Source organism: Gymnoscopelus braueri (assembly GCF_963280865.1).
Source record: "Gymnoscopelus braueri genome assembly, chromosome: 23".
Classification (NCBI taxonomy): domain Eukaryota; kingdom Metazoa; phylum Chordata; class Actinopteri; order Myctophiformes; family Myctophidae; genus Gymnoscopelus; species Gymnoscopelus braueri.
Genome location: NC_137625.1, coordinates 18686768 through 18830946, shown reverse-complemented (window position 1 = coordinate 18830946; position 144179 = coordinate 18686768). Strand labels below are relative to the sequence as shown.

General features: G+C 40.7%; 12 protein-coding genes across 14 annotated transcripts; 3 read left to right on the top strand and 9 right to left on the bottom strand.

Moving 5' to 3' along the window:
- Positions 1-1856: 1856 nt before the first annotated feature.
- Positions 1857-3143, bottom strand: LOC308079582 (microfibril-associated glycoprotein 4-like; the record flags this gene model as incomplete). The annotated part of the gene is made up of 2 exons (XM_080421130.1): positions 1857-2441; positions 2982-3143. The coding sequence occupies 2 exons, from the start codon at positions 3141-3143 to the stop codon at positions 1884-1886; spliced, it is 720 nt and encodes a 239-aa protein (XP_080277256.1). The 3' UTR covers positions 1857-1883.
- Positions 3144-8197: 5054 nt separating this feature from the next.
- LOC308079581 (microfibril-associated glycoprotein 4-like) lies at positions 8198-8884 on the bottom strand (the record flags this gene model as incomplete). Its single annotated transcript, XM_080421129.1, has 3 exons — positions 8198-8258; positions 8341-8513; positions 8723-8884. 3 exons carry the CDS (start codon positions 8882-8884, stop codon positions 8198-8200), a joined length of 396 nt encoding a protein of 131 aa, XP_080277255.1.
- A 2630-nt stretch (positions 8885-11514) lies between these two features.
- On the bottom strand, positions 11515-12508 carry LOC308079580 (microfibril-associated glycoprotein 4-like; the record flags this gene model as incomplete). Its single annotated transcript, XM_080421128.1, has 2 exons — positions 11515-12129; positions 12347-12508. The coding sequence occupies 2 exons, from the start codon at positions 12506-12508 to the stop codon at positions 11575-11577; spliced, it is 717 nt and encodes a 238-aa protein (XP_080277254.1). The 3' UTR covers positions 11515-11574.
- A 3254-nt stretch (positions 12509-15762) lies between these two features.
- Positions 15763-16688, bottom strand: LOC308079579 (microfibril-associated glycoprotein 4-like; the record flags this gene model as incomplete). Its single annotated transcript, XM_080421127.1, has 2 exons — positions 15763-16317; positions 16527-16688. The coding sequence occupies 2 exons, from the start codon at positions 16686-16688 to the stop codon at positions 15763-15765; spliced, it is 717 nt and encodes a 238-aa protein (XP_080277253.1).
- Positions 16689-25799: 9111 nt separating this feature from the next.
- Positions 25800-37769, bottom strand: irak3 (interleukin-1 receptor-associated kinase 3). 2 transcript variants are annotated; one of them, XM_080421241.1, is made up of 14 exons: positions 37311-37769; positions 36214-36393; positions 35537-35595; positions 35374-35440; positions 34551-34726; positions 33863-33927; positions 33189-33303; positions 32534-32652; positions 31193-31391; positions 30554-30613; positions 29865-30032; positions 28144-28356; positions 27322-27556; positions 25800-26269 (listed from the first exon to the last, which is right to left on the bottom strand). In XM_080421241.1, exons 1-14 carry the CDS (start codon positions 37441-37443, stop codon positions 26145-26147), a joined length of 1914 nt encoding a protein of 637 aa, XP_080277367.1. In that variant the 5' UTR covers positions 37444-37769; the 3' UTR covers positions 25800-26144. The 2 variants fall into 2 exon arrangements, with proteins under 2 accessions (XP_080277367.1, XP_080277368.1); XM_080421242.1 differs by lacking the exons at positions 35374-35440; positions 35537-35595.
- A 906-nt stretch (positions 37770-38675) lies between these two features.
- Positions 38676-41591, bottom strand: LOC308079937 (beta-2-microglobulin-like). Its single transcript, XM_080421598.1, has 4 exons — positions 41407-41591; positions 40264-40536; positions 39818-39859; positions 38676-39656 (listed from the first exon to the last, which is right to left on the bottom strand). The coding sequence occupies exons 1-3, from the start codon at positions 41465-41467 to the stop codon at positions 39846-39848; spliced, it is 348 nt and encodes a 115-aa protein (XP_080277724.1). The 5' UTR covers positions 41468-41591; the 3' UTR covers positions 38676-39656; positions 39818-39845.
- Positions 41592-51604: 10013 nt separating this feature from the next.
- On the bottom strand, positions 51605-78926 carry dnai1.2 (dynein, axonemal, intermediate chain 1, paralog 2; the record flags this gene model as incomplete). The annotated part of the gene is made up of 21 exons (XM_080421126.1): positions 51605-51681; positions 52468-52540; positions 57853-58038; positions 59525-59624; positions 60490-60635; positions 63296-63375; positions 63658-63748; positions 64418-64507; positions 65351-65601; positions 66785-66828; positions 67018-67135; positions 67341-67425; positions 67536-67664; positions 68374-68433; positions 68731-68892; positions 70060-70115; positions 70767-70893; positions 71903-71983; positions 72992-73087; positions 74832-74900; positions 78906-78926. The coding sequence occupies 21 exons, from the start codon at positions 78924-78926 to the stop codon at positions 51605-51607; spliced, it is 2142 nt and encodes a 713-aa protein (XP_080277252.1).
- Positions 78327-102124, top strand: LOC308080043 (prestin-like). Of its 2 annotated transcripts, none has more exons than XM_080421756.1 (18): positions 78327-78466; positions 80337-80594; positions 83071-83210; positions 84918-85028; positions 87560-87741; positions 88181-88345; positions 89370-89605; positions 91783-91930; positions 93318-93431; positions 93797-93874; positions 94272-94367; positions 94657-94763; positions 95386-95455; positions 95555-95647; positions 96768-96878; positions 97812-98012; positions 98967-99021; positions 101038-102124. In XM_080421756.1, exons 2-18 carry the CDS (start codon positions 80425-80427, stop codon positions 101175-101177), a joined length of 2217 nt encoding a protein of 738 aa, XP_080277882.1. In that variant the 5' UTR covers positions 78327-78466; positions 80337-80424; the 3' UTR covers positions 101178-102124. The 2 variants fall into 2 exon arrangements, with proteins under 2 accessions (XP_080277882.1, XP_080277883.1); XM_080421757.1 differs by having other exon boundaries at positions 78340-78466; positions 80342-80594.
- A 4181-nt stretch (positions 102125-106305) lies between these two features.
- Positions 106306-108475, top strand: ch25h (cholesterol 25-hydroxylase; the record flags this gene model as incomplete). The annotated part of the gene is made up of 4 exons (XM_080421399.1): positions 106306-106508; positions 107443-107538; positions 107591-107714; positions 108140-108475. 4 exons carry the CDS (start codon positions 106306-106308, stop codon positions 108473-108475), a joined length of 759 nt encoding a protein of 252 aa, XP_080277525.1.
- A 1158-nt stretch (positions 108476-109633) lies between these two features.
- On the bottom strand, positions 109634-125738 carry tcp11l2 (t-complex 11, testis-specific-like 2). Its single transcript, XM_080421373.1, has 11 exons — positions 125601-125738; positions 121963-121984; positions 120236-120431; positions 118202-118334; positions 117801-117921; positions 117338-117558; positions 116686-116822; positions 115983-116167; positions 114620-114801; positions 114211-114383; positions 109634-113337 (listed from the first exon to the last, which is right to left on the bottom strand). The coding sequence occupies exons 3-11, from the start codon at positions 120417-120419 to the stop codon at positions 113075-113077; spliced, it is 1599 nt and encodes a 532-aa protein (XP_080277499.1). The 5' UTR covers positions 120420-120431; positions 121963-121984; positions 125601-125738; the 3' UTR covers positions 109634-113074.
- Positions 125739-128410: 2672 nt separating this feature from the next.
- LOC308079577 (4-galactosyl-N-acetylglucosaminide 3-alpha-L-fucosyltransferase 9-like) lies at positions 128411-129511 on the bottom strand (the record flags this gene model as incomplete). Its single annotated transcript, XM_080421125.1, has 1 exon — positions 128411-129511. One exon carries the CDS (start codon positions 129509-129511, stop codon positions 128411-128413), a length of 1101 nt encoding a protein of 366 aa, XP_080277251.1.
- A 6635-nt stretch (positions 129512-136146) lies between these two features.
- LOC308079575 (4-galactosyl-N-acetylglucosaminide 3-alpha-L-fucosyltransferase 9-like) lies at positions 136147-137395 on the top strand (the record flags this gene model as incomplete). Its single annotated transcript, XM_080421124.1, has 1 exon — positions 136147-137395. One exon carries the CDS (start codon positions 136147-136149, stop codon positions 137332-137334), a length of 1188 nt encoding a protein of 395 aa, XP_080277250.1. The 3' UTR covers positions 137335-137395.
- Positions 137396-144179: the final 6784 nt, after the last annotated feature.

Sequence of the window (144179 nt, the reverse complement as noted above, 5' to 3'; positions counted from 1 at the left end):
TAGTGCAGAATTTTGGCAACAGAAAGAGTAATTTTCAAGATGCAAAGGTCATCTTGGGCTCAAATTGAATCTTAGGGACATGGGAAGTTTTGTATATAAGTGAGGCAGTGATATTCACCATAAAGTGCTGGAAAATAATCATCTTTGTTGTTATTTGTCAAGCGGACTATATTTTCTTTGTTTCTGGGGATGTTGTAGGTCATATTTAAAAATACAATGGTAGCAAGCACCAGAATCCTATTTTGCTACTTACCCCTGTGTGTCAGGATACTCCATGCCGAATTTCATATGTGTAAGACAATTTATGTAATTTTAGTAAATTAATATTTCCATTAACATAATTTCACCACAAAAAAGGGTTTTGGGGCCCCTGAGACCAAACGGCCCCGAGTTGGGGGTGTTCAGTATGAACTTGTGATGGCCCAAGGTATATGCTAACAGAAAATAATAGTGAAAAAAAGTTAGCAGAGAACATCCTGAGGGCTGGGCCTGGCTCCCGGTAGCCCTCCCCCACCCCATCCTCATCCTCGATTCCAGAGGGAACTGTAATGCAGACGAAAATGTTAACCGCTTACTCTGGTTCTGTCCACACTCTCAGAGGGTGTGGGGGGTTCCTGAGGCCCTGGCTGACTGACCTCTATAGGGACCCCACTGCTAGTGATGCCATATATGGCGACCTAAACTCCAAAGAGCGTGAGAAATGGGCAAGATGGTGGGCAGCAATTAACTGCATAAAAGAGGCAATCTGGAAGTGCAGCAATGTACTTGTTTTTAAAAAGTTCAGCATGGAGGTACCAGAGTCGGTAGCAAAACTTGCCATAACAATAATACGGGATTACATCCTCAGAGACCAAATACAACGACGATGAAATAATAGGATTGTGGAAAGTGGGAAATGGTTTTGAACACGCAATTTTAAAAGAATCACTGTGAAAATTAAATGTAACTTATTTGTGCATGTTGCCTTATAACAGGCCTTGAACGGTCATCATGAATATGTAGGAAAACAACGCCTGTAGATCCTTTGACCGAATCTAAATAAAATGTCTAAACAGTCCTCCTCGATTCTCGCTCTTCTTCCATCTGTCTCTATTTTCTAGAAATCCAGGGGGGATAGTGAAATGGCAAATATGTATATTAATTATATGACATTAAGTAAAAATCTGTATCTGTATACTATTGACCCTGTGCATATTTGTAACAGCAAGCTTATTCTGTAAATGAGTCTCTCTGCATAAGATTCTAAACACTTAGACCCTCTATACTTAGTAAAACAGACTTAAACACAGTGTCTATGTTTTAAGACACCTTGTAACTGACAAAGTATGGTAGTTAATGTGCTGTGCTGTTCTGCTAAGCATAATAATTTAATTTGACCAACACATAAAATACTTCATAAACCTTGTTATAAGTTATGTATCATTATAAACATTTCCAACGAGTGTTATGAAGCCTTAAAATGCATTGTAAATGTGATTATAATGAATTATAGACCTTCTTTTGTTTTTTTGGCAGATTACTACCACAAGGTAGGTATTCTGCTGTAATATCATCATATTCGATTTACAAATTGTGTAGACCTTTAAGTAAAGAGTTACAAAATACACCTCATCTTTCGTCTTTGCATGCATCTCTTTATTCATGACGTGAAACAATACGTTTACAATATCTAGGATTATTTATTCATTTAAGAGCTATGCCAGGTACCACTGTAATAATATGTGATACACCACAGATATCTACTGTATGATATTAGGATTAAACAGAGTCACAAAAGGGAGAAAAGACCCACATTCAAACCATGAAAAAGAGTACATTTTGCATCATGCCTGTTACACCACGGCTGTATATTCAAAGATATATGCATGTGAACCTAAACATGTTTAAGGAACACGTCTGATCTTCATCGCTACAGCTTTCAGGGAGTACTGATGACCCTTCCAGTCGTACCAGCTAGCACCTGTTGCATAATGAGCCGTCTGTCCCCAAAGGTAAGCACCGTTGATGTTAGCATGGTGACAGGCCGTGTACCAAAACGCACCGTAAAAATCACTTGCACAGTTGCAGTTGCTGCACGTGTCCTGATCTTTGTCAAAGGTTGAGAATTTCATTCCATCGTGAATGATCAGTGAGTCTCCTGCTCCTCCATCCTGGAAGCCAGCAACCTGCAGCTTGTAGCCATCAGCCTCAGAACCCACAGAGAAAGAGGAGTAAGAGGCAAACGCTGCGTTTCCCTCAAAGTCTTCCATGTCGACCATCAGCTGATACATTTTGTTCTGGGTAAGGAGATGCATGTTCTCCAGTCCCAGCCAGTACTCGCCTGATGCGTCTCCAAACCCAGCTCGGTACTGAGCCCAGGTTCTGTAGAAGTTCACAGTGCCGTCCACTCTTCTCTGGATGACCGTCCACTTCCCTCCATCTGTGTCCATGTCACAGTAGACCTTGAATGAATGAATTTTATTTGTTTAGTGCTTTTCCAAACAAAGTTACAAAAGTGCTTTACATATATAAAAAATCACACCCTGTGTGAAGTGGGCGGTGTCTTGCTAGCTAATCACAATACTGAATGGAGTCAACCAATCATGTACAAAAGATAAATACATTTATTGAAACACTCTTTATGATGGACGAAACCATAACTTTAAAAAAACAAATATGTTTTTTTTTTTTAAGTTATGGTTTCTTATATAGGGCTATGCACATGTGTCACTGGCCAATCACAGTCCTGAATAGATTGTGATTGGCCAATCACAGCGCAGGATAATTGTACAAATTTCCAAACCTCACTTATAGGGGCGGTTTCACTGCCCAAGATAATTGTACACATTTCCAAACCTCACCCAAAAACAGCAAACATCAGCAAGAGATAGAATAATAAGAAAAATATGAAAAAAACATAACATAAAATACAGCATTTGTAGTCAGTCCATAAAACAATCCTTGGAAAAACACTTTATATACAGTTTATACACTTTATATACCTTGACAGGTGCAGGTGAAGCAGTGGGGTAGATGGTGTACACATCACTCTGTGTGGAGACGTTGTTGTAGATTTCCTCACAGTCCAGAGCCAGGTTGAGATCACAACGAGGAGCAGAGTGGACTGTTACAGCCAGCGACAGAAGTGCAACAACAAGTATCATCTTGAAGTCTTTTAAATCGCACCTTGTTGTTCAGATCAAAGGACTTCGAGTGTGTTGAGTCAAGTGTATGTTCAGCTCCAGTCAAAGGTTCAATGCAGTCAGAGTTTGAGAACCTTCAATTATAAAGTGGTTAAAAGTGGGTACAATTTCATTTGGGCAAAACCTCCACCTGCCAGGTAAATGCACAGTAGGACCCAAAAGCAGAACTTGAGGCAAGCGGGATCAAATCTAAGTATTTATAACCCAAACAGGCAGGTCAAACACAGGCAGGTGAAGCACATTTGCCAAACATACAGGGCTTAAATAGACAGGAATTAACAGTACAACAGGTCACAGGTGAACTCAAAAGACAATCAACACTGGGATAGGCTGGGGGACTAAGAGGACACAGGTGGAACACTGACAAATCACAAGACTGGTTAGAGAAGGCAGGTAAACAGTAACTAGGCTGACAGGAAACACTGGGAACAATACTACAAAATAAGATACACAAAATCAAGGCAACAACAGAAAACCAAAACCCAATAAGGGCAGTCAAAGTTCAAGAGCGGCGGAGCGGAGCTTGACACCACCAGTATTAAATATCTTTTAGTTTTCTTCCCCATGTTTGACTTATTTATTGGCTCTTTTCACCAGTTCTATAACAACGGTTATAATTCTTTCATGGAGGTTAAGGATAAGGATAATTAAGGATAAGGATAAGGATAATTCCTTTTAACAGGATGTTCACGAAAGTCCTTGCGGGCTTGTTTCCAATGAGGGCCTGTGAGCAATTAGGGGTTAAGAGTCTTGCTCAGGGACACATTTCATTTCATCGACAGATATGCTGGCGTGGCCTGGAATCGTACCTGGGGCAACCAGGGCCTCTGGCTCCCTAGGCAGGCTCACTAACCACTCAGCTATGGCCGCCCCAAAGGAGGTACACGACAACAGCTAATTGGAAAGCAGCAAGAAATAAGAAAAAAAAATAAACTAGAAAAAGTGCTCCTCGGAGCACAGGTCTCCGCCAGGTCAGGTAGGTTATTGTGGCCTCCTGGTGGCGCTATAATAGGCCAATGTGAAAAGGGTGCGATTTGTTCTTAGGCCTTTCACTGCAAGCGGACACTGCATTCATGATTTGAGGCATTTTGTTCCAAAAATGTGTTTTGCTAAATTAGACCTGCTGCTATAACAGGCCAATAGTAAAAGGGTGGCATTTCTTCCTCGGCCTAATAGAAATGTGCGTGTGAAATTTCACGGAAATCGCAAGCTGCGTTCATGATTTTTGAAAACGGACCAATCCTGCAAACTTTGGAAGCCAATCTTAGGCAATCAGGATGTAATATGGGAAATCGGATAGATCCGTGTTGATCACATGACTATAGAGATACTGTGTACCGATTTGTGTGATGTTTGGACAAAATCTGTAGGAGTAGTATCAATAAATGTGTTTTGCACAAATCGGCCTCCTGGTGGCACTATGACAGGCCAATCTGCAACATTTGGGCCAGTGGTTCTGACTTGGCATCCAGGGAGTGTGTGTGCACAGTTTCGCAGCGGCCGGGCCAACGGTGCCGGAGATTAGGTGGTAACGGACGGACAGGACACACGGACGGACGGACGGACGGACGGACGGATGGACAGACAGGGGGTAAAACATACTCTCTCGCCATGCCTTTCGGCCTGGCGGAGACAATAAATCTAAATTATATATGCATGGTGTATTCAGGTGTGTGTGTGTGTGTGTGTGTGTGTGTGTGTGTGTGTGTGTGTGTGTGTGTGTGTTACGTGCATGCGTGTGTGCTGTGGGTGTGCGTGGGTACCTGATCCTTTAGGTTGACATGGAACATATTTCTCTCTCTCTCTCTCTCTCTCTCTCTCTCTCTCTCTCTCTCTCTCTCTCTCTCTCTCTCGTGGTAGTGATTGGTATTGTCCCTTGTTCAATGTCTCTCCATTCCTACGTTCTGACCAATCATGCAGGTTAGAGAGAGATAAACCTTTATTTAACCTTTAAATTACTCAGTAAAGTACTCATAACCTGTCAGATTGACCCATCAAATGAAGTCCCGCCCCTGCCCTTATTTTAACACCGGAAGTCCCCCTATTCCAGCGGGAAAAAAGCGCGGGATAAAAAGTGTGGGAGAAAAAGAGCGTACCTTGCAAAATAGCTGATGTAATCAGTGCTGTGCGGGCACTGCTGTGTTTTTAAAGCTTTTTCTAGAGTACAGTGGCGGGCTTTTTGTGTCTGGATGAAGAAATATATAAAAAATAGTTGGAACCAAGTCGCCGACATATAGCTGGACTGGAAAACATCAGGTGTGCCAACCTTCCAGATGGGTCTCGTGTGTGTAGACCTTTGTTGGGCACATTTCCACTCTTTTCATTGAATGTAGTGATTAAACGTACCGTGTAAAATAGCTGATGTAATCGGTGCTATGCAGGGCAGGCTGTGTTTTAAAGCTTTTTTAGACTCTGTCCGGTGGAGGGCTTTTTTAAGACTGTGTTTGGATGAAGAAATATATAGTTTAAACAAAGTTGGAACCAGGTCGATGAAGCGCTGATGGGTTGGAAACACGAGAAGCCCCAGTGTGTGTGTGTGTGTGTGTGTGTGTGTGTGTGTGTGTGTGTGTGTGTGTGTGCGCGCACATGCGTATGCGTGCGAGAGAGAGAGAGAGAGAGAGAGAGAGAGAGAGGGAGGGAGAGAGGGAGCCCATTTACTTTCAATGTAAACATAGGAAATGGCTGAATGTGTATGTGTGTGTGTGTGTGTGTGTGTGTGTGTGTGTGTGTGTGTGTGTGTGTAACACAGAGCTTTTTAGCTGTGTTCCGTCCTGATTTACACACACCCCTGAGACCATTGCCAAGTCAGCCGCCACGTCAGAATGGATGTGTAATGTGGTGAAACACAAGGCTGCATGCTGAGAGGCTGGCAGTGTCAAGGCAGGTTGAGGGTCAAGACGCAAAACCTTTTACCACTTTATAGTTGACTCACAGTCCTGTAGCTTATTTTCAGTTTCTACTCGGAGATCGTCCCGAGGCAGAGGGCCCCTCCGCTGATCTTCAACAAATTATGTCATACCGCTATTTATAGCTGAAAAGTAGTGTGGCTTTACTGTGGAGTTAATAATGAATGAACTGTTTATGTTTTAACATGTTTGGTATAATAACCTGTGTGATTCCCATAGCTCATGAGAATGATGATACACTTTGTCACTTTGCGATCACATGACCATTACTATAAATGTCGAAGGTCCTGGGAGGACTGAAAACGTTTTGATTTTTAATTCACTGAGCACCGAGCACACTATGGGCATCATAAAATAAAGAAAAACATTTTCTTTAAGTCTCGTCTAAGGAGTTTTTCCTATACCTTCATGCAGTGAGCGAGTCTCCTCGTCAGCCTACCTTTATGTTTTTCGAGACCACCACACCTGCAGTTAATCTTCATCAAAAGGACAAAGAAAGGCGCAACAGTTCTCCTGTTCTTTACTATTGACCCTGTGCATATTTGTAACAGCAAGCTTATTCTGTAAAGGAGTCTCTCTGCATAACATACACTCTCTAAACACTTAGACCCTCTATACTTGGTAAAACAGAGTCTATGTTTTAAGACACCTTATATGACTGACAAAGTATGGTAGTTAAGGTGCTGTTCCGCTAAGCATAATAATGTAATTTAACCAACACATAAGATACTTCATAAACCTTGTTATAAGTTATGTATCATTATAAACATTTCTAATGTGTTATGAAGCCTTAAAATGCATTGTAAATGTGATTATAATGAATTATAGACCTTCTGTTTTTTTGGCAGATTACCACCACAAGGTTGTATACCGCCACCTACTGAACATTTTTTTTCTGCTGTAGTTATATCATAATATTCTATTTACAAATGTTATAGACCTTTAAGCAGTGGTGGAAAGTAACTAAGTACATTTACTTAAGTACTGTACTTAAGTACAATTTTGAGGTATTTGTACTTTACTTGAGTATTTCCAATTTCCAATGCTTTTACTTCTACTCCACTACATCTCAGAGGCAAATTGTACTTTTACTCCACTACAATTATTTGAGAACATTAGTTACTAGTTACTTTTCAGATGTAAATTATGATATTATGAAACATATATTAACCACTTAAGCCCTGTTTTATACATAGTCTATTTGAAAATAGCAGATCTACAAGCTCACAACGCGTCGCGAAGCGACGCGTTGTGAGCTTGTAGATCTGCTATTTTCAAACATGTACTTTTACTTTTAGTACATTTTGATGCCAATACTTTTGTACTTTTACTCAAGTAAATTTTGAATTCTCACAACGCGTCGCGAAGCGACGCGTTGTGAGCTTGTAGATCTGCTATTTTCAAACATGTACTTTTGGTACTTTAAGTACATTTTGATGCCAATACTTTTGTACTTTTACTCAAGTAAATTTTGAATTCTGGACTTTTACTTGTAACAGAGTATTTTTATTTTGCAGTATCGGTACTTTTACTTAAGTAAAGAATTTGAGTACTTTTTCCACCACTGCCTTTAAGTAAAGCGTTACAAAATACACCTTATCTTTGTCTTTGCATGCATCTCTTTATTCATGACGGTGAAACAATATGTTTACAATATCTTGGATTATTTATTCATTTAAGAGCTATGACAGGTCACCACTGTAATATGTGATACACCACAGATATCTACTGTATGAGATTAGGATTAAACAGAGTCACAAAAGGGAGAAAAGACCCAAATTCAAACCATGAAAAATAGTTCATTTTGCATCATGCCTGTTAGACCACAGCTGTGCTTTTCAAAGATATATGCATGTGAACCTAAACATGTTTAAGGAACACGTCTGATCTTCATCGCTACAGCTTTCAGGGAGTACTGATGACCCTTCCAGTCGTACCAGCTAGCACCTGTTGCATAATGAGCCGTCTGTCCCCAAAGGTAAGCACCGTTGATGTTAGCATGGTGACAGGACGTGTACCAAAACGCACCGTAAAAATCACTTGCACAGTTGCAGTTGCACGTGTCCTGATCTTTGTCAAAGGTTGTGAATTTCATTCCATCGTGAATGATCAGTGAGTCTCCTGCTCCTCCATCCTGGAAGCCAGCAACCTGCAGCCTGTAGCCATCAGCCTCAGAACCCACAGAGAAAGAGGAGTAAGAGGCAAACGCTGCGTTTCCCTCAAAGTCTTCCATGTCGACCCTCAGCTGATACGTTTTGTTCTGGATAAGGAGATGCATGTTCTCCAGTCCCAGCCAGTACTCGCCTGATGCGTCTCCAAACCCAGCTCGGTACTGAGCCCAGGGCCTGTAGAAGTTCACAGTGCCGTCCACTCTTCTCTGGATGACCGTCCACTTCCCTCCATCTGTGTCCATGTCACAGTAGACCTTGAATGAATGCATTTTATTAGTATAGCGCTTTTCCAAACAAAGTTACAAAGTGCTTTACACATATGTTAAAAACAGCAAACATCAGCAAGAGAAAGAATAATGAGAAAAATATGAAAATAAAAAACATAAAAAACAGCATTTGTAGTCAGTCCATAAAACAATCCTTAGGAAAAACACTTTATATACAGTTTATACACTTTATATACCTTGACAGGTGCAGGTGAAGCAGTGGGGTAGATGGTGTACACATCACTCTGTGTGGAGACCTTGTTGTAGATTTCCTCACAGTCCAGAGCCAGGTTGAGATCACAACGAGGAGCAGAGTGGACTGTTACAGCCAGAGACAGAAGAGCAACAAGTAGTATCATCTTGAAGTCTTTTAAATCGCACCTTGTCGTTCAGATCAAAGGACTTCTGAGTGTGTTGAGTCACAGTGTATGTTCAGCTCCAGTCAAAGGTTCAATGCAGTCAGAATTTGAGAACCTTCATTTATAAAGTGGTTAAAAGTGGGTACAATTTCAGTTGGGCAAAACCTCCTGCCAGGTAAATGCACAGTAGGGCCCAAAAGCAGAACTTGAGGAAGGCAGGATCAAAGCTAAGTATTTATAACACAAACAGGCAGGTGAAGCACATCAGCCAAACATACAGGGTTTAAATAGACAGGGATTAACAGTACACAGGTGAACTCAACAGACAATCAACACTGGGATAGGCTGGGGGACTAAGAGGACACAGGTGGAACACTGACAAATCACAAGACTGGTTAGAGAAGGCAGGTAAACAGTAACTCGGCTGACAGGAAACACTGGGAACAATACTACAAAATAAGATACACAAAATCAAGGCAACAACAGAAAACCAAAACCCAATAAGGGCAGTCAAAGTTCAAGAGCTGAGGAGCGGAGCGTGACACCACCAGTATTAAATATCTTTTAGTTTTCTTCCCCATGTTTGACTTATTTATTGGCTCTTTTTCACCAGTTCTATAACAACGGTTATAATTCTTTCGTGGAGGTACACGACAACAGCTAATTGCAAAGCAGCAAGAAATAAGAAATGAAAAATAAATAAATATAAATTATATATGCATGGTGTATTCAGGTGTGTGTGTGTGTGTGTGTGTGTGTGTGTGTGTGTGTGTGTGTGTGTGTGTGTGTGTGTGCGTGTGTGTGTGTGTGTGTCTGTGTGCGTGTGCGTGTGCGTGTGTGTGTGTGTGTGTGTGCGTGTTACGTGCGTGCGTGTGTGCTGTGGGTGTGCGTGCGACGCGCGTGGATACCTGATCTTTTAGGTTGACATGGAACATTTCTCTCTCTCTCTCTCTCTCTCTCTCTCTCTTGGTAGTGATTGGTATTGTCCCTTGTTCAATGTCTCTCCATTCCTACGTTCTGACCAATCATGCAGGTTAGAGAGAGATAAACCTTTATTTAACCTGTAAATTACTCAGTAAAGTACTCATAACCTGTCAGATTGACCCATCAAATCACGTCACAGCTAAGTCCCGCCCCCTGCCCTTATTATAACACCGGAAGTCGTATGCGTGTGCGTGTGCGTGTGTGCGTGCGAGAGAGGGAGGGAGAGAGGGAGCCCATTTACTTTCAATGTAAACATAGGAAATGGCTGAATGTATATGTGTGTGTGCGTGTGCGTGTGCGTGTGCATGTGGAACACAGAGCTTTTTAGCTGTGTTCCGTCCTGATTTACACACACCCCTGAGACCATTGACAAGTCAGCCGCCACGTCAGAATGGATGTGTAATGTGGTGAAACACAAGGCTGCATGCTGAGATGCTAGCAGTGTCAAGGCAGGTTGAGGGTCAAGACGCAAAACCTTTTACCACTTTATAGTTGACACAGTCCTGTAGCTTATTTTCAGTTTCTACTCGGAGATCGTCCCGAGGCAGAGGGCCCTCCGCTGATCTTCAACAAATTGTCATACCGCTATTTATAGCTGAAAAGTAGTGTGGCTTTACTGTGGAGTTAATAATGAATGAACTGTTTATGTTTTAACATGTTTGATTCCCATAGCTCATGAGAATGATGATACACTTTGTCACTTTGCGATCACATGACCATTACTATAAATGTCGAAGGTCCTGGGAGGACTGAAAACGTTTTGATTTTTAATTCACTGAGCACCGAGCACACTATGGGCATCATAAAATAAAGAAAAACATTTTCTTTAAGTCTCGTCTAAGGAGTTTTTCCTATACCTTCATGCAGTGAGCGAGTCTCCTCGTCAGCCTACCTTTATGTTTTTCGAAACCACCACACCTGCAGTTAATCTTCATCAAAAGGACAAAGAAAGGCGCAACAGTTCTCCTGTTCTTTACTATTGACCCTGTGCATATTTGTAACAGCAAGCTTATTCTGTAAAAGAGTCTCTCTGCATAACATACACTCTCTAAACACTTAGACCCTCTATACTTGGTAAAACAGACTTAAACACAGAGTCTATGTTTTAAGACACCTTATATGACTGACAAAGTATGGTAGTTAAGGTGCTGTTCCGCTAAGCATAATAATGTAATTTAACCAACACATAAGATACTTCATAAACCTTGTTATAAGTTATGTATCATTATAAACATTTCTAATGTGTTATGAAGCCTTAAAATGCATTGTAAATGTGATTATAATGAATTATAGACCTTCTGTTTTTTTGGCAGATTACCACCACAAGGTTGTATACCGCCACCTACTGAACATTTTTTTTCTGCTGTAGTTATATCATAATATTCTATTTACAAATGTTATAGACCTTTAGTAAAGCGTTACAAAATACACCTTATCTTTGTCTTCGCATGCATCTCTTTATTCATGACGGTGAAACAATATGTTTACAATATCTTGGATTATTTATTCATTTAAGAGCTATGACAGGTCACCACTGTAATATGTGATACACCACAGATATCTACTGTATGAGATTAGGATTAAACAGAGTCACAAAAGGGAGAAAAGACCCAAATTCAAACCATGAAAAATAGTTCATTTTGCATCATGCCTGTTAGACCACAGCTGTGCTTTTCAAAGATATATGCATGTGAACCTAAACATGTTTAAGGAACACGTCTGATCTTCATCGCTACAGCTTTCAGGGAGTACTGATGACCCTTCCAGTCGTACCAGCTAGCACCTGTTGCATAATGAGCCGTCTGTCCCCAAAGGTAAGCACCGTTGATGTTAGCATGGTGACAGGACGTGTACCAAAACGCACCGTAAAAATCACTTGCACAGTTGCAGTTGCACGTGTCCTGATCTTTGTCAAAGGTTGTGAATTTCATTCCATCGTGAATGATCAGTGAGTCTCCTGCTCCTCCATCCTGGAAGCCAGCAACCTGCAGCCTGTAGCCATCAGCCTCAGAACCCACAGAGAAAGAGGAGTAAGAGGCAAACGCTGCGTTTCCCTCAAAGTCTTCCATGTCGACCCTCAGCTGATACGTTTTGTTCTGGGTAAGGAGATGCATGTTCTCCAGTCCCAGCCAGTACTCGCCTGATGCGTCTCCAAACCCAGCTCGGTACTGAGCCCAGGGCCTGTAGAAGTTCACAGTGCCGTCCACTCTTCTCTGGATGACCGTCCACTTCCCTCCATCTGTGTCCATGTCACAGTAGACCTTGAATGAATGCATTTTATTAGTATAGCGCTTTTCCAAACAAAGTTACAAAGTGCTTTACACATATGTTAAAAACAGCAAACATCAGCAAGAGAAAGAATAATGAGAAAAATATGAAAATAAAAAACATAAAAACATAAAAAACAGCATTTGTAGTCAGTCCATAAAACAATCCTTAGGAAAAACACTTTATATACAGTTTATACACTTTATATACCTTGACAGGTGCAGGTGAAGCAGTGGGGTAGATGGTGTACACATCACTCTGTGTGGAGACCTTGTTGTAGATTTCCTCACAGTCCAGAGCCAGGTTGAGATCACAACGAGGAGCAGAGTGGACTGTTACAGCCAGAGACAGAAGAGCAACAAGTAGTATCATCTTGAAGTCTTTTAAATCGCACCTTGTCGTTCAGATCAAAGGACTTCTGAGTGTGTTGAGTCACAGTGTATGTTCAGCTCCAATCAAAGGTTCAATGCAGTCAGAATTTGAGAACCTTCATTTATAAAGTGGTTAAAAGTGGGTACAATTTCAGTTGGGCAAAACCTCCTGCCAGGTAAATGCACAGTAGGACCCAAAAGCAGAACTTGAGGAAGGCAGGATCAAAGCTAAGTATTTATAACACAAACAGGCAGGTGAAGCACATCAGCCAAACATACAGGGTTTAAATAGACAGGGATTAACAGTACACAGGTGAACTCAACAGACAATCAACACTGGGATAGGCTGGGGGACTAAGAGGACACAGGTGGAACACTGACAAATCACAAGACTGGTTAGAGAAGGCAGGTAAACAGTAACTCGGCTGACAGGAAACACTGGGAACAATACTACAAAATAAGATACACAAAATCAAGGCAACAACAGAAAACCAAAACCCAATAAGGGAAGTCAAAGTTCAAGAGCTGAGGAGCGGAGCGTGACACCACCAGTATTAAATATCTTTTAGTTTTCTTCCCCATGTTTGACTTATTTATTGGCTCTTTTTCACCAGTTCTATAACAACGGTTATAATTCTTTCGTGGAGGTACACGACAACAGCTAATTGCAAAGCAGCAAGAAATAAGAAATGAAAAATAAATAAATATAAATTATATATGCATGGTGTATTCAGGTGTGTGTGTGTGTGTGCGTGTGTGTGTGTGTGTGTGTGTGTGTGTGTGTGTGTGTGTGTGTGTGTGTGCGTGTGTGTGTGTGTGTGTCTGTGTCTGTGTCTGTGTCTGTGTGTGTGCGTGTGCGTGTGCGTGTGTGTGTGTGTGTGCGCGTGTTACGTGCGTGCGTGTGTGCTGTGGGTGTGCGTGCGACGCGCGTGGATACCTGATCTTTTAGGTTGACATGGAACATTTCTCTCTCTCTCTCTCTCTCTCTCTCTCTCTCTCTTGGTAGTGATTGGTATTGTCCCTTGTTCAATGTCTCTCCATTCCTACGTTCTGACCAATCATGCAGGTTAGAGAGAGATAAACCTTTATTTAACCTGTAAATTACTCAGTAAAGTACTCATAACCTGTCAGATTGACCCATCAAATCACGTCACAGCTAAGTCCCGCCCCCTGCCCTTATTATAACACCGGAATTCGTATGCGTGTGCGTGTGCGTGTGTGCGTGCGAGAGAGGGAGGGAGAGAGGGAGCCCATTTACTTTCAATGTAAACATAGGAAATGGCTGAATGTATATGTGTGTGTGCGTGTGCGTGTGCGTGTGCGTGTGGAACACAGAGCTTTTTAGCTGTGTTCCGTCCTGATTTACACACACCCCTGAGACCATTGACAAGTCAGCCGCCACGTCAGAATGGATGTGTAATGTGGTGAAACACAAGGCTGCATGCTGAGATGCTAGCAGTGTCAAGGCAGGTTGAGGGTCAAGACGCAAAACCTTTTACCACTTTATAGTTGACTCACAGTCCTGTAGCTTATTTTCAGTTTCTACTCGGAGATCGTCCCGAGGCAGAGGGCCCTCCGCTGATCTTCAACAAATTATGTCATACCGCTATTTATAGCTGAAAAGTAGTGTGGCTTTACTGTGGAGTTAATAATGAATGAACTGTTTATGTTTTAACATGTTTGGTATAATAACCTGTGTGATTCCCATAGCTCATGAGAATGATGATACACTTTGTCACTTTGCGATCACATGACCATTACTATAAATGTCGAAGGTCCTGGGAGGACTGAAAACGTTTTGATTTTTAATTCACTGAGCACCGAGCACACTATGGGCATCATAAAATAAAGAAAAACATTTTCTTTAAGTCTCGTCTAAGGAGTTTTTCCTATACCTTCATGCAGTGAGCGAGTCTCCTCGTCAGCCTACCTTTATGTTTTTCGAGACCACCACACCTGCAGTTAATCTTCATCAAAAGGACAAAGAAAGGCGCAACAGTTCTCCTGTTCTTTACTATTGACCCTGTGCATATTTGTAACAGCAAGCTTATTCTGTAAAAGAGTCTCTCTGCATAACATACACTCTCTAAACACTTAGACCCTCTATACTTGGTAAAACAGACTTAAACACAGAGTCTATGTTTTAAGACACCTTATATGACTGACAAAGTATGGTAGTTAAGGTGCTGTTCCGCTAAGCATAATAATGTAATTTAACCAACACATAAGATACTTCATAAACCTTGTTATAAGTTATGTATCATTATAAACATTTCTAATGTGTTATGAAGCCTTAAAATGCATTGTAAATGTGATTATAATGAATTATAGACCTTCTGTTTTTTTGGCAGATTACCACCACAAGGTTGTATACCGCCACCTACTGAACATTTTTTTTCTGCTGTAGTTATATCATAATATTCTATTTACAAATGTTATAGACCTTTAAGCAGTGGTGGAAAGTAACTAAGTACATTTACTTAAGTACTGTACTTAAGTACAATTTTGAGGTATTTGTACTTTACTTGAGTATTTCCAATTTCCAATGCTTTTACTTCTACTCCACTACATCTCAGAGGCAAATATTGTACTTTTACTCCACTACAATTATTTGAGAACATTAGTTACTAGTTACTTTTCAGATGTAAATTATGATATTATGAAACATATATTAACCACTTAAGCCCTGTTTTATACATAGTCTATTTGAAAATAGCAGATCTACAAGCTCACAACGCGTCGCGAAGCGACGCGTTGTGAGCTTGTAGATCTGCTATTTTCAAACATTTATGTACTTTTACTTTTGGTACTTTAAGTACATTTTGATGCCAATACTTTTGTACTTTTACTCAAGTAAATTTTGAATTCTGGACTTTTACTTGTAACAGAGTATTTTTATTTTGCAGTATCGGTACTTTTACTTAAGTAAAGAATTTGAGTACTTTTTCCACCACTGCCTTTAAGTAAAGCGTTACAAAATACACCTTATCTTTGTCTTCGCATGCATCTCTTTATTCATGACGGTGAAACAATGTGTTTACAATATCTTGGATTATTTATTCATTTAAGAGCTATGACAGGTCACCACTGTAATATGTGATACACCACAGATATCTACTGTATGAGATTAGGATTAAACAGAGTCACAAAAGGGAGAAAAGACCCAAATTCAAACCATGAAAAATAGTTCATTTTGCATCATGCCTGTTAGACCACAGCTGTGCTTTTCAAAGATATATGTGAACCTAAACATGTTTAAGGAACACGTCTGATCTTCATCGCTACAGCTTTCAGGGAGTACTGATGACCCTTCCAGTCGTACCAGCTAGCACCTGTTGCATAATGAGCCGTCTGTCCCCAAAGGTAAGCACCGTTGATGTTAGCATGGTGACAGGACGTGTACCAAAACGCACCGTAAAAATCACTTGCACAGTTGCAGTTGCACGTGTCCTGATCTTTGTCAAAGGTTGTGAATTTCATTCCATCGTGAATGATCAGTGAGTCTCCTGCTCCTCCATCCTGGAAGCCAGCAACCTGCAGCCTGTAGCCATCAGCCTCAGAACCCACAGAGAAAGAGGAGTAAGAGGCAAACGCTGCGTTTCCCTCAAAGTCTTCCATGTCGACCCTCAGCTGATACGTTTTGTTCTGGGTAAGGAGATGCATGTTCTCCAGTCCCAGCCAGTACTCGCCTGATGCGTCTCCAAACCCAGCTCGGTACTGAGCCCAGGGCCTGTAGAAGTTCACAGTGCCGTCCACTCTTCTCTGGATGACCGTCCACTTCCCTCCATCTGTGTCCATGTCACAGTAGACCTTGAATGAATGCATTTTATTAGTATAGCGCTTTTCCAAACAAAGTTACAAAGTGCTTTACACATATGTTAAAAACAGCAAACATCAGCAAGAGAAAGAATAATGAGAAAAATATGAAAATAAAAAACATAAAAAACAGCATTTGTAGTCAGTCCATAAAACAATCCTTAGGAAAAACACTTTATATACAGTTTATACACTTTATATACCTTGACAGGTGCAGGTGAAGCAGTGGGGTAGATGGTGTACACATCACTCTGTGTGGAGACCTTGTTGTAGATTTCCTCACAGTCCAGAGCCAGGTTGAGATCACAACGAGGAGCAGAGTGGACTGTTACAGCCAGAGACAGAAGAGCAACAAGTAGTATCATCTTGAAGTCTTTTAAATCGCACCTTGTCGTTCAGATCAAAGGACTTCTGAGTGTGTTGAGTCACAGTGTATGTTCAGCTCCAGTCAAAGGTTCAATGCAGTCAGAATTTGAGAACCTTCATTTATAAAGTGGTTAAAAGTGGGTACAATTTCAGTTGGGCAAAACCTCCTGCCAGGTAAATGCACAGTAGGACCCAAAAGCAGAACTTGAGGAAGGCAGGATCAAAGCTAAGTATTTATAACACAAACAGGCAGGTCCAACACAGGCAGGTGAAGCTCATAAGCTAAACATTCAGGGTTTAAATAGGTGAACTCAACAGACAATCAACACTGGGATAGGCTGGGGGACTAAGAGGACACAGGTGGAACACTGACAAATCACAAGACTGGTTAGAGAAGGCAGGTAAACAGTAACTAGGCTGACAGGAAACACTGGGAACAATACTACAAAATAAGATACACAAATCAAGGCAACAACAGAAAACCAAAACCCAATAAGGGCAGTCAAAGTTCAAGAGCTGAGGAGCGGAGCGTGACACCACCAGTATTAAATATCTTTTAGTTTTCTTCCCCATGTTTGACTTATTTATTGGCTCTTTTTCACCAGTTCTATAACAACATTCTTTCATGGAGGTACACGACAACAGCTAATTGCAAAGCAGCAAGAAATAAGAAATGAAAAATAACTAAATCTAAATTATATATGCATGGTGTATTCAGGTGTGTGTGTGTGTGTGTGTGTGTGTGTGTGTGTGTGTGTGTGTGTGTGTGTGTGTGTGTGTGTGTGTGCTGTGGGTGTGCGTGCGACGCGCGTGGGTACCTGATCTTTTAGGTTGACATGGAACATTTCTCTCTCTCTCTCTCTCTCTCTCTCTCGTGGTAGTGATTGGTATTGTCCCTTGTTCAATGTCTCTCCATTCCTACGTTCTGACCAATCATGCAGGTTAGAGAGAGATAAACCTTTATTTAACCTTTAAATTACTCAGTAAAGTACTCATAACCTGTCAGATTGACCCATCAAATGACGTCACAGCTAAGTCCCGCCCCCTGCCCTTATTATAACACCGGAAGTCCCGCCCCCCTATTCCAGCGGGAAAAAAGCGTGGGATAAAAAGTGTGGGAGAAAAAGAGTGTACCTTGCAAAATAGCTGATGTAATCAGTGCTGTGCGGGCACTGCTGTGTTTTCAAAGCTTTTTCTAGAGTACAGTGGCAGGCTTTTTGTGTCTGGATGAAGAAATATATAAAAAATTGTTGGAAGTCGCTGACGTATAGCTGGACTGGAAAACGTCAGGTGTGCCAACCTTCCAGATGGGTCTCGTGTGTGTAGACCTTTGTTGGGCACATTTCCACTCTTTACATTAAATGCAGTGATTAAACGTACCGTGTAAAATAGCTGATGTAATCGGTGCTATGCAGGGCAGGCTGTGTTTTAAAGCTTTTTTAGACTCTGTCCGGTGGAGGGCTTTTTTAAGACTGTGTTTGGATGAAGAAATATATAGTTTAAAAAAAGTTGGAACCAGGTCGATGAAGCGCTGATGGGTTGGAAACACGAGAAGCCCCAGTGTGTGTGTGTGTGTGTGTGTGTGCGCACATGCGTATGCGTGTGCGTGTGCGCGTGCGCGTGCGAGAGAGAGAGAGAGAGAGGGAGGGAGAGAGGGAGGGAGAGAGGGAGCCCATTTACTTTCAATGTAAACATAGGAAATGGCTGTATGTGTGTGTGTGTGTGTGTGTGTGTGTGTGTGTGTGTGTGTGTGTGTGTGTGTGTGTGTGTGTGTGTGTGTGTGTGTGTGTGTGGAACACAGAGCTTTTTAGCTGTGTTCCGTCCTGATTTACACACACCCCTGAGACCATTGACAAGTCAGCCGCCACGTCAGAATGGATGTGTAATGTGGTGAAACACAAGGCTGCATGCTGAGAGGCTGGCAGTGTCAAGGCAGGTTGAGGGTCAAGACGCAAAACCTTTTACCACTTTATAGTTGACTCACAGTCCTGTAGCTTATTTTCAGTTTCTACTCGGAGATCGTCCCGAGGCAGAGGGCCCCTCCGCTGATCTTCAACAAATTATGTCATACCGCTATTTATAGCTGAAAAGTAGTGTGGCTTTACTGTGGAGTTAATAATGAATGAACTGTTTATGTTTTAACATGTTTGGTATAATAACCTGTGTGATTCCCATAGCTCATGAGAATGATGATACACTTTGTCACTTTGCGATCACATGACCATTACTATAAATGTAATCCTTAAAAATATTCAGTAAAAATGATGTCATACCGTATGACCCGCCCTCCAATTACAAACTGTAAAATAAATCAGGTTATGAAAAAAGTTATGTGACGATTTACGATATCTCGCTGCTCTAAAATGGCAGATCTATAAGGTCATAGTAACAGTAGTTATATTGTATCAAATAACGGATGAATGTGACAATCATGTGCTGGATATGCATACATACAGTATAATGAAAGCAGGTACATGTTTGATCTACTATGTATGTGGGATAGAGTTCTAGTTTAACACTGGTTCACAGGATATTCAACATCACCATGGTACATGGGTAATAATGTATGGACACGGTTGAGCCCTATTTACGCCTTTTAAGGTTCCGTTGCACACATGAGCTTCTGAGTATTGGGCAAGGAGTTGATGAGGCTTCACAGTTATGGTTTCATCTATAAGTAAACAGAAACACATAATTATCATACAGAACAATAATGACATCACATTTAACAAATGACAATACATAAATAGGTACCTAAGACATATGATTACTCAGCGGCCACTGACTAGATTAAGAGTACTAAGCAAACATAACAAACACCAGCATTCAATGTTATCCATAGGTTAAAGTGATTACTGCATTTCCCTGCCTACCACAATACATTATGTGCACTCCACATTACATAAATCCATCTGCAGTTATAATTGATTGATGTAGTTTATTTAGAAAGACATGAGAATAGTACATGACAGTACATAACAGTACATGGAAGTACAAATTCACAATACAAGGTCTACTAAACTGGAAACCCTCATTAAGCATTACGCTTGTTTAAGATGAGGACCCCATGCACACAAATCATGATGAAATATAAGAGGCAGGCAGATATACACACTACTATACAGAATGTCATACAATCAGCTTTCAGGTTACTGGTATGACGAGAGAAAAAAAAAAAATATATATATATATACAAAAGAGGAAAATGAAAGAGGGGGGGGGGGGGGTAGGGAGGGGTAGGTTAAGACTTAGACAGGGGCCATTTTCGAATTGCAGCCTCCTGAAGGTGTATCTTTAGGGCAGTTTTGAAAGTGAGTAGGGTTTTACACTCCTTTACTCCTTTTGGTAGGGCATTCCACATTTTTGATGAATAGCATGAGAATGAGTTCATACCCTTAGTTGAGCCAAATCTGGGTTGAACATGATCAGTGGAGCTGCCTCTGGTGTTATGATCATGGACTTCATTAACATTTTTGAAGTATTTTGACAAATACAGGGGGATCCCAATGTTGTGGTGTATCTTGAAGACCAGGCCCATAGCAAGTTGCTGTACTCTGTCCTCAACCCTAAGCCATCCAATCCTAGCAAAATGAGCAGGGGTTAGATGGCTTCTGTGATTGAGGCCAAGAAGTAGCCTTACAAGTTTGTTTTGGGATGTTTGGAGCCTTGTTTTTAAGGCCTTGGAGGTGTTGTGATACCATGAAGTGCATGCATAATCATAATGACCTTGAATGAGGGCCCCTGCAAGAATCTTCAGAGTGTTCTTACTGACTAGGCGATCAATCCTCCACAAATAGCGTGTTGTTCGGTTGACATTTTTGATCACTTTTTCGGCGTTTTTGTTACCGGAGAGGTTTGCCTCCAAGATGGAGCCCAGGTAGGTAATTTCATCCTTTCTTTTGATGACATTATCACCCACTTTGATCGTGAAACTCTCTGCCTTGCTAAGGTTAGGACTGGACCCAAAGAGGATGGATTCAGTTTTACCCAGGTGTAATGAAAGTTTGTTGTCAGAGAGCCAGATGCAGATCTTGTTGAGTTCGGAGCTGAGAGTTTTCTCAACCTGCAGCCTGTCCCTGTCCGAGACTAGCAGGGCCGAGTCATCTGCGAACAGGAACAGCTTGCAGTCGCAGGCCGATGACATGTCATTCACATATATCAGGAACAGTAAAGGTCCTAGTATACTTCCTTGTGGGACACCACAAGTCACAGGGAGGGGGGGGGACTGGGTGCCGTTTACTTCCACCAATTGCTCCCTCCCTTCCAGGTAGGATCTCATCCAGTTCACTGACGTATCATCAAAACCTATTGCTTTGAGCTTATTGATCATAATTGGGTGATTGACGGTGTCAAAGGCCTTTTGGAGGTCCAGCATGACCATGCCGCAATATTTGCCCTTGTCGACATCTTGTTTGATAGAGTCGTTCAAATAGAGAAGGCATGTGTCAGTGGAGTGGTTTGTTCTGAAACCAGATTGGAATTTGTAAATTAGATTTTTTTCGGCAAGATACTTATCGACCTGTTCATAGACTATTTTTTCCATGACTTTCGAGATGGAGCTAAGAATAGAAATAGGGCGGTAGTTGCCAGGGTCTAATTTGTTTCCTTTTTTGTACAGAGGGGTCACCCTTGCTTTTTTGAAATCGTTAGGGACCCGTCCCTGTATGATGGAGAGGTTTATTATGTGGGTAATGATTGGAGCAATGGAGGCGGCCGAGTCTTTTAGAAATTTGGCGGGGATATTGTCGAGGCCTGTGGCTTTGTGTTGATGAAGAGCACTCAATTTTTTAAACACCTCTTCTGTTTTCACAGGGGAGAGTTTAAAATCATCTTTCCGTACACCCTGTTTTTTGTAAAATGAGTCAACATGTTCTTCACCATAGCACCCAGAGTGAGGGGGAAGTTTTTCAACCAAATCTGAGGTTATGGTCGTGAAGAATATGTTGAGGATTTTACTCACTTCATGTTTGGATGTGATGAGAGTGTCATTCACCTTGAGGCTTATGTTTGTAAACCTGGTTTTCAATTTCTTGCTGCAGCCTAGTAGGTTGTTGAATAGCTTCCAAAGCTCTCGTGGTTTGCTTTTATTTTCCTCAATTTTGTCATCGAGGAAGCTTTTTTCTGCTAGTTCGAGCATGCGATTAACCTTGTTTCTTAGCTTGTTTCTTTCTTTTACAAGTTTAGCTACGTGGGATTCGAGACCTTTGTTAAAACACCTGGCGAGTTTGATCCTACCTTTATGAAGCTCAGAACACTTTTTGTTTCTGACCTTCATGGCAGTAAGGATGTCCGAATTCATCCATGGTACCGGGCGGGATTTGACCATGACGGTTTTCATGGGGGCCACACTGTCCAAAATTTGAATGAATTTGGTTTTGAAACCAAGCCAAGATTCGTCTACCTGTGTGCTGTTTAGTACGTCGGACCAGTCCAGTTCCTCTAGCCTGCGATCTAAGTCCTCACTCTTATAGTTTTTGAGGTCTCTGATCGTGACTGATTTGTGGCAACCGTTCTTAGGTTTACGTTTCTTTCTGGTGCAGAAGATCATGTTATGATCAGATATGCCACAGGTAGAAACACCACTATTGAGGATAAGGCATGCAGGTGTGCTGAGCATTACATTAACCACAAATACCGGCAAAATGCAACATATGAATACAAGCATGAACAGTAAACTCACTTCATCCACGCGCAACTGGCCTGGTCTGAGACTGCAGGACAGAGGACTCTCAGGTGTTGAGAAGGGCTGCATGTAGCAGGCCACAGGTGAGGAGTGAGGGAGGGAGGGTGTGATTAGGGATTGAGAGTGAGTGAGTGACAGCCGGGAATAGGTAGGGGGGGGGGGGGGGGCGTTGCTGACGAGTATGACAGTTTTTTTTAAAAAATAGACTAAATTGAGTAGTCTGATTAAACGCTTAACCCTGTGTTATACTTAATTTTACAATGGGGTGTACAAAAATTACGGATATAGCCAATCGCATTGTGAGCTTGTAGATCTGCTATTTTCACTTGTTTTTAAATAATCGTTTATTAATACATACAGAGGCAAACATTTGAAACAATTGTGATATTGTGTGTGTGTGTGTGTGTGTGTGTGTGTGTGTGTGTGTGTGTGTGTGTGTGTGTGTGTGTGTGCGTGCCTGCCTGCCTGCCTGCCTGCCTGCCTGCCTGCCTGCCTGCCTGCCTGCCTGCGAGCGTGCGTGGTGCGTGTGTGTGTTTGTTTGTGTGTGTGTTTGTGTGTGGTCAATCTGGGATCCCAGGTCAAAGAAAAGGAAAAACAGCGCCCCCAGCGTTTTTCACTTTTGCATTTGATTCAGTAGCGCAGCTCTGAATCTGTTCTTGAGAGATTAGTGTGGTAGGTAGGCTACAACAACCACACCTCCCCTCATTGAATGACGTACTTCACAGGTGCTGGTGGTTTACCAGCTGTTTTACCACCTGCGGAAATGTAGTATCAACATTTCTGAGAAAACAGTCTTGCAACATACGTACACTACATGCACTTGTGCATTCGGGTCATAGTAGTAGATTAGAAGGTTCAGGTTGTGGCAGGCAGGTGGTGTCTGTGGCGGGTGCACAGATATGCCTATGGTCAGCGTTGTCAATGCAGTAACCCAGCAATGACAGGCAGTGCTCAACTACAGACATGCCGGACACCAGCACATCAAATGCCCATATATGGCGATACCTGTGGGTGTGTGTGTGCGCTCAGATTATGTCATTACATCGAGATTGTTGCGTCAGCGCAAACATTGTTAAGCAAATATACGTCACAGTAGGCTACTAAAGTGCCTGGATTATGTCAAAATATGGATATGCCTGTCACAATACGTGTGTAACGCCCGAGTTTCGAACCCAGGGCTTCCGTGTGGACAGCTGACATCTTAACCACTAGCCTAAAGGGGAATTCCCCATAGCCCAGGGGAGATATTAGGCTTTTAGGTCATCAGGCCAAGCACGCCGGCATGAGGGAAAAGGGGGGGCAACGGTGACGTCATGACGTCACTGTCAGTTTTGGTGTAGCTCCGATCGAGTATCCACAAGTTTCCAAGGGCGTTGTGGGCATCACTTCCTGTCGATTTGATCAGGTATCAGCATATCAAATCGACAGGAAGTGATGCCCACAACGCCCTAGGAAACTTGTGGATACAAATGTAACCAAATGGACTCCTTGGAATTTAATTATCTAACTATAAGCACTAAAGCTCTGGATAAAGATTGTAAATGTTAAAGTAGGCCTACTTTTCAGACTTTCTATTTAAGGTAAATTCAAGCTTTATACTCTATAATGAAAGTTAGAAGAACTACATGAAACATTAGTAGGCTAATAATAAATAGTGAACATATTAGATTAGACATTATACACATAGATCTCTTCACGGGTTCAAAATGACGGACCCAAACCCTAATGGAACACTGACATTGGTTCCGAGATCCGAGTGGAGCCGACATAAAAAAAAGGAAAGACGCACCTGGACGGCACCCATTATTTTATGGACCCGACAAACTTAAAATGCTGTTCTACCACAGAGTAGACGAGATGTCAGCTGTAGCAGCCAACCATAAGAGACATTTACCTCGATGAATAAGTAGCTTAATCCATATGATCACACATGCCTCTTTGATTCCACGGAGCGAGGTATAGTTTAATGTGCTTTGTGCGTGCACTCTTGGCTCTCACTCTAACTGACGGGGGACAACTTTGTTCCCCCACATATTTCGCTGCAGTAATCTGATCCCTGGTCAGTCAGTCCATCATAGCAGCACTTGATTCTTCTTTCACACCTAGAGCCAGCATAACACAGATCAACGAGGTGTTGTGTATTAGCTTGTCTGACACATAGTTGATGAGTTGAGAGAGCAACTGCACGTAGCCAGAAACAGAACGGTCATTGCACTGAGAGGCAAGCAAGCAGCCAATACACAACGACGCTGGCTGCGCAACACAATGGGAAATGGTGGGGTGCCAGACTAGCGCCGGTCAGGAAAAATACATAAATAAATAGACCAGTCGATCGCAATAGTGTCCCCCCAATAGCGGGGGGACATTCAGGCCCTGTGCATCAGGCTGAGGCTGTGAGCCACTCTATACACTTGCATCATAGCTGAATGATATCATAGCAGTTTCAATTGAGTCTGACATCACATGCCCATATTTATATGTATGGCTACATACGTGGAGTGAGAGGGGTATGGAAGGAGGGAGGAGGGGAGAGGGAGGTTGGACAGAGAACGTATTTCACCCACGCAATAATTTGGCCAATGTGGGGAACATTGGCCCAAGATTTATTGAATGAAACTTCATAAAAATTGTCCCACCGGGAGTTGAAATATGGCCACTTCTGGTTTACATTACAATTTTTTATTCTTAAAAAGTCATAAAAGGATTCAGAATCCTCAAAACCCCCAAAGCAATATTGTATATACCGTAGGTGATTATGCATATCAATGCTAATCCTGCACAACATTTACAAGTTAGCATCAGGCAGTTTTTAAATGCTGGGAATCCATACTGTACATTTCTAGGTTCACATTGCTGGCAAATAGACTAGGTTTACAAATGAACAAATAAATAAATGGCAATTCACTTTGCAGAAGTGTTAAGAAATCATATGCCGTATTATGTACATAAGATTGATGAAAAATCTATATATGCAGACTTCCACAAAAGATCGAACAATCTAACTCATCCCTAGTACTCATTCCCAGTTTGCTAGTATTTCCCTCTATACCAAACTTGTCTTGGCTGAAAATAGCTTTTAGATCAGCTATTTACACCAAATGTTTGCCCCAGAATAGGGACGTTAGGTTTAATGTGGTTGAAGCAGCCTGGTACAGTGTCTTACAGTGGCTGCATGTGACCAGAGTCACAGACAGGAAATCAGAAGAGGAAGTCAGGTTAGATCGTAGATGTTGTTCCTCTCCCTTTGCGTGTAATATCAGTGGTGGACAAAGTACTCAACCCCAGTACTTGAGTCAAAGTATAGATAAGGGTCAAATATGATATTTGAAATTTTACTCAACTACAAGTGAAAGTTGCTCTGTCAAATTTGTACTTCAGTTAAAGTACTCGCTTAAAAAGAATAGTACATGCTTCAAAAGTACAAATGACCAAGTACATTGTCTTTTTAATATCAATGCATTGCCTTAATATTAGAATTTAGACATTTTCCAAAAATATTGATAATAGTGAAAACCGCAGCTCTACAGGCTCACAGCACGTAGCAGCTTGTAGATCTGCTATTTTCACTATGTTTGAAACAGGGCTTAAGAGGTTAATCCATAGTACCTTTTCCATTCCTAGAAATGTAGTGGAGTCAAAAGTACAATATTTCTCTTTTAAATGTAGTGGAATACAAAAATAGAAATATTCAAGTAAAGTACAGATACTCAAAAACAATTACTAAAGTACAGTACTCAAGTAAATGTACTTTGATACTGTACGCCACTGGCTATCATCGTGTCATAGACAGAAGCTCCTCTGTTTTGATTAAGCCCTTGTTGTAGAGATCAAGTTTGTTCCTCATTCTCTCCTTCGCTGGGTTCTCTACAATGCCGTGAGAAGGATAGCTGATGTCATCTGAAACAAGGGAAAGCACCACAACTGAGGTAAAGTTCCATGTGGTCACGTGTGATTAACACATTCACTGCCTGAATTATTTTCACTGCCTATTATTATTCATGCCAGAGATTTTTCAATGAAAAAATAAAAAGTACTCAGGAGCCGAGATACAGAATTTTTAAGTTTTAAGTTAACAAGGAAGTGGATAGGAGTCTAGATCTTCGAAAAATCATATCTCCTTGGTCTTCGGGTAAAAAAAATAAAAAAAATAAAGTTAACTCGTTCTTGGCAATCAAGTGATGAAAAACTAAAAACGAGTTAACTCGTTCTAGGCAATCAAATACGTTTCAGCCACCACCCTCTCTACTTTTAAATCCGCCCCTAAAACCCACATTGTTGTACCTTTCCGTTGGTTTTATAAATTAATATAGTATCAACTTTTAAGAGCTTGTGATTAAATACCAACTACATTGGAACTGATGTAGTTGACCTTTTTGCCCCATTATCACAAGAAGCATGCCCTATGTTCAGTCTATCCATCCTCCGTGCGTGTGCCAGCATAGCTTTCTAATTTAAAATGTTTAAATATGTCTCTTATTTATTTTGCCTCAATAAAGTTTGTGTTTGTTCTGTCCATGCAAGGCGTCATTGTGTATTCAGCACAGTGCTCTATAAGTCTGATGAATATTATGATTATTATGGGTATTAAGATTATACTGATTATAGGCCTGTCCCCGACTAAGGATTTCTCTAGTCGAATCTGATTGGCTAAATTTTTTTTTTGCATGATTCGACTGAGATTGGCAGTCGAATCAGTCTGATTCGACTGCCAATCTCAGTCGAATCATGCAAAAAAGATGTTATGCAATAGAGGAACATTCCATTTGGGCTGTAGGGGTGCTTAATGTCTGATTTAACATAATACTTGCTTGGTTTCTCCCAATAAATCATGATGTATATCCTATTTTTGGCAAACTATTAATTAATTAATATAACAAATTAGGCCAATCTCTCAGTCGAATAATGAAAAAAAAGAACTTGCCACTTGATGTAATGAGAACAAAACTCACCGTGAGGTGTGTGGTGAGACTGGTCAGGAGTGAACCCGTTGGCCATGCAGTCCTCACAGCCCCGCCCGGGCGCCTCTGCCGCACAGCTGCACTGAACGGGCCAGCTGTTGTAGAGATCCAATGGCTCCCCGCCGGACAGCAGCCCGCTCGCCGCCTCGCCCGATTCCCAAGGTCGCCGTCCGGGATTCCTGTCGCTCGAGTCACGAGTGCTCGAATCGCAGCTCAGATAGGTGACCTCCGGAGGTGGACAAAGTGTGTATATGCTCAAGTTAAATGCACGTATTCAACAGTGGTGGAATTTTTTTTTTACTTAAGTAAAAGTATCAATACTGCAATGCAGAAGTACTCTGTTACAAGTAAAAGTCCTGAATTAAAATATTGCTTGAGTAAAAGTACAAAAGTATTGGTATCAAAATGTACTTAAAGTACCAAAAGTAAAAGTACTAAAATGTTTGAAAAAAAGTTCACAATGCATCGCGATGCGACGCGTTGTGAGCTTGTAGATCGGCTATTTTCAAATAGCCTAGGTATAAAATAGGGCTAAAGTGGTTAATGTATGTTTTATAATATAATAATTTATATCTGTAAAAGTAACTATTACCTACATTTTTAAAATAATAATAATAATTGTAGTGGAGTAAAAGTACAATATTTGCCTCTGAGATGTAGTGGAGTAGAAGTAAAAGTATAGACAATTGGAAATACTCCAGTAAAGTAAAAGTACCTCAAAATTGTACTTAAGCAAATGTACTTAGTTACTTCACACCACTGGTATTCAAGTACAGTACTCAAGTAAATGTACGTCCACCACCACCGGGTTACCTCTGACTGGCTGTATTCACAAGGTCCCGGTTTGGTGGAGGACAGGCCGCCAGGAGCCGGGGGCACGGGGCCGCCGTGGTGCTCGTCGTCCTCGACAGGAATGCTGGGGCTGTGGTCCACGGCGTAGGCGTGCATCCCGGCGTCCAGCGTGTGGGGCTGGTCGCTGGGCGGGGGGCTCGGCAGTGGAAGAAGCTGGCTTAACACCTGCAGAACCTAGAGACAGCAGCACAACATGACGTTAGAAACCTCTTATCTCCATATTTTAACTTTTTGTGTTTTTTTGTAAATTAACGCCCTGCTTGATCATACTACAGCGTCACACATAAGTGTCAAAAGTAGCAGATCTACAAGCTCGAAGCGCGGTGCGAAGCGACGAGGTTTGAGCTTGTAAATCTGCTACTTTTGTTCTTTTTTAAATTTTAATCCTGAAAAGTAACAGTTTTGGACATATGAGGTTTCCACCCGACAGAGACGATTAAGTGGTTTTGGAGAAGAATAGCATGTTTTTGGGCGGTGAAACCGCCCCTATAAGTGAGGTTTGGAAATTTGTACAATTATCTTGGGCAGTGAAACCGCCCCTATAAGTGAGGTTTGGAAATTTGTACAATTATCCTGCGCTGTGATTGGCCAATCACAATCTATTCAGGACTGTGATTGGCCAGTGTCACATGACACATGTGCATAGCCCTATATAAGAAACCATAACTTTAAAAAAACCATAGATTGGTTTTTTTAAAGTTATGGTTTCGTCCATCATAAAGAGTGTTTCAATAAATGTATTTATCTTTTGTACATGATTGGTTGACTCCATTCAGTATTGTGATTAGCTAGCAAGACACCGCCCACTTCACACAGGGTGTGATTTTTATGACACGCCGACTTTTCAGCCTTCAAAACAAATTTCTCCCTATCTATCCTTTTTCACTTCCGTCATGATACGGAAGATAGAAACTATCAAAATATTGGTTAATCTGGAGGTTGCAACACAACACTGCTGACAGGCAATATGACACTGATATCTCCGCAAACTATATAAACTCTTAAGGTCCTTACACACCGGGGCGATTTTTTCGTGCGAATAATACGTTTTTTTTAAAAACCTTATAAAGTCAATGCAAGCGTACATGGCGCGAAAAAGCGGAAAAGCGAAGCGAAAAAGCGTCTTTTAATTATTCGGAACGAGTCCGAATTTTGCGTATATTCGCACATTCGCCGGTGTGTAAGGACCTTTACTCTTACAGTATGTCCGGTGGATATGTTAATATCTAATATATAGCAATAAAAATGTGACAGGGCATTAATATCAATCGTAAAAGACAAACTTTATTGTCTAGTTCCCAGGTTCAGCCACTGTCAGGGCTGAGCGATAATTATGTACAAAATCATATAGCACAATATGTCTGAGCAAATACCTCGATATCGATATTGTGGCGACAATATCGTATTGTGATTTGTGACCATAATTATTCTACTTTTTTTATGTAAAAAAAAATCCCTTTCGCTTTCTCCTATGGAAATAACAGAAACGATGGAGCTTGCACAAAAAACGAATTTCACCCACTGTTTTACACCTGTAAACATGTGATGTGACAATAAAGTTGATTCTGATTCTGAAAAAGCCACGAGCTATAATTACAATATCCAAAATCCCAGACAGACATCTAATCTCACATTACCATATCGATACAATACAGATATATTCATTGCCCAGCCCTACTCACGGCCTCACAGTCGGGTCTACTCCGGGGGCGGGTGGCTGTACATTCAAGAGCCAGGCGGAACAGGGGGAGGGAAACAGAGTGGGGCCAGGATCCCGCTCTGCAGTCCAGGAAGCGCAGGCAGCTGTCCACACTTCCGCCCTCCTCCACCTCCGCAGTTAGGATGTCGTTCTGAGAAGGAAGGGTTACAGAGAGAGAGAGAGAGGGGAAAGCGTGAGCGTGTTTGTCTCAATATTTCCTCAGAAGTGGTGTTCAGTGTTGTGCTATTTTTAGACGAGCACCCCTCAGCCCAGCGCACTACACTGTGATTAGTGATTACATACCAGCACAACATTTTTTATAATGTGTTGTGTTTACTATTCTAAAACATTTGCACGCACATTTTTTTTTTTTATTTAGCATTTGACATGTATAATTTAAATCAAACGATGGAGGTTCAATTATACCATTGCACAATACTTCAAAGAGAGACTGACTTGCCTTTTCTGAGTATTTGTAACCCCTGTGGCTTTTCATTGTTTGGACAGAACAAATATATAGTATATTATGGCATAAAGCAATCATATTTACTACTGTATATGACAGAGACGTGTCTGTAAACTAGCACTTTGAAATAATACAATAGCACAAATACTTCATTAAGGATTATAAACCACCCCCCCCCCCCTGTATTGAGCTGTACGGGGACTCACCAGTAATATACGCTTAGGCTCTTCAACAACCTTCCTTCCCGTTATCGTTTCCATTATAACCTACAAGGAAAACACATATTTTGAATGTAGCACATACTGCAAAATAATTGTATCAACTAGAAAAAGTGCTCCTCGGAGCACAGGTCTCCGCCAGGTCAGGTAGGTTATTGTGGGCCAGCCATGTTCTAAATTCGTCAATCAGGATGGAATATGAAAAATGGGACAGATCCATCTTGATCACATAACTATAGAGATAATGTGGCCTCCTGGTGGCGCTAAAACAGGACAATGTGATTTTTTTGGCATTTTGTTGAAAACGGAGCACTCCTGCAAACTTTGGAATCCAATCTTAGCCAATCAGGATGGAAAATGAAAAATCTGACAGATCCGTTTGGTTTAATGACTGTGTACCGATGAACACAAAAAAAAGTTTTGCAAAAATCCGTCTCCTGGTGGCGCAATAACTGAAGAACACATCCAGGGAGTGTGTGTGCACAGTTTTGCTGTGATCGGGCCAACGGTGCCGGATTTTAGCTGTTCACAGACGGACACACACACACGGGCGGGCGGGCGGACAGACAGGTGCAAAACATCGTCTCTAACAGGAGTTGTTATGGAGTGCTTCTAATCTGCAGTCACCATTCCGAGGCTGTAGATGTCCAGGCGGAGCGACAGCTTGCCGTCGCGGATGAACTCTCCTGGCAGGTACTCCATGTTGCTGCGGGTCCTGGTGTCCAGGGTGATGGTGGAGCTCTGACTGGCTGAGTGGGGCCTGAGACGGGCCGTCCCAAAGCCAGACAGCTTAGGATGCAGGCGCTCATCCAGTAGGATGTTTGAGCTGCACAAACAAGAAGGGGTGCCACAGTTAATCGGACTAATACATTTTAACCGATTATACAAATGTATTAATCGATTTTAATAAATAAATACATCGATTTTTATAAATCGATAGATTTATTGTGCTTGGGACATGAAGCAGTGTGTGTGTGTGTGTGTGTGTGTGTGTGTGTGTGTGTGTGTGTGTGTGTGTGTGTGTGTGCGTGTGTGTGTGCGTGTGCGTGTGCGTGTGGGAGAGAGTCTGTGCACAAATGTTAGCTACAATGTTACCTCTAATAATTAAGTGTGCACCCTGGTGGGACAATAGTGTATGGATATCTTGTACCTACTTTATTCATTCAATAAAAACATATTGTTAATTATATCTCCACTGTGACCAGGGATATGCTCTAGGAGTGTGAAAAACATATTTTTTTAAATAAAATGAGGTTCAGTTTATGTGTGTGTTTTATATTTACTTGTTTTCTTGTTCATTGTATAATTAAAGTACATGTTTACATTGTTTTATCTATCATAACATTGTTTATGTATCGAAATTTGGGTTCTGCATCAGACCCAGACCCAGAACATATGGCATCGGTCGGGCTCCAGTGACAGGTGACATGTTATTTACACAAAGGTCACAACGCCTCCCTTCACTGACAGTTATTTATTGTTGTTTTTAATGTGTGTAGCATTGTGAATTTGTGAGGATTGGAGTCCTAAAGGGCATCGTTCACAAATGTGATGATAGACACATCTCTAACATCTCTAAGCAATGACTCGACTGCCTGGTACCTGCAGATAGGCCTGTCACAATTAGTACATAATCGCCTAAACGCAATGATTTGAGATCATCGCAAATCTTTTTTGCATAATCGTCATAATAATTATGTTAAAAATGTTCATATATTCTCCAAAAAAGCAGATCTAGAAGTTAAAAATGTGTCGCGATGTGATGCGTTTTGAGCTTGTAGATCGGATATTTCCACTATTAATGTTCATTTTTAAGTATAAATAATTAAGTCATTTGTCATATCTGCCCTGTGCACCTTTTGTTTACCAAGTCTAAAAGCCAAACGTAAGTTTAATTTGTATTCATAATGTTCCAATAATATTCAACGGCATAGTAACACAATTAAATAGTTAATCGCAATTATTTACCTGCAGATGCTGCCACAGATCACGGAGCAGGGCTGTGCCTGGTGCAGATGGTGCACGGCCTTCGCTGTTCCCTTGATGATGTCTAGACGCTGCTGCCAGGACAGACAACACTCTCCACCCTGCGGGACGACAAACGTCACGTTATTCTGCGAGGAGGAGGGGAGACCGCTGTCAATTTTCAGCTTCAGATTGGTCATGATGAGCTTTCAACCTGGTGTACCTGTTTGGGGAATGTCATTATGGGCGAAGATTTATAGCAATTTCCAAACCTTTTCAACATTCATTCCTATGATAATAATAATACACTTGATTTATAAAGCGCTTACAAAGTGCTTTACATAAAACTGAAAACACGTTCACATGCTGTCAGCAGAGGCAACCAAGCAAAGCTCCAAATTGCTCACTGGGAGCAAGCTCAGTGCCTGCCTTGCTCAAGCACACTTTGACACGATGCCAGGAGAAGTCAAGAATTAAACTTCTCCTTTCTGCCATTCTCCTTTCTGAGCCACTGCTGCTTCATACAAATAAACTTGCCTCGCCTAATTGAGGCACACCATCCAACTGAACACTAAGATAATGTTGATTTCTGAATGTAAGATTTCTGACTATTTCAGGTGAATGACTCAGTAGCAGCATACTGTGAAATAAAGTTCACCTGTTTGTGTAGCTGGTCGTAAAGTGACCCGTTCGGGAGGTAAGGGTAGATGAACCAGCAACGGTCGTCCTCAGAGAAGCAACCCCATAACTCTAAGATGTTCTGATGCCGGTACCTGAAGCACAGCACAATGAATCCATTAAGACCGGGAAAGCATCTGTGTCATTTTAAGATTTCTTTGGGCTATTCAAAAATAGCAGATCTACAAGCTCATAGTGTGGCACTGAGTGCCGCGATATGAGCTTGTAGATCTGCAAATTTCTTTAACTCCGATCTGTGCCTCTGGGGGTCCCTGGAACAACATATTTTGAGATGGGGGCTTGTAGATCTGCTACTTTTGATACTATTGTGCGACGCTGTAGTATGATCAAGTAATCAAGTAGGGCATTAATTTACAAAAATCTAAACACACAAAGTTAGAATATGGAGATAAGAGGTTTCTGCCAGACAGCAACGACGTTCAAACGAACGCAGGGCTGCCAGTCCAAAGCTGATGAACTCTGTGACAATGTTACGGAAAATGCAAAATGCACGTCACGTCATTCACCCCCACCTCCCTCTTTCATTCTCAGCAGGAAAAAGCACTTTTCTTCATACATGGTGGCCAGTTTGAAACACACCGTAGTTAGTGAAATACAGTAGAACGCTTTTGAAGGGAGATGATATATACATACAAAGTATGGACCTCAACTTCTCTTCTGAACAGGTCCCACTGTTTCTTCCATGAAGTCTTGTTTACCTGAAGCACAACAAATATGTCATAACCATTATGATAATAATGTTAATACTACTAATGCTACTATTAATAATAATAATAAACAATAATAATAATAATATAATGTATGTCATATAAAAGCTTAAAGCGGCACTATGTAACTTTCTTTATGAATAAAATGTAAATTTGTCCAATGTCAATCTGTATGAGAGTATGTGAATACAATATACAGTAACTTATACAATTGGGGTGGTTGTATTTTGTCTCCCTGCTCTTCTATTGAGACATTTAGATCGTGTCAAAGGTCATGTCTCACCTAGACACAGGATCTGACATGAATTTTGACTTGAGGGTCAAGATTCAATTTATCCCCTGAGCAAGCAGGCAGGCTCTATTAGCTCAATGGTAAATATTGCAGGAAACCAGGTTCAAATCCGGGGTAGAAGAGGAAAGTTACGTAGTGCAGCATTAAAAACAATAATAAGAATAAGAATGTAAAATATGTAAAACAGGGCAGCCACAACCACCACAAGATAATATAATAGTAAAAATGATACGGAAGCACCTGGTAAGCAGGCTTATCTATGTGTAGTATGTCCATGAAACATCCTGCAGTACTTCCACATGTCAAGTTCCCTATTTCATACCTGTTTAAAAAGCTTGACCACAAAGGCTTTACTTCCTCTTTGCCCCTTATATATGTCTGCGAACTGGCCCTCGGCTATCTTCGTGTCATCATGGAAGTCTCTGGTTCCCTCTATGACGTCTTGGTATGTGATCAAGGGCCTGTGACTTAACCCTGTCTCCGTGACAGTAATGTCAACTGCAAACGGAAAGCACAGGGAAATCCTTACATGACCATGTGCACTCATTCATGCACATTCAAACATAAAACCAAAAAAAAAAAATCAATTGTGAAACGTGCGGTGTGAAGTGTGAGTTATTCAGTTTCATTGTTGTCATGAGGCACCTCATTGACAGCGGGGTTTTTGTCCTGCGTAGAGGAAATTTTGCCGCCCCTTCCAAAGAGGAGTTAGCCGCCCCCAAAGGAAAATCACCAGCACCAAAATTATAAGAAGTGAGAATTAAACATGCATCATTTGTGCCGAAGTAAGGTGAGCTGTTATTTCCCTATGAACAAATCAATCACTAGGATTCTATAATGGTGTGTGTATGGCTTCCACTCCCCTCTTTTGTTATACTTCATTGACCAGATCTATTACTGTACAGTAGCTCCTTTTTCCCTTTACACTAAAATATCTTGGGACGCTTCAGAATGGGAACGCTAGGGTTTTGTTTATCAAATGGTCAGAAATAACAGGAAAATGCACATATTTCTATCAAATAAGGGATACACAGATACAGCTGTCTTTATTGGTGCGCATAGTCATTGTGACCTGGTGGGATCATGTTTACTGTCATGCCCATAGTGCCCATAGTGAGAGCCAGGAGAAACCCGGGACAGCTTACCCAGACTTAACGGAGGACTTGAGGTCATCTCCTCTGGTTGGCGGGGATCCTCATCCTTAACTGTCGGCTTAAATAAAACGGATACATTATTTACACTATACTGCTGGCGTTGTTTTTGGTATTTGACATCTTGAATAATGCAATCTGACGACATTGTCTCTACCTCAGGTAATGACACGTGACCTGGGGCCTTAGGCTGTTGGGCTCCCGGAGGAGCCAAGTCTGAAACATAAATGTCACTATGTTTTGCTTCTGCGTGGTTTTGTTGACAGCATACATGGCAAAACATTTAAAGGTGTGAGACAGTGTTGATTTCGTCGACTAAAACTATGACGAAGAATGCTCGGCGACTACCTTTTTTCACCGACGAAAACTAAATAAAAACTAAATAAAAACTAAGCTATGATGACTAAAATTAAGACTAAATATATTGACAATTTCGTCAACAAATTAGATTAAAATGTTAGTGAGGGACTAGAGGAGAAGAGATCCAGTAGAACTAAAAGACAAGTCATTTTATGTTTGGTTGCGCACTGAAAATTGCACGAAAGTTGCGGTCTGAAAATAGTAGATCTACAAGCTCACAACGTGAGCTTGTAGATCGGCTATTTCAGCATGCAACCAAGTGTAAAATCAGCCATTACGACACCATCAAGGCACCGCCAAAATACTTTTTTAGTTGACTAAATCCTACTGTAGATTTAGTCGACTATAATCTTATGATATTTAGTCGACTAAAACTAGGCTACAGTAAAACATTTAAGATGACTAAAATATGACTAAAACTAAATGGAATTTGATAAAAAAAACTTGACAGAGTCAAATTAACCCATTTCTTACCTAGCATAAAAAGCTGTATTGCCCTGTGATGGCCCATATCCTGCAACACTTTGAGCAGATCTCTTACAGTGGTGAGTTGTTGGGCCCAGGACCACATCAGCTCCCATGTAGGACTCTTCCCCCTGGCCTCCACCCTCTCTGTGCGACGCACCTCCAGCCAACTTGGTACGATACGTGCAGCTGAGGAAGTCATGTTTAATTGTTGACAAACCAATCTGAGAACAAGATTACAATCTAAAACAACCACCATGGCTATGTATCAGAATTCATAATAATTCTGATAATTAGACTTAAGCCTATTAGATCTAGACCAGTGGTGGAAAGTAACTATGTACATTAACATTTTACTTGAGTATTTCCCATTTCCAATACTTTTACTTCTACTCCACAACATCTCTGAGGCAAATATTGTACTTTTACTCCACTACAATTATTTGAAAACTTTAGTTACTAGTTAGTATTTAAGTAGTTAGATTTTAATTATTATTACAAAACTTACCTTAACCACTTCAGCCCTATATACACTTCAGCCATTTGAAAATAGCCGATCTACAAGCTCATAATAATATGTTGCATCTTGTAGATCTGCTATTTTCAAAATATTTTTATACATTTTTACTTTTACTTTTGGTACTATAACTACATTTTGATGCCAACACGTGTACTTTACTCAAGTAAATTTCCTGGCTTTTACTCGCAACAGAGTATTTCTACATTGATTTCAGTATTGGTACATGGACTTTTACTTAAGTAAAACATTTGAGTACTTTTCCCACCACTGATCTAGACCCAGATCATAACCATAGATAGATAGATAGATAGATAGATAGATAGATAGATAGATAGATAGATAGATAGATAGATAGATAGATAGATAGATAGATAGATAGATAGATAGATGCATGCAAACAGCCCCGAGGTGAAAAAGGTGACAACATGTTGTTTTCTTTCGGGTCAGGTGTCACACAATTGCCCTATTTGGGTTCAAAAAGGTGACTGTAGCTGAAAAGTGACACTTTTGCGGAGATAGATAGATATGTTATCAATAACTAAACTAGCCTATTAACAGAGGAAACATTTAAATGTCCCTTACTTACCTAGTTCTCGCCATCCAAGTCTATCATCTCCACTGTCCATGATCTCACAGAAGGTTTTCATCAGACTGGGAGGAACGTCATAAAGCAAAGTGTCCATGTTGACAGCAGACTGTATGGCATGTGTATGATACATACACTGTATCTGTGTGACACTGTCTGAGACTGTCTGTCTGTCTGTCTGTCTGTCTGTCTGTCTGTCTGTCTGACTGAGTGAGTGAGTGAGTGAGTGACTGAGCGAGTGAGTGAGTGAGTGAGTGAGTTAGTGCACCCATCAGCACTGCTGCTGCTCACGGCGTAGAGCCGACATCCCATGCCCCGGAGGAACGTTTGGTTTGGTCGCTCTGTGATTGGCTAGCTAGTTGGTTGTCAAGCAACCGTTCTAGTGGTTCTCAACGTGAGTGTCCATCCGGCCCATGGGATCTTGATTCATCCACCAGCAGAAGCTACAAAGTTGCTACACTCAGGAAATACCCCTCAGCCCTGTAGTGACGACGAATGCCGCAGTTTAGGCAATTTGCGCTCATTTCTTTTAGATAAATGTTCATATTTTAGCCATTTTCAGAGGTTAAGATTTAGAAAAGTTCAAATTAAAAACAAACAAACTACGTTTGTTATTTAGTAGACATTTTATTTACCCACTTCAATTAATGATTTATGTTATTTATGACCATAACAGTGATCATAACAAGTTATTACTATGTGTAAAAGTTAACTCTTCAATGGGTCGTAAATCGCGGACATCTGTACTGACTAGCCTACTAGACTGAGGCAGTTAAAACATTTCCCTAACATTTTATATGTCGGTGTCAGTAACACTTTTACCTTTGCTACTCTGTTAAAACGACAAATATGCTACACAAGCGACCAACGCAATAGAGCTAAAGTTGTCTATTTATTATATAATTTACAGCAGGCTCGTTTACTTCATTCCATAGATTTGGGTGAAATGAGTCTGTCTCCTAGCCCCATCTACAGGAGCAACAGAGGAACTGTACCAGCAGTTACCAACTCAAAAGAGTAGTTCACCCCAAAAAACTACTTATTTTCTATCAATTACACACCCCACGAGGCCTTGATTTTTTTTGTTTTTGTCGCATTCCTAAGCCAATAATTAATTTGATCTGGGTCATCGGTCAGTATGAGACTCAGTAGGAGACTCTTTGGTTCTCCTAAAAAGTAGGAGACTTCTCTCTGCTGGTCATCAAATTATTGGCTATAGGGAATGCGACAAAAACTAAAAAATCTCCATGAATTCAAGGCTTCATGGGGTGTGTAATTGATACATTGGGTGTACTACTCCTTTAAATAACAGTAGACTGTAGCGTTCTAGTTTAGAAATAAATAAAATAAAAGTAGACAATGCAATTAAAGGCCAAAATTATAGATTTTATTTTATCCAATCCATTAGAAAGTTACATTACTTTGACAGACGAAAAACCTGCATGTCTAGTGCATTTTATGCTTTACCCATCACAGTGCAAGAAAATAATTAGCATAGTCATGTTACGACTTTTAATAGTTTCACCATAAAAAAGACACAAGAATCGAACGCCCATGGGTGTGGTGTGGTGTTGCAAGCGGGACTAGAAGGTGTATTTGATCATTTATTTGTTTTAGATTTGTTTACAGTATGTCTAATGTAATCTTCGTTCACTTTGGAAATAAGTGTTTTTGGTAATGTTTTTAAAGTGCAAATCTTTTGGGATTGGGATCTGACGTTTTCAGGCGTTTTCAAAAATTCTCAAAAGTATCCCATCTACAAGCTCTCAATGCGTTGCTTGTACTGTAGATCGGCTATTTTTGACATTTCTATTTTTGAAAAACTGTAATCAACTAAGTTTATCAAATTGATTAGAACTGATTTAGCACTTTTTGACAATATATAGATCAAAACATTGGTATATCAGTGGTCTAGGACTTTCCAAAATCAGGATCAGCATTCACCCCTGGCCCAAATAACCAGCATGAGAAGATTTAATTACGCCGAGTCTCACCACGAGTCTCAACCATCAACAAGATAAAAGTGCAACAATTGCCTGATTCAAAGAACAAACTTTGTCTATTTGTAGGAAAAGGATGTGTCAACAAAGCCACCAAAGACGATTAAGGCAGTGGTTCTCAAATAACACCAACGCGTCACGTTGTGAGCTTGTACATCGGCTATTTTCAAATGGCCCATGTACAGAGGGCTAAAGTGGTTAAACTGATTATGAGGCTCCATTAAATCATTTTGCTGGGGATCTCCTGGAACCCCATCAAGGATCCCTGAGGGTCCACTTTGAGAACCACCGGATTAAGGGACTCAGTGTAGATCTTCATGTGATTGACTGCACCTGTGGTTAAAAACTGAAGAAAAACAGTATATTACTATAATGTCTATTGATCAATGAAAAGACAGACAGACAGACAGACAGACAGACAGACAGACAGACAGACAGACAGACAGACAGACAGACAGACAGACAGACACATGTCACAAAGACATATAATTATTATGTGGTACACACCTGCAGTACGACACACCAGACTGGAGGCCTACATGTCAGGCTCTGTGGGGAGAGAGAAAACACATGAGACAAAGTTCTTCAGTCACATAGCAGAAGTTTTAAATGTTTTATTTCAGCCACGTTATTTTGTACTTCGTCACACAACAGGGTCGTCCAAAAACTGTTCAAATAGCCGATCTACAAGCTCACAATGCCGGTATATTAACAATTTTCCTTTATTTTTTGTTCATTTCTGCTGCTTTTCGCATAAAGGCGAGTCCAAAATAGGAATAGATTGTTTGATTAATCTGCTATCTGTACATCTGCTATTTATTTATTTTTTTACATTTTTTAAAAAATCTTGAAAATGTTTGAAAAATCTTGTAAGTGTGAGAACTATTGATTTAGAAGGCATTTGTAGAATCAGCCTCAGGTTTTAATGGTTAAGACACAAACAAGAGACTCACCCCAGGTGTAGGACTTAGGTTTGGAGAGATGGGTGACCTTGCAGCTGTAGTCCTCTCCAGCCATAGGAGTGAACTTCACCGTCTTGGTGAGGTGGAACTGCCATCCCTGCTCAAAGGCCAGGTCCGTCTGATTGGCTTTGGGGATCTCCACACCGTTCCTCTGCAGCTCGATCTTGATATCAGGAGGGTGGAAGCCACTCACGTGACAGATCAGGGAGTTGGACTCTCCCATGTTGCCTGGGTTGCGGCTGTACACCTGGACCTTGGGCGGAGCTACGGGTTTGTAATGGCCATTGCCCAAGACAGTGAGACAAAACGACAGCCAGTTTAGTGTAAATGGACAGATATTATTTGCATAGCAGTAGACTATAATTTAATAATTTCAATGTGCGTTTTAAGAATAAAACAAGAATAGCCTATTTAAGCATAGCCCCGCTTTGTCGCTTATAGTAGGCCCATGGTTTACACACGCGCGCGCGCACGCACGCACGCACGCACACACACACACACACACACACACACACACACACACACACACACACACACAGACAGACAGACAGATAGATAGAGTGGTGGAAGAAGTACTGAAAGTTTTTTTTACCTAAGTAAAAGAATCAATACCACCATGCAGACATACTCTGTTACAAGTAAGTCTGTTATTCAAAATTTACTTTAGTAAAAGTGCAACATTATTGGCATCAAAATATACTTAAAGTACCAAAAGTAAAAGTACTCATTATGCAGAATGTCCCATTTCAACTTTTCAAAATGTTTAAATTACAATAATTTCCTCAGAGATGTAAAAGTGTAAGGGTAAAGTAAAAGTATTGAACATTGGAAATACTCCACTAAAGTAAAAATACCTCAAAATTGTACTTAGTTACTTTTACACCACTGTATATGTATACATACATACATACACACATAGACACACACACACACACACACACACACACACACACACACACACGTTATTACTATGTACTTGAACAGTACCGAACTTTTACCATATAGATCTACATAAACACGGATAGTAGTATTATCCTTAGCCTACATGAATAACATTTTTATTTGGGCCTACACAGCGTGTTGTTCAACAGTAAACAACATAGTAACTCGTATAGTAATATAAATAATACTTACACTCCTTGGCCATTATGGTCCCGAGGAAGCACACAAAGACAGCGCAGAAAAGGCTCTTCATTGTTCCGTTTGGCAAAAGATCTGTTAGTCAAATATGAACGATTTTCCACAAATAAGTGTCTCAAGGCTCAGAACGACACGACTAGACGACGTTCAGCTGGAATCGAAAGTAAAACGTTACTTCTAGAAGCTATGGAGGCTCTGCGTAGCTTTGTTTCCTATTTGTTTCCAAGGCCACGCCTCCGTTGGTACTGTACTATCCATGGATACACGACGTGGGTGAACTTCAACATAGTGTTTGCACTTTCTCCTTTTTTAGCCCATACATCTACATAAACGTTCAAATTTTCAAATTTATAAAGTGCTTACCCTATGATCACGGATGTTACAATTATGTACGGGCCCATAGTACACGTATCCCGTATCCGTATTGTTCAATAACAAGCATTTTAATGTTATCGGTGTTCATTTTCTCATAGTTATAATGTATCAGAGTGCAATACAGCTCCCAACCGATAGGGACGCGTAGTTGAAAGCAAAGAAAAAGTACTGAGCAAATTGCCACCAATCGGATTAAAATGTTTTATTGAAAAATACAGAAGATACGGGTACTTCTGATGGCCCGTACATAATTGTAACATCTGTGGCCATGGGGTAAGAACTTTATATTTGACATTTGAACGTTTATGTAGATGTACGGACAGTAAATGGAGAAAGTGCAAACACCAGGTTGAAGTTCATCGATGACTGTCATGATATGACAGTCATGTTTCAGGGCTAATGCTGTACCACCAATGGAAAAAATCAGAACATCATCATCAACTGTTGCTGTGCAGTATTTTCCGTAGAAGGTTTTCCCTCTGATGCTACGCACTTTAAGATGACTATTAGCAGTGCAGTGTGGTTCACGTATATCTTTTCATGTCAAGCCAAGGACCCCCCAAATGAATAATGTAGGCATGTACTAATTTGGCCGTGGACCTTCATCTGAAAATATTTTGTCCCATAGACCCCCATACAAGATTTGTATTGTTAAAATGGTTAAAAAATATTCCAATCTTTTTAAAAGATATTCCAAAAATATTCCACTTTTCAAAGTGGTTAAACTGATTTTGATGCTGTATCAACAATTTGCTGGGGACCCTCAGACACCGTTTCCCAATGTTTATGGGTCTGAGTAAATATCCCCCTTGTTTACTACATTTAAAAAAAGATAGGCTATATATTTTTAGTTCAAAATAAAATCACAACTCACAAAATCACAACTTTTCATCAATTAAAAACAACATTTTCCATTTTTTCATAAATGCTGAGGCCCGAAGCAGGCGTTGTGAGCTTGTAGATCTGCTATTTTTTACTAGTTTAGGTCCCAACCGGGAAAACATAATTTCTCGTTTGAATCTTGTGCTCTAGAACCCCCTCAAGGACCCCAGAGAACCATGGCCCCTTCCTATGTGAAAGATCTATAAGTGATAATAATTAACTAACTGTTGTTTTAGGCCTATATAGCCTACATGTCATTGATATATCGATAGAATACCAAAAGTAAAAGTACTCATTATGCAGAATGTCCCATTTCACAAGTGTTGAAAATGTATGCAAATATTTTGAAAATAGCAGATCTACAAGCTCACAACGGCGTGTCGCTTTGCAACGCGCTGTGAGCTTGTAGGTCTTCTATTTTCAAATAGCCGAAGTATAAAGGCATAAAGTGGTTAATGTATGTTTTGCAATAATAATACAAGTAACTAGTAACTAACGTTTTCAAATACTTGCAGTGGAGTTAAAGTATAATATTTGCCTCTGAGATGTATTGTGGAGTAGAAGTAAAAGTATTGAAAATGGAAAACCGCAGTAAAGTTTTAAAAAAATCCTCAAATTTGTACTTAAGTACAATACTTGAGTAAATGTAATTAGTTACTTTCCACCACTGCTACTAAATCTAAAATAAGACATACATGCAACAATATGTCTGGGGGGTAATAAACCAATAGGTTATAGTCATACTGGTAACGTGATGCATTTATTTACCAGTATAATGTAATTAGATATGCTATGTGGCCTACCAGACTGCTGTGTGTAAAAATATAAGGGATTGTTTATGGGTAAAGGGATCTCACACATTATTCTATTGTCAAGTAGGCTGTTTTACTGAGAAAAAAAGATGACAAAATGCAGGAGGAAAAACACAGTGTACATTTTCCAATAAAAATTAGAGAGATAAAATACAACAAATAATATCCAACATAAATAAATAACTAAATAGCTAAATAACTAAATAAATAGAATAATGTGTGAAAGGGATTTCACACTTAGATTTATTTTAAATATCAATAGTGCATTGTGCAAACAAATTCAGCACTTTCATTTTCATCTAGATTCTAGGCAGAGGAATTCCCCTCCAAAATTAAGTTTCTGTTTCCCCGAAAGGCAGTTGCTCTGGTTTAACAACATGATAAGCCTACATGACTTCAGTGCTTCTCAACCTGTGGGTCGGGACCCCCAGGAGGGTCCCCACAGGATATTTCTTTTTTGGGGGGGGGGGGTCCCCAGATGACAGTGAAGTGACAATTTAAAGACCTTTTTAATACCCCCCCCAAAAAAAAAAGACAAAAGAAAAAGACCATTACTGCATGAAGAAACGAATCAACAAACTATACTAAATGATAAAAATGGTGGCCAAACATTGTCACATTGGCCAAATTGTCAAATAATATAAGAAAGAGGCAAACATTTTGAAAATAGCCGATCTACGAGCTTGTAGATCTGCTTTTTTCACAATATTTATCTGTGGAACTGAGTCAAACTAAATGTAATGCCTCAACTTATTCCAAGTGCTTTTCGGGGTGGGGGTCCCCAGTTCAAATATGATTATTTTGGGGGGTCACGGCCTGAAAAGGTTGAGAACCACTGACTTAGATGAGCTACTGTCTGCGTTTTGAATAGGATTTAACCAGGGGTTCCCAAACCTTTCAGCTCGAGACTCCAAAAGACACATTTGGTGTCTCCCCGAGACCCAAACGTACAAATATACATTATGAATTAACCACTTAAGCCCCATTTCAAAACGTGAAAACAGCCGATCTACAAGCTCACAACGCTTCACGATGGGAAGCATTGTGAGCTTAGATCAGCAATTGTCACTATTTCTTATAAGTTTTTTCAATTCATGAATTTCTTTTGAAAAATGTTTGTATGTTTTAGAAAATTTCAGAACATTTCTATTTTTGTTGTTGTTTGTTTGTCTTTCCAAGTGCTTATCAGGTTGGGGGGGTCCTCAGTTCAAATATGATTATTTTGGGTGGCCGCCAGTTCAAATTTGATTTGTTCGGGGAGTCGGCAATGGCTCAGGGGTAGAGTGACCAGTAGAGCGGCCAGATGATAACCGTGAGGTTCCCAGTTCGATCCCGGGCTCCCCCAGAGTTAGTGTCGAAGTGTGATCCTAATTGCTCCCGATGAGCAGGTTGGTGCCTTGCAATATTTACATCTATCTTATATCTGTGGAACCGAGTCAAACTAAATTCCAAGTGCTTGTCAGGGTGGGGGGGTCCTAGTTCAAATTATGATTATTTTGGGGGGTCGCGGCCTGAAAAGTTTGGGAGCCATTGTAGTAGATGTCATATTCTTTGTAAACATGACACTTTAAAGTACATTAATAAAGTAGGACTATTATCTACAATACAGAGTACAGCCATTTAACACTGTACATTATTGAAAACAAACATATACATAAACACAACACATATTGTGTTTGTTCTGGTTTTACAGAGCCAAACATGTAACTGTCTGGACGGATACACTGGTAAGTTTCCAGCTTTAGCCTGATTTATACTTCGTCGCATGACTGTTTTGCTCGGAAAATAGGTGTCAAACGCTGTCACGTTTTTCAGTTGAAAATAAGTTACTTTTGAGCAACATGGTTGCATGCCAAATATAAATGAGCCATTAGTTTGATGCTTATGTCCTTCAAGTGTGCTACTGCACTGCTGGGCAATGTAAGCTAAAAGTTGTATGTAGAAGTTGTATTTGTGGAGCATAGTCAATGTCTCGATGACTAGTTAGTTAGTGTGATCTACATGTTATTGAAATAAACCATGTTATTAATCACATGAATGTTATTAATCACATGAATGTTATTAATCACATGAAATCAACATTGTAAAAGTCATGCCTTTGTTCACTGAAATTAGATTTTTGAATACAGATGATTTTGTTTGTTTTATTTGAAAATAAGCTATAGGCCTATTGATTTATTTTAAGTTTAAGATGTTAAAAAAAAGTCATTATCTTATCAAGCACTAGTATATGACAAAAAACTGTGCTCAAGTCAGGCTGTACCCTTTTCATTTCAGGGTGCTATTGCACTGGAAAGCCTATGGTTGACATCTTGAAGGAGTTTGCACTAGCCCTTCACATTCACACTTAATCAATTGCCATCTTTCTCAGCATGTTGGGTTTTTGTTATGTTTTCAGAAGGCCCTTTTTGAATTCATCAAATCACCAGGAATGTGCCTCTCTGTGTTGTCATATTAAACAATGTAATTGACATTTTCTATTGCGTTTCTATTCCAAAATGATGTTTTTCATTTTGGAATAGTGTGTTTTTCACTGAGAATGTAATGTATATTAAAATTGTCATGAAATGCTCATTTGGCTAAAACATATTTGAAGGCTCTAAACTTGAGCTTGAATTTAAATGCATTTAAATATCCCATGAAGCAAAAACGGTTAAAGTTAAAAGTTAAATAAATCTTGAATACATTTTAATTGGCCACAGTTTGAATGGTATTAATGCTCAATTATTTGTAAATATTGTAAATATATTTCTAGTTGGACCTGAATTTCATTATTCTGTCAGTGGATGTTTTTTTATTGAATAAATTGGTCTTCCAAAATATGTATTGCTTGAGTATTTCTTGCTGTTGTTTTTTATGACTTAATTAGTTTCATTCATATATGCTGACTGACAAACCTGTTGACTGATATACTATACATACTGCAGGTTAAAAATAGCAATAGGCAGTTACATTTAGAAACACGTACAGACCACTGTGCCTGGTTAGAACAGCAATAAATGAGACAGATGCTTCTAGTTTAAGTGGAGAAACATTGCATCTGGTATAATAGCAGCAGAATACAATCACAGTCTCTTGTAATGTTCTTAAACGATAACATTCTGGAGCGGTACTGTAGTGCAGAGGTGGAACCAAAAAAGAAATCCCCTCAATTAAGCCTTCAACTGGGTTCACCTGAAACTAACTCAACATTGCCTTCACATCTCCCTCCTCTATATGTCAAGCCTCCCACCTCAAGTAATTGTTTCGTCTGACAGGCTGCTTTTCTTGTTCATTGCTCACCCTGTGTAATTACATCCCCACACTCCGACACCCGTTCCCCTCTCTCCAGTGTCGCCACTGCGCTTGATATCATTGCTGACATTCTCTGGCACAGTCCCTCCTCCAGCTCTGCTATTGGAGAGCTCTCTCTCCCGAGCAGCTCTCACAGCCCTGTATCGTCTTCATCCCCGCATGCACTGTAGTGCAACTACAGCGGAGCGGAGAGGAGAGTGATGGAATGAAGGGACTGACATGAAAGGCAGAGAAAATGGGAAAGAGCAAAAGCATGGTAGACGCCTGGAGGGATTTGTCGTCCAGGTAAATTAATTTTCCAGTGTTACAACAGCAGATGAGAGAAGAAGACAAAATCACACAGAGGAATGTTTGTTCAGAGGCTGGGTCTTTGAGGTAAGTACAGAAGAGTGGAAATGTGTGTGGGCAATTTATTAATGTTTAAGCAGAAAAGTTTGTATTTTGGTAATTTGATGTTACCCACCATATTTAGATGTTATATGCCATCTATTGATAAAAAAAGCAATTCAGTGGTATTAAGGGAAATGTTGAACAGGAATGGAGAATATTGTCATAGACTAAGAATGACCAACAATTTGATGATAATAATGATTGAATGAAATGATAATTGACTTCCAGTCATCTAAGATGTTGAGTCCTGTATTATCCTCACACTCTGAGGGGCGCACATCATTTTCATGTATTATATTTGTCATGCATAACCTAAGATACAAAGGCCAAGTAGTTAATTATCCTCACACGGGGTGTCTAGTAGGGCGGGAGCTGCACCAAAGCCAGCTCTAATGCTGTGAGTCCTTAACGCAGCTGACACATTCTGCAAGAAAACAAATCAACCTCATATCACAATCTGTTTTCCCTCCCATAACATTATGTGAGCATGTGCACTGTGCTCACATTTTGTTATTCCCAAACATGCCATAGAGGCCATGCGTGCACAGTCAGCAGGTTTAGCCTTCAGGAGCAGCAGAGGTGATTCTTGAGACTGTTGCGACCCTGGGCATAAAGTCTTATGGATTTGTTTTGACTGACTTGAATGAGCCCTTGGGGGTCCCTTATTGCTCTGGGCAGAAGGGTTCAAAGCTAATCCATTGGGCGGGGTAATGATTGCCAAGAGTCTTTCTCTAAAGAATTAAATAGTGAAATTTGTATTGAGATTGTATTTCAGAATTCATTTTGACATTGTTATCTCTTCCCATGTACGCTACATGTGCTGCTTTGTGTGTAAATGAAGACTATGCAAATTGAGACAATGGGAAGTGAATTTCCATGTGGTTTGTCATGCAGGGCGTCCCTATTTTGGGTATGTAATTATAGGCAAAAATAAATAAATAGCACATTGTGAGCTTCATCTGCAATTAAAAAAAAAAAAGTACCATGAGCAGGTGGTGTCTTACCATATGCCTGACAAGGAAATAAATGTTGGCTTACAGTCAGCAAGGTGTTTATCTACAGTATATGGTCAAATTAAGCTAAATCTACACACAGTATCTGCTGTTGCTATAGATAGAGGATAGAGTGGTTAAAACAGGCAAACAAAAATAAATAAATCTGTATTTATCAATGCATTTATTTACAGCCTATACATGCATCAAAAAAACAAACATCAAATCAACACAACGTCATAAAAACATTCACACTGATCTCTTGACTACAGGGGCCCCTGGGCAGCGAGACCGATCGACAATTTACCACAGTATATAGAATATCCTTTTTTATGATTATTTTAAAAACATTTTCAAATAGTGAAAATAGCAGATCTAGGCCTTGTGAGCTTGTAGGTCTGCTATTTTCACTACTTTTGTGCAACATTCTTGTATGATGAACTAGGGCATTAATTTACGGAAAAGTAAAAGTAGAAATAGCGGAGATACAAGGTTTCTGCCCGACAGCATCGATATAAGCCTACAGTAAAAGTCCCCTCCTATGTAGCCATCAAACTAACAGGACTAATTTAAAAGAGCTGACAAATATTCTTAAGTTTCTTTTATGCAAATAAATACCATGTAAATACTGTAGTAGGTTATAAACTGTATACATCCTGTATCATAAAATGTCTACAGGTGCTTTCCTGACCCACACATACCTTACAACCTGAGTAGTGTGTTTGCGTGCCCAGCACCCGACTGCCCATTCTGGGTAGTGTGTGGGGTCAGGGTGGGGGGGCCTCTTCATCCGTCCCTGGGCTGGGGGACCCCGGTCAACGAAGTCCATAGAGTTTCAGTGGTTATGGTACATTATGTGCCCATATGATCCAAGAGGAGCTTCATTGCCCTGGAGACAACCAGGACATCCCAGCAAAGCTTTAGAGAAGCAGTTGATCAGCAGTTGATGTCCTTGTCCGTCACATTCCACAGGTTTCCCAAAACTAATGGGCTACAAGGGGAAAAAAAGGAGCTGTGTGAATATATATAATATATATATATATATGCAGTAATGGTCTTTTTTTCATTTGATGTAATTTCTTTATGTTAATTTTTTTTCTAGGCATCAGGTATTAATAATAATAATAATAATACATACAAAACCATGAATCAAATTGAATATTTAGTGAAGGAGAATGTTTTCATTTCCTAACGTCATGTACCGTTTCCACACAAACATGGCTGATGCTATATATGACAGACAGACAGACAGACAGACAGACAGACAGACAGACAGACAGACAGACAATATAGTGTATATGATGTGTTGCTTTTGTTCTATTCTGTCCGTTGCAGGCATTGGACATTACATATTGGAGCAGTGAGCAGTCCCAAGTCTTATGAAGGTTGCACAGACCACCGCGGAGTCCACTGTGCCACAATATACCACAAGGCCTGTCTGGGGAAGTAGTGATGGATCACCATAGAGACATAAACAATGAAAACCAGAGCCTTGGAAGGGCACAGACAAACATCTTTGCGAGGACAGATACAGTAGACAGATCCACTATGACCGCTGTCTAATCGACTCAAAAAGCAAGCATAAAGCAATAGGCCTAAGCACAGAGCTATACAGTATGAAAAGCTTCCCTCTAGGACTTTGAACGCCTAACAATTTAATATTTATTTATTTTGCCTCACAATGGTAAAACCATTTTACTATAGTGCACTCAAGACTGAAAGATAAGCGAGTTAAGTCCACAGATCCACATATTTATCAATCTATCAATCTGACTTTTGACTTCAAATAAGTCTTGACTGAAGGCAGAGCTGATGATGACAATCTGAGTCGTTCTCATTGCCATTCAACTTCCCTTTAATTGACTCTTTTCTGCCAGCTGGCACAACGCGAAACCCAACTCTTAGAAATATAGCGTTCCTTTTTGTAACCTCTGAGAAACGCAAGCTGGAGACTCTCCATCATGGAATCTGAGGAGATCACAACGGGCCTGTCCACAGCGGCGCTGGTGGCCATCGGCTGCAACACTTTGGTCGCCATTCTCCTGCTGTTCCTCTTTCTCATCCTCTACAGGGCCTGCAAGGTGCCCTCCGGCCAAGACAGGCAGTCGGCGTCGGCTCCGGGCGCGGCCCAAACCCAACAGAGTAACGAGCACAATTACCTGTTGACCTCCTCCTGACTGGGGAAGCACAATCTGGATCTGGATCTGGCAAAGCGCTACGCAGTGTTGATTTCGTCAACTAAAACTATGACGAAAGATTTTAGTCAACTACCTTTTTTCAGTGACGAAAACTAAATAAAAACTATTCTATGATGACTAAAACTAAGACTAAATATATTGACAATTTCGTCAACAAATAAAAACTTGACTGAAATGTTAGAGAGAGACTAGTGGAGAAGAGATCTAGTAGAAATAAAAGACAAGCCATTTTATGGTTGGTTGCTCTAGGGTGTGCATGCTGAAAATAGCAGATCTACAAGCTCACTATTTTCAGCAACCTAGTGTAAAATCAGCCATTACGACGCAATCAAGGCACCGCCAAAATACATTATAGTCGACTAAATCAACTGTAGATTTAGTCGACTATAATCTTATGATATTTTGTCGACTGAAACTAGACTAAAACTAAAACATCTAAGATGACTAAAATATGACTAAAACTAAATGGAATTTTATTCAAAAGACTATGACTAAAACTCTATCAAAATGTGCTGTCAAAATCAACACTAGCGCGACGGTCACAAGAGGAGAGGAGGGAAGAGTAAGGGAAGTCGGAGTGCTCAGATTCAGGGCAGCCAATGGACTTGGTCGGCCCTGAATCTATTCTAGACATGTCATTACTCATTATAGACGTTTGGGGAAAACAGACGATGTACAAGCTCACAGTGCATTGCAATGCATTATGGCCTTGTAGATCGGCTATTTTCAGCAAAGACATTCAGTGCGGAGGGGAAAAAGCAGGGGACCAAGTATGTACCGTTGGGGGACCTACAGTATGTAGGGTTTAAGTAGTTAAGCTACGGATTTGGCAGTATGCAGTGTCAGTAAAGACTGTGCATCAGAAATGTTAATGAGGCAGACATAATACTTCTACATAGTCGGCACTTCAACCATCTGGCCCTTTTTTTTTAGAGAACCTAATATAAAAGGACTCGGCTACATGGGTGAATAGGAGGCAAATATGTAGACGGAGAGAATGGAACACTAAGCTCAGCTAGGCTGTAGCTGAAAGGTTATAAACCTCTCATTATGTTCTTTCTCTTTCTCTCTCTTTTTATAGTTTTTTTTGTAGCATAACTCTTTTTGCTGGGAACAGTGACTTCTTGTGTCATGGTCACTGTTAAAACCCCAGCTCTCTGTGAGGCGTAGAGCCATGATGAGATTGTTACATAAGAACTAGAGAGGATCATGCAGCAGACCACTGTGTGCTCTTCAGCGTGGCCCTCACTCAAGCATCTCCTGGCTTGTTGTATGTCACCGATGGCTCACACACACTAGAGTGAACGAGAGGCCTCCCACATGGAACTGGAATAACAACACGGAACTGAGAAACCACACTAGAGTGAACGAGGGGGCCAGTGTTGATTTCGTCGACTAAAACGTTGACGAAATTGTTTCATCGACTACCTTTTTTCACTGACGAAAACTAAATAGAAACTGAATAAAAACTAAGCTATGATGACTAAAACTATGGTAAATATATTGACAATTTCGTCAATTCAAGTCATTTTATGCTTGGTTGCGCTCGAGTGTTGCGCTCTAAAAATAGCAGATCTACAAGCTCACAACGTGCTGTGAGCTTGTAGATCGGCTATTTTCAGCATGTAACCAAGTGTAAAATCAGCCATCACGACGCCATCAAGGCACCGCCAAAATACATTTAAGTCGACTAAGTCAACTGTAGATTTAGTCGACCATATAACCTTATATTTAGTCGACTAAAACTAGACTAAACAGTAAAACATTTCAGACGCCTAAAATATGACTAAAACTAAATGGAATTTGATTCAAAAGACTATGACTAAAACCTTGTTGTCAAAATCAACACTACGAGAGGCCTCCCACATGGAACTGGAATAACAACAAGGAACTGAGAAACCACAGTTGGGCCGGCGGTGGCTCAGGAGATATAAGACTACAGCTTTGGGAACCGAAAGATCCCCGGTTCAATCCCCGACTCCTCCCCCCGGCTTGGTGCTGAGGTGTCCTTGAGCAGAACACTGAACCCGTAACTACTGCTCCCAGTGCGAGCAGGTGGTTGGTGTCTCGCATACAGTAGTTGACTCCACCATAGAAATGCAGGCCATTTACCGTGTACCAGGATCTTCTCCATCTTGGCTACTTCCACCTCTGGACCCTTGGGCAGCTCCTGACCCTTCTTCTCCTATACTCACACACACACACACACAGAGAGAGAGAGACCAAAACATTACTTTATCTAAAGCACTGGTTCTCAAACATTTCGATGTCAAAGGACTGCCAAATGAATATGTATTAGGTCATGGATCCCCATCTGAACTAGCCTGATTATCAGCCTGAAGCTGCGTGGAGCTTCAGTCTGAAATTGGCTGCCGTGTCGGCGATTACAAGGGGGAGGGGATTCGAATTTCCCTAAACCAATCACAAGAGATCCACGGATCCACCTACATCTGATGTCATCGCACAGCTTGTTTTAGCAGATATTGTCGTTGGACCCACCCCCACCTCCGACTCTCATTGGACGTTACCTTTTGTATCGAAGATATCCTACGCTCACATTTCAACACCAGACCAAGAGGCAGTCCACTCAGAGAGTGGGCGGGGTCTATGGTTTGGAACTAGGCTACATCTGAACAAGTGTTGTGTGCAGGGATCCCCGTATAAGATTTGTGTGTTATTAACATGTTTCATTTAATAAGTCGCGATGTGACGCGTTGTGAGCTTGTAAAGACTTGAGCCCGGCCGATATATCGGTCATCATTATTTAACCACTTAAACCCCATATATGGTTGACCGGAGTCCCTCAGGGCTCTATAGTGTATTTTCGCTTTTGTTGAAAACAGCCGATCGACAAGCTCACACGCGACGCGTTGTGAGCTTGCCGATCTGCTATTTTCAGCTAAAGCCTTCCCCACAATAAGGATGCTGGGATTTAAGTGGTTAACCACTTTCAACATGGCGTCCCTACTTTGGGTCGTGAGGCGACACGTGAGCTTGTGGATTGGCAAATATTTTGTGTATGTACGACTTCATTTGATGTGTATATTAGGCTATATTATGCGTTTGCTTGTTCATTGTATAATTAAAATTAAATGTTTTTTTCATATACTGAAGTTTACTACAGTATATATACGGTATGCTTAATTAAAAACAAATCTATCAAAGTTATTTCTGTTTATTTCTATTTATTTGTTTTTCTCTAACAGACAGACACAAATATCACTTGATCTAAAAGCTCCTGAAACTTCTTCTACACACCTGCACGCACGCACACACACACACGCACGCACACACACACGCACACACACACACACACACACACACACACACACACACACACACACACACAACACACACGGAAGTGGACTGTCATATACTGTACAAGATGAGGGTTAATAATGGTGCCAAGAGCAAAGTCCACATTATGCTGTAGGTTCCCCTAGCACACTGTGAAATGTGTTTTTGAGAATCCTTCACCAAATCTCAACAGTAAATTCAAGTGGAGCCTTCAAATTGTACGGTATGTAATCGGAAAATTTAAGAGTTTTATTTGCCGTAAAGCATAGACAGCAGAGAGCTGCATTGTCATGGCTCAGCATTTCTCCTGAGTCGCTGTAGGACGTTTATCATCACTCTCTGTCAGTGTGAAAATTGACCAGGCCTTGTTGTATCAAGGCTGCGGTTACAGTCCCTGACTGAATGAGGCTTTAATTGAATAAGCCTGAGCACAGAGAGGTGCTCGGTGCAGCCAGAGTGTGCTGGTGGGAGATATTGATGCAGAATTCAGTGACGTTTAGGCCCTACAGTAGCACTAATGATCTTCAAAAAAGAGTCCACTCTGCACAAAGACAAATTGAAATCAACAACTATTCAGAGAAGACAAAAGTTGATGTCACACAAAGACACTCAATTACATGTATCACGTGGCTGAGGCTGAGGATTTTCAGGTAAATATTTTAGGTTCTCACAAGACAAATGGTTGTGGAATAGAGTGCATGGGTTGAGACTACGCTCTCTCTACAGCTCAAGGAGATTCAAACGCATGGACACGCACACGCACACACACACACACACACACACACACACACACACAGGTCCCTTTCTGTGAGTTCTACTGGCATTCTAAAGGCGGTTACACACCGGCGGTTACACAAATGCGAATATACGCAAAATTCCGACTCGTTCCGAATAATTAAAAGACGCTTTTTTCGCTCCGCGAAACTGGTGTGGAAGCTTGCATTGACTTTATAAGGTTTAAAAAATAACTTATTATTCGCATGAAAAAAAAACAGGACAATTTGGTAGTGAATGAATGTTGAAAACTGGGACATTTTAGTGTTTTAGAGATATTTGTCGGGACTCTGGACACCCAGCTTGAAACTGTCTGGGATAATCCCGGGTAATCTGGTAGGTCTGGTCATCGTAACTTTACTTCACCGCTGAGAGGACTGTTTGCTTCTCAAACCACTTCCAAATCTTACTTTTATTGATTTTTAAGGTTGAGAATACCAATTCTATCCAATTAAGAGAGAGAACCCCACAAAGATCATTCATGGGCCTCAATTATATGCATAGTATTCCACCTTTTGTCACCTCATTTCTCTTGTCTAATCACTTTTTTAAATTATTTTTTAATCAATTGTCCGGTATCCTATATGGGTTTTCTCTCCTGATTCGATACACTCGGTATACCGACCTTTTCTGTTTACTAAAGAGCTAGAGAGACCCCTGTTACTGAACACAAACACTCTAGCAATGAGTCTGTCTATCTATTCTCAAGGGGCTCAAAGACATGAACTTCTGCTGTTATAGTGGAACAGTCCACCAGCTTGCTGTGCACCAAGATGAGTAACACAGATGTAACCTGGAGAGATGCTCCAGAGAGAGAGAGAGAGAGAGAGAGAGAGAGAGAGAGAGAGAGAGAGAGAGAGAGAGAGAGAGAGAGAGAGAGAGAGATCGTCTTTCCATCGTTTGCGAGTCCTCCCCCCTGGCCTGTGTTTACTAAGAACTAAGTGATTCCTCCACATCTCATATCATCTTCAGTAGCTACAGCAGGGACACCAGTGACTCACTGGGAGTGAACAGACCAAAGTGGAACTAGTTGGTTTTAGTGTGAGGCCGTGCAAAAAGCTTCCATCTCAGCTACAACATTTCTTTATGGCAGAGAGAACGAAGCAACCGGGTGCTCGCCAGAGACGTAAAAGTGTTAAAATAGTAAAAGGTGCTCCTGCCTGGATCAGATGGCATCAGATACAAAATGGGAGATCTGGGCACTCGAGGTTAAAGGGGAAGTCTCGCTAGATTTCAATCTCGTCTAGCGAGAAAACCGTGGTACATAATTCCCCTTTAAAAGAGGGAACAGCCACCTTACTGTAAATGTATAAGCTATGGAGAGTTGTGAATTTCTTTGATCTCCATAATAGCAAATTTACATCAGAACAGCCTAAGATGAGAAGGACTTCAAGACACTGGCTTCCTGTTCAATTCCGCATCCATTACAAACTCCTCCTTCTTACCTACAAATGTCAAAATGCTCTTGCTCCACAGTACCTCTCAAGCCTACTCCATAAACCGAGCCGGTCACGGACCCTGCGGTCCACAGACTTGGACCTCCTTGCTGTCCCCAACACAAACATGCGAACTTTCGGGGACAGAGCCTTCAGTGTGGCAGCCCCCACCCTGTGGAACTCCATCCCAATAGGGATTCGCCATGCTCCAACACTGGACTCTTTTAAAGCTGCCTTGAAAAGACACCTATTCTCTCAGGCTTATGGCATATAGTTGTTTGTTGTTTGTTTGTTCATTTGTCTGTTAGATGTTCATTGTTCTGATGTAAAGCGTCCTTGGGTTTATGAAAGGCGCTATATAAATTCAAGCTATTATTATTATTATTATTATTATGAAGATATCATTATGAGTGAAATAGGGTTGTTAAAGTAATACTAGGTAACGTTTTCAACAAAACTAAAGTTAAATTGTATATCTTTTGTCAGTGGCAAAAGTTTCACAACACCCACTCCATGAATTTCACCCCCGGAAGCCTTTTATTTATATATTTTCTATTGAACGGTGAAGGGGGGGACTTTCCCGGGAAAATGACGTTCCTGGCCAACGTCATGACGTCGTGGCCGACGTCCCCAGGAACTACCGCAACGGTTTCCTGTTTGGCCAGGAACTACCGCGGTAATAGCAAAAAGGAACCTCACGCTGATGTTAAGAGAATGTAGGATTGGAAGATCGAAAAAGAACAGAAAAAGAAAGCACAGCTCATGGTAACTAATGCTCCACTGGCTAAGAGAAACGATCCGTAGATAGTATAAAACAATTAAAAGATCGCTTTTTGAAACGCTTCCGGCTTCCGGTGAAAACGAATGGAATTCTGGGTAATCGAGGATTACGGAAATTGTATGCAGTGACGGTAGTGATCAGCAGAGGTTGCTAAAAATCGTTATTTGGGATTCTGCATTGTACAACTTTAAATGTCCCCATCTTTATTGTAGGAGAGGGCAGAACCTCGTCCATAATTAACAGTTGAGTCATACTTCCAATAATCATCTCCACAGTCAGTGAGCAACAATATTTCAATAACTGAGTCAGTGACGGAAACAAGCATTTTGACAGCACTGGTTAACACATTGATTGCCAAGATCACGTTAACTCGTTCTTTCAAATCCATCACTTGATTGCCAAGATCAAGTTAACTTGCTTTAAAAAAATATATATATATATATATTTATTTATTTTTGACCCAAAGACCAAGGAGATATGATTTTTCGAAGATCTAGACTCCTATCCACTTCCTTGTTAACTTAAAACTTAAAAATTCTGTATCTCGGCTCCTGAGTACTTTTTTTTTATCAATGAAAAATCTCTGGCATAAAACTGCAAAAAATCTGAAATAATTCTGGCAGGCAATGTGTTGTTAACAGATACAATACAGCACAGTTAATTCCTCTGTGGTAATTTATCTGAGACTGTCTTACTGAGACAGTCACGGGTCCGTTTGGTTACATTTGTAGCCTCACAGAGTTAAATTAATAGTGAGGATTTTACTGTGTGGTCTCTGTCTGTACTTGATGTCTTTTTAGCTCTGTGTCAGTGTGGAGGTGGAATCTAGATAACGTCTCCATCGGGTGGAAACCTCATATGTCCAAAACTGTTACTTGTCAGGATTCAACAAAAAAATATATAGCAAAAGTAGCAGATCTACAAGCTCAAAACGCGTCGCTTTGCGCCGCGTTTCGAGCTTGCAGATCCGCTACTTTTGATGCTTTTGTGTGACACTGTGGTATGATCAAGTAGGACGTTAATTTACGAAAAAATGAATTAAATATGGAGATAAGAGGTTTCTGCCCGACAGCAACAATAAGCTCCATAAGCGATGGTGACAAGCCCACCACCCGTTGGTCTCAATATCATGAGTCATTCACACTTGACTCATGGTGAGAAGGTACAGTACATATGTGGGCATCCTTGCTTCCTGCAGTATGTTCTTACCTTTGGCTTCTTGCGGAGGTTTGGGGACAGCTTGAGACTGGTGACATAGCCGCGGTGGTCCCCCACTACGATGATGGGATACACTGGGTTGAACTCAACGTGGGTCAGCCTGGTTTTCTTCTTTGGCACGACCCGCTGCTGGCAGATGGCTTCATATTTGTTGACGCTCAGGTCGAAAACATGGACCTGAGAAAAGAGGTACGACAAAAACGCAACTTGACACTATACTGTATACAGCAGGGGGCCCACCAAATCTTTGTGTGATAGGAACTTTTTTTTCATTACATTATCCCTATTCTGAGAGGAGCATTAGTCAAAAATAGCCGATCTACAAGCTCACAACGCCTCGCAGCGTGTAGAGGGAAAAAAAGAACATCTGCAGTGGTGGGAGGTGGTCTCCCTACTGTTCCATTGAGACATTTAGACCCAGCTGGTCCCTGGGCACCGTGGTTGCCCACTGCTCCTCATAGTTGGGATGGGTATGACTTTCAACCTGGTGTCCCTATTTTGGGCATGTCACTATAGGTAAACATATTCAAACATGCTATTTTCTCAGCTATTTTCTCAGTGCGACACCATCGTACGACACAGTGAAAAGGGGCTTAAGCTGTGGTGCATATTGGTGCATTCACTGCATTTATAAAGCACATTTATCCAAAGCGCTTTACAAAGTGCATTACATTCTCCCATTCACACACCGACGGCAAAGGAAACCACGCACGGCACCAACCTGCTCATCAAGAGCATTTATAAGTGTCTTGCTCAAGGACACCAACACTAACCGATCAAACCAGGAACCTTCCGATTCCCAATAGCGGCCGCTCTACATCTTGGCCCACTGTGGCTCAGGAGGAGGTGGCAATTTACAGGTATGTGCAAATAAATGAAAAAACAGAGAGTGCTTAACCCATTAAGACCTGCGGCCGATTCTACAAATGCCTTCTAAATCAGTAGTTCTCAAACGTTTTCATGCCATTATAAAAATCATAATTATTCAAAGTTTTTCAAACACTTTCAAGATTTTTCAAAACAAAACAAAAATAGCAGATGTACACGCAAGCATGAAGTGTCGCACTGTGAGCTGTGTGTACAATACATCTGCTATGTTTGAGAACCCCTGTCCTAAACCCCTGTTATAAATCCTAAGAGTTTTCTGAAAAACACTTGTTGCTATATAGCTACAATCTAAAATGACACAGATGCTTCACCGGTTTTAATGGGTAAAGGAATGACAAATGAACTGAATCCACTGTAGAGGAAGGCTGGATTTGATTCATTATTTAATTGTGGCAATCTGATCCGTTACCAGACAGCTTTGTTGGAGAGGGTAAGACAAAGTAAGATAGAGTGAAGGGAGATGTTTGTTTGCACTGTTCATCTTTAAACTCATTGTTATTCCTACACTTCAGCCTGCCAGTCAAGTCATTATCCTTATCTGCACACACATGCACAGGCACACACATATTAAGAAACACAGTGCACGCACACACTGTCTCCATTGACTGTCTCCATCGCCTGCTTGATGTGAGTATGCGGGGGAGCACTTAAACCCTAACTGCTCCCCCGCATACTCACATGAGCAGCAAACTGCTGGGTCAAATGCTGAATTATTATTATTTTTCACAGCTACGAAGATCCTGTTCAACCGAGTGGGTTTTAGAGTAGCACTTACCCTGCCGTCGCTGGTGACAGCTGCAAACACAGTGGAGGAGTAGGGAGACCAGGCCACGTCTCCCACCGGTGCACCCAGGTCAAACGTTAACATGGGGGTGCTTAAAAGGAGACACAGAGTGGACACAGGGGACGGTTACAGAGTGCAGTTAATTGGAGAATTGTTGCTATAGGTCATCACCAGCTTGAATGTACATGACTGTGTCCTCATGGGTGTGTGTGGACATGATACTGTACAGAGTGTGTGGTCATTTACAGCTCAGACAGGTTTATGTTAGAACAATATCAAGCAGCAATACACACTACATTTATGGGTCCATTTTACACTCTCCAAGTTGAATCAACAATTCGGATTTTGTTGTGTTGTTTGATAGTAGCCTATAGGATGAGATGAGATGAGCTGTGCCCAGGTCCGAAGACATCGTCATCACTCTCTTGGCTCGTGAATGGTAAGATCAATTTGAAATCAATAATTCCTGGTCATGCTACACAGACTTTGAGTTGCAAGGGAGTCTTAAGGCCAGATAAACACTTTCAACATAGCTGTTAGCATTTTGTCTCATCAAATCGCGATGTCTTCAGGGGCTGCAGTGGGGAGAACCTTCGAAGGAGTGTCTTTGTATGTAAAACTCTTCCCTTTATTTATGGGTGATGTGGGCACAAGATCCTTCATGTGAGATGTCAAATCTTGTGACACATATAGTGCCTAAACCCGAAGACAGATAGACAAGCTATGGGGCCTAGTTTAACATTGGGACATCTTTTGTCCTGCCCAGGGGCGTTTATAGGCATAGGCAAGAGCCAGTTGGGAGCTGATTTGGAGGTCTCATGTAGGAAATGAAGCGGATTACGCACACACACGCACACACACACACACAGACACACTTGTAGATCGGTTATTTTCACTATTACATTGTAAGTATACTGTATATTTCAGGTATTGAGCTGAAAAGTTTGGGGTCTTACTTGATGTTGTGGTTCCATATCTTGACGGTGCAGTCGAAGCTGCAGGTGATGAAGACCTTAGGATGGAAGTGGTTCCACTTCACTGCGTCTACGGCCATGCTGTGGGCAGCGTACGTCTCCAGGAACTGGCTGGAGTAATTGGAGCACTGGTGGAATACAGAAGAACGTTTCAGAAGCACTTACAAATAATACATTTCATTGCTATATCAAAACGGACGCACTGCAGTTAAAACCCTTTCAGGTCACACAGTGACAGGCAAATGATCTTTCGTGTCCACTTAATGAAAACTATTTATGTTCACTTGCCACTGAGAATCTAATGATTTTTTTTTGATTGACTGATTGAATACTTTATTAACAAGTTGCAGTTACTTTATTAAAAGTACAGCATGTACAATTATGCAAGAAATGCTAAAAGCATAACACAAAAAAAGCCTTTATGGCTTGTTTCCATTGTGGTCCTATGTATTCAATTCATCACAAAGACTGGTGGCAGGCTTATCTAGGTCCTGTTGTAAATTGCGGAATGCAGGCACTCCTTAATGGTGGTTTTGAATGAGGATAGGGAGTTGCACCGTTTGATGGCTGGTGGCAGGCATTCCACATTTTGGTGGCAGATTAGTATTAATTCATCCCATCATTGTGCCGAATTTGGGGGGTACGAAATCAGTGGAGCTCCCTCTGGTGTTGTGGCCGTGGGCATTTCACACGGTTACTCTCATGGCTTCTCTCTTTCGACTACAAGAACTCAGTAAACCATGTCGTGCCATTAAACGTATTTCACAGGTTCTGGATTTGTTTCCATACGTGCCTTGGTTTCAGATAAGGTTCTTAGAACCTAATTTGGGCCCTGCTCAGGACTAACCCTGAGTTCAGGGAACACAGGAGTCAGAAGTTGCAAAAATGCATTTCACAAGCTCACAATGTGTCACGTTGTAAAAAGCTTGTAAATTGCTATTTTTTAATGACATACCTTCAGGTTAATGGAAGGTTCTGAATTAACCTTCATAGTCGAAATAAGCCATAAGTTGTTAAAGCAAACAAGAGCTGCATTGCTGCAGAAGTGGCCTACTGTATAGATTGCAGTGATACATCAGCTGGTTTTTCCTGGGCAAATAGATTGTTGGCCTCTGGGAACAGCTGTTTGCATTCCCAGCCACAGCACATAGCAACCCTGAGCCTTCCCCCAGGTGCTCCTTCCCCCAGGGGGCTTCTGTCAGCGAAGGTGAGAGATATACTGTAGCTACTCATATCGTTGCTGTCGGGCAGAAACCTATTATCTCTGTATTTCAACTTTCGTGTTTTTTCGTAAATGAATGCCCTACTTGATCATACTACAGCGTCATACGAAAGCATCAAAAAGTAGCAGATCTACAAGCTCGAAACGCGGCACGAAGCGACGCGTTTCGAGCTTGTAGGTCTGCTACTTTTGCTATTTTTGAATTTGAATCCTGAAAAGTAACAGTTTTGGACATATGAGGTATCCACCCGACAGGGGCAATATAATAGGTGTGTATTGTATTTTGTACGCTCTGTGTGTGTGTTTGTGTGTGTGTGTGCGTGTGTGTGTGTGTGTGTGCGTGCGTGTGTGCGTGTGGTGCACAGAGCTGTGCGTGAAGAGTTGTGCAGTTTATTAAACAAAGCCTCAGCATGTGTCTCCAAGCACACAGTCAACAACAAAGTGTGAAAATGAAACCCTCACTGCATATGCCATGCACAATCACTAGATAGTGTGAGACAGTTTAAAGTCAAGGTAAACACAGTAAATTAGTCTCTATCCATTCCCCTCTTGTAGTTTCTGCTGTGAAGTTGTGAAACTGAACCTGACAGTGTCAAACATGACATCAGCCATTCCCAACCTGAATAGTGGGATTTTAATGATAACGTAATGTCAATATTTAAAACTAATGATGGTAAAATCATATTGTGATAATATGATGAATAAGAACTAAGTACATATTTTTCTTTTTGATTACTGCTCGTTTATATGATGTTTTTGCATAGTATTGTATCTGTCTGTCATTAAATGTTTCGATGAATTGAGTACAAAGGACCCCAATGGAAACAAGCCATTTTCTTAGCAGACCTTGTATTGAACTGTACTTTCCTGTGCTTTTTTTGCAAACTGCTAATAAAGTATTCAATCAATCACTCACTCACTCCCTCACTCACTCAAAAACACACACACACACACACACACACACACACACACACACACACACACACACACACACACACACACACACACACACACACACACACACACACACACACACACACACACACATGCTTGCTCGCATGCAGTTAATGAGAACTTTCCAATTTGTGTGCCCTATGGAGTGCAAGACTCACACGCTGTCTCAAATCGCACCACAAACAAAATGAGTTTCCATTTTTCAAGGCAGACAGCAGGAGACAGCGTGAATTCTCAAGTTGATCCTAATCTCATTTAGAAGTGGCGGGGAGGAGAGGCAATTTAGTTTATGGCTTAGACTTTGCTGACACAGCAGCATTTCTGAAGAGAGGCTTCGGGGGGAAGTTATTCAAACAAGTGAAGTTTTTACAGATTCCCTTTATACCTTAGAAGAACAGAACGAGATGTGAGGGAAAACTTCACAATTTAAACATTATAACCTTTCTTAATGGGCTTTATTGTAACTCAGGTTATCAAAATATAAATTTCTGTCTTTTGAACATTGTTTTGGGGGGTGTTCTTGAATAGTCAAGTTTGTCACGTCAACAATATATGTTGTGTCATAAAAGGGATATTACTTTGTATTATGTATTGTCATCTCAGCTAACCTACCATGTGTACTTTGCCCTCCTCAGTTCCGACAAGGAAGAGCCGGTCAATCTGCTTATGGAAGTCCAATGATCGGCCACAACCTGTTGAAAGGAACCCATAACGCTCTTTCATTATTTTACACCAGAAATACATCAAATACTTCATGTTCATTATTTGTAACATGCCAGGAGCAACCAGAGCCTACGGAAGGGCCGGGCAAACCGGGCAATGGCTTGGGGTGCCATGTCTCTACAGGCGGCATAAGGCGCCGCGTCACCACAGCTGAAATAGATTTGATGATTTTTTGCACTTTTTAGAGAGGAAACGCGCACGCACGCACGCACGCACACACACACACACACAGTGTGGAGGTGAATTGTTACCAGTGATGTGCTGTTGCACAGCATCAGGTGTCCCATCAGAAACTGGACCCTCCAATGACAGTTTGATGATGTCTGTGAATCTCAGCTCATTCTGAAAGGACACAAGCATACGTATTGTCTCAAGGACTTTGGCCACATGGGTAGCGCCGCCAGTGGTGGAAGAAGTATTCTATATTTTGTACATTATATGTATATTTTGTTTTTATATAAAAGTAGTAATACCACAATATTGAAATACTCTGTTACAAGTAAAAGTCCTGAATTTAACATTTTACTTGAGGAAAAGTGCAAAAGGATTGGCAAGGATTGGCAAGGATTGGCATTATATAATATACTTAAAGTACCAAAAGTACCAAAAGTGGCCAAAAGCCATAATAGGAGCCATCAGAGGAGGAGAGAAGGTCATTATAACTTGTAAGATGACCATGTATTCCCAACTTGCATCGTTCATGACCCGAATAGGCCCGGTATCCTAGTCCTAGTATATCGTCTCTGTCGAGTGGAAACCTCATATGTCCAAAACTGTTACTTTTCAGGATTCAAATTCAAAAATAGCAAAAATAGCAGATCGACAAGCTCAAAACGTGTGGCTTTGCGCCGCGATTCGAGCTTGTGGATCTGCTACTTTTGCTGCTTTTGTGTGACGCTGTAGTATGACCAGGTAGGGCATTAATTTACCAAAAAACATAAATATGGAGATAAGAGGTTTCTGCCTGACAGCAACGATATACTGTACGTATATAAAGACAGGTTTTCCTACCTTGATCAGGGTCCAAGACACCACTCGTCCATCAGAGGACACAGAGTAAAAGTTGTGGTTGTTGTCCATGTCATCCTTCTGCCAGCGCACCTGCATGGACATGCAATGGGACAACGTGACATCATTTGAAAAAGAGCTTTTCTTTAGGCAGAAACTAGAGAGAAACCACACAGTAAAATCCTCAGTGGTACATTTAACTCAGAAGAGTGTAGAAATGGAACCAAGTGGACCAGTAAGCACTTTCCTTCAGTTCGTTAACAGTACACAGATATACACATGGACACTCTGGCCTTCACCCTAGGGCTGGGCAATTCACCAAAAATATATCAAACATTTAGACATTTAGAACCAATAAGCGACTTAAAGGTAGGGTAAGTGATGCTTTTTTTTTTTTTTTTTTTTTAAAGGTTAAAGTACTATATTCTGATAGTAATCATTGCTACAGAGCATTTGTTCGGTCACAAGGGTCTCTCCAGCGCTTTAGTAAACAGAATATAGTACATTTTCAGGTAGGTGACAACATTTAAGCCAATCAGGAGAGAGCATTGAAAATGCATTTTCTGTTTAATAAAGAGCTGGAGAGACATGGGAGACTCCTTTTACCGAACAAACACTCTATAGCAATCTAGAGCTATTTAACACTTATTTTAACCAAAGTAAATCACTTACCCTACCTTTAATCTTGCTCATAGGTTAATCAAACAAATTAAAAAAAATGCCTTATATAAACGAATCGATTTTTAATAAAAATAAATCAATTTGTCTGATTAAAAGCTCACGACGTGTCGCACAGCGATACGTTGTGAGCTTCTAGATCTGGTATTTTCAATATATTAATGAAGAATAGTGAATTAATCATAATCAAAGCAAAAGTTTGAAATAATCGTGATATTGATTCAAAGCCATATCGCCCATGCCCTACTTCAGGCTCACCTGCCACACTGGGTCCATGTGCTTGCCAGTGTTGGCCGTGCTCTTGTAGACGGGCTGCAGCTCGGCCTCCTCCATCAGGTTGTAGACCGCCACGCAGCCGTCGTAGAAGCCCACCGCCACCAGGTAGGTGAGCCGCTCGTGGATGTCCAGACACATGATGCCAGAGTCAGTGGGGTAGATGTACTCTGGGAAGCTGCAGTTCTTCAGCGAGTAGAAGAGAAGCATGCCTTGGCCCTGCCTGCTGAACTCATCTGCAGGCAGCACACATTATGAGAAGTGTTGATTTTGACAGCAAATTTTGATTCAGTTTTAGTCATAGTCTTTTGAATAAAATTCCATTTAGTTTTAGTCATATTTTAGTCATCTGAAATGTTTTCGTTTTTGTCTAGTTTTAGTTGACTAAATATCATAAGATTGTAGTCGACTAAATCTACAGTTGATTTAGTCGACTAAAATGTATTTTGGCGGTGCCTTGGTGGCGTCGTAATGCCTGATTTTACACTCGGTTGCATGCTGAAAATAACCAATCTACAAGCTCACAATGCGTCGCGCTGCGTAGATCTGCTATTTTCAGAGCGCAACACCTGAGCGCAACCAAACATAAAATGACTTGTCTTTTAGTTCTACTGGATCTCTTCTCCACTAGTCCCTCACTAACATTTTAGTCTAGTTTTTATTTGTTGACGAAATTGTCAATATATTTAGTCTCAGTTTTAGTCATCATAGCTTAGTTTTTATTTAGTTTTATTTAGTTCATCAGTGAAAAAAGGTAGTTGACGAACATTTTTTGTCTTAATTATAGTCAACAAAATCAACACTACATTATGAGCAGTGGAAGGTGGGGAGTACAGGACAGGAACTCATGAACACAAATTGCATTTATTAGCCCATTAAGACCTGAGGCCGATTCTACAAATGCCTTCTAAATCAGTAGTTCCCTCACTTTCAAGATTTTTCCAAAATGTTCAAAAATAGCAGATGTACAAGCGTCATATCTGCTTGTATATCTGCTATTTTTGAATATCCAAAATCTTTACTATGGATGCTTTAGTAGGGATGCACCAATATATCGGCCATATATCGGTATCTGCCGATATTTGCCTCATTGACTGCCATCTGCATATCAGCGATGGCAGTAGTCGATGTTTATAATTTTGCGCTGGATATGTTGGTGTGTTGGTTATGCTCAGCCTAACAAGCTGCAGATTAGGAAAATATATTTTTTTATAATGAAGATTTATTTGTTTCCCTGACACAAAAGGTGGAATGAATAACAACAAAAACTACATAAAGAAATATCGGTATAGCGGCTATTGACCAAATTGTTATTTTAAACATTAGTATCGGTATTGGCCCAGAATTTCCATATCGGTGCATCCCTATTTATTAGTTTCATGCAATCTCTTAAAATAGACTTGTACTTCATGTACTTACATGATCCCATTCCCACAGCAAACAAGTCGCTGTATTTCTGGTTCCTGTTTGATCCCAACAGAACAATCACTCAATGTGTTATTCATCTTTACATTTTGATTCTTCAGAGTCAAATACGCTTTCGATTGGCATTTGTTTTAACTGGATCAACTGGGTGTTTTAATAATATATATTTCACCTCTCAGTGTAGCCACTGTAGGGCAATACAAAATAGGTACAATGAGCAAACCTACCAGCAGAGGGCAGTGACAGACAGCCTTTGGACTTTATCATACTGGAACTTCCACAGAGGGAGAAGCGTGCCCTCTTGACCCCTGAACTCATCAGAGGCATCTTCAAAGTACTTGAAGTCTGAGTTAAGGTGATCAAAGAACAGGAGTTAAAATAATAATAATAATAATAATAATAATAATAATAATAATAATAATAATAATAATAATAATAATAATAATAATAATAATAATAATAATAAATGTAATAATAATAATAATGATAATAATAATAATAATAATAATAATAATGTATGTGGTATGCTATTATTATTATATCACATTACCTTGTGCTATGTCATCAAACGTGTTCTGATTGACCAGCCTCTCAGCGATCTTGGCCACCGCAGCAAGTTTGCTGATGTCATCGCTCTAGAGGGATGAAAGCATTTCAGACTGAAACACTGCAAAACATCAGCAGCACTGACAATAATAATGAAGCCTCTGACTATTCTAGCGGAAAAGCAGTGCCGATGTTATACCCGTGTCTCTGTTAGCGTGGCCTTCCTCTTGCCCTTGTCTTCGTCCTTCTTCGGCGGGGCGGCTTTCTGCTTCTCCTTCTCCTTCTCCTGCTTCTGCAGCTCCTCTGTGTACGCCTCGTAGATCTCTCCCTGCAGGGTTAGGAGGTTAATAGTCTCGCAAAGCCAGACAACGAACTATTCCACAATCTCCGAATGCTATATAGTCTGGAACTACACCTCTCGATAGCCGAGAGAGGAAGCTGTCATCTGTTCACGAAAACATGTATTTTAAAATGATCTTTACATTTTATTTTTGAATTTCCATTTCTGCTAAGCAGCAAGCTATATATGCTTAGATGATTTTGACTTATTATTAGGACAAACTGTAAAGACGAAACGGAAGCATGGAGGAGGCGTCACATCCGCTTTATCTCTTGATCATTTTCAGAGCTTCCGTGCTCCAGACTGTATGACGGAATGCATTTGAAAGGCTCGCGAGACTAGGAGGTAAACGCTCAGACACTCAGACGTGTTGCATGTCCCGCTATCAGAATGATAGCTGCAATGATGCACCCATCATCACTGTGCTGACTCTATATCGTTACTGTCGGGCAGAAACCGCCTATCTCCGTATTCTAACTTTTTGATTTTTTTTCGTAAATTAACGGCCCTACTTGATCATACTACAGCGTCAAACAACAGCATCAAAAGTAGCAGAGCCGCAAGCTCGAAACGTTTTAAGCTTGTAGATCTGCTACTTTTGCTATTTTTTAATGAAAAGTGACAGTTTTGGACTGAGGTTTCCACCCGACAGAGACGATATAAAAATCTGAACCCAGTGGTTCAGGTTCACCTTTACCTGATCAACAGTAGCTGAGAAGTTGCAGCGTGGAGGAGGTTCGGCCTGACAGGCTCTGTCCTGGAAGGAAATGGGTCATTATAAGAAAACATATTTATCAAGATAAACTGTCATTTTAAACACCTAACCCTAACCCATTGACGGGGTACCCCAAGGGTCTGTATACTTGGCCCCCTTCTTTTTTTCCCTCTACACCAAATCACTTCTCCAAAAATAGCCGATCTACCAGCTACAACCACAAGTTGGCTATTTTCGCTGAACGTTCACCTACAATGACATGCCTAGAATAGGGATGCTACAGTTCATGCGGTTATGTCCCCTCAGTGTGAGCTTCTCCTGTGTGTGTTTCTCCTATACCCTCAGTGGGTTGTTCAGCGTCTGCGAGGCCCTCTCACTGAAGTTGAACTGGTTGGTCAGTTTCTGTTCCTTCTTGTAGGTCCTGGACACCACGCTGTCAGGCCTGTCCTCTCCGTCAGCCTCTCCTCCATCCTCTCCTCCGTCTCCACCACAAAAATCCGCCTGGGAATTTAAGTGACAGTGGCCCTCAGCAGTGTTGATTTTGTCGACTATAACTTTGACAAAAAACATTTCGACTACCTTTTTTTCACTGACGAAAACTAAATAAAAACTAAGCTATGATGACTAAAACTAAGACTAAATATATTGACAATTTCGTCAACAAATAAAAACTAGTTAGTGAGGGACTAGTGGAGAAGAGATCCAGTAGAACTAAAAGAAAAGTCATTTTATGTTTGGTTGCGCTCGGGTGTTGTGCTCTGAAAATAGCAGATCTACAAGCTCACAACGCGTCGCAGCACGACGCGGTGTGAGCTTGTAGACTGGCTATTTTCAGCATGCAAAGTGTAAAATCAGCCATCACGGCACCACCAAAATACATTTTAGTCGAATAAATCAACTGTAGATTTAGTCGACTATAATCTTATGATATTTAGTCGACTAAAACTAGACAAAAACATTTCAGATGACTAAAATATGACTAAAACTAAATAGAATTTTATTCAAAAGACTATGACTAAAACTAAATCAAAATTTGCAGTCAAAATCAGCACTGGAAAGCAGTAGTGAAATCAGTCAGTCTGTCAAATAAATGCAAACAGAAGGGCCCCAGCATGATAGTCTGATGGGACCATGACCCTACGGTCTGTTTTACAAACACAGTATTGGAATGTACTTAAAACTATGTTATATTTTGACAATACTTGCAGTTTTTCACTTAATGGGAGGAAACTGATGACAAAAACATTAAAAAGACAGAATTATAACTCGGTCAATTTTATAATCACATTTCATGTTGAAATGTGTTGTCCACTAGTAATATAATGACATGTAGCCTGTGGGGGAAGCCAGCAGGAGGAATTTCAAAATGGAGATTTTGATAGCTAAACACACAGTGAAACATCTTTGATCAAAATGTATCTTTTAAAATTCAGAGGCTTTGAAGTGTGGTCTCAATGTCAGAGCAATTAATTCATAGGTCACTTGGACATTTTGCATGTTAAACCTAATTTATACATAGCCAATTTGCCACTTTAACAAAAAACTAACTAAAAAAAACAGTTATTTTAGTCGACAGACTCTGCTGAGTGACAAAGTATGAATTAACCATCATAATACACTAACTACACAGTGGTGCCTAACATTGCTGTAACATGAAGCTAGATTTACCGGAGTGTCTGGTTTGTCCTCATCTTCTTGTACCTCAGCATCAACTGCTACTTTCTCTGCAAAAAAACATAAAACATGACTTTATTCTGTAGTGGACAAGAAACTAGCTAGTTAGGTGCAACTAGTGAACAAATGATGTGTTTTCGTATAGTGAGCAAGTTTCACATTTCTCATGCCTCAGGGAACTGGCTGACAGTGCCACCTTGTGGTAAGTTATCTGCTACACCACAGCAAAGAATAAGTTCATAATATTCCTGCTGTTAATATTGAAGTATATATGTATGGTCGATGGTCTAAAAAGCATTATTTTACACTTTGGCTATTCAAAAATAGCAGATCTACAATCTCATAGCGCGGCACCGAGTGCCGCGCTACGAGCTTGGAGATCTGCTATTTTTGAAAAATCGTGAAAATGTGTGCAAACCTTTGAATATATATTGTTTTAAAGCGAACATTTTTAACTCCAATCTTAGCTTCTGGGGGGTCCCTGGAACAAAATATTTTGAGATGGGGGTCGGCGGCCAAATACATATCATTTTGGGGGTCCTTGACACGAAACAGTTTGAGCACCAATGATATAGAAACATACGTTTTTTTCAGAATACTGTTGGGATTTAGAAGAATTTTTGTAGAATCGGCTTCAGGTCTTAATGGGTTGAGTAAGTTACTTTCCACCGCTGTATGAGTGAGTTGTTGCATACTATTACCCTCCATCTGGCCCTGCTTGGCCCTCTGTCTGCGCGCCTCGTCAGAGTCCTGGTGCAGGAGGTTGCCGTCCAGAACGAAGTGAACCGCCATCTGATCCACACCGCTGATGGTCTTGTACGAACGCTCCTGGGACACGCAGCAGGTGTGGACGTGAGTGGAAGAGAGGGACAAGTTGCTAACAGGAATGTCATTAGAATGGGACATTAGCCCATTAAGACCAGGAACGCATCTCTGTCATTTTCTTGTCAGATATGCAAGCTCATAGCGCGGCACAGAGTGCCGCCCTATGAGCTTGTAGATCTGCTATTTTGTTTTAAATCATGATTTTTTTTCCGCAAATATTTATATATATTTTTTAAATCGAACATTTTAACTCATATTTTCGCTTCTGGGGATTCTACAAATGTCTTCTAAATCCTAACATAACATATTATAGCAAAACATATTTTGCTATAATCAGTGGTTCTTTTTTCACATCAAGGAGTCAAGGACCCCCAAAATTATATGTATTTGGCCACGGGCCCCCATCTCAAAATATGTTGTTCCAGGGACCCTCAGAAGCAAAGATTTGAGTAAAATAAAATTGCTTTATAAAATATATATATTGAAAGATATGCACAAACTTTCAAAATTGTTCAAAAATAGCAGATAGATCTGCTATTTTTGAATAGCCCAAAGTATACACAAATGTGTTCCCGGTCTTAATGGGTTAAGGGCCCTATCTTGGCCGAGAGTGGCTAAACCCACTATTTGGGGATTCCCGTTCAAAAGTTGATATCTTCTGACACCAGCCTTATCCCGAAAACACCTTTTACTTAAGTCAAATAGCCGTTGTAGATCGGCTATTTTCGAGTAGACAACATTTTTTATAGGGTTTAAGTGTTAATATCTTCCACAGTTTGCTGGGGACCCACTGGAATCCCCCAAAAGGACCACTGGGGGTGCCTGCACCACACTTTGAGAACCACTGCGCTTATGAATGACATAGATATACAATGACATGTATTGACGCTGGTATGGTCCTTTAAGGTGGGCTTTACATAGATATACAATGACATGTATTGACGCTGGTATGGTTTAAGGTGGGCTTTAGTCAACATTGTGAAGCTGCAGGCCTGGGAGAACCTCTTCTTACCTTGAAGCTGTAGCGGACAATGTTCTTGGGGGCATGTGGGTTGTTAACGGTCAGGATCTTTGTATATTCCTCCTTTAGCTCCTGGAAGTGTCAGTAAGGAAGCAGATCAAGACAAACACTGGAATCATTTGGTTCTGTATTCAGGGTCACATGTACCTTTTAATCGCTTTCAACCTGTCTAACTCTATTTACAGTATGTGCACATTTCCACAGAACTTCAAAAATGTCCACACTTTTTCAGAAATAACAAAGATAGCAGATCTACAAGCTTGCAAATGCGATGCGTTGTGAGCTTGTAGATCGGCTATTTTCAAAGTATAAAGTAGGGCTTAAGTGGTTAAGCATTCACCAAAAAGCAAAGGCTTTACATTGCGACGGAACTATGAGGACAGTTATGGCAGTTATAGCAGTTTGTCATTGTCTGAAGAGCCACAGGGTGGCACTCTGGTGCAACAGTAACACCTGTGATCAACTGGGATGATTAGAAAGTCAGTCAGCCAGTGTATATCAATGGCTTTTCCAGTGGTGGAAAAAGTACTCAAATGCTTTACTTATGTAAAAGTACCAATACTGCAATATAGAAATACTCTGTTACAAGTAATAGTCCAGAATTCAAAATTTACTTGAGTAAAAGTACAAAGGTAATGGCATCAACATGTACCTAAAGTACCAAAAGTAAAAGAACTAAAATGTTTGAAAATAGCAGATCTACAAGCTCACAACGCTTTGCATCGCGGTGCATTGTGAGCTTGTAGATCGGCTATTTTCAAATAGCCTAGGTATAAAATAGGGCTAAAGTGGTTAATGTATGTTTTATAATACCATAATTTATATCTGAAAAGTAACTAGTAACTAAAGTTTTCAAATAATTGTGGTGGAGTAAAGGTACAATATTTGCCTCTGAGATGTAGTGGAGTAGAAGTAAAAGTACTGAAAATGGGAAATACTCCAGTAAGGTAAAAATTCCTCAAAAGTAAACTTAATTACAGTACTTGAGTAAATATACTTAGTTACTTTACACCACTGGGCTTTTCAGACATATAGTTTTTGGGCCTGGCAGAATAGACTAACTAACTTGTGTCCTCATACCGCCGGAGAGAGCTGCAGCTGGTCTGGCGGCTTGACCGTTTTCCCCTGAGTCCATTCATCCCCTCCATCACACAGGTCCCCTCCATCCTCCTCATCCTAGACACATAGAAGAGTTAAACACCTGGTTAATGCTTATTATTTTTATTATTATTATATCGCCGCTGTGGGCCGGAAACCATCTCCATATATTAACTTTTTGTGTTTTTTCATAAATCAATGCCCTACTTGATCATCCTACAGCATACATGGGCAACTGGCGGCCCACCTGGCGGCCCACCTTCACTTAATGCGGCCCGCAGATTAATATCGTAATACTGATATATTATTGATTTCAGTTGTTACAATTCCAAACATTCAGTCTATATTAGTAGCTTTATGACTATAGTATTAAAATGTTATTGTCTTTTTTATGTCCAATGTATTTGTATTTAAGTTCATAAAGTCAAGTTGCCCACCCCTGTCCTACAGCATCACAGAAAAGGATCAAAAGTAGCAGATCTACAAGCCCAAAACGCTGCGCGAAGCGACGCGTTTTGAGCAATTTTTTAATTTGAATCCTGAAAAGTAGCCTAACTGTTTTGGACAGAGACGATAATGGTATTAATGTTGTACATTTAACATTAATAGCAAATCACCCCATCATTCATATCCCAATATTCCATACCATTCCATGTTCCTATAACCAAAAAGCAAACCTCACAGTCAGAATAACAGTAGTACATACACATATAGGCCTACACAAACAAAACAAAACGTTATTAGCTTTGCAAACAGAAGTCTTAATAAATTCTACAGTTTCGCCCCAACATTTCTCCAATAATTCAGGCTTATTTATCTATTATAAATTAGGTCTATTCAAAAGCATCTGTGATGAGACATGAGAAGAAAAGTGTTTTGGTCACATTGGAAACACTGGGAGCTATGCTATACTTTACATTTATTGGCAGCTATGAGGAATATAATGATAAATATCACAACACCTGTCTCTCTGTGTAACAGAGTAGTCATCTGTAGCCGTGTGGACGGCCTGGTGATTTGTTAGTGTAGGAGTCATCTCCTAAAGCAAGCTTTGATTTCACAGGAATGTCCTCACCAGCAATAATCTTTATAACCTGAGTGCTGCACTGATGCAGCAACATTTTCAAATGTGAATCTGAGCAAAAGTCTGGCATTTTTACCTTTTGTAGTGCCACTATTTCCACTCATCTGGTGGATGGGTGTTTTTTTTTTCTTCTTTTTCATACCAATCTTTATTAACAACTTGTATTTCTCTCCAACAACAAGAACACACAGGGCCATGCTTTGCAAAAACTCTTCAGAGTGGATGATGTATTCTATTATTAGTCTGTCCAATGAATTAACACATTTGTGGTCCTCTATGGAATGGAAGCGTTTCTGGAGGCTATACATTTGTTTCTACTTCCATCCTAGGCTCAAGTAGGCTAACCTCTGACTAATTTCATACCTCTAAACCACTGCTTCCCAAACAGTGGTTCGGGACCCATTTTTGTGGGTTGCTAATAAATATCCCTTTATTTATTCAATTTCTTTTTTTTAGATTTTCTAAAGATTTACACCAAAAAAATCACACATTTTGAAAACTAATTCAGAAATGTTTCAAAAATAAATTTGTGAATAAAATAAGAAAGAATCAAAGAAATTCCCTAAATTAGAAGACAAATGTTGTGAGCTTGTAGATCTGCTTTGGGTCCCCGGCAAGCATCTGATTTGGGGTCTTGAGCTAAAAAGTTTGGGAACCACTGCTCTAAACCACCACACCTGAGGAAGGTGAATACAATCAGCCATGTTATTCTATTGTTATTTCAGTAACTGTACTCACCTTTTTCTTACTGGCAGCTTTGGAAGGCTTTGCAGCTGCAGGTGCCTTTTGATAATGAACATTTGATCCCTGCAAAAACACAACACAAACACCCAGGTTATACCGCAGCATCATGAACATTCACTTAAGTAAAAGTACAAATGCAATGTAGAAATACTCTACAAGTAAAAGTCAGGAATTCAACATTTACTTGAGTAAAAGTACAAAATAGTGGTATCAAAATGTACTTAAAAGTACCAAAAGTAGAAAGTACTCCTTATGCAGAAAGAATAGCAGATCTACAAGCTCACAATGCTTTGCTTCGCCACGCATTGTGAGCTTGTAGATCTGCTATTTTCAAATGGACGAAATATATTCAGAGCTGAAGTGGGTATAGGCTAATGTATGGTTTGTAATAATAATCAAAATCGACAAAGTAACTAGTAAAGTTTTCTAATAATTGTAAATTTGCCTCTGAGATGTGAGTGGAAGTAGGCCTGCAAGTACTGAAAATAGGAAATACTCCTGTAGCCTAAAGCAAAAATCCCTCAAAATTGTAGCCTGTACAGTACTTGAGTAAATGTACTTAGTTAATTTACACCACTGGTATAGCATTAGTTGGTTAAACTGTTAGCATTTTGGATTATAGTTGGGCTAATGTTTACCTGTTTGGATTTCGCGGTTGTTTTGTTAAGGACAGGCATTTAAACACGAAACTGTAACACAAAAAGTAAATAAAAATCTACAATCTTATGACTAAACTAGTCCTGTTAACATTAAACTTTAGAATGATTCGGAACACGACGTTAGTAGCTACAGTCTGCACAGCTGACGCTAAACCTCGAATGTTTACGGTCGTCGTGGCAACCCAGTGTTGGCAGCAGAGCAGTGGTGGTTCTCAACCTGTGGGTCGGGACCCCCTGGGTATTTTTTTATTTTTTTTTTGGGGGGGGGGGGGTCCCAAGATGACTGTAAAGTGACAATGGACTTTTAAGACCTTTTTAATACCTAAAAGAAAAAGAAAAAGAAAAACAATGAAAAGAAATTAAATGACAAAAGAACATGATAAAAAGTATAACAAACTATACAATACAAACTGAACTGGTCAAACATTGGCCAAATTGCCAAATAATATAAGAAAGAGGCACAATAATTGAAAATAGCTTATTAATATCTACAAGCTTACAACGCCTCGCGTTGTTAAAGCGTATTCAAACCAAACGTAATGCCTCAACTCCTACAATTCCAAGTGCTTGTCAGGGTGGGGGTCCCCAGTTCAAATAATGATTATTTTGGGGGTCATAGCCTGAAAAGGTCCTCTACCACTGCAGAGGACCATAAATGAGAGGACCATCACGCACTTCATTGGTTAACCTCTAGGTAATAGATGACCTCTAGGTCATCTATTGATTACTTTTTGAATCATATAAAATCACTCTTATTTTCAAAATCATTGAAAATTATGATTATAAAGGTTTACTAAAAAGGTCTCATGTAGCCCACCCATTCTTAAATGATAACCTAAATTAATTCCTCTTCTTTTTTATTTACATAAATATTTGAATAGAAAATAAATTTCTTTTGTTTCCAGTAGCTTTCATATCATGTTACACAATGACTCCAAACCAATAGTTATTGTACAACACTGGACAAATAGGACACACCTTCGTTTACTGGGTGCCTCTATTTAATTGATATTAATATTGCTAGGGAATGTTAATCATTTCTGTTGAATGGCTCCTGCATGGCCAAATAACACACACCTGATAATTGGATTTTACTGCTTCTTCTATTTTATATGAATATTTTAACCATTATGAGTAAAATTATTTTCACTGGTTCTCGACGTGGGTTCAGGGACCCCCCTGGGGTCTTTGAAGGGGTTCCAGGGTGTCCAAATGATTGATGTTCCAAAAGGACCCTGTCTGAAACTCAGAGTGTACACATTTGGTTCCATTTGTACACTTCAGTGGTGTAAAGTAACTAAGTACATTTACTCAAGTACTGTACTTATAAGTACAATTTTGAGGTACTTTTACTTTACTGGAGTATTTCCAGTTTTCAGTACTTTAACTTCGACTCCACTACATCTCAGAGGCAAATATTGTACTTTTACTACACTAAAATTATTTGTAAACTTTAGTTACTGGTTACTATTTTGATTATTATTACAAAACATACAGTAACCAAAATACATTTTATTTGAAAAGTTGTGAAATGGGACATTAATCTACATAATGAGTAGCCTATACTTTCTACTTTTGGTACTTTAAGTACATTTTGATACCAGACTTTTGTACTTTTACTCAAGTAAATGCTGAATTCCGGACTTTTACTTGTAACAGTATTTCTACATTGCAATATTGATACTTTTACTTAAGTAAACTATGTGTGACGGCCCCATGGCCTATGTCAGGGTTTGCGTGTGCCTTGTCTTTTCAGTGTACTGGGACCTGGTTGGAGAGTGGTGGCAATCAAGGATTGGAGGCAGCTGGCCAGGGCCTCCAATCACCATAAAACTTGCCCAGTGCTCTTTCTCTTCCACCTGGGCCACACCCGAGCATGGCCACACAGAGCATATTGTTTGTTTGATTCAGTCCCTTAGTTTGTATGGCAGTTTAGTTTCCCTGCCAGGTTTTTGTTGGAGACATTTGCTTTATCTCTTTAAATTCATTATTCTATTTAATAAACATTTACATTTTTGCATTTATCCCTTGCATGTTTCCCTTCTTTGTTGTGGTCTGGGAGCCGGACCATAACATATGTGTGAGTACTTTTACTATGCACCAGCTTAAAAAGCTGGCAAGCAAAACGACATTGTGTTGTTTGTTTGTATTGTATCAATTGTTTGTTTAAGGGATAGTTCACCCAATAAATTACTTATTTTCTATCGATTACCCACCCCATGGAGACTTTTTAGATTTTAGTTTTTGTCACATTCCTAAGCCAATAATGTGATGACCAGCCCAGGGGACTGGTATGCAGTGGTTCCGGGGGGTATAGGAGACACAAAGGAGACTCTTTGTGTCTCCTACCGGAACTTGGCTTAGGAATGAGACAAACAAAAAAATATCCATGAATTCAAAGCTCCAGGGGGTCCCCAGCAAAAGTAGTCAATGTAGCACAACAATCACTTTAGCCATGTATAGGCCTACATGGATATTCAAAAATAGCAGATCTACAAGCTCACAGGGTATCACGTGCCATATGTGCTGCAAGCTTGTCTGCTATTTTTTTTTTTAAACACACAAATCGTCTCTTCTGGGGGTCCCTGGCACACAAAACAAATCTGAAGGGGGTCCGCGGTCAAACATATTTATTTGGGGGTCCTTGGTACGAAAAAGTTGGAGAAGCACTGCGCCCCACTGAACAACAGCCTTAAAATGAATTGAATTGAATTGTAAGCTCCGTCGTACAAAGAAGTATAAATCGGCCGTGACGCAGGGAGCGTGACCAATGATGACGCACACTCGCCCCTCCCCCTCATCCTCCCTACGCTCCAGTCTTGTGCTGCCTGGCAGTTAGGTCACAACGGACGGTTGTTCGGGACACCGACGACGTTAAACAATAACCACCCCGGACTGGAGGAGTCAAATAACATCCTTACAGCTGTGTATATCCTGGTGCTACAGCATCACCGCCTCATGCTGGGACAGGTACAGTAAAGTTGATATAATGGTCCATTGTTGTGACAGCTTATTGTGACATAGTAGTGAGCATACGTGCCGTATTTTGGGGAACCTATACTATACTGCTATAGGTAAAATAAATACATTAATGATATCATTTCATTTACATTTTAAATAGACGTTTTTAGGTTTGTAGTTTAGGTCTGTGTGTCATTGTAAGCGAATCAAAAGAAACAGTATAGGGATCATATTAGCCTAATTCATTCCAGTTCCTGTTCAGTCCAGTCCTTCAAAGTTGATTACTTTTAGATTCACATATCATATATTCATATATATCTAGTCAGAGAACAAACGTTTATACCATTTTGATTTTCATGTCCTCATCAGTAGCAGTAGTTTTGAGTATAATAGCCTATTACATTGTAATTGAATTGTGTAATAATGGTATTATTGTCTACCCTCCCACCCAGTCGTTGGGGAATGCCATGGAGACTGCAACATCGTTTTGTAATACTTTCCGTGCTTTAGGAGATAAATGTCATTTCCCTGTCATGTAAAAAAGCTATTCTCAAATAAATTGCCATTTATGCTACTCAAATTAACCCGGTAGTTAGTTACAAGCATGGCCATAAGTCAGGGAGTCTGCAGCAACGATATCAGTCACATTTTGACTGCTGTTTGGGCTCAGTCAGGAGTCAGAGGCCACTACTTTCTGACATGTATAGACGCACGAGTCCCCATACTTCTAAAAAAGCACCTTTAACCTTCATGAATTAGTACAACAAACTGTCCGAACAAAGGTTAGACCCTGGCCTCTGAGCAAATATTTGGGTAGCCTACCACAGCTGGGTTGACACTAAAAACACTCTACCTGCCCAAAACAAAAGTCATGTTCACTTAAACATGCAGTCATGTTTATGGACAGTATACAGTATACACTACAGTATCTCATATTGTGTGAATCGTGAACGATAGGAAGTTGCTTCCCAGTCCCTAAAAACACTCCAAAAGAAAAAAGGAACGCGCAAAAGCCCACTTGCCTGTTCAGGCAACCAGAAGGCAAACTACACTTGCCCAGATAGATATATATTGGTCAATCGGGCAACCGTTAGTGTCAACCCTGAGTGTCATATTTTATTCAAAAGTCCAAGCCCAAGTCCAGCATCAGTTTAATAAGTGTCACAGCACATAGTGCAGTTCATAACACCACTTCAGTTCATGAGTTGCTAATGTAGAAGATAAAGAAGATGAAAGACTTTATTTATTGTCCAGTACATTTAACATAAAATTGAAATTAGCCTCTGTCAGTCTGGCATATATTATATAGACGATAAAAACACAACTAACATATGCAATGCAATAAAAAAAAAGACATGCCCATAACAGCAACAGTGAAGGGACACCATGGTGGTAGTAAATGTACCGTGCAGGGTAGAAGGTTTTGAGGTGGTGCTAAGTTGTTGCTCTTGTTGCACCACCTATGTTGGTTGGGGTGATAAATTATGCTGGGTGATGTATAGGCCTAAATGACTGCTAGGGTTGTATGTGTCACCGTGTGCCTTATTGTTTTGAGTTTTTGTACTATATTGTAGTCATGTATTGTATTGTGTATGTATGCTGCTGGTCCGTGTCCCCAAGACAAATTTCTCCCAAGGGAGACAAAATAAAGTAACCTTGAACCTTGAAGGTAGAGAACCCGCCTAATCTAATCGGTGCACAGTAAAATCCTCATGGTTAATTCATCCATGCAACCAAATGGACATGAACAAAAAGCCTTATTATTGGTCACTCTCAGAGTTAAATTAACATTGATTCTGCTCCCTCGCTCTCCCAACGGCAACTCGGCGTAACCTTCGACCTCTGTCCTGTGTTTGCTTCTTTTCCCCCATGTGAACAGAGAAGCGGGAAGCGGTGAGAAACAGAAAGGTCTCCTCAAGTCTCCAGGCCCGGACTGACATGCCCGCTGTGCCCTGCTGTTCTGTGTTATGGAACACCATGGAACCACAGCCCAGGAGGACGCAGCTGCGCCGGCCGATGTGTGCCGCTACCGCATAGACCGGCCGGTCTACGACGAGGGCTACATCCAATCCCAGCTCCTCCACCGCAGAGAGAGGTGTCCCCCGACCCTCCGACAGAGACTCGCACGGCATGTTCAGTAAGTATGGACCTACTGTACGTCAGGGTAGTCAAAGTTCCAGCCCCAGTCAGGAGTACGGCCCACGGGATGATTTGGGGAAAAATAAAACAATTATTTACGACCATTTATTAGCCTATAAGTAGCCTTGGGAATGGTTCCCGAGCCATGTGGCCCATAGGTCAGGAGCCTATATCCTGTTTCTGTACCCTGAGGCTGCTTGATGTACAAGTACGCCTCCTGGACATGACGCTAGTATGTCGCAGGGACTTAACCCTTGATGCCGAGTGCCAAGCAGGGAGGCATTGTGTACCATTTTAGAGTTTTTTCTTTGGTATGACCCGACGGGGACTGAACCCTGACCTCCCAATCTCAGGACGGATACTCAAACTACAAGGCCACTGAGCTGGTTATCAGCCTACTGTGAATACGGTACATGACAGCTGATCTCAGTCCATTCTCTCGCTGCTGTATCTGTCTAGCATGCTTTGTGGTGGCAATTTAAGAAAATGATAGATGGTAGTTAACACCACTCCACTCAACCCCCCAGCCTGTCCCAGCAAGAGTGGGAATGCGTTGGTCCCAATACAGAGTGACCCAGGCCAGTTCATTTCTCCACTTTGCAGTCTGTGTCTGTCACATATATATGAATATATATGTATATAATACTGAGGTTATATGGTAAGGCAAGTCAAGGCAGTTATATTTGTGTAGCACATTTCAACAACAAGTCAATTCAATGTGCTTTACACTGAACATCAAGCAAAGGAAACACAATTATACAATGACATTAGGATGCATTAAAAAAAATAAGTAAAAATGAACAGATACAATGCAGAAGAGAAAAGAAAAGAAAAGTAACTCAATCAAAGGCAGCGGCAAACAGAAAGGTCTTTAGAAGATTAAGAGTGGCAGCAGACCTGCAGTTTTCTGGGAGTTTGTTCCAGTTTATGGTGCGTAAAAAAATAAATGCTGCTTCCCCACGTTTATTTTTGGTTATAGGGACAGAGAGCAGACCTTTCCCAGATGACCTGAGAGGTCTGGATGGTTCATCGTACAAGATCCGAAATGTATTTTGGCCCTAAACCATTCAAAGCTTTATTGGGTGTGCCAACGTGTCGTCACCAAAGGGTCGCCACTCGCCACGCCCCCTTATGACGCTGAAGCGGCGACAGGGGTCAGAGAGTACCCAGAGACGCGATTAAGACTAGAGAGTGACGGTAGATGAAGGTCTGTGTTTGTAAACTTAACTTCTTTGCCGACTACATAGTGAAAGGGATGGATAGAAAGAACCTCACGCTCAATAATACCTTGTCTGGCTTCACGTGTAAATTGTGTTTCATTTGTAAATTATATTTCACTTGTAAACTGTTGTTTCTAGAGAAGCTGTTTTGCATCTGTATGCTGTAGTCGTTGCACGAAAACCTGTTGGTCTAGAACCTGGCCTGGGTCACTCTGAAGGAATAATTTTTGGCTTGCCAATGGCTTATAATTTTCACCGTTTCAAGATTCAAGAACACTTATTAACAATGTAGATAGTATTTTTTTTTTTTTTAAGAGATTGGTAATCTGCACATTAAATCTGTTCTCCGAGAATAGCTGATCTACAAGCGCACTGCCTGTAGATCGGCTATTTTCGGAGGAGAAAGTCACTGTTTCCAAGCTGTTAATGTATCCTCCGACCCTAACAACGGCCGCCGCTACCGAGTGACCCATGTTGACGCCCCCTTTAGGATTAAAGGGTACTCCCTATAGACCAACAGTAGTATTTTGAAATCAATTCTTTGACACACAGACAGCCAGTGTAAGGATTTAAGAACTGGAGTGATAGGCTCCACTTTTTTTGGCATTAGCAAGGACTCGAGCAACAGCGTTCTGAATCAACTGCAGTCGTCTGCATTTCCTAGAAGATCCTGCTGAGACGCAAGTCCTTTAACCCGTGCTATATTTTTGAGGTGATAGCAGGCTGACCCGGGTTTCCACTGGCATGGCACCACACCACACCAAATGGGTACATTAAGGTTCTTACCGATAGCTGGAGTACACCTGCAAGTGCACAGGTGATTTGCTTTTGTATACAGGACAGTTGGCCACTCATCTACATTGTTAGGCAAGAAGCAATGACATCCACCTATGTTTACATTACAAAGGAGTGTCAATGACCGGAGTCTGCTACTCATACCTGTGGATTTGAGAGGGGGCACTTTTGTGTAATGGAAACGGTAGATATTTTGATGCGGTGTGTCTGTGTGACTATGCCAACGTTTTTGTCTTGGCTAGAGGTTTTTAACACTACCAATTGGAGTTGGGCGCTGACTTTTAATCTGTCTTCCTTAGCTCCAAAACTATTACCCCAGTTTTGTCTTTGTCTAATTGAAGAACATTTTGGCACATCCAATTGTTGACTTGTTCCGTACAATTTGTACTGTAATGTTAAAATGTAGCATTATTAAGGCTTCACCAAGCTCCAACTCCATCTCTCTCTCTCCTTCCACAGGTGTTCAACAGAGAGGGCCAAAGCAGCAACTCTGAGCTTTCTGCCCATTATAACATGGCTGCCTTCCTATCCAGTGAAGCAGTACCTGGTTGGGGATATCGTTTCAGGGCTGAGCACCGGGGTTATGCAACTCCCTCAAGGTCAGTGCAAATGCAATGCTTCAGTCACCACTCACCACCATTATTTTAAAATAACAGACACACATATAAACAATTAACAACATTTGGCCTACATACAGTATATTCTGTATATCTTGGCCTTGTGGTTCGAGTGACCGCCCTACTTGTACATCAAGCCGCTTACGCTACAGAAACAGGAGATAGGCTCCTGATCTATGGGCCACATGGCTCGGAAACCTGTGGACCACATGGCTGAGGAGCCGCTGGTTCCTAAGGCTACTTACACTTGAAGAAAACATAGGGGTAGTTCATAAAGGGAGGAGTAAGGACTTCATTGGAGGTTTTCAATGGAGAAGAAATAAATAGCTACCTATTTCCAATCTCCACCGCAGCAAACCAAACCCGATATGTCCTCTTCATTGGAAACCTGTGAGCTTTCCACCTCAAAGGCATCTAAAAAGAAACTGCCAAAAATAAATGTATCCTGAATTCTTCCACACTTCCTTATGACCTGACTTTTTTATTTATCTGATCGGCTGTAATTTTCCTATAGCGTGTTGTGCAAAAGTTCAACCTCAGGGCGACGAGCTCTGCAAACCGCTGTGCTTCGTCACTGAGCACTTCCTGTGCCAATGCAGCTGCTGTGTGTCATACTTACGGACCCATTAAAGGAGGAGTTCACCCAAAAAATGACTTATTTTCTATCAATTACACACCCCATGATGCCATTTAGTTTTTTGTCGCATTCCTAAGCCAATAATTTGATGCCCGGGTGTATTTCCGGTAGGAGACACAAATAATCTACTTTGTGTCTCCTACCGGATACATTAGCCGGTAGGAGACAGGAATAAAATTATTGGCTTAGGAATGCCACAAAAACACAAATAAATCCATGGATTCAAGGCTTCATGGGGTGTGCAATTGATAGAAAATAAGTCATTCTTTGGGCGAACTACTCCTTTAACTCCACTGCTGATATCCAGTGGTGTACTCAAGTACTGTACTTGAGTACAATTTTGAGGTACTTTTACTTTACCGGAGTATTTCCAATCGTCTATACGTTTACTTCTACTCCACTACATCTCAGAGGCAAATATTGTACTTTTTACTCCACTACAATTATTTGAAAACTTTAGTTACTAGTTACTTTGCAGATATAAATTATTACATTACAAAACATACATTAACCACTTTAGCCCTATTTTATACATAGGCTATTTGAAAATAGCCGATCTACAAGTTCACAATGCGTCGCATCGCGACGCGTTGTGAGCTTGTAGATCTGCTATTTTCAAACATTTAAGTACTTTTACTTTTGGTACTTTAAGTACATTTTGATACCAATACTTACTTACGTACTTTTACTCAAGTACATTTTTAATTCCGAACTTTTACTTGTAACAGAGTACTTCTACATTGCAGTATTAATACTTTTACTTAAGTAAAATATCTGAGTACTTTTTCCACCACTGCTGATATCGCCCTCAAACTAGAGGCGTATATGTTTAGTTTCTCCAAACCCTACGTTTATACTTTGTTGGAGTCCTCCACGGGTCGTTACAGGCCCCCTGCTTTTTTCCCTCTACAGTCTACACCAAATATGTTTGCAGAAAATAGCCGATCTACAAGCTCACAACTGGTGAGCTTGCAGATCGGGTATTTTCATCTAATGTTTGTCCCCAGAATGGGAATGCCAGGGTTCATGTGGTAACTCCTTTCTTCTCCTAGGTTTAGCCTATGCCATGCTGGCTGCTGTTCCTCCGGTGTACGGCCTCTACTCCTCGTTCTACCCCGTCTTACTCTACACCTTCTTTGGAACCTCCAGACACATATCCATAGGTACTGTAAGCATCCATGGGTAGTCCTCATACTGTACTTAAGGCCCTGCTCTGTGGGCTGTGGTTACTGTGGTTACTGTACTGTATGTGGTTTACAACCCTCAGCTGTTTCTTTCCTGTCTTTACAATAAGAAGGGTCATATATTTTACCAACAAGGGATGAAAAGAAATACTAAACAAAAACAGTTTGTCACAAGTGCGGTCCTTGTGATGCCACAACCACACAGTCATTGTTATCTGCTCTGCAATTAATGTCACCAAGCAGCAATGGGTGAGAATTCAATTCAAACGGTTAACCCCGGTGGTTAACCCCAAATCCTTAAACAACTAAGACCTATACTTCGTCATACGACAAATAGTGATGAGAGGCATTGTGAGCTTGTTGATTAGCTATTTTGGCTATTTTATAATTGTTTGAATTTCTTTTAGAATATTTTAAAAGTTTTGGCCTATAATGACATGCACAAAATAGGAATGCCAGGCTGAAACTTGTTAATATCATGTACACCACCATTGATTTAGAAGGACTAGCTCCTTGATACTGTACAGTGCAGTGTCTCTTCCCCCTTGGACAGTCAGTGGTCAGTGCCCAGATCATATTTTCCACGATCCATGCCAAGTACACACTGTCAGATCAAATTATGTTTACAGCCCCTCTCACACCAACATGGGCCACACTGTCTCTGGTGTGTGTATTTCCTCAAAAGGTGAGCTTAAGATTGACTAAATACATTAGAGCCAGATGCACAGGTTGTACACATACATACAGAACTCTCACTCACATAGTGAACTCCAATGACTAGAGAAGCCCGCATGCATGCATGCAACCCTTAACACACATCTGTCTGGGCATTGCTGGTTTTATTTATTTTTCCTAGGAGGGGGGTTAGTGTCCTCTCAAATGTCAGCTGTCACACTTGAGAAATGGACACCATAACCAATGCCCGCTCAACCTTTATAAAGGTGAGAGGAGCAACAATAAATTGAAACTTGAAAGTAGTTTGCAACCTCCTCCTATGCTATTGGCCACTGACCAAAATGCTGCCTTGTACGTATCTGGTAAACATTGAGAGGGAGAATCTGGGCATGTGGTCAAGTGTTGAAGCAAGATGGCTGCACAACTCAGAGCCAAATACTTGATCTGTCACACACACACACACACACACACACACACACACACACACACACACACACACACACACACACACACACACACACACACACACACACACACACACACACACACACACACACACACACACACACACACACACACACACACACACACACACACACACACACACACACACACACATTGCAAAAATAATGTGTGGTTGTCACAAAATCCCTGTCTGGACTTGTCTCCCAGCACACCTAGGCACACTGTTTGGAGCCACTCCTGTAAATACATTTCATTCAGATGTGTGCTGAGACTGATAAGGAGCTTAATTTCTAGGCAGGTGTTGACATTACGATTACATGCCTTGCAGAGTGCACCAATGCAACACCAAACTTGACCTGCCTGTGTGTTCATGTTTTACTAGACACTTTTGCCCTGGTGTCCTTATTTTGGGCATGTAAAAAAGAAGCAGATCTACAAGCTCACAACATGTCACAAGCTATTTGTTGTACAACAAAATATATGATTAATATGGCTGCCATAGCTTCTGTTTAGCAGAAGATAACGAGTTTGAATTAAATACAATATGGTTGCGACATCCATTATAGCCTCACTGACCCAGTTGGCCACATAGTTTCTATTAATTCTATGTTTTGGTTACGTCCACCGAACGGCATACCAGGAAAGTAAAGTTAAACGAGTCAAGCATACTGCATGTGCCAACCTGGGGTTGAACCTGGGTCTCCCACATGGCAAACCAAACATCCACCGCTCTCCTTTGGAAGAGGCTTCAGGCTTACAAGCAGGTTTATTCTGCTGCATTCACCCCCATCCATCCCTCATGGAAACCCGATCTCGGACGAGCCCCTAATGTAACCAGGTCCTCTATGATAGTCCTCCGCCTGGGAAACAAAACATCTTCTGCTCAGCCAAACGGCTGGAATGGGCAAGGGGAGATATTAGGGCTATCCCTGCAGTACACACATGGAAGAAAATAAGTACATAAATATTGTCACGGTTTGGATAAGAATCTTTGGGTTGGGTGTCTCCATATTGAATATTGTTTTTTTCATAAACTAATGCCCTATTTCATACTTAAGCGCAAAAGTAACAGAACTAGCTGATCTACAAGCTAGCAACGCATTGTGAGCTTGTAGATCTGTTATTTTAGAGAATTTTTAGAGAAAGAAATGATAACATTTTGAAAACATTTGCCTATAATGACATGCCCAAAATAGGTTGAAAGTTGCCAGGTTGTAAGTGGTTAGGTATGTGGGTTTTATAAATATTTAACCAATGAAAAGTTGCAACAAGAACTTCATTTTCCATTTCCTGAAAAGTAACAGTTTTGGTTTTGGTTTCCGCACGACAGCGACGATAACGTTCTGTACATGTTTGCTGTTCTCCCGCAGGCACGTTCGCCGTGATCAGCCTGATGATCGGCGGTGTGGCTGTGAGGGAGGCTCCAGACTCCATGTTTTACGTCCAGGCCGCCAATGGCACCAACATGTCTACCGTTTTAGACGTGGAAGCGCGTGACGCCAGGCGCGTCCAGCTGGCTGTGGCGCTCACCACCCTGGTGGGAATCATCCAGGTCGGTTCCCAGCTGATAGAAGAAGACCACTATGCACAGCAAGTTGACAATGCCATAAAGAAACATCGATGGGAAAGCATTGCCTGACGGCTTAGTTTGGTGTTGGTTTCTGCAGAGCGGCATGTTTTTGTTCTGGTGTTGTGTATACCAACCCCTGGTGGGTGTTTGGTTAGCCCCACAGAGTAAAGTAATGCAACAAAGCTTTTTGTCATTTCTAAAGCTATAGAAGTGTTGTTTACGCAAATCAGTGGGTGGGGGGCAGGGGGGGGGGGGGGTCTTCCACAAGCTGAAACCCGAATCTGTGTTGACACTTGATTTTTTAGACGATGTGGTAAAAACATTGTTAAGAGTTCTAAAACCCAGCAAAACATTGTTCTAAGGTTGCGTGGCTCGACTGTGTTTTTCATGCCGTACCTTTATTTTTCCGTCCCCTCTCCAGCTGGTCCTAGGTCTCCTCAGGTTTGGGTTTGTGGCCATCTACCTCACTGAGCCTCTGGTGCGAGGGTTCACAACAGCGGCGGCCGTGCACGTCTTCATATCGCAGCTCAAATACCTGCTGGGGGTCAAGACGCAGCGCTTCAGCGGGCCCCTCTCTGCGCTCTATGTGAGTTACAGTATGCTGGCTGGCTGGCGGCCTGGCAGTGGAAGGTGTCTTCGCTGCGGAGTGTAGCTAGAATCACAAAATTGTTAGGTTTGTCACATGTGTTAAGGTTTTCCTTGTTCCTCTAAACCAGGGGTCTTCAACGTTTTCAGGCCAAGGACCCCCTAGCTGAGAGAGAGATGAAGCAGCTAGGGACCCCCTCTATATTGTCTCAGATTAAACTTTTTTTGTTTACTTGGTCTACTCTTTTTTCTCCTCTACACCTATACCTCTTTGCCAAAAATAGCCGATCTACAAGCTCACAACGCCGAGGCGTTGTGAGCTTGTAGATCGGCTATTTTTGGCTAAAGTTCTCCTTTAGCCAAAAAGGTTAAGGTTAAAAAAAAAAACATATCACACAAAGATTTGGCGGACCCCCTGTAGTAACTCTGAGGACCCCCTAGGGGTCCCGGACCCCCTGTTGAAGACCCCTGCTCTAAACCAGTGGTTCTCAAACCTTTTTATGTCACGGACCCTCTGAATTGATACGTATTATGCCAAGGACCTCTATAAGAGAATATCTTAGTTGTTATATTAGATTAAGTACAGAATTCTATAAGTGTCTCTATGGGGAAAACATATGATCAGAAGAGTAATTCTTATACAATATCCCATTGCATTACCTTCTAAGCTGCTGAAATTATAGTGAAATTAACCACTTTCAACTTGGCATCCTTATTTTTTGTATGTCACAGGCAAACATTTTCTAAAATAGCAGATGTACAAACTCACTACGCCTCGGAATGCGACGCGTTTGTGAGCTTGTAGATCTGCTATTTTGCTGGGTACCCCCTTCAATGACTCCTGGGGGTCCCTGGACCTCACTTTGAGAACCACTGCTTTTGTGAATGTTGCTGACTACAACATTTAAAGCACATAAATTCTCTTTTTGGTATTTTTTTCCTTTTTCACATGGCATCATCAACCTCACATTGCAATCAATCTATTATTAGGCTAACACCCATCTTCCTCTCTGTTGTCCATCAAGAGTGTCATCGCAGTGTTTAGTGACATCACCAGCACCAACATCGCCACTCTCATCGTGGGCCTGGTGTGTATCGTACTCCTATACGGGGTTAAAGACATCAATGAGCGCTTCAAGAAGAAACTTCCTGTACCCATTCCTGGAGAGATGATCATGGTCGTCGTCTCTACGGGCATTTCCTACGGCATCGGGCTGTCAAAAAACTACAGCGTGGACGTGGTGGGGACAATTCCAGTGGGGTAAGGCGTTACCAGTCGCCACAGCGTGGCTTGAATCGTTTTCACCGTCGGGAGTGTGTGGCGTAGTGTTGATTTTTACACCAAATTTTGATTCAGTTTTAGTCATAGTCTTTTGAATCAAATTCCATTTAGTTTTAGTCATATTTTAGTCATCTTAAATGTTTTACTGTTAGTCTTGTTTTAGTCGACTAAACATCATAAGATTATAGTCGACTAAAATGTATTTTGGCGGTGCCTTGATGGCATCATAATGGCTGATTTTACACTTGGTTGCATGCTGAAAATAGCCGATCTGCAAGCTCACAACGCGTCGCAAGCTTGTAGATCTGCTATTTTCAGAGCGCAACACCTCAGCATAAAGCATAGTCTTTTAGTTCTACTGGATCTCTTCTCCACTAGTCCACACCTTAACATTTTAGTCTAGTTTTTATTTGTTGACGAAATTGTCAATATATTTAGTCTTAGTTTCAGTCATCATAGCGTAGTTTTTATTTAGTTCTTATTTCGTTTTCGTCAGTGAAAAAAGGTAGTCGACGAACATTTTTCGTCATAGTTTTAGTCGACGAAATCAACACTGTGGCTGGCGTTTTATGTCCGTGGACACGGGCAGACTTTGTCACAACCGTGCAAGATGCCGTCACACAACATTACAAGTGCATAGTTCAGATCAAGATGAAACTTTACAGATGTCTTCATATCATAATGAAGGCAGAGAATGGTGTGGTCTGAGCACGGGTGCTGGAAGTAGGGTGTATTTATACTGGCTGTTAACATTTGTTTCCAATAGCATTTCTACAACATACGAACACACTTCCAGTGGACGTAGTGTTGATTTAAAAAGAGGTTTTCAGGAGCCAGATGTAGAACAGTGATGCAAGGCAGGTTAAAGGAGAATTCCGGACAAATTAAGTGTTATCTTTGATGTCTCGTTACTCACCTACCGATGTGAAAAGTAGCGTTCTTTTTTTTCATATATTCCCCTGTCGTCATTTTTTAAACACCCTCCGTTGTTATAATGGGAGCGTGAGGGTTAGTGAAGTTCGTCTATTATAACCGACGCAATGTTATTTTTTTCTCTACTACGATTCATTGTAGAGTCTCATGATAGTCAAACATGCGCTGAAAATTCCTGCGAGCCTGCCGTTAATGGCGAACGATTTAACACTGGTTGCTTGTTTCCAGAATCTGGCAACACGAGTTGCCAGGTTCTGGAAGAAACAAGCAACCAGTGTTAAATCGTCCGCCATTGACGGCAGCCTCGCAGATAGTTTCAACGCATGTTTGACTATCATGAGACTCTACTATGAATACTAGTAGTGAAAAAAACAACTTTGCGTCGGTTATAATAGACGAATTTCACTAACCCTCACGCTCCCATTATAACAACGGAGGGTGTTTAAAAAATGACGACAGGGGAATATATGAAAAAAAAGAACGCTACTTTTCACATCGGTAGGTGAGTAACGAGACATCAAAGATAACACTTAATTTGTCCGGAATTCTCCTTTAAGTCCAGTAATAATTTATCAAACAAATATGAGGCTTACGAGAGGTGAGGCACGCAAACACAGCAGGGCAGACAAAAGCCAGGAAACACACATTAACAACATCTAGGTAATGGAAGACAGCTGAGGGAGTGAACTGGTTTAAATACAGAGAGGTTGATGAAGGAACAATGATCAGGTATGTGGAGTTCAGGGGTGAGAGGTGAGGTGAGTAGATTGGCCGGACTAACAAGGAAGTGGAAACAGGTGTGCTGTTATTAGTGAGTAGATTAGACTGTGGGACTATCCAAAGGGAGTGGAGAGACAGAAAGTGAGTCAGACCGTGGTATGGATCCCACATTGAGAACCACGAGAATAGGTTAATACAAGTTGAGGATGGTGGAGGATGGTTAGGCATATTGTAATCTAACACAGTTCACCTGTTTTGACTAAACTTCCATTTTACCATTAACACTGATTTGATGTTGCGGCTGGTGTGATGCCATTGCAAGCTGGTCTCTAGTCACTTCTGATAGGGGTACGCCAACTGACAGTCGTTATCATTTACATGAAGTTTACATGCAACGTGCATCACACCAGGGGCGCCGATTTATGTCTTATGTATAAATGTCATTTGTTTTGAAACCTTACAAAAACAAAATTTAACGGGTGTTTTTGCCTATATCTGCCTAGGCTCCTCCCCCCTGCACTTCCACACTTCTCTCTTCTACCCAATCTGATCACGGATTCCTTTGCCATAGCAATCGTAGGATTCTCAATGGGCATCTCTCTGGCCAAGATCTTTGCTCTGAAGCACGGCTACAGCGTGGACGGCAACCAGGTAAGGCTAAAAGTAGTTTATGTTCTATCACAGCAAGAGCTGAGCAATATATCAATATCCTGATAGGAGACTAGATAATATCTGGGATTTTCGATATCATACCATAAGTGTTTTCCTGGTTTTACTCATTTAAGCCCTATTTTATACTAAAAAATCTTGATCCAAATCTTTCAAACATAGCAAAAAATTGCTGATCTACGAGGTCATAACGCATAGCTTCCGAACAGGTTGTGAGCTTGACCTGAACCAAAAAAGACCTGACCCAACAATACCCGAGACCCGTAGGGGTTTGGGTCAGTGTTTTATTATGGTCATTTGGGTCTGGTCGATTTTTTTTTTTTTACATTACTCATTTACTGCCAATAACGCATATATGCGTTCTATTGAATACATCACTTGCCTTTTTTTTTTTTTAAACATTTTTTTTTTAAATTTGACCCTAAGACCTAGGAGATATGATTGTTTGAAGATCTAGACTCCTATCCACTTCCTTGTTAACTTAAAACTTAAAAATTCTGTATCTCGGCTCCTGAGTACTTTTTGTTTTTCAATTAAAAATCTCTGGCAGCCAACAGCTAAAAATCTGAAATAACTCTGGCAGCTAGTGAGTTAACCACTTGAACCCTAGAATTCTCAACGCCTCGCAGCGCGAGGCGTTGAGAGCTTGTAGATCGGCTATTTTTGGCAAAGAGGTATAGGTGTAGAGGGGAAAAAAGAGCAGACAAAGTAAACAAAAAAAGTTTAATCTGAAACACAATTTTATACAATATAGAGTAGGGGGTCCCTGCTTCATCTCTCTCTCAGCTAGGGGGTCCTTGGCTTGAAAACGTTGAAGACCCCTGCTTTAGAGACTTAAGTTACATGTACTGTCTTTTTAATCATCTTGCCTTGACTACTGTACTGTATGACCTCAGATGCTTCCCATCCGGAAATACGCTCTGAGAATCTGCTCCAAGTTCAGAGCGCTCTGGCTCTGACATCATAAAGCGATCTGGTATCAGTTAACTTACAAACAGTCAGAATGATATTCATTCAAATGAACGTTAATTTATCCCATGTATAAACATGATTATTACCTGCTTTGTTACATGTCGATGTGTTATAACTTATTGGATACTACCGTCTAGGGTAAGAAACAATCTGCAACATCACATTTTCCAATGACTTCCTCCTCCATTGTTCAGATGCTCAGATAACCTGTCTTTTCGGTGTGTGCACTCGGCGGGCTACACTCTGAATTTTCAAACGGCAATGCTCTGACCACTCAGAATTTCCGAATGACCAGAAAGTGCTCCGGCGCTCTCAGAGCATGTTTCTGAACACATACAGTACCCACTGTCCGATGTACAATAACCAATTTATATTCTGACTGTTGTATTGATCACAGGAGTTGATTGCCTTGGGTCTGTGTAACTTCATCAGCTCTTTCTTCCAAACCATTGCCATCACTTGCTCCATGTCACGAAGCCTGGTGCAGGAGAGCACAGGGGGCAAGACACAGGTAACACACACACACACACACACACACACACACACACACACACACACACACACACACACACACACACACACACACACACACACACACACACACGCACACACACATGCTCACTTAATATAACTCTGAAAGTTAAAAAAAAGAAGGACCCTTAAGGCTGCCTCAATCAAGCCAGCAGCAAACACACGTCACAGTTGTCTATTCTCAGCACAGGCGTGACCTCATCACATTTGCTAAATTGACATCGTAAAGCCATAAAGATTACACGAGGCACCGGTCATTGTTGACACAGTTATCTTATCAAGGTGTGTTTGTTTGTGTCTCCTCCTGTGCTGTGCTGTGTGTGCTGTGATGTGCCGTCTGGTCAGATTGCAGGGCTGCTGTCATCCTTTGTGGTGCTACTGGTGGTGGTGGCTGTTGGGTTTATCTTCGAGCCCCTTCCTCAGGTGAGTACATCCAAAGCACACCAAACTCCAGCATATTGAGTTCAGAGCATTTGTTAGACAGCTTGACATCTGACACAAAGCGAGTGAGTCCTAACCATGTTTCTTTTGAGCTTCTAGATTTTTCGGCTATTGTTCCCCTCAGAATAGGGATGCTATTGTAGGGTTCAAGTGATTGATTGAAAAAAATAAAAAATAATAATCCCATCACACAAAGACTTGCCCTGTATTAACTCTGAAGACCCCTACAGGTCCTGGACCTCCTGTTGAAGAACCCTAAACTGTAAAAATAAAAAAAAAACATCTGACTATGAGCAGCCCTTTAGAATCACATCATGTGGATTATGTTCTGTTAGTTTGACATGTATCAACTATAATTATGTATGTTACCTCTTACCAGACTGTGCTGGCAGCGATCATCATGGTAAACCTGTTGGGCATGTTCAAACAGACCCGGGATATCCCTGCCCTGTGGAGAACCAGTAAAATTGAACTGGTGAGTCCCCATTTCATAACTTACAGATGTCAGGAGGACTGAAAACCATTCCAAAGTCTCCGAAGTGAATTTAGTCTACCGGTATATCCAAAACATAACTGCCCCTGAACCGTATATAGATTTGTTTGTGTTTCCAAAAGTAGAAATTGTTAGCATTTGGTGTCACTACTACTATTGGATGACAGTGGGACCAGAACTGAAACGTGATTATTTGGAGAATCAAGGTTTTTAATGTAATGCTTCATGTGTGTCTTTACTACAGTACTTAATGGATTTTTGCTTATTTCAGGCGATCTGGTTGGTGGCGTTTGTAGCCTCTGTGTTGCTGGGTCTGGATTATGGTCTTCTTGTGGCTATTGGATTTGCTATATTGACTGTCATCTACAGAACACAAAGGTAACGTCACACAAATCACCATCGAAAGTTCAGTCAGGAAACAAGTTAAGCCCCATTTTATACTACGTCTTATTATGCTGTTGTGCTGCAAAAATAGCCCGTCTGTAAGCCTACTACACCTGTAGATCTATTTTTTGAAAAGTCTTATGACATGCCCAAGTAGGGAGACCAGGTTGAAAGTGGTTAAGATGACTGGTTGCACGCATATACTGTACAAGCAAACCAATAATTATTCACACATTGGCCATTGTTTCTAGTCTGTTCATATGGTGCACTCAACCCCACTTAGCCCGTTATATTTATCCACCTGCTCAACTCCACCTGCTTAGATCTGCTTTTATTATGTTACTCATGACCAAAGTCTATGTACATGCACACAGCGGATCTAGTCCACCAAAACCAACCCTATTGCCATCTTATAACCATCAGTAAACTACAAGTAAACTATCAGTACAAATGGAAGTTGTATGCCAACTTATTGTATATTTCATCATCCTGCCTTGTTTCAAATGTTTTAATTGAGTTCCCTGTTAATCACAATAGCGTATGTAAGTATATACGGTAGAAGGTGTGAATGTTCCAAATCCATTATCAATATTTTTAATATCTCTTTATTCTCCAGCCCTAAGAGTGCTATCCTTGGCCAAGTGACAGACACAGGGTTGTACTGTGACGTGGCTGAGTATGAAGAGGTGAGGCTCCAAATATGATGAGCAAACACACATGTGAACCTTTTGAAGTGCTGTCGGCTGAAATACTGAAGCCTGTCTGTGATTGGGTCTCGTTCGCAGGCAGCGGAATGTTCGGGGATTAAGATTTTCCACTCCAACTCCTCAATCTACTTTGCCAACAGTGAGCTTTATGTGAACAACCTCAAAGAGAAGGTAATCTCTTCTCACATGTGCACGAGCATGTGAATGTATACACATGGACATACTGTAGAGAGCATACTGCATATACTACAAATGAATTACTTCCTGTTTGTTTGCTGCACGGCATGCTTTTGAATGAAATGCCTGCTTGCTCTCTGGGGAGAATTTAGTTTTGAGGTGCAGAACAATAGAAGAGCAGGGAGACCAAATGCAAGCGCCACAATTGTTTAAGTTATATTGTATTAACATATCACTATTAGACGTGTATGTTTAATCACAAAGTCCATCACTGCTAGTCTTGGGGAGGGGTTAGAACATCCACATCTCCTCTGAGACACATGAAGAGTTTCACCGGGAGGGCTTAACGCGTGCAGAGGAACAACATATCCCTCCCAGATCCTCTCCCTGCCGGGCAGGTTCCCCGACCAACCTGTAGGAGTCGCTAGTGCAGCAATAATAAACGCAATCCCTTGTTGGCTTCCCCACAACCATCGATTGGGTTCATTTGAATGCCCGGCCAAGCCGGAGCCAGAATTGAACCCCAGTCTCTTTGCAGTGGTGGATGCCTGGGTATTTATGACCAGAACATGCAGGAATCAGAACCCCTTTCTTAAATGCCACTGTTATTGTGCACTTGAGCAAAGCACTTGAGTCACTGTTGCTCCTGTTGAGATAGCGGTTGTACTGGGCATAAACGTGTGGTAATGTGTGGAAGCAATGCAGATCATTGCTGCAAAAGAACCATAATTGGCATTAAGGTTTGACATCACCATCCATTAACCCATTCTACAAAATGTCTTCTAAATTCTAACAGTTTAAAAAAAACATGTTGCTATGTCAGTGGTTCTCAAACTTGTTCATGTCAAAGACCCCAAAATCTATATGTATTTGGCCCCATCTCAAAATATTTAGTTCCAGGGACCCCCAGAAGCAAAGATTTGAGTTACAAATGTTAGCTTTAAAAAATACATATTCAAAGATTTGGACACATTTTCGATTTTTCAAAAATAGCCAAAGTGTAAAATGATGCTTCTTTTTAAGCTCAAATCTAAAAATGACACAGATGCGTTCCAGGTCTTAATGGGTTCAATAGATGCTCTAGGACTCAACTCATGTTCAATTATGTTTACAGACAGGTGTGAACCCTGCGCATTTACAAGCTGCCCGTAAAGCGCAGAGAAATCTGAAGAAGAGAAAGCACAAACAGAATTCTACGCAGAAAAAGGATGCTGTGGTTAAACTGGTGAGTTTTTCTTCCCTCTTACAGTATGTAGAAATCCCCACCCATTCCTGTCTTGCGTGTTGCAGCGTGCTTCATATTTACAGTATCATCAAAACAGGTCGGACGGCTTGGAGTGTCACCATCTATCCTCTCACGTGTCGATCTGGTTATAGATGTTGTTTTGTTCTATCTGTGCAAATAACTGCTATTATGTTTGTCATGTTTGATATCTGCTGCTAAATGATGTCTCAGCTGCTTGTGAGACTATACACACAAGGGACTGTGTTTCTGTTGATGTTTTATTGTTTTTTAAAACATTTTAACCATGCACCTTCTGTATACACTGTATCTGTTACACAGTATATCTGCTGCTATTTGAACCTTTTGGCCTCATTCCATTTAGTTGTTTTCTTTCTACATCTGTTCTTTTCTTGAAAACTGCAAATGATGGGAGCTTGTACAACAAAGAATTTCAACCGCTGTTTTATAGCTGCTTGTTTTGTGATGATAAAGTTGAAGTTGAAGTTACTGGTAACTCAGACTGTCAGGTGTCACTCAGGTTAATTTTATTAAGCTGCATACATGTCTAAATAATAATAATAATAATAGTAATAGCTTGAATTTATATAGCGCCTTTCATGAACCCACGGACGCTTTACATCAAAACAATGAACAACCAAGAAATAAACAAACACACAATCAAACAAAACAACAAACAACTCTTTGTCATGTCTGACATACGTTGATACACCAGAGCTTTTTCTGGACAGGTACATGATGCCGGTTTTGACTGCTAGTTTAGTTTAGTTTTGTCTTTGTTTTGTTTTGTGTAAAGCGTCCTTGGGTTTCTTGAAAGTCACTGTATAAATCCAAGTCATTATTATGTACTGCAGTATTCATCCTGAACGACATTTTTAACCAAGCTCTCTCATTTCTCTGTTTGATTGATTGAAGGAAATGGATGTGACCCACAGTGAAGTGACGTCTGACAGCCAGGTTGAGGGACATAAGAACGGACAGATCACAGAGACTCACACTGAGTCTGACTCGGAAAAGGACTGCTTCCTGGAGCCCCTCACGTCAATCCACTCTATCATTCTGGACTGGACGCCTGTCAACTTCATCGACTCAGTGGGGGCCAAATCCATGAAATCGGTATGTGCTACAGAGGCGTGTGGCATTGGGCTCGTTCTATCTAAAAAACTTTTTTTGTGTCTTGAGTCACAGCAACGTAGGGCTGGGCAATATATTATTATTATATCAATATTGTGATATGAGACTAGATATTTGCTGGGATTTGCATGTCGTAATATCCTATAAAAAAAGATAATCCAAAATTGTAGATCAGTTACTTTTGACAATTTATTAAAAAAATTGTAAAGAAAATGTATATTAGAATACATCATAATACGATATTATCGTATTTTTAAGTAAATGTCCTAAAAATCTGAAGATGAAAAATAGGAGATTGCAGGTGCACAGATGCTTTTTATTGGACCAATCGTGGTGAGGCTGAGTTTGATGGGTTGTGGAATTGATGATTGGCTGAACCTGAGAGTTGAGGGGAGACGGAGAAGAAAAACAACAGAGGGGAGAAACACAGACAACACAAGTGCATGCATCAACTCCTAACTCCTTCAGTCTTGCACAGACTTCTTGACTCTCGATTTGGCCAAGAGTCAATAGACAGTGAATGACAAACCATTTGTGTGTGTGGCCAGATTCTTTTGTCTGGTTCATGCCTGTTTGCACAACAGTGATATAAAGCTCATGTAGGTGATAACGCTCATTGTATGAAACCACAAAGTTGTGCAGTTTGTTATCAATAGAGCAGGTTTATTTTTCAATACTCTCAGATTAGGTCATACCATAACAGATTAGAGTTTTGTTCTCACGTCAAACATGTCAAACGTCACCAAAGTCAGTCGCAGCCAGGAGTCTTGGTGCCACCTTAGCTGACACACCTGCTGACCTCACCATGACAATACCAACACGGTTACACCATACAGCTTTATGAGGCTGTCCTCATGAAAAAGTACATACATTAATACATTAATATTTGATGAGAACTTTGATTAGAAAAATTATCAATGGTGTCTGTCTCTGCAGGTAATTAAGGAGTATGCAGCTGTGGATGTGCAGGTGTTCATCGCTGGGTGCAGCAGTAAGTAAATTAATTTATTGGTCCATCATAAAAGATATATTGGGCCTCATTCACTAAGCGTGTTAACGCCCGTATGTTGTACTTATCCGCATTTAGGCACTTTTCCATGTTAGTCTGATTCATAAATTCTTTTTACCGTGGATTGTGACGGACGTCTGCTCTTTCTCACGTCTGCTCGGAGGCAGACTTACATGGGACTAAAGCTTGCGTATATGTCATTGGAATGCTATTCTTCGGCCCGGATGGTTGGCGTAACCGTCTGGGCACCTAGGCTGGTGTGTCGCAGGTTCGACTCCAGATCCCGCCGACCTTTGCTGCGTGTCACCCCTCCCATATCTCTACCCATTTTCTGTCAGTCTACTGTTCCTCTCAATAAAGTCAGAAAAAGACCCCAAAAATGTCTTTGAAAAAAAAGAACGCTAATCTTCATGCAAAATCAATTACAATAGTGCCAAACCTCAAATAAAATATTAATGTGCCCAACATTTGTCAACACATATAAAATACAAGAAAACATTTGTATTTTAAATGATCTATTGCTTGGATATATATTATCTTGACATGATACAAACTCAAACCGATTTGTATGTATTTATCAGTCGCATTTAGAGCTGAATTATTAGGTCCCTCAGTGTGTTTGCCAGTGTCGGCCACAGTTTCACGTAATGATTAAAATAGACTATCATGCCTTAATGTCGCAGGAGGCAACAGACGTGCCTCCAATGTCGCTGTATTCATTTATAATAAATTGATCACATGAACACCACACACGATAGCCTAATAAGTCTGATGAGGATACAGTATGGATGAAATCTAGCTGTGTCCAGAACAGATCCATTCTGACATAGGACAGTGATATATTAATCCAAAAGGGAACTTGGTTTCACGTTGGGTGAAGTCAGTTCAAAGTTGGAAATTTCCTATTGCCTTTTATGGTATTAAATGGGGCGTGGAACACTGCAAATGATCTACTCGTGAACGTGCTTCTCAAATACGAATATCTGAGATTCTTCATACCATACACCTGCGATACACACAAATCAAGGCTCTACACTCCCTTTTCGTCAGAATTTACTAAATATACGACCAGGATATACACATTATTTACGACCAGGTTAGTGAATGAGGCCCATTGTCTTGATTATTGTAATGGATTATTGGATCATGGTAATACCAACAGTGAAATTGAAAACGTCAGAAGTGGGAGGGGGTGGGCACTACTGTGTCCTTTTGGCTTACTTAGCTCACGTAACGAGAGTGACAGGTAATATGCCCAGTAGCAGGAGTCAGTGTTGATTTCGACAGCAAATCTTTATTTAGTTTTAGTCATAATCTTTTGAATAAAAATCCATTTAGTTTTAGTCATCTGAAATGTTTTAGTGTTTTAGTCGACTATATATCATAAGATTTTAGTCGACTAAATCTACAGTTGATTTAGTCGACTAAAATGTATTCTGGTGGTGCCTTGATGGCGTCGTAACGGCTGATTTTACACTTGGTTGCATGCTGAAAATAGCCGATCTATAAGCTCACAACACGCGTTGTGAGCCTGTAGATCTGCTATTTTCAGAGTGCAACACCCGAGCGCAACCAAACATAAAATGACTCGTCTTTTAGTTCTACTGGATCTCTTCTCCACTCGTCCCTCACTAACATATTAGTCTAGTTTTTATTTGTTGACGAAATTGTCAATATATTTAGTCTTAGTTTTAGTCATCATAGCTTAGTTTTTATTTAGTTTTCATCAGTGAAAAAAGGTAGTCGACCAACATTTTTAGTCATAGTTTTAGTTGCCGAAATCAACACTGGCTCCATATCAACTTTTTGATCTATTCATTTAGGTGGCTCATTTGATCTTTCCGGTGCCTGTTGACCCATTATTGTTACCTGGGTTACATGTATGACACACCATACAACTCATTGACATGGTCAATGAGTATGGTATGACACACCATACAACTCCCACTGTCACACCCACAATGCACTTAAAATACCATTTCTGCTTTGTGTAAACAGGAACCCTACTGTCTGAGCTGACTACCTTGCAGTTCTTCACAGGGGCTGTGACTCCTGAGATGGTATTTCCCACTGTCCACGACGCTGTGCTGCACAGCCAGCAGCAGACCGGCCCAGCCACCAACCACTCTGTCCTCTGATGGAAGATACAGAGTACCTGATACAGTAGAACCTCAGAGGAACAGACCAGGCTATTAGCAGGATGCTGGGACTTGCAGGGAAGGCAGGGCAGGTGTCAATGATATCAGCCACTCTAGGATGAGTGGTATATATGTGGGTAGAATTAGGGGTTGGCTCCTCTCCACTGGTGTTCAACCGGCAACCAGCTCTTTGGAAAAAAAGGCCTGCAAGTTAGACTGAGGGTTCCTCACTTGAAAAAAGAAAAGGAAGGCACCCAGGCACAGTGGCGTGGAAGGATCACCTGCAGTCACGGTGTATTCAGAAGTTCTGGGATTAGATTGGTTTTCTTCATGACATTCCTATAATCTGATTGCTGTATTATGCTCTTGGCAGCATACACTGAGAGCAAAGTGTTTCATTTGTACTTATTTCTTTTGCACTTTTCACTGTTCAGCTGTGTGTTTGTGAAAATGCTAGGCAAGCTATTTCTGCTATAAGTCAAATGACTGATTGAACAGGTGTTAAAATAAGCCAGCAAGTGGTAAAGCGATGTGTAATGACTGGTTTTAGGTCAGTCATTCAGGCTCATGTGAGACAGCGCAAACTGACAAGTGACTTTTGATATTTTTTGTCTGTTTATGTCGAGAATGATTAGTTACTGGAACACTGCCTCCTGCTGAGTTTTTAAATGGTCATGTTTTGTTTCTTTTCCATTATGTACAATCAAATATTTATGTACTCAAGCTAGCAAAACAACCAATATTCACGGCAGTACAACTTGTATTTTCTTTTTAACTTCATTAGTGAAAATGTATTACAAATGTACTGTTGTTAAAGTCACTGTTCAACACTGTATTCGCTGCTTCAGTAATGTTGCACTGTCACGTTTGCACAGTCCTAAAAGTGCATTAGAGTATTTTGTATTGTTTCTGCTTTATATGTGCTGTAAACATTACCAAACATGGTTTTACATTTGCAAATGCACTCGATTGATATTTTACAAAATCATACCTTACACTATTAGATATAAAGAAGACAGATATGGAATACATGTATATATTTTTTTCTGGATTTGTCAAGAATGACAAGAGACAAACATTATACAGCTCAATTGACATGATGACCGAAGCCCAGCGGAGGATCTTAAGGGTGATTTATACTTAGTTGCGTGCAGAAATCTACAGATCTACAAGCTCACAACGCATCGCAGCACAATGCGTTGCGAACTTGTAGATCTGCTATTTGTGCAACACTGGCGCACAAATAAATTAAAATCAGGCATCAGTAGGTCATGTACCTGGGGGTGGAGCTAAACATGGCGTGAGACTGGAGGACCTGCCTCAAGGAAGGCCATCTCTGTGGCCTTGTTCCTGTGATCACAGATGACAAACATAACTGCCTCTCTGCACATGCTGCGGATCTCAGCACCTGTAAAGAGAGTACATATAAGAACATAGAACATAACTACCTGGCATTTGAAAAGAATACGCACAGACAGAAAAAAAATATTTTAAAGACGTTTAAAGTCAAATAAAAGGCCTTGTGTGTATGCATGACATATTTGAACTTGGAGTGTGTGTATGTGTGCATTATAGTGAAAACTTGTTCTGGAACTCATTTCCAGAACAATTCATGTCTGCAATTTATACACTGGTGCTGCACCCTTGTGGCCAAATGTCAACCGTGAATGAATACATCAATTCCTGTACAGCAGTGGTTCTCAATTCTTGTCAAGAACCCCGGCCATGGACTGCCATCTGAAATAAATTTGTGCCAGGGACCCCCATAAGAGAAGTATCGTGTTAAAAAATGTTTAAAAGGATTCCAGAATTTTCAAACGTTATCAACCCAGCAAGCACAGTCAGGACCCGGACCAATCAGTGACGTCTCGATTGGGGCTAGATCAAGTCAAACCAAGACAAGTCAGATCTGGCCCAGAATATCACCTGATTTCAACCAAAATTAATCCTGACCACAAAAACGTCACTTCCAGGACGTCATCTAAACACATTTCTCATCACCCAAAATTGCTGTCCAAATGTCCATATGATGTCCCGGTGATGACGTCCTGTAAATGACGTAAAGATCATCCCCATATGGGCTGTGATCTGGCCTAGTCCTGAACGTCACCGGGGTGAAGACCGGGCGTCATCATAACGTCATCATGACGTCATTGTGCTTGCTGGGAAGGATTAGTCAGAAATCGGCTATTTTTGAATAGCTGAAGCATAAAATAGAGTTCAAGTGGTAAAATTGATTCAGCTATAATACTCCCTCATGGACCCCTGGGGGTCCCGGGGACCCCATTTTGAGAACCACTGCTGTGCAGTCCCATTCTCAGCCTTAACTGTGTTGTGCTGTTGGGGCAGAGACGAGCCAGCAGCTCAAAGCGGATGTGTCTCAACCGGTCTCAACACACTCACAGAACAAGAATGAATTATGAACATTTCCTTGCAATAACTATTATGCTGAAATTGTAATGATTCCACAACAATTTTGCTAAAATATATTAAATATATCAAATTTAACGGAATCACATTTACTGGCTATGTCATTCAGTAAGCCAAAGTAAAGTAGTCTTAGGGCGATGATGGGGATGGGATGCACAACCATTATGTTCTTTTTCCAACAATGTAAGGACTTTTAAGACCTTTTTAATAACGCTAAAATAAAAAATAAGACCATTACTGTGTCAAACGTAAACTATGCATGTGTGCATACGGGCCACTAATAGGTGGAAAGGAAGTTTAAGAAAGTTTTAGCTTCCTTCCTCATGAAACGTTGTGTCTCGACTGTCTGACTCCATCTTCTCTTGCTTGAAATCTCCATTAGCATCTTTACCTATTTTATTAGCTTCAATGAGGTCTTCATCTAGCCTGGTAAACCCCCCTCCCTCCGGAAATCTCATTTGCATTAGGCTGTGAAACAAAATGTGTGTCGCAAGCTTCTTCCATTTGACAGAGTCAGGTTAGTCTTCATTTGGAAGTGCAGCAATGCCGGTGGACACATTTACTAACACACTCTTCATAGTCCGGATGGAAAGGACTGATCCAGCTTGGTCTCCATCATTTGAAAAAGGCCTTCTGTGCCTGGGCTGGTCATGTGTGGTCAACTTTGTGACTGAACTTTCTGACTCCATCCTCGCTTGCTTGAAGTCTTCATAAGCATCTTAACCAATTTTATAAGCTGAGTCAGCTTGGTCTTGGACATTTGGAAAAAGTGACTGGACATCAGCTTTATCCTCCATGATTCTTGGTAATTGTAGATCTGGATGTCCCCAAACTGCCTCATGAGTGAGGAAGTGATTCTGAAACTATGAAGTACCCAGGAAGCCTTCCACTTGATGCTCAACATACAGCAGAGGACATAGATGTGATGTTATATGCATTGGGATCAGCAAGAAAGCCAGAAATGTGGCATTAAGAACCGTACAAGCTTCAATACACGACTGAAGACTAACAAGACCTGCAATTTTTTTTAAATGTCTTAATTTTCTAATTAATTAATTAATGTATTAACTTAAGTTTATTATAATAAGTAATAACTCATTAAAAACACCCGTCCCTGCTTCTGGTGACCGATATTGTCCTTCTAAGGATCTTGATCTTTGGCTCTGTACTTGGTCTGCTCCATTTTCCCTCTACACCAAATATCTTGCCGAAAATTGGCACGTTGTGAGCTTGAAGATCGGCTATTTTTCGGCAAATGCCGAAAATATCCCATAGGGGTCCCAGACCCCCTGTTGAAGACCTCTGGTCTAGAAGGTACTACTGTTGGACATGAACCAGGGTCATTTGTGTGTGAACCCTATTGCACATTAATGAATTATTATGATTCAGATGTACTACCGTATATGTTTACTGAGTCACAGCTGTGTGACAAAAGTTCAAATGTTCTAATAGTTCAACAATGATTGCATCCTTGCATTCTGTCTGTCTGTGTGTTTCTATGTGCAGGGCGTTGCTGAAAATGAGCACTTGTGCTCAGCTACTACCCTGGGTAAATTAAAAAAAAAAAAAAAAAAAATCTTTATTTTGGTGTGATATCTGAATCTAGTCACAGCTTCTTATATTGTGTAACAGCCTTCTAAAAAAAGCAGTGTATCACCGTGAGTGTACATAAAAAAGGACAAGTATTAAACGCAGTCCAGAAAGCCAAGTGAATCAAATACTTTTTTTTTTTTTACAAATCTCTTTATTATTTTTTTCCAGACAATAAACAAGGGCATCATGATAATGAAATGAAAACAAAGAGGTCTGATTTTTTTTGACAAAACAAAACAAAAACAAAACAAAACAACAATTAAACAATACACAGCACAACAAAACAAACAGTAAAATGGATACGGTAATCAATGTAATTTTTAAACGTAAGACATAGAAAAATAATAATAAAGTAAACAGACAGTATAAACAACAGACAAAACACTCATTCATACCAGGGAACAGGAGGGGGAAAAATGGGGGGGGGGGGGGGGGAGGTTGTTTCTCTGCACAGAACATTAATTTATGAGTTATTTTTCATAGTAGGGAAGTCAATGAGGTCCAGAAATATATATATATACATATTAAGAAGTCATTGAGGGAGAATCAATGTAGTCTCGACTTCAAGAGAGACACTAATTTGTGAGTTCTTCCACCATAGTAAGGGTGTCAATGTGGTCCAGAAAAGGTTGCCAAATTTTGTGAAACATCTCCAAAGAGCCGCTTAGGGAGAACCTGATCCTCTCAAGTTTGAGACAGTATAGAATTTCATGAATCCATCTGTGTGTAGGAGGAGAGGGGTGTATCCATTTAAGGAGAATAAGCCTCCTAGCGAGTAGGGTCGTGAAAGCAATAACTCGGCGTGCTGATTTGCGCACAATAGGCGTTACTGTGGTTCCAAGAAGGGCTGTGAGGGGATCCGGATCAATTGGTTCACCCAACACCACCCCAAGGGTGGTGTTGACACCTCTGACCAAAATGTTGACAATTTAGGGCAGGACCAAAACGTGTGCATGTAATCTGCTGGCGATTGTTTACACCTATTACAAGCATCGGACCTCTCAGGGTATATTCTGGCCAGCTTTGCATTGGTATAGTGGACTGAATCAAATACTTTTGACCACGTTTCTCCAGACAGTTACGGGACTTTTTTCAGGGCCATACCATGTTTCTCCAGCCATTGTGGGACTTTGTCTCGGGACACAGCAGCATCCTGGCGTCTCCCTTCTTCCCCGTGTTGTTCTCGCTGAGCGTCTACCTCCTCTTCTGCCTGCCGTTCATCATTCTGGACCTGCTCTCCTCCAGGGTGGCCCTCATCCGGAGCTACAAGATCCAGCCCAAGAACACTGTCACCTGGGACACCATGAGGTAAAAAACAAAACAAAAAAAATACATTTGTTCTTCTTTTTCTATTTATAATGTAGACATTTAGCATCATGCTCTTATCCAGAGAGACTTGCAATAAGCAAGGTAATCACATACATCAAATGCAGAGAGACAGTATGATGCCTCTACAGGGTCACAGGTAAACCAAGAACCTAGCATCTGTCTGAACAATACAGTATTGAAATAACAATCTATACACTGGTCCGAGGATCCCTAGGGGTCCTTGAGAGGTCTTCCAGGGGATTCCCCAGGAAAATTAGTTTAACCACTTTAACCCCTACTTATACTTATATACTATTTGAAAATAGGATTATCTAAAACTTTTTATTTTGTTTCATCTTGAAAAAAAAGAAAGAAGTGAAACATTTGGAATATTTTGCAAATTCAGTTAGACACTTTTACATTGCATTTATTTATTTATAGTACTAAGTAAGTAAGTAAGTAAAAGTATCACTACTGCAATGCATAAATACTCTGTTACTAGCTAAAAAAATTAGCTAAAAGTCTGGAATTTAAAATGTACTTAAGTAAAAGTACAAAAGTATTGGCATCTAAATTTACTTAAAGTACCAAAAGTAAAAGCCTGTCACAATTATTACACAACCATCTAATCGATTTTTTTTAAGATAATCGCCATAATTTCCATGTTGAAAAATGTTCATAGATTTTCAAACATTTTCAGAAATAGTCCAGTATTCATGTTTTTTTTTGTATGAAGTTATTAAATGATGTACGTTATTATGAAGCCTAAAAGCCAAACAGAAATTGTATTTGTATTCATAATGTTCCAATGTTCAACCACAGAAACACAACTAAGTTGTTAATCGCAATTATTTGACCGACAATTGATCGTCAAGTAAAATGTCATAATGGTCACAGCCCTACTTACATGGTCTTACCTTGTGTCACCCTGTAGGAGCTGCCTGGCTCTGTCCCTGTACAACCACGTGGTGTTCATCTTCCCAGTGACCGTTCTCCACTGGTACTGCAGACCCATGCTGGCCCAACGTGGGTCAATCAATCAATCAATCAATCAATCAATCAATCAATCAAAGTGGGTCCAGTGCTCCCAGTCTGCTCGGCCTACTGGGAGGCATGCTGGCCTGCCTGCTGCTCTTTGACCTCCAGTACTTCATCTGGCATATGCTGCACCACAAGGTGCCATGGCTCTACCACACCTTCCACAAGGTTGGTGCACAGGATTCAATCATGTCTATGTATAATGACACACACTTATTACTAATTAACTATGGAATATTTTTCTCAGTGATTATTCTATCGATTGCTTTTTCGATTAAACGAACAATCAAGAAGCATTTTTAAATGCTTAGTTTTTAAAATTAGTATATATATATCAATGAAAGGATGAATCACTTAAGCATTGTTTTATACTGATAGATTGATTATTAATCTATTATTTAATTAAATGCTGGATTTTAAAAAAATGTATTAAATTGATTACTTAACTTTTGCACCCTTACATGAAAAAGCTAAAGTTTGTAGTCTTTTAGTCTCTAGTTTTCATTGTGATACAAATATAATCAGAGGGTGTCCGTACGGTACCACAGTTTTTCTCCGTCATTAAATACCTGTCTCATTCTTCTCCCTGGCAGATGCACCACAAGCACACGGCCACCTCGGCCCTTACAACAGAGTATACTGGGGCCTGGGAGACCCTGTCCCTGGGCCTCTTCTCAGCCGTCAACCCCTTCCTCCTGGGCCTCCACCCGCTGACGGAGTTGGCCTTCTCCGCGCTGAACATCGCGCTGTCAGTGGAGGACCACTGTGGCTACGACCTGCCCTGGGCCACGCATCGCCTGGTGCCCTGGGGCCTCTACGGCGGAGCGCGGCACCACCAGCTGCACCACCTGAAGTTCAGGTCCAACTACGCCCCTTACTTCACACACTGGGACCGCCTGGCCGGGACCCTGCACAGGCATGACGACTGAAACATAATAAATAAACATCTTTCTGAACTGGACCAGCCCGTTGAAGAGAGAGTTACGTCACTAGCATAGACTCCCATTGTAAGAATGGAATGCGGAAATGCTCTGTCTATCAATGAGGAAGTTCCAATGTTTGGAACTACAGCCCATAGCAGCCTGCTTTGGGTGCGTTCAGACATTTAGCACCAGAGCGCACTCGCCTATTTGTTTGTATGGGCCAGTGCGCTCAGTGCTGTATTTCCGAACGCACCCTTTGCGGCGAAATCAAAGCGTGACAGAACTCTCTCTCTTCTATAGCACTGAACTGGACAAAGGTTTGGTTTCTGAACTGAATGGTTTTATTTATATTTTGGAATGTGTAAAACACTAACAGCGTTAGCCTGCTTGTACGGTGAACAGACCTTGAAAATGCTTTATGAATTAACAATAAATTTATATTTAAATGCAAGAAAAGCTCTTGGTAGGGTTACCTGTGTCTCACTACTGTTTTTTTTATTATAAGTGAGTTATAATCAGAATGATTCCCGTTTATTAATAATTTTAACACTTTTACAGCTAGGAGAGACCAGGTGTAAATGTGTACTCTTTTTTTAAAGATTTGTTTTTGTCTAGTTAAAAAAAAGGAGAGAAAACTATTTATTTGGCAGGTAGAATGTTTCACCAAGCAAAGCGGTTCACAAAGTGCGGTCCTCAAGGGCCCCTCAAGAGTCCTTGAGGCGGTTCCAGGGGGTCCCCAGCTAATTTATTGATAGTTAGGAATGGATTATGATTCAGATGTACTTTTTACTAACTAACTACTTAACTATTAACCGTACTGCATAATGTCTTTTGCTTCACCAGCAGGGTGAGGGTCACTGTGAGCGTTGGTGCCCCCCCAGAGCTTATTGGTGCCCTGGGCTGCGGCCCCTAAAGCCCATGCATTAAGCCGGGCCTGCAATTTGGGAACTAATATATTTAGTTCCCATATGGAAATACCTCTATAATGTATCAGTTCCCATATGGGAAATGAATAACCCAAAGTAATTTTCTATGCAACAAATATTCTATTTTCACTCTGAGGTGACGTGAGTACTGCTTTTCTTTCTCGCCTTTTAAAATGCAAATCATTCATCAACAAATATATAGAGATTTTGTACACCTGAGAAAGAGAAACACGCTTCATATAATGTAATTATTTATTAACTGTGACATGAAAATGCAGACAACTATTACTCATTTCTTCAAGTAAATTTTAAGCAAATAATAGTTACCGGTAATGCTTTTCATTTTTAGGTCCATTATGAGACATTTTGGACACAACATTTATATCGGTTTAGCACCTTTCTTTCCTCTTTAGGTATGGAACAGTGAAGAATGTAGAAGAATAAACGGCTGTATATAGTAATGTAGGGTCAACTCAAATACCTCAAATGGTAACAGAAAATGAAACTAACATTAATGGTATAACTGAATCAATACAGCTAGCCACTGATAAGTACATAAGTATACAACATAAAAATAAAATAAAAACACACACCCACAACTAAAACCATGGAAAAGCAAACACAAAGCTAACCATGCACACAATACTTAGTTGATTTTTTGTTTCGTTTTTAAACTCCGCCAGGCAGAGATCTTGCATTCGCCCTTGTGTGTCTGTGTTGCATGTCCGCAACTAATCTCACAAACTACTTGGTTTATCAGCATCATATCTGTATTGCAAGCTGCCAGCAGGCCAAGGACCTTAATTCCTGAACATTTTTCAAATCGGTCAACGACAACGCTCTCTTTTTTGTGAATTATTAAATCGGAGAGAAATCGACCCTCCTAACTATGGGATACCACGAGGCTTATGGGATCTATAAAACGAACTAGCCAACGCTACTGTCCCTCTGGCTTATGGGATGTACCGCTATTAGTCCATCGCACGCATGCAAAAGTGCCGGCACAAGTCCACGTTACATCAACATCAAAATATACATCAACTTAACAACATAAATCAACACCCCCAAATCATGAGTCTTAGTGGGTGCGTACATTCATCTCCGTTCAAGCGATCTTAAGTCAGTCTTCAGCCCCTGACATTGCCATACTTTAGAGTGCTGACGTTCAGCAACACTTGCACAAAAACTAATTTAGCCTAATACAGTGGCGTCTTGAAAATCACAGAAATCATGTACAGTTTCCGCACGAGCATGTTGGATTTGTAAATAACAGGTTTTGTGTGGTTTGATCAAATTGATTTAACGTTAAATATGTCATGTGTGTGTGTATGGGTTGAAACTCCATCTCCATCTCACACCGATTGTCAAACACGCTCACACATATCTGAGATATAACATGTACATGCCGCGCTACTGTTACATGGCTCTAGGTTATAATTTCATTTCATTATTGTTATTGGGGCATGCCATATTCAAAATACATTTAAAATTGAGCCGGCTTTCTATGTTCATTTCCATTTTTCCTGTCAAATCAGTTGATTTAACCTAATAAACTGAATCAAATCAACTTTAAATATGTAGCCTACAGTTCTCTGGTCATCAAAATGGTCAAATGGAGACCCATGAGCACAAGACATGATATTGCATGACAGACTCCCAACATCTCCATGGACATGGGCAGGGTTCAATTTGGGGGGGGGGATTAAAAAAAAAAAAGGGTAAAAATGTGTTAAATGTTTAATTGAAAGAAATAGCGAAAATAGCATTTTTAGAAGCAGATCTACAAGCTCACAACGTGCTGCAATGTGACATGTTGTGAGCTCGTAGATGTGCCATTTTCGGCATTTGTCATATAAAGAAATATAAAGGGCTTAAGTGGTAAAGAAAATATCCCCCCGTTTTTCTCTTTTACAACTCGAACCCTGGACATGGGTGGCACTTTATTGCACAGGCTAATAGCAAATATACTCCCTTTAATAATATGTAACAGTGATACGTTATTGCGACCAGCATAAAGCATTTTAGATGTTTCTACACAACACTGGTTAAAATGTAATGTCTATATAAATAAAGTTTTTGTATCTGCCTCATAAATCTTAAGAAATATGTATAAAGGTTCTCTTTAACAGTAGAATTATGTAAAGGACCATACCATTATCAAACCTTACAGGTAGTAGGACACATACTAGATATCGTTGCAACTACTGTACCTCTCAAGCGATTTGAAAGCCTAAATAGACCTAACTGAGTTAGTGTTCGCACACTAAACATCATCATGCGGCTAGACAAAAAAAAAAACATATACCAGATTGAAAGGTTTTGAAAAGTGGAAACCTTATATAAAGGTGTGCATGAATTGGGCTGTTTTTTTGCATATACTGTAACTGGTGAAACGATGCAACAAGTCACGATGCACAGTACTGTGATGATGACCTGTCTTACTACCGGCATGGTCCTTTAAAGTCCCCCTCCACTCCATGATTTGACTACAGATTGTTATATGGGCAGAACTTGACACCAAAGCATCCTTTTCACATTCGTGAGCTTGTAGATCTGCTATCTTCGCCAATTATGACATGGCCAGTGTTAAATCCTTTGTTTCTTGTGATCCTCATAAGCAAAGTTCAAGGAAAACACAAATTCACAATGCAGGTCAATGAAGATTCTCTAAAAAGGACAATCCAACGCTGGTAAGTAAGCAATGGGTCAAAGTGACTTATTGTATCAGCAGAGAAACGAGGGCGTCTATCCCCTTTACAATGTGATAGTGAGATGGGGTTCAGCTATAACCACTTGAACCCCAGCATCCACATTCTGCGGGGGAAATAAGCCAAAAATAGCCGATCTACAAGCTCACCAACGCATATGAAGTAGATCGGCTATTTTTGGCAAAGAGATTTGGTGTAGATGGGGAAAAAAGCGGGTCCAAGTACAGAGCCAGCTCAGGTCCAGTTATACCAAGTCTAGAGGGTTTAAATGGTTGAAAAGCTGTATTTAACGGCCAATCTCATTAAAGGATATATACAAGGTTATACGGTACTTTTGGCACTTTTCAACTGCATGCTACCAGCTCAGCTCAAGTTTTTTTATTCCCAAATACTGGTTAACAGACATTTAAACTAGCTGTTGTAAATGCTAAATTAATCAATACTGAACAATTGCATGGCAAATTTATCACCAAGAATGTTTTAGTTGAACTGTACAAGTTATTATTCTTTTCTGGATGTCGCCATCCTGACCAGCTACACTTCCCCATCTACAGTGGAGCACAAAGTACGCCGTACCAAAAGTGAGTCGAGTCGAGCCAGTATGCAGTGGAATGGCGCCGTTTGTCATATGACCCATACTTTTTGCGTCATTTTAGAGACTTTCAAAACTTTGCCCTTGACGCATGGAACCAGTCGTATAAGAAGTATAAACCAATCATATTGTATCTAGGTGTTACAAAGCAGCTACCACGGAGGGGCCAGGATACATCAAATCTTACTCTTAAATGCTATATGCTTTGTCTGGTGTGCTGCCTATGTTGAAGTTTACCCACTGCTCTTGATAAAAGGAGCTGTGAAAACTACCACGTTACACCTAGAGCATGAAGGGAAGCAGTTTGACTGCCAAGCTATTTAAGAGCCTTCCTATTTTCAGCCTTGTCTAAAAGAACATACAGACAGGATGTTGGGTTTTAATTGGAGACGACGTGACTCTGCGTGGGGTCCTGAGCAGCGGTTGGCGTCGGTGACATGTCACCGAACATTACTTTCCTGAGAATGCCAGAGTAGAACGGTCCATAGACGCGCTTGTTGTAGTTGACCAGGCCGATGAACTTCGCCGCTAGAGATGCCAGCTCGGGCTGGATGGCGGTCAGACCGGCAGGCACCTGTTGAAGTTTATCCTTGGGGTTGGGTGCAGCGATAAGACCCATGAAGTACTGCTGTACGCGCTCCTCTGGAGAGGGAAATGGAAAAACAAACCTGTTCATCTTGAGACAATGTTTTTTTTTAGACATTGGTGTGGTCCAATGACATTTTGCATCGGGTTTTGGATAAATTAAGCAAATAAGCTCTGTAGCAAACATAGTCTTAGGAGGTTCACATATTGTATTCAGTTAAAAACATGCCTTATTTTCAGCTGTTCAAACTGTTACTTGCACAATGTACATAGACAAGTGAAACAGACAAGTTAATTTGATGTATGTATGCCTTCTGCTTCTTGTACATTTCCCACTGCTGCTAAAGATATCATACCTACATTTAAAGGTTTATCGGATTCGTACCTGATGTTTTACCTGTAAATTAACTTTATTTCCATCGTATCTTCATATCGTATGAATATTTGTATTTCTTTTTTGTTGTTTATATTGATTCTGCATAAATCAAAAAAAGATATTGGAAATCCGGCGAGGGAACCCCATGACTCACTTATTTCTGGGTATCAGGATTACAAACTATAACACTCTATATGACAGATAAACACATTAACTGACATCTGACATCTTTATTCACGTCGATGTTCCCATTCTCTAGATGAGGTTTAATGCACCTGAGATTGAGACATAACTGCACTGCACATAACTTTAACCACTTCAGCCTTATATAATACAGCAGGCAATACTTTGCTGTACAACAAATAGTGAAAAAAGCTGATCTACAAGCTCACAACAGGTCTATTTTCACTATAGAAAAATAAAAAAAATAAGCCTTATAAGATTAGGAATAAGGGATAAGGTGCCACGCAAGATAGGGCACAGAGTGCTTTGTTTACATTTCAGTTGATTTCATGCAGCGCAAACTAAGCCCCCAAAGCAGGTGAGAGTCTTACCAACGAGGGTACGGATGGGGTTGTCCTTCTGGGTGAGGCTGCAGATCTGACCACTTAGGGAGGCCTGCAGGGCCGGGGTCAGTGAGGGATACTGCCTCTCTGTCAGAGACTTATTTAGCTCACAGCAGATCTGGGTACTGGCGCCCTCTAGTGCCTCCTCCAGGTTAAAGTCCCTATACAGACAGTGGAGAGGAGATGAGAGGTCTGGATTGAAATTCTTCACTGAATTACCGGTGTCCAGGTTGTTGTATGTGAGCTCTCGTGTTTAATTTGTATGTAGTTACAGAAAGTGAACCCGTATTCATGTGTGCGTGCGCGTGTGTGTGTGTGTGGTGGGGGGGGAGTAACTTAACCGTTTCATGTGTACAACTAGTTTGTGTAATAAAGTGTATATAAATGGTAGACTAACGGTCTGTGCATCCCGTCCAGGAGCACGCTGGTCATCCTCTTGAGGCGGTCGGCCAAAGAGGACAGACCTTGGATTGGCCCCCCGATGGCACTGTAGACGATAAGCAACACCTGGTTCACGGCCTGAAGCTGCTGAAGCTGCCACTGAACCTCCCGCAGGCGTGTCTCATCTGTCATCAGCGTCTGGAGACGTTCAAACAAGAGAGACGATACGATTAACCACTTCAATCCAAGCGTCCCTATTCTGGTGCGAACATTCGGCGAAATAGCCAAACTACAAGCTCACAACACGTTGTGAGGTTGTAGATCTATATGCTCGAAATCAGGTGAATATTCTGACTCTGATTCTGTGAATTCAGAATCTGTAAATAGTGGTAAACGGTATTGAGCATAGGCACTAAACAAACTCCTCTGCCCAGAAGTACCCCAGCCCCCTTCAAGCAAAACAGCTCAACTCCCATGGGACGTCGGAGCACAAATATCCCCGCAGACAACAGAGATACTTTTTTCGCACAAATAAAACTATGTATGTATTATTATTGCGAACGCGGAAGCGCCGCGCCTCCGACCAAGTGGAGCTTACTATGTAACCGTGCTCGGGTTGTGTGTGTGTGTCTGCGTCTCTGTGTGCATTTACTGCCTAGTAGAGGGCGCCAGAGTGCAGGAATTTAGACACAGCCTGCCACACACACACACACACACACACACACACACACACACACACACACACACACACACACACACACACACACACACACACACACACACACACACACACACACACACACACACACACACACACACACACACACACACACACACACACACACACACACACACACACACACACACACACACACACACACACACACAGTGAAATAACACAGATTACAAGTCCGTAAATACACAATATTTTCGAGCTGCGTTCGCTTCCAGCGTTCGCGCATCTTACTTGTATAAATAAAAAGGTCATAGATGTACTTACCCGGTTCTACATTCACATGTGTACAGTTCCCAAACGTTTGAGTTCGAGACCCAAAAGCTACATTTGTCTCCCCAAACTAGTGAAAATAGACAACCTGCGAGCTCACAACACGTCGGGCTGCAACGTGTTGTGAGCTTGTAGATCTGCTAGTTTCACAACTTAAAAGTATTTTTTGAAAATCTTTTGAAATAATAATAAATAAATAAATGTAGGAAACAAAAAATAAAGTGGTATTTACTTGCGAGTCGCGAGCCCCAAAAAAAAAAATCAGTCCGCGACCCACTGGACTGATTTGCATGTGCATTACAGTAATGTAATTAATTATGTTTTTTGTTTGTCATACACAAAACCTAGAGTGTAAAGATTTACCCATACAGACCTCGGGCAGTGGGTTGCTGTAGTCCCAGGTCAAGACATGGAGGAAGGCAGTGCCAATGACCAGGGAGGGACCAGGCAGGGCCTTCTGACCTTTCCCCTGGCCATTGGTCTGGTTGGTGGGGTTCATGGTCTCCACCAGTTCCTCCACTGAGGATCTGATCCAGGAGGTTGTGTGATCCAAGGCACCTGAGAGAATGTATCGCCAACACAACCAGTCAATGGTACTTTGTCGTAGCCGTATGTGGCCCAATTGCATGTAAGAAATTCCCAAGCCAGTTTTCAAGCCAGATGTTTTGGGGAGCACTCATTTTGGTTCACTCAGCGTCCTGCTCTTTTTCCCTCTACGCCAAAAATAGCCGATCTACAAGCTCGTAGATCTGCAATTTTTGGCAATTGTTCCCCCCAGTATACAGTAGGTGATGCTAGGGTTCAAGTGTTTAATGTAAAAAAAATATTTAAAAAAGTTCCTATCACACAAAGATGTGGCTGTAGTAACTCTGAGGACCCCCTATTGAAGACCCATAGGCTAGAACACAGTAAAACATCCTTTGTGTGAATTTATCCATTTGTAACTCCAAAGTTACAAGAGTTACTCCAAGAGTTACAAATGGATAACCAAATGGACCTGGATTTTATTTTACCGTGTAAAACGAATGTATGACATTGACAATGTATGACAATGTATGACATTCGTGTGGACTCACCGGGTATCTTGTCTACGATGCTCTGGAACTGGGCTCTCTCATATTCCACAGCCTGCTTCTGTAGCTCAGGTCTCATGATCTCCACAGAGAGGTTGACCATGTCCAACTTCATCAAGTCCAGCACACGGAAGATCTCCCTAGGATGAAGAAAGGCTGTTTTAACCACCAATACATTTGACTTAGTTTAAAGGGGTCCCCCAGGGCTCTATTCTAGTATTTCTCTCTACACCAAACCTCTTTGCCGAAAATAGCTGATCTATGACCTCATAACGTGCTGCATTGCGACACGTTGTGAACTTGTAGATAGGGTTCGCTATGCTAGGGATGCATGTGGATAATTGACTTGTTGCATCGTTTCACCAGTTACAGTATATGCAAAAAAACAGCCCAATTCATGCACACCTTTATATAAGGTTTCCACTTTTCAAAACCTTTCAATCTGGTATATGTTTTTGATTGTTTTGCAATTGTAAGACTATTATCTTAGAACACGCAACGTGAGAAAGTCCAAGACTTGGCTTCACAAAATAAGTTACTATCGATAACAAATCCTTCCTGGGAGGAAGCCAAACTGGTTTCATCGCCCTTTAACCTGTCAACCTATAGGTAGAAATGCAGAGTATTTTGTGCATCAAGGGCCCTGGTGTCTTACTTGAACTTTGTCACAGTGTCTGTGATCTCCCGGAGGTTCTTGATTTCCTCATCTCTGGCGGGTGCACACATTTTGCCCATGGTAGTGACAATGTATGCAGCAAGACCTTGAATGTCCATGGCGTCATTGTCAGCCTGCTGGCGAATCAGATCCATATCCAGGGCCTCCATGATCTGGGTGCGCATCCGATTGGCTCCCGGATTAAGGAATGACAGTAGGGTCTATGAAATCAGGAAAAAAGATGACAAGAGCTGTGATCAGGAGAGCATTGGCAAACTGCAGCAAAAGCTGATGTTTCCGTTTCTCGAGGCACTGATTAATAAAGTTATATCAATGCAGGCAGGTGCGGATATCGAGAAACAATTGACTCGAATGCACACTTACATACACACACACACTTACATACATATTATGTGACCCTTGAATTTGCTTGAAATTATCACAATGAGTTTGATTCGCTGACCTCTTTGATGTCTTCCAGTTGTTTGATGGCATACTCATACCGCGGTGGGTCATCGTTCAACTCAGACTCCAGGATGTCCCAGAAGGCCTTGTGGACTGCGTCTCGAACTAGTTTCTCTAAACTGAAATGGAAGTTCGTGATAAGTTCATCCATTTTATGACATAAAATAGGGTTTGATATATTTATTGTGCACCAGTGTCGCAACTTGAAAACAGGCAAATCTACAAGCTTACAACACATATTATTCTTTGGTATGCAACACTGGTGCACACCTACTGTGAGTGAAATCCATGCTTTAGGTTCAGTGACGAATCTTAAAATAATAATCAGGGGGTTCTGAACATGGAGGAAGTAAAGGAGTTATGGTGTTTTTGTGTGTGTCTGTGTTCTGCATACTGTACCTGTTCTGAGGTAGTTCGTTTGTCTCGAGGCGAAAGCTGCGGTTGACGATGATCTCATGGGCCAAGCTGAGATTAGACAGGTCCTTGGCTGAAGCCATGACTTCATCCAGGGTTATACGTTTGGGTGGGCTGGCTGTGGGTAAACAAGGATTCAGGAAGTGATGATCAATTATGGAATGCTATGGTGTTGGAATATTGCATTGTTATATTTGTTTTACTATATTAGGCTTCAATAACAAAAACTCTGTTTCAAAAACATCCTAATTTGAAATGCAATGCAAGTGATTCAACAAAGTAACTTATTTTCAGAGCAACATTTATGCTTAACATCTGCTTTTCTAAGTAGAAGCATTAGTTAGGAAACCATATAATGCACAAAACACTGACGCTGTTTCTTACAAAGCATCCTGAGGAAGAGTGGCAAGCTTAAAACCCATTGAAACCCACCCACTTAGTGCTTCTCTTTTTAGCATGACTGTAGCAAATTTATGTTTTGTGAATCTGTTTTCCAACCTTCTATTTCATGCCAACCCACCAATTGAGAACATCTTTTCCCCCACTGTTGTTTTATATGGACCTCTAAGTAGAAGCAGACCATTGTCGGTTGATTAGCTCCATAAACATATTACCTTCACTATTACAGTAAAGCTCTGAGATCCTTCTATAAGAATTGAACATTTTGATGCTTTTCCAAACCTTTTCATGCCTTAGAATTGGTTTAATCATTTTTATATTTGTCCAGCCCAAACCAAACCAAACCAGACATCAAGTCAACACGAAGGCTGTATACTTTAATTTCAAAGTCCCTGCAGCAGTGATCACAAATAACACTCATTAGTGCAAGGCTTGGTTGAATGCTTCTGATTAGTCAATCAGTAATCACTGCATTCTGCGGTCCGTTTCTTGATAGCAGACTGCTGCTATGAATCACTGAGCGTTGCCAGAGCCTTCTATTAGAGAGTTGCGCCAATGAGGGGTCAGAAACAGCGTCGGTCACGTGGTTCATGTAGCTGGAAATAGTGACAAGGAGCCGTCGACTTCAATGCATTCCATGAACTTCCGGTTTAGGGATTTGTCACTATTCGCCAATGTATGTGTATGTAGAAGACCTGGCCCGAAGAAGTGTACGGAGTTGGCGTAACTCTCTAATAGATGGCACTGAGCGTTGCTATGGACGTAGTTCTGATAAATAGACTGAACACCTGGATCATATCAATCAACGGTGCTTGGTGTTCTGCCGTATCCAACATGGCAGCCAAGCAACAAACAAACAATGTCATGTAATAGCTGAACAGTACACTAAAGAATGTTTCTGAAAACATTTGAGGCTAGAAGTAGTAGCAATATTGATTCATATTTGACTTCCTAATCATCTAACAGACAACTTTCTATATGTATGGGAGGGGGCCACTGGAGGAAAACAGGGGAGGGTCAAGCTTTTAAAAAAGTGTGTCCAAAGGAAGGTCATACAAATTGACCACATTTAAAATATACTGTATGTATATCTATTCAGTATCTATACACAATAAAGAGTGAACAAACATTTCTCTTTCTAAATAAGTTAAATAACATCTTTCTATCCATCAACGCTGTTGATGGACTTCAAAATAAACCTGCACTGACTAATAATAATGTATAAACTTCAAGTTTGACTGGTATCTATGTACAGGAAGTCCAGTTTCAAGTGAAGCTGTCTTGATGCTGACGGAAAATGAGAACAGAAGAAAGACTGGATTAAAAAGCAAGATTTTTGCTTAACTTCATATAAAACATAAAAACCATGCACTGTGGAAGTGGCTTCTCTTTCCACATCTGCAGCAGTATTGGTGAGTTGTTCATCTCATGCTGGCTACAATAGAGCAGCGAGGGGTAGGCGTAGTGAAACTTCTGCGGTTTGTTTGTTTGTTTGTTTGTTTGTTTGTTTGTTTGTGTGTGTGTATGTGTGTTGCTCACAGTAAGTGATGGAGCAGCGCCACTGAAAATACATTTGTACACACAGTACACAGTAAATCTAAAGTGAGCGTGTATACTCACAAGAGGGTGTGCTCGCTGTGCTGTGTTTGCTGGAGCAGCCATCGCTGCTGGTGAAGCTCTCACGGGAGCTGTCCTGGTCGCTGGTGGACGTCCGGCTGTCCAAGTGTTCCGATACAGAGTCCACGTCACTGCCTTGGTCCTCGCCGCTGGAGGTGGACGTGGGCCGCTCGTCGTTTCGAGGCATGTTTGGCTAGAGCTGCGGAACGACAAGCTGGGTGTTACGCCTTCCACTTACCAAACAACTCACAGTAGGGAAGCGGGCATGAAGAAAGTTTGAAAGGAACTTCTCCTGAGTGGCCCGAAACATAACACATGAACGTTATACATTAGGGTTATACTCACATGGGAGTTTGATTACAATTTGGAACTTTCCTACCATCATCATAAATAAAAAACATGTCTGTTTTACTCCAATGTCAGCATCTGTTTAAGCATAATACCTATCTGAGGCCAAAGCTCTTCTTCAGACTGAGGTATACCGATACCTCAGTCTGAAGAAGATCTTTGGCCTTTGGTTCGAAACAGTACTCTCTCGTTGGATGCCTAAATAAAAATCCCTTAAAGGAGAATTTTGGACTAAAGTTTTCTTACCTTTTCTATGACGTTATGATATCTTAGGATGAATGGTACAGTAGAACATTTTCATAACTCCACCCCTGAGCCGCCACAGCTTAAAAGGTGCGCGGATAGGCCTTAGATCACATATTTTAATAGCTTTTTTTTTTTTTGGTGAGATCTGACGTTCATAGTGACAGAACACTATGCAATCTCGTCCACTCGCTGGACGAGATTGAAATCTCGAGATTTCAATCTCGTCTAGCGAGACTTCTGTTTTTTTTTTTTTTTGGGAACAGTGTTCTGTCACTACGAACGTCAGATCTCACAAAAAAAAAAAAAAAAAAAAGCTTTAGTCCAAAATTCTCCTTTAAGGGAGGTACAAGTTCAATGAACTTATGGAGTTTCTACCCTGAATCTGGGAGGTCGTTGTTCAATCCCCCGGCCGGGTCATACCAGAGACTATAAATAAATGGTACCCAATGCGTTCCTGCTTGGCAATCAGCATCGATTGTTGGATTGGGATGAAGTCCCTGCAACATACTAGCATCATGTCCAGGGGGTGTACTTGTACATCAAGCTGCCTTACGCTACAGAAACAGGGGATAGGCTCCTGACCTAAGGGCCACATGGCTTGGCTACCTATTTAAGGAACTACAGAGAGCTACAGGGAGCATTGTTTGTTGTGGTTCCAGCACCTGCTTTCAAAAGGTGTTTGGAGGTGCACTTATTTTGATCTGGTTTGATCGTATACCTTCCCCAAAACACATATATATATTTTAACCGTTCCAAAGAACAAATTCAGATGAGAAGATAAAATGGTGAATGCCAATATGTAAAGTATGTTAGCTTCATGATTCATGTTGGTGCTTAGGCTATAGACAAGGCAAGAATTGACTTCACTTTGTCTTTTATAAAGTAGTTGACTGTAAAGTAGCATTGCCCAAAGCTCATAAGCGAAGTATCTCTCCTGGCCAAGCAGGGGCTGCCTCTTGGAGGAGCAGTAGAAATGTGGTGAGACCAGGGTTCAAATCCTGGGTAGGTTATAAAAGTTACGGATTGCAGCTTTAACAAATAGAGGCGTCAACCTGGCGCTATTCAGTAAAACATCTGGACAAAAGTGAAAATTGAAACATGCATCATTCAAAGAGTAGACATAAGATTAGCCTCACCTGTATGTCAGTTTGCCTGTGTCTGTCCAAAAGAGAGAGAGAGAGAGAGAGACTTAGTCGGTAATCAATTTCGTTGCTAGGTGACACAACCACCCTTCACCCGCTCAATAAAAGAAAAGCTTATGATTTGTAAACAAGGGTTCACGAATAAAAGTGAGCCTTAGATCAAAAACAGTGATGCCATTTGTTAAACCTTGTTCACACACATCAATGTGTTTAATGTAGCATGTGTGCTATTGTTGTCCAAGCAGGTGTCCGTGGCAACGGAGAGACCGTTGTACAATGTTACCCAATACCCCCAAAGTGTCAATATCACACACACACACACACACACACACACACGTAAAGTACTTGAGTTTAGATGACTGACTGTTATTTCAATGGGGATAAACAACATTGTGCGAAATGAATCATTTCAATAAAAAAAAGGGGAAACAAGCGGCTGTTTTATACGAGCAACAGGCAGGACACTGTGTTCTGGTCTGACTGGCATCAAATGGGTCTCCAGGGTAACAGGGACAACAGTTGCTTTATTAACCATCAACCGTCTCTAGAGATCCAGTTACATCACTGGTTCTCAACCTGCGGGCTGTGGGCCCACTGATGGGCCCCCAAAAAATTGGCAAAACACAGCTGCCGTGTCAGTGTGGTCAGGTGGGGGGTGGGCCGCGAATGCTTTCAACATTTTCAAGTGGGCCCTTGATCCAGAAAAGGTTGAGAGCCACCGAGTTACATTACATCACACAGGAGGACACTGGTTTAGCTTTGGACTTCAAAGTAATTGATCAACTGAATTGAGAATAGTGTACATCAATCTACACAGTTGAATCCTCAGTGTTAATGTAACTCTGAGCGTGTGCAAATGAAACCAAATGGACCCGGTCCATTTGGTTTCATTTGTGCACTCTCAGAGTTACACATCAATACATTATCCCCAAGTTAGAGTGTTTTTGTCTATAGAAGAGCACTTCTAAAACAGTGTATTGATTGAACAGCATGCATGTAGGCTACTATAGATTTGTGCCACTGTAAATGCTACGGACATCCACACGTAAAACACCAGCTTACACCCAAAGCACTGGCTAAGCAAACAAAAATCCCTCATTTCTTTCCAATGCCAGAAAGAAGACGTGAGCCTTTCTCTTATCTGGCCTGCACAGCACTGGGAGAGTTGGGTGTTCACAGCCTCCTGTCGTCACTTATCTGCAGCCAAAAATTGACTCCCCCCCCGACTCCCGTCTTAGTTTAAAGATAGCTGCTCCGTGCCCTCTGCTGTCACCCACAACTATTAATGACACCATGCACTACGACAGGCCCATGCAGAGAGAGGGAGGGGGGGGGCACTTTTCAGAGATTATCTCAAGTGATGTACAGTACTAGCCAAGATTAAGGATTATGGCCGACTCTGTTAAGTGCTCTGTATTGTGTGTGTGTGTGTGGGGGGGATGTGTTAAGGTAGCCTGGTTGCTGTTGTACCGCATGCAATTAATAAATAGATATTCTTCTTGACAATAATACCCTCTTTGCATTGTTTATTAGCAATACTGACAGTGGTGTCACTGTCAACACAGACAGTACAATGCTACTTCCATTAGTGTAGCTACAGTAGAGCCTTTTCAGTGAGCCAACATGCACAAAAAAGCAGCACCCTGACCTGAATGGAACAGAACCTTAACTAGAATAATATGTGTTTAACAGTGGTGGAAAGTAACATGTACTGAAGTACTGTACTTAAGTACAATTGAGGTATTTTTTACTTTACTAGAGTATTTCCAATTTTCAATACTTTTACTTCTACTCCACTACATCTCAGAGGAAAATATTGTACTTTTACTCCACTACAATTATTTGATAACTTTAGTTACTAGTTACTTTGCAGATTTTGATTATTATGACAAAACATACAGTAACCACTTCAGCCGTACAGACATTTTGGCCATTTGAAAATTGACGATCTGCTATTTTCAAAAGATTTTCATAAAATGTATGCATTTTAAAACTTGTGAAATGGGACATTCTGCACGAGTACTTTCTACTTTAAGTACATTTTGATACCAATACTTACTTTTACCCAAGTACATTTTGAATTCCAGACTTTTACTTGTAACAGAGTATTTCTACATTGCAGCATTGATACTTTTACTTAAGTAACAAATGTGAGTACTTTTTCCACCACTGGTAAAAAAAAAAAAAGAGCCTTTTCAGACATGCACAAAATAGCATCACCCTAACCTGAATGGAACAGAATAATATGTGTATAACCTACTATTTTGTGTCAAAATGACTGCTGTGAAAAAGGTCAAGGAAATACAATTTGTTCTAGAAATAAATCCCCTCTGGGCACAGCCAGCCAGTCAAGCAGCTGCAGTAGTGCAGTCCCCATAAAGTAAACAAAGGCAGCTGAGTCTGCCTCACAGTCTACATGGCAACTCCTCTCATTGGTCGAAATCGCTGTCACTCATCCCTAGAAGGACACTCTTTGGTTACATTGCAGTGTTGCCATGTGTGCTTATTATAAGCGATTTTGGCCTTCTTTTTCTGTAAAGTTGCCTGTAAATATTGGTGGTTGTGTTTTTTTGGGGGGCTTGTTTCTTAAGTGAAGTTGCTTATTTGGGGTCGTTTCTAAACTAATATTATTATTATTCAAACCAGTGGTTCTCACATATTTTCATGTCATGGACGATGGACCCCCAAATTATTATGTATTTGTCCCCCAACCCGGCCAACCCCATCTGAAAATGTTTTGTGCCAGGGAGCCCCTTACCAGATGTGTGTTGTTGGAATGTTTAAAAAATACTCCAAATATTCCACATTTAATTTCAAGATTTTTTTGAAAATAGCTGATCTACAAGCTCAGAACGTGTCACATCGCGAAGCGTTGTGTGCTTGTAGATCGGCTATTTTCAAATAGCAGATGTACTAGTGTATACATGTTTAAAGTGCTCAAGTGGCCACGGCTATATAGTCCCCTTGTTTTTCGGCTTGTTTTCTTGGACCTGGTTGCTTGTTTTTCCCAGAAAATCTGGCACACTGGTGTGCACATGGATGGATACAAAATAACACATCCACACACACGTGATCAGAGAGAACCAAAACAAGAGAGAGAGAGAGAGAGAGAGAGAGAGAGAGATATCACTCCAACACGATGCACATTATTATGTCACATATTATAGGCTAATGTATGCAATTATAAACATGTATAACATGCACATTATTATGTTAAATATTATAGGCTAATGTATGCAATTATAAACATGTATAACATGCACATTATTGATTATTGCAGTGTGTAGTTATCTGTGCAGGTTATTTATCAGAGCTTTGACTTAAGGAATTAAGCATTTAGGGGGGAGAGAGAGAGAGAGAGACAGACAGACAGACAGACAGACAGACAGACAGAGAGAGACAGACAGAGAGAGACAGACACAGACACAGACAGAGAGAGACAGAGAGAGACAGACAGAGAGAGACAGACAGACAGATAACAGACAGACAGACAGACAGACAGGCAGAGGGGGAGAGCAGAGAGAGACAGACAGACAGAGAGAGAGCGACAGAGAGCAGAGAGAGAGATACGTGAGAGACAAACAGACAGAGTAAAAAAGATAAATAAAATCAAACATTATTGTTCTTAATACCTCATTCAGTCTCCTCGGGAGACTCTGTCGTCGCCAACAACTCGATGTTTGAAGTGAAGAGTCTTGTATGTCGGTGGTTTTGTCTTAATGTCTTCAGTGTTGTTGTTGTTCCTGTTTTTAAAGGTCCTTGTTTCTCCAGCTGGCACTGAGTAGTATATGTGTGTATTAGTGAGTGTGTGTGTGTGTGTGTGTGTGTGTGTGTGTGTGTGTGAGTGCAGATGGAATGAACCATTATGGACCACTAGGGGTCTCTGCTCTGTTGAATGAAATCAAGCACGAATATCACGCCAACATTGCAAAATAACATACAAAAAAAAAAGAAAAAGAAAAAAAAAGAAGAAATGTGTTCGATAATGTAATATGCAGTAGTAGGTTAGGGATGGTGTGTTGAACTATGTGACAGTCCCCCCGTTCTGTTTGTCTCACGTGGTATGATCCGCTCTACTTCACGTGGGACGTCTTTGTTTACGGATGTGACGTCACAGCAGTGGTGGAAAAAGTACTCGCATTTTTTAAAGTAAAAGTATCAATACTGCAACATAAAAAATACTCTGTTACAAGTAAAAGTATGGAATTCTAAATTTACAAAAAAGTACAAAAGTATTATAAAAAAGGTATGAAAATGTACTTAAAAGTACCAAAACTAGAAACTCTACTATGCATAATGTCCCATTTCACAACTGTGCGTGTGCGTGTGTAGGCCTACATCATGGCTACAGTCGCAGTCACAAGTTTGTGACAGTTTAAAATCATGAGTTGTTGCCATCTGCTGGATGTTTTGGGTCAATGCAGGCACCAGTGTGATATTAAGAATATTTCAGTCTAACATTCTTTTTTAATCTTTATTGATTGAACAAAAATAGAGCTTTAACTTTTAACCAAAAATAATCAAATAACCAAATATCATTACAGCGCCATGTACAACAAAGGAAAAAATACAAGAAAAGAACAGTGTTCAGGGTAAAAACTGAAAACACAGACACACAACAGCCCTTCAATGTCTAAACAATGGCCCTATCGTCCTCATTTGTCCCCTGTCTTTGTCCGAATGTGGAGGAACTGGACCCAAATCTAGACCAACAGTCTGGAAGCAGGTCAGAGGTCACGGTGGTTTATTGGAATGCAGGAACACATCCAAAACTCAGGACAGAAGGTGACAGCCGTGCTGCTCACAACATAACAAAACTGATAACTAAAACTATGACTGGTAAACCTATGGTAGCCAGCTGCAGACAAATCTGCCAGAGAAAAATCATTAGCTCTATACTGTACATGTTAGTGATTAGTCTGGCCATGCCAAGGCTAAAGATGTGGAGGCTTAAATGACAACAGCAAGGACTTAACCACTTAAGAAATACATACCTGTGTGTGTGTGTGTGTGTGTGTGTGTGTGTGTGTGTGTGTGTGTGTGTGTGTGTGTGTGTATATATATATGTATATTTATACGCACACACATGCTCGCGCGCACACGCACAGACACACACGCATGCACGCACGCACGCACGCACGCACGCACGCACACACACACACACACACACACACACACACACACACACACACACACACACACACACACACACACACACACACACACACACACACACACACACACACACATCTCTGTGTTGTTATTCATGTCCTCACTGTTTTGCCTGATTGACTGCCTTTTTTTGCTATTAGTTTAATGACTGTACCTTCTTTCTATATACCTTGACTTCCTTCACATGTGTTACCAATGATACTAAGGCTCTGTTCCATTCTGGTCAAACAGAGTCAGGGTGCTGATATTGTGCATGTTGGCTCACTGGAAACACTCTGCTACACCAGTGGGTCTCAAAGTGGGGTACATGGACCCTCATGGTTCCTTGAGGGGGTTCCTTAAATGGCCCCTTACGAGTGTGTAACCCTGAGAGTGTACAAATGGAACCTTACGGGTCTGTTTGGTTCCATTTGTACACTCAGAGTTATGGGGGTCCAATTTCTTTCCAATATGGCTGCTGTGCATAGGGCCTCAGCCTATAACATGGAGAATATTGGTCATGGTCTTTCATCAATGTCTGCAAACAGAAACACCAGTTCAATAAAATGTAGGCCTACATGAGTTTCAATCATAGTTTCAGAATCATATATGGGCATAAACTGATGACATCAGCGATCTCCATATATAGGCATAAAAGGTACAAGGACTGACAGATACAGTGTGTGTGTGTGCGTGTGTGTGTGTGTGTGTGTGTGTGTAATCCTAGCCCACTTCTATAATCAAGTAATCCGTTTGCCTCTAAATTGGATTGCTGGTAGAACCAATTAAGAAATAAGTCTGTTTAAGTAATATAATATTTCACAGCATGGTGTATTTTTCAGAATAATCATCAAACAGTAAATGTGTTCCATAAATGTCCCTATATACTATTAAACGCAATTTGTATTCATGATTTTCTGCCACCGACACTTGCAGCAACACGACATAGGCACCGGAAATGCATTTGTTTATTTATTCATGTGAAAGTTAAAACTATTTCTGACAACTTTGTTTTGATTTCCAAAATATCTGCAGGTGCTAGGACCCTGCAGCGTTTCTTTTTGACAAACACTAATGACACTTACAGTACCAGAGAGTCACTAAAAAAGGCCACTAAAATAAATGTTACACAACATAACTTTAAGAAAACACAAATAAACACAATGAAACAAATAGCGGATTCTCAAACCAAGAATCAATTTATCTCTTTCTCAAGTTCAGATGTTACACTTTGTAGATTGTACAGTAGGTCAGTTGTGAAGCTGGGTAGTCCTGCTGTTGTCGTTGCAACCTATGGCCAGTACCACTTATTGAGATCATGAACAGCTTGACAGCCTTTGTTCATTTGTAGATGCTTACATATTTTGCAAACATGATCGTGGCCAAGATGGCAACGCTTGACCTTAAACCTCTCTCTCCAGTTCAAGTAGTTCATGTATTCAGCGTGGTTATTGTGCAGGTAAGTCAGTCTGTCTGCCAGCTCCTTTGGGGTGGCAAAGTCATCTACATGGATGAAAGAGTCTCCTGGGACATGATCCTCATAATTTCTTCTTGAAGTGCCCAGAACTACGGGTACTGTCCCCACTTGCATAGGATTGTATAATTTCTCTGTGATGTAGTCTTTGGAAATAGAGTTTTCAAAGGACAGGTAGAATTTACAGCTAGATATTACCTTAGAAAACTCTTCACGATTCAAATCATGCTTAAAGGCTTTCCCGTAAGCTTCTATCTTGATGTGCTTTTTCAGTTCAGTATAGAACTTAACTCTTTTATATTTTGGGTTCCAGTTACTCACAACCCAGCACAACAGTTTGTCCTTCACTGGCAGTTTGAAACTCTCATCCTCATGTGTCACTGGAGCTAGGTACCCATAAGGCACTGGGACATTTGAATCTAGGCGATAACTGCTTGTCAAATTGAACAAGTCATTGAGTTTAGGGATTTGAGGTGAATTTGCAGGCGACTCCATGTTAAACCACACCCACTTCTGAAACCAGGGACGGGGTTGTTGCGGCATGTTGTTCGGTTCCAAGGCGATGTCCCTGTGGTCGAACAGGACAGCATGTGCTTTGTTGTAAAGACTCCTGTCATCTGTCACAAGACATCCTTTGATATTGAATTCACTGCAACTGAGATTAAATTTGTAGCCAAATGGCCACGACCACATCAATATTAGTAGATCATCCTCTGTGACTCTTGGGTTTAGGACCTGGGACACATCTCTTCCCATACTCAGAATGTTATGATAGGCATCTTCTTTTTGAGAGACCTTGTATGTGCTTAACGGGGTCAAGTTGAAGTCTGGTTTGCTGTACATGACAAGAGATCCTAGTAAACACAGAAGCCCCAGGCTGCTGATGATAAAGCGTCGGGTCCACCGGTAGGACCTCATGGTTAACCCTTTGAGAGAGAACAGAAAGAGATTAATTTCATACAGAATCTGATTCAGGTATTATACTCTGGTTATCTAAAAGGACAATTCTGTATCGACATTCAGTTAAAAGAAATGTTACAGTGTTGATTTTGTCGACTAAAACTATGACGAAAAATGTTCGTCGACTGCTTTTTTTCACTGACGAAAACTAAATAAAAACTAAATAAAAACTAAGCTATGATGACTAAAACTAAGAATATATTGACAATTTCGTCAACAAATAAAAACTAGACTAAAATGTTAGGGAGTGGACTAGTGGAGAAGAGATCCAGTAGAACTAAAAGACGTTGCGACGCGTTGTGAGCTTGTACAGTAGATCGGCTATTTTCAGCATGCAACCAAGTGTAAAATCCGCCATTGCGACGCCATCATGGCACCACCAAAATACATTTTAGTCGACTAAATCATCTGTAGATTTAGTCGACTATAATCTTATATTTAGTCGACTAAAACTAGACTACCAGTAAAACATTTCAGATGACTAAAATATGACTAAAACTAAATGGAATTTGATTAAAAAAACTATGACTAAAATTGGATACAAATTTGGTGTCAAAATCAACACTACTATGTTACTGTCCACCCCTGCTGAGAGTCACAATATGTAGAAAGGAGCCACAACAAATTAACCTGCTCTGTACACCCAACTTGGGGCCCATTTGTTGATGCAATGGTGATTTTATAGACACGGTAAGAACATGTCAAATATATTGAATGTGTCATCCAGTGGTTTGCTTTCACCTATACTGTATATTTGCAGAGGTCCCTTAAATGTTTTTTATTAAAATACATTACTATACACAGCATAAAAATATATTTTCATATTAGTCCCAATTCATTGTCAAGAATCACCCGCTATATTTATTGACCAATTTAGAATTGTGCTGCAGGGAAAACAATGCTGATATCACATCCAACATTCACACATCCTGTCCATCCTATAAAACTACATCTCTACACAGCAATGGTACTTAATGAATTAATTAAATTAAAAGACAGACTTACCTGGGTACGAAAGTTGTTGAAAACAGCACAAAGACTCATCAGTCAGCTGGAATTAAATGAATTCTTTCGTAGTGATCAGCAAATCCAAACATGCTTTTCAAATCCTCAGAACAAATAACTGTGTTTACAATGATGCAAAGCCTGTAGAGCTAGTTCAAGCAGACTACTCAAAGGAGCACCAATTCCTGATCAGCTGATCAGTCACATGCTCAGCTCACTCCATCTGATTGGGGCGGGCTATTCAAACCTCCCTGCTCACACAGCTCTTTCTTCTTGCTGCTGCTCTGCCATCTTGCTGCTCTGCTGCTGCTTTGTGCTCTGCTCTGCTCGATGAAGTTTTTTGTGCTCGAACCTCCACCCCAGCATCCACCCGTGGGCTCCCTTATGGGGGTCTATTTCATTCCATTCCCTGTCAAATCTAGTTGGCAAATCATTTATTGCTTACAGGGAATGAATGAAATGAGACAGAGCCGTGACGCCAAATATGCTTAAATACTTATGCTCTATATATTTATGCTCAATAAATATATTTATTCAATCCAAGAGTTGTCTGACTGAAATGCTAATCACGTTGTAGGGTGGGTGGTGGTGTAAGCAGTCACACCTGGCCTAACTCAAACTAATGACATTATGGGATGGTGAGTCTAGTCTGAATGCTGTCCAGCCTACTGGAACTTCCTGTTGCCCTGCACTTCCTTTATTTCCAGTTAGACACTTTTGACATTCTGTTCCAGGTTTTTCTATTGGAGAGATGGAGATTAAACTGGCAATGAGGTTCGGGTTGCGTGTGACTGGCCACAGGATAAATCAGCCATCCTCACATCTAAGGAGAGTATCAGTCATGACAACTTGTTTCTTCTGGATTAGAAGTTCAGTTTGGTGATACAATAACTACTTGAGTTTGATACTATTATAAACAACAGTATGGAATTAGGATGCATCTATCGAGACCATTACATGCAACAGAGCGTGGATATTGTCTTTGATTATACAATTATGGTGCTCTTTGCTGTCAAAAGATATTTGAGTATTTTGATATTTGAGCCGCTACCGTCAGGCAGGCATTCCACAGCCAGCCGCCAGGCCATCGGGTGCTAAATAGGATCTGAGTCCTGGTGCACTGGGTCTGCTCATTTAAACCCATATACTGTTGGCTACATCAGATGTTCTCAAAGTGGGGTCCGGCAACCCTCAGGGTGCCAGGGGGTCCCCAGCAAGATGTGTTAATATTTCATATATTATATAATAATGTATTTCATATATTATATATAATCAGTATCATATATATACATAGGCTATTTTCAAAACATCTTGCAAAAATGTGAAAAAAATTGAATATTTTTGGAAAATGTTAACAAAACAAATCTTGTTTGGGGGTCCTTAGCACAAAATCTTTTCAGATGCGGGTCCGTGGCCAAATACATATAAATCTGGGGGTCCCTGACAAGAAAATGTCTGAGAACCACTGGGTTACCTATTTTTGAACATCTGGTCTGCTTGCTGCCACTTGATGGCGATATCAGTCCTATTTGACTGCACTCACTTCATGACTGTATATGACTGCACATTTCCATTCCCATACATTTCATGCATATTTAAAATCTGATGCTATTAGATGCTATTTTCATTTGCACAAGAACTGCAGTCACTGGATTTGATATATGCAACCATCATATTTAATATTGTTTTCCCAAGCCCCCCTCCCCTTTCTTCCTCAACACACACACACACACACACACACACACACACACACACACACACACACACACACACACACACACACACACACACACACACACACACACACACACCTGTCAATACTAAATTCAATCAATAATAAAAGAAACTTTGTCATACATGTTTGATATTTGTTGTGATGTTTTATATTTTTACTCTGACTTTCGCTTTTATTCTTATACACTCCAATAAGCCTGTCTAAAATTATTGTTTTCATTGCAGGTTATACTGTAATAAACAACAACAACCTCCTAGTCAAATATGGTATGGCATATACAGTCATATAGATCTTTCTTTGCAATTCTTCTTTAAATATTTAATATTTATTTAGTTCTTCAAATACAACATAAAAAGCTACAGAAGTTATTTACTTTTGGGCTTCTGTCCTGACGGGCGGAGGCCTCCCCACAGTGACCAGCCAACTCCATCCTCCTATTCCCTTTTGGAGAGCGGATCCTGGGTGGGGCTGCTGTCCTGGGTGGTGGAGGTGGATCTGGGCCTCAGCTGCTGCAGGGGCAAGTAGGATGGGCTGGGGGGGAGCTCGGCAGCTGGGTGGCAATGGTGGCTCCTTGGTAGGGTTGCTAGTCACAGGCGGTTGCTGCACTGCTTCTCTACCCTCAGGTGGGCACCAATGGACCAATGTAGCAGGTTTGTTATACAGCAGGGTTTTGGACAAATGTTCTCATTCATTTTCAGAGCTTTACAGAAACATACTGTACATCAGGCTGCTTGCGATGCCTAGGTATAAACTCAAAAAGTAGTTAAACATGGAGTCACCTGCAAATTCACCATCATCCCACTGATTGAGAAATCTACAAGCTCACAGCTTGTAGATCTGCTATTTTCGGCAAAGAGGTTTGGTGTAGACATGGGAAAAATTAGAAAAATTAGAAGACTACAGAGTCATAGGTCAAGTTTGCTAAGTATTGACGTTGAAGACCCCTGGTTTAGATAGTTAAAAGACTTTTAAAACTACTGTAACTTTTACATGCTGTTTTGTAAAGCTATTGACCTGTACCTCCATAAAAATAAATACAAATAAATAAATGTTTTTTTTGTATAGTGGGAAAAGAGAAGTGATGAATCTTGCACTTATGTTACAGACAGTTTTCTTTGAGGGGAATGAAGGCTGCACCTTTTACATACACAGAGAGAGTTGAAAGTCTGGTGTAAAGTAACTAAGAACTTTTACTCAAGTATTGTACTTAAGTAATTTTTTGCAGTACTTTTACTTAACTTATTTTCATACTTTTAACTACAAATTATTATTTTACAATGATCTATAGTTACAAGTTACTTTGCAAATTTGGACTATTTCAAATCATACATTAATCAAATCATTTAGTAAATGTTGTACCATACTATAAAATAAATAGCAGCTATTTAGTGCTTTTTCAAAGACCAGTTTGTGCAGCATGGAAAGGTAAAACAAAGAAAAAACAAATACTGTATTTCACATGGTTAAAAACCACCTCAGGCAGGCCTTGTTCAACAGTCCCCCAGACAGTTTTTAAGTTGCTTGATTCACTATTTAGATATTTGATATTCATTTTATCAGACACGCCCACTTCCTATACAAACCCATAATAACTTCAAACAAAATTTTTAACTAGATTCATCAAAAACACCCATCCTTGGTTCTGGTGAATCACCCTGCCCGTGTTTTTTCGATTATTTTTTTCATTTATTTTATATAATTATTTTATTGTATTTAAATTTTTCCACTTTCCAAAAAATAGATAAAACATAAATGAAAAAAGTTATCGAAAAAACACGGCCCCCTCACGTATTAGGATGGCAGGGTGAGTCACCAGAACCAAGGACGGGTGTTTTTGATGAATCTAACATGTTAAAAATGGAGTTTGAAGTTATAATGGTTTGTATAGGAAGGGGGCGTGTCTGATAAAATGAATATCAAATATCTAAATACTGAATCAAGCAACTTAAAAACGGTCTGGGGGGCTCACAAAAGCCTGAGTAGACGATAAAATGACCCAAAGTTTTTTTGAAAGTGAAATATCCCTTTAAGAGGTTTATCATACCTGCCATGTACCTGTTGACTTTATTTCTTATCTAATCTTTAGTTTTTACTTCAGTGCAACCAGTATTATTAGGCTACTTATTAATGTTGTATTCTTTTGTTCTTATATTGCATTGTTGTGTTCCGCACAGTATCTGCGGAACATGTACGTACCTGTATGAGTAAAAGTAATAAGCCATTGTGACAAATAAACCATTGTTGATTCTTGACAGATCCCAACATTTGAGAATGCAAACATGTTTACACAGCTGACAAAACCTTTATCACCATAACAACAGGAACAATGATAAATCCAGCACAAAATAAATGGCACATGAGGGTTAACATACCAGATACCACAGGTGTGGGAGAAAAAGATTTAAATAGAGTAAATAAATATTCAAAAGAATTCAATGTACACTTTCCACTTTCTGTGGTAGCCCTGCATACCCCATTTGTGAAATACTGCACTATGGTACCATTATGAAATTTATAATAACATGTTAACCTCTATGGTTGTGGTGGTTTTTGGATGTTGTTGAGTTTAATAAATTTTTTACATGAAGTAATTCTTCCCCACAGACACATTTTCAGTTTTTGCAGCAGCAGGTTTGGTAGCAGGGACAGACGAGAGCAGGGTTTTGGACCAACGTTTTTTTTATTTTATTTCCAGAGCTTTACATAAATATACATCCAGCTGTTTGTCATGCCTTGTTGGATATAAACTCACAAAGTAGTTATTGTATGGCCAAACAGAACTTCTGACCCAGATTGAACAAGTTGTCATGACACGATGCTCTCCTTGATGATCTAACTGGAAATACAGGAGGAGGTTCATGGGCTAGAGGAAGTTCCAGTAGGCTGGACAACAGTCAGACCAAGCCCATAATCTAATTAGTTAGACTTAGGCCAGGTGTGACTGCTTACAGCCAACACCACCACTTATTTGTTGTTAGGATTTGAGAATCATGTTTGAATGTTTACAGTAGGCTATGTGCTATTCTCTGGTGAAGAACATTTTATTCCAGGAGACTGATGAGTCTTTGATGGTGTTTTCAACAACTTCAGGTAAAGCGCCTTTTTAATTTAATTTATGATTTATCACATTCCTTACCAAATTGATCACCATTGCTGGATTGAAATGTAGTTTTATAGTAGGACAAGCTGTGTGAATGTTGGCTGTGATGTCCGCATTGTTTTCCTTGCGGAACAATTCTCAATTAGTCAATAAATATAGCTGGTCTTGACAATGATTTGGGACTAATACAAAGCTATGGTGAAAATCTGTTTTCATGCTGTGGAAAGTAATTTATTTTAGTAAAATGGTGTGGTGTAACGGGTCTTCTCCCCAAATGTACAGTAGGTCATGCTAAAATATATTTGATATGTTTTTACCTTGTCTCTAAAATCACCATTGCTTCAATAAATGGGCCCCAAGTTGTACATTTCTAAACACAGCTCAAATATTTATTCACTCTTGCTTTTAGTTGATATATTCTCTTCTAAATCTCTGTGTTATTCATGTCTTCACTGTTTTGCTCACTGCCTCACTGCCGGTTATGTATTGTTTTAGCCATTATTGTTATGCCATTTTTTGCCATTGTTTTATTTTTTAATGTTTTGTGTTTTTTGCTCTGCAAAGCACTTTGAGCTGCATTTATGTCATGAAAGGTGCTATATAAATAGTTTATTATTATATATTTAATGTTTAGACAATGTTGTCCTTTTGGATCACCAGTGTATAATGCCTGGAACGGACAGCACCTTTCTCATGAGTCAGAAGATTCTGTGTTGAATTTATCTCTTTCTCTTCTCCCTCAAAGGGTTAATCATGACTCCTTCATCCTACCAGTGGACTCGACAACGCTCTATCATCAGCAGCCTGGCGCTTCTGTGTTCACTAGGATCTTTTGTCATGTACTGCAAACCAGACTTCAACTTGACCTCGTTTAGCACGATGTACAATGTGTCTCAAAAAGAACATGCCTATCATAACATTCTGAGTATGGAAGGAAATATGTCCCAGGTCCTAAACTCAAACGGTACCTCAGAGAAGCAGATCATTCCACATCACAATCACACCAAGGCCATCCAACTTAAAGAGGGAGATGCAGAGGATGATGTACTAATATTGATCTGGTTCTGGCCATTTGGCGAAACGTTTGATCTCAGTTGCAGTGAATTCAAAATCAAAGGATGTCACCTGACAGATGACAGGAGTCTTTACAACAAAGCACATGCTGTCCTGTTCCACCACAGGGACATCAACTGGGAACTGAACAACATGCCGCAACAACCCCGTCCCTGGTTTCAGAAGTGGGTGTGGTTTAACATGGAGTCGCCTGCAAATTCACCTCAAATCCCTAAACTCAATGACTTGTTCAATTTGACAAGCAGTTATCGACTAGATTCAAATATCCCAGTGCCTTATGGGTACCTAGCTCCAGTGACACATGAGGATGAGAGTTTCAAACTGCCAGTGAAGGACAAACTGTTGTGCTGGGTTGTGAGTAACTGGAACCCAGAATCTAAAAGAGTTCAGTTCTACAATGAGCTGAAAAAGCACATCAAGATAGAGGCTTATGGGAAAGCCTTTGAGCATGATTTGAATCATGAAGAGTTTTCTAAGGTAATATCTAGCTGTAAATTCTACCTGTCCTTTGAAAACTCTATTTCCAAAGACTACATCACAGAGAAATTATACAATCCTATGCAAGTGGGGACAGTACCCGTAGTTCTGGGCACTTCAAGAAGAAATTATGAGGATCATGTCCCAGGAGACTCTTTCATCCATGTAGATGACTTTGCCACCCCAAAAGAGCTGGCAGACAGACTGACTTACCTGCACAATAACCACGCTGAATACATGAACTACTTTATCTGGAGAGAGAGGTTTAAGGTCAAGCCAGGCCAATTTGGCCATGATAATGCTTGCAGAGCATGTGTTCATCTACAAATGAACAATAAAGGCTATCAATCGTTTCATGATCTCAATAAATGGTACTGGGGTTCATTTTAAAACTGACAGGTAACCAGTGACGTTATCCAGGTATTGGGTTAGTATCCTCTTGTTTTTTTAGTGCCAGTTACAGTATAAAGCTTTTAATTTTTTCTCAAAGCGAAACAAGACTGCACTAATAATTTAATGATCATTCAATTATTTTGGCAATGTGCAGATTTATGGGAGTTTCTACATCCTTATTTGTTGTACATTAACTGAAACTCAAAGCCAGTTTTCCACAGCAGGTGACGACATAGCTCGATGTTGTTTTAATATAGCTGTTGCATTGGCTCCCTTAAAACAAATGGCTCATGTTATTTATTTATGTTAGATGTTATTTTTAATCTGTATTTCAAAGACCCTATAGCCATCCCAACCAACGAAGACCTTTTCCAGATGCTACCACCTGGTTCTGTAGCCACAGAGCCACTGGCAGAATAAAAAGCAACTTCCCCGGACAATCGGGCTCATGAACAGACAGACCAGTATAACAAACTTTAGGGAAGGCTAATCAACCTCCCCCACCCTCCCAGATGGCCTCTCTGTGTGCAAAGGCAGTGTGTGTTCTTCTAACCACATACCTGGCTTGCACAATATGGCACCTCACTTCTTAGAAGTAAGAACAATGCACACACCTGTCAATGTGTGCTTGTGACCAACATGCAAAGTTTGTCACCTTTGCTGCTGCTATTCTTTTATTATTCTTATTTATTTTTATGCATTATCTTTATTGCTTTGATACTGCTATTACTGCTGCAAAAAAAAGTCAGAGGAACAAAAGCGAAACATTTTACTATTATGTACTTGTATGTAAGCTGTAACAATAAAAATCTTGAACCTAAGAGGTGTGATTGTTACTGTTTGCCTTTTGATGATAGTTCTTGTCATAATTACCTCAAAGTTTGGGTTTGGAGTAGAGGCTTGAACTTTTTTTCTCATGTATGTGTTGCCCTGTTTTGCATACTGTGATACTGTTTGTTTTTCTTTCTGTGCCGTTGCATTGCAACCAAATTTCTCTCCGGGGTTCATAGCGTATATCTACCTACCAGGCAGATTCTTTATGGAAGGTATGAGGTATCGGGTATCTGATCATTATGTTCAATGTTCCTCATTGTACATTTTAATTTCCTCTCAGATCCAACAGACAAACTGTTCTCCTCCCCAATACATGAGGGCCCAATTCTTCCCCAAAATAGTGGCGTGTTCTCCCCAGAAACCCAGGACCATGCAGTTCTCTCTGTACTTTTCTTTTGCCCTGGTTGCCAAACCTGCTGAGATTCAAGGTAAGAAGAACCAACACCTATTCACCTGTTTCCTAGGCTGTGTGTTTTCCACTTCCTGTCGATTTGATCCAATGAAATCCAATGAAACTGGTCAGATGACCAATGATATCCAATGAAATCGACAGGAAGTGGAAAACACACAGCCTAGGAAACGGGTGAATACACCACTTAAGCCCTGTATACACTTTGTTGTATAGGCGATCTAAAACCTCACAACGCCTTCTCATGTCACACATTGAAGCTTGTAGATCGGCTACTTTTGTGTGTGAAAATGGATAAGAATCTTAATTATTAATAACAATCTTTGAAAACCTTTGCCTAAAATGGTCAACATAGGGACCCGAGATTAGAAAAGGGTTAAAAGGATTCCTTATTTATTGATTATTACAATATATAGTATGTATGCCATTTCTGTACTTTTGATATAGCTGAACTAGATGTTTGTACTGCAAGCAGAATTGTCCGGGGATAATAAAAAAAAAAGGATATCACATTAAATACTGTGTATGTTCAACATCTAGCTGAGATTGAATAGCTTTTTCTCTGACAATGAGTTTGCATTTAATTAAATGACACAGTATTTGTTACGAATTCACAACTTGACAGATGATCCATCATTTTTGTCAAAACAGTGCAGGACATTGAAGCTTTTAAACTACAATGTTGCTCTATGATGAATAAGGATACATGTTTTGTTAAAAGAAAATCACAGCTATACTGTGGTGTTGTTCCTATTATTAGTATTGTTTCAAAGAGTTTCAAATTGACCATAAAGGGGTAATGACAACAGAATCATTTACACAGGAATTGATAGATAACAGCTGGTTGTGTTTTGCATAATTCTAATAAAAACAACAGGATGTAACCAACAAAGGGCATCATAAACACAGCCTTTCACAAACACCACACATCATACACTTCATAAAGTTTATGATGAAGTCATACATTTCTAAGAGTTTTAAATTGACCACAAAAGGGTCTTGAGTTACAAGTATAGATAGATAACTGGGTGTAAGCTGGGTGTTTTTAGTTTGTACTTAACAACAGGATGTCACTGACAGTACATCTAAAGAATAAACCCTGAGATCTGAGTCACTCCATCCACCGTTTACCAGTGGTGGAAGAAGTAGGCCTACTCAGATATGTTTACTTAAGTAAAAGTAGCAATACCACCTGTGTTCAAAATGTTACTTGAGTAAAAGTGCAAAAGTATTGTTATCAAAAGTACCAAAAGTAAAAGTACTATTAAATGTCTGAAAATAGCAGATCTACAAGCTCTAAAATAGCAGATCTACAACGCGTCGCAATGCGCCGCGTTGTGAGCTTGTAGATCGGCTATTTTCAAATAGCCTATGTATAAAAATAGGGCTAAAGTGGTTAATGTATGTTTTATGATAAAATAATTTATATCTGCAAAGTAACTAGTAACTTAAGTTTTCAAATAATTGTAGTGGAGTAAAAGAACAATATTTGCCTCTGAGATACCCCAGTAAAGTAAAAAAAAATACCTCAAAATTGTACAGTACTTGAGTAAATGTACTTAGTTATATTACACCATTGTCGTTTACCAAAATCAACTGATCTACTAAACTAACCTACTTGCCTTTGGAAGTCATTTTTATTGGAGCCTCTGCAAGGTGGTGGTGAGTACAAAATAAGGCTCTGTCTCTGTCAGCAAATGTGTCCACCAGAGGGTGCTGTGGCTCAACTATAAACACTAGGTCGCCCTGATCTTTTACTATTCCATACTAAGTGCAGATTTGATACCATTAATCATGCTATACTTCTCTCAAGTATTATATCAGCTTTCTAATAGATGGATGGATGGACTGATTGATTGATTGATTGATTGATTGATTGATTGATTGATTGATTGGTTGAGAGAGAGAGATAAAGCGGGGACCCCCAATACATATTGTATCAAATTGTGTTGCAGTTTAAACTTTTTCATAGATTTCATAGATAGCTTCATAGACTTGTTTGACATACATTATATTTTCTATTAATATATTGGATTCATGTGCATTTTCAGACGGTTAACCTTTTAAACCTTCATTATTTAGTCAACTTGACCTTTAGCTCTGTACTTGATTTGCTCTTTTTCCCTCTATACCAACTCTCCCCATCACACAAAGATTTGGTGGGCCCCCTGTAGTTACTCTGAGGACCCCCTAGGGGTCCCGGACCCCCTATTAAAGACCCCTGGTCTATGGCATTTGTATCTCTCAGACAAGACTTTCTGTTGTTTTTGCTGTTTTCTGTACGGCAGTTAAAAGGGTTTCATCAGCCCTTAAATCACTCAGTGGTTAATTGTGTGTGTGTGTGTGTGTGTGTGTGTGTGTGTGTGTGTGTGTGTGTGTGTGTGTGTGTGTGTGTGCCGTGTGTGTGTGTGTGTGTGTGTGTGTGTGTGTGTGTGTGTGTGTGTGTGTGTGTGTGTGTGTGTGTGTGTGTGTGTGTGTGTGTGTGTGTGTGTGTGTGTGTTAGTGATGAGCGGGTCGACCCGTAACCCGTATATATATATATTTTGAACAATATGCTTGTTTATTTAGCCCATGACAATGTTGTGCTGCTGTAGACATTTAAAGCGACTTTTGGTACTTAAAAGAGCGCTATATAATATACATATATATTCCCACCGCGGGTCGCGGGGCGGGTTGAGCCATAGATTTATATATGGGTTCGCGGGGCGGGTTGAGGCGGGTCGGGTTCCGTCGCGGGTTGAGGCGGGGCGGGTCATGAAAAAACCCGACCCGCACATCACTAGGTGTGTGTGTGTGTGTGTGTGTGTGTGTGTGTGTGTGTGTGTGTGTGTGTCACTGTGCGTGCATGCGTTCATTCACTTATGGATGTGTGATTTGGTGGTTGCACAAGGAATGTTCTGGGGCCACAAACAACCTTGTTTAGAGCAACCAAAACCCTGGGCCGGCCTTGGATGATAACATGTCATGTGTCATTGTAAATATTGTCACCTGAAACTCAAGGTCAAAGCATTGCAGTTTGCTTGTGTTTTTGTGCCGTAATTCCGTAAAGTTGTTGGAACAGCAGTTGTGTGCTCTTTTTCCTTTTGACACTGTAGAGTTTATTAATGTGCATAATATTACATTTTCTTTTGAAATTCTATGCCTTAAGGCATAATAACACTTTGATTTTGCCTTTGTCTATGAAAAGTGCTTACAAGCAGAACATTGCCTTTCCCATGCCTTATTTGTGCAATATTGTGGTTATTAGTGCAAAGTTATTAGTGCAAAGCAGTGGTTCTAAAACTTTTTATTTTTATTTCAAGGACCCCATAACAACCCTCATAACCTCATTTTTTTCTGATAATAAACATCATGTCATCTTTAGGGGCAGAGTTTAGTTGGAGAAAACCTGCAGAACACGGTTGACTAGTAACTTCTGGTCTTTTGCCTTAAACATTTTAACTGATGCCCCTATTCTGGGCAGGTTATTACCAGAAATGTCTAAAATCTTGTGGGTATTTTTGGCCAATGGTTGGAGGAAAGAGCATGGGAACACCAAAACCAGTAGGCTAGGGTTCCTCCTGGAATCAGCAATTAGATAATGAAATCTATCTTCTGTGCAAAGTTAATGTTTAGGCTAGCCCCTACGGAACCTCTCCCTCCGCTAAGTAGCTCCGAGATGAGGTCCCTCTTTAATTCCTTCCGGCTGCGGTTGACATTTTCGCACATTTTCCAGTTTTACATGTTTCTTACCCCTTTCTGCACATCGTATCCAAAAAGCAAAGCAATTGCGCCACTCTCTCAGATGTTTTAAGTTCTAGCGGAACATAACAGCTTCCAACGAGTTGAAGAAAGTATTTAATTTGCCTCGGTTTTCATCCGGTTCCATAATATTTTGCATTAGAAGATGCAATTCAACATTTGACCAGTAGGGTAATCAGTAATGTTATCTCAACGGGCGCAACTCTTGCGCAATGTCTTAAAAACATGTAACCGGATGAAAACCGAGGCAAATTAAATACTTTCTTCAACACGTTGGAAGCTGTTATGTTCCGCTAGAACTTAAAACATCTGAGAGAGTGGCGCAATTGCTTTGCTTTTTGGATACGATGTGCAGAAAGGGGTAAGAAACATGTAAAACTGGAAAATGTGCGAAAATGTCAACCGCAGCCGGCAGGAATTAAAGAGGGACCTCATCTCGGAGCTACTTAGCGGAGGGAGAGGTTCCGTAGGGGCTATGTTTAGGCCTGAGGGTGGCACTTAGGTCATCCGGTCTTAAGATGATTGTATCACCAAATCATCTATTCCACCGAAATTGCAGAAAGTCCTACCTGCAAGGATAGTAAGATTTAGTTGAGCGGCTGCAAGGTGGCGACTGAGTGCAAATCCTTCAAAGTCGGCCATTCCCACCCATGACCCGAAATTGCATTATAAAACAAAATGGCAGACGCTTTTAATTAAGCTGTCTGTTTATGTCCCTGTCCACTAAAGGGTGCTGCAGCCTTTGATACCCTATGAGGTGCGTTCGGAAATACAGCACTGAGGGCACTGGCCAATACAAACTAATAGGCGAGTGCGCTCCGGTGCGCAATTTCCGAACGCACCCTATAGACAGTCTCGAGAATTAGGGTGAACTGAGGACAGCTTAATTCACATCTTTTAGATCAGATGATGTGGTGAGGAAACAAGTCTCTCTTAAGGCAGCAGAGTATAAGACAATAGAGGAATAAAGATAATTCATGTTGGATCATTTTCATTAGAGGAGAGTGTTTGGATACTTATGCACATTGTATTACCAAAACACATTTGTCATCAGTCCAACTGACAGATGAGTCTCTGACGCCATTTTCAACAGCTTCCACACCAAGGTGAGAAGTTCTCTTTTAATTTAATGTATTATTTCATGTTCATTACAAGCTTAACTACCATTGCTGAATTGTAATGTAGTTTTACAGTATAGATTTAGTTAAAGTAGATGAAAGGCATTTTTATTGTTCTTATTCCGGTTACTTATCTCGCGGTGTTCCAGCCAGCAATAATAATAATAATAATAAAACATTGAAAAAAACCACACTTTGGACCACTATTTTTCTTGGGATCATCAAAATCCCTATATTAGAGGTCCTATGGATGCCAAAAATCCAAATTAGAAAGAAAAATAAGCAGTCGCGCGTGTTCAGTTTGTAAGGTGTGTATCCACCAACAGTGGCCTTTGGTGGAGTCTAACGTTGACCGGGCCAGAACCGGCTAAACTGTTTTTTAATGGCCACTCATTAACAATTCGGCCGAATGCAAATGAGCCCCACTTGAAAACAAAGGCAACTTTCTGTGGTCGGCTACAACAGAATAGGGTGAGGGGCTACTAATGTTGATTTTTAGTTTTTTCCTGGGACAAGCTGGGTTTACAGACCGGGCCATGGCCTAGTTGGCCCCAATGACGATACGCGCCTGTCCACCAAGCCTCTCTCTCTAACAAAAATCTATCTCAATCCCAGTGTTGATTTTGTCAGCAATTGATTTAGTTTTAGTCATAGTCTTTTGAATACAATTACATTTAGTCTTAGTCATATTTAAGTCTACTGTTGATTTAGTCGACTAAAATGTATTTTGGCGTTGTAAT

Excerpts from the sequence above, each read along its gene's own strand:
- LOC308080043 (XM_080421756.1), top strand. The coding sequence starts at position 80,425 with ATGGAACACCATGGAACCACAGCCCAGGAGGACGCAGCTGCGCCGGCC. Across the intron at positions 93,432-93,796 it reads GCACAGGGGGCAAGACACAG|ATTGCAGGGCTGCTGTCATC; the intron begins GTAACACACACA and ends CCGTCTGGTCAG. Across the intron at positions 98,013-98,966 it reads GGGCCAAATCCATGAAATCG|GTAATTAAGGAGTATGCAGC; the intron begins GTATGTGCTACA and ends CTGTCTCTGCAG.
- irak3 (XM_080421241.1), bottom strand. The coding sequence starts at position 37,443 with ATGTATCATACACATGCCATACAGTCTGCTGTCAACATGGACACTTTG. Across the intron at positions 34,727-35,373 it reads AAGTCCTCCGTTAAGTCTGG|TTGACATTACTGTCACGGAG; the intron begins GTAAGCTGTCCC and ends TTCCGTTTGCAG. Across the intron at positions 28,357-29,864 it reads GTAGACCCGACTGTGAGGCC|GTTCTGCAGGTGTTAAGCCA; the intron begins GTGAGTAGGGCT and ends TGCTGTCTCTAG.
- LOC308079937 (XM_080421598.1), bottom strand. The coding sequence starts at position 41,467 with ATGAAGAGCCTTTTCTGCGCTGTCTTTGTGTGCTTCCTCGGGACCATA. Across the intron at positions 40,537-41,406 it reads GACCATAATGGCCAAGGAGT|CTCCGCCCAAGGTCCAGGTG; the intron begins GTAAGTATTATT and ends ACAAACCCGTAG.
- tcp11l2 (XM_080421373.1), bottom strand. The coding sequence starts at position 120,419 with ATGCCTCGAAACGACGAGCGGCCCACGTCCACCTCCAGCGGCGAGGAC. Across the intron at positions 118,335-120,235 it reads CACAGCGAGCACACCCTCTT|CCAGCCCACCCAAACGTATA; the intron begins GTGAGTATACAC and ends GTTTACCCACAG. Across the intron at positions 117,559-117,800 it reads AACTGGAAGACATCAAAGAG|ACCCTACTGTCATTCCTTAA; the intron begins GTCAGCGAATCA and ends CTGATTTCATAG.